Genomic DNA, 144179 nt, shown 5'->3' with positions numbered 1-144179 from the left:
GGCTGTATTTTTCTCTGCTCTCGTCCCTGCTGTCAGCTTCCAAGTGCAACCTGAGCCTGGATTCCGAACCCAGTGTCCAGATTAGAGATTGTTGACTCAGATTTAGTGGTGAAACGTGAGCCGGGGTCTGTTGATGGCAGGCCTTTAAGGAGCAAGTTTACTTAAGCCAAGAGAGAGATTGTATGTCAGACGAGAGCCTGGCTTCTCTTTATCACAAACTTCCTGATCTGCCTCTGTTTTAATAGTTTCCACCACCGCCACCACCAAAAGAGAGACAGTCAGAGAGAGACAGAGAGAGAGTGAGTGAGAGACAGAGACAGAGATGGAGACAGAGACAGGAAACACTGCTCTCAGTTCCATCTCCTCGGTGTCATAAATCATGAAATTAACAAGTGTGTAACTGGCCTTTGCCACAGTCAAAGACAATGAGCTTTTTGTGTTTCTTACCGGCGGCCAGCGCTCAACGTAATCAATGGAGAGCTCCACACAGAAAGGATAAAAAATGGGGGCTTGATCTAGCCATTTAAAGTATATTTCCTAATGCTCAGGCACATGGCTTTTATGAGGCTCACATATGGCTTAGAAGCTTGCCTTTTGGGTCTGAAGGCAGGTCATTAAGAGAAATCATTACGTCGCTTTCCCTGTCTCTGTCTCTCTCTCCCTTTTTACTTTGGTACCCTCCCGGCTTTTCCTGGACTTCTGATTTCATCCCTCTTTTAGATTCTCTGTGCCTTCAGTAATTTATGTGCAAGATATTTTCCCAACCTCCAAATGTTTTTCCATTTGGCAAACCATGTCCCGAAGCTTCCACACAACGTAACTGTAGAGTTCATTTATACTAGAAAACATAAGCTTGGTTAATGGAAAAGCCTAACAAGCCAATGTCGGTGACCCCGTGTGCCTGGGCGTCGTCACAGATGGATCCTCCAGGCTTCCCCTGGGGATGCAGTGGGGGTGGGTGTTGGGGAGGAGTCTTTTCCAGGTTGCCACAGATGCTTGGCTTCAACCTTCCTTGTCTCTGAAAAGGAAAGAATTTCTTCCAAGCCCCTTTCTCATATAGTTTTTGGAAGCTTCAGGGCACCATATGGAGAATCATTTCACGATTCTCCTGACGGCTTTTACGTGAGCAGCTATAAATGGGATGGTTTCCTTCAGGTCTGATATCCATGTGGTACCTGCTATGGATTGTTGAGAATAGTCACTGAATATGTTAGTCCTGTGCTGGTCTTGATAGGAGCGAAAACCCAGACCCCCTCATGGTAGGGGACAGTGACTTTGGGAAATGCAAATTGGGGAGGGGGTGGGACCTGTCACAAAAGCCTTTCCAATGAGTCGCTAGGGTACTTTGTCCCATGACTTTTTCATTCCAAAATCATGGATTTAGGACTGAGGCAGAAGTTGAGGCTAATGCCTCTTCCCCCAGTACAATGCTTGTTAGCTTCTCCCCAGGGCTCTTAGGAAGCCAGGCTGGGCTGGGCCTCTTGGTGAGATACACTCGAGGCTAATGGGCTGGATTTATATCCAGTTACTCACAGGGCATCTCTATGCAACATTTTGGCTTCTGAAATATGAGCTCTATTCATTGAATAACTGGCACTTTTCTTTCTAAACAGTTGCAATGCTACAAACTCCCTACATTTTACTTTTTTTTTTTTTTTGTAGGGAAGATCAGCCCTGAGCTAACATCTGCCAATCCTCCTTTTTTTTTGCCGAGGAAGACTGGCCCTGGGCTAACATCCATGCCCATCTTCCTCTACTTTATATGGGACACCGCCACAGCATGGCTTGACAAGCAGTGCGTCAGTGCATCGGTGTGCGCCCGGGATCCGAACCGGCGAACCCCGGGCTGCCGCAGTGGAGCGCGCGCACTTAACCGCTTGCACCACCGGGCCGGCCCCCATTTTACTTTTTTAAAAGGTGGCTTGTGAAGTGCTCTCTCAACTCTTGACCCAACACTGTGTTGATTTAATAAGCAAATCAAAGGCAGAATGATTCTAATAGGGATAAGACTTGTAGGCAAGTCTTCTTAGGGTGTTTGTTTTGCTTGGAGAGCATTTCCTCAATTCATTGAATTTCTTTGGCCCTGCGGTTGAGTGCCAGGAGGGCAGAAGTTGGTTAATATAGTCTAGTGAACCACCAGTGAATGAGGAATCAAGCCCTTACATCATTTCCCAAGCACGTCTGTTAAAAAATCATAAAAATGATGGTACTGAAGATTGATTGGCTCTGGGAACTCAATTACTCAGATGTATTTTTAGGCTTTTGTTTATCTTTCTTGATTGATAAAATAATTATCAAACTTCGTTAGAAAATAATAGCCAACTGGTGAGAAAAGGAACAGTTGGAGGAAGCAAAGCAATGGAGGAAAAGCATCCACAGACTCTACTTCAGGCTTTCCAAACAAAATTCCATGAAAATGCGCCCTCTCTTCTGCTTTCCCTTCTTTGGGGGGCTGATCAGGGCTCTGGCTTGATAAAGCTTCCTCCATCACACACTATCTGATCGACCCCCCAGAAAGGCCGCTCTGGCTCTCCCTTCCCCCCAGTTCCCCTCTCCCCTTCTTCTCCTTTTCTCCATCCCTCTGCACTCTGAAGTCTTCCACAGGCCAACCAGAACCCCAGCAGATGTTTGTGTTTTATGAGCCAAATGGGAGCCTGAAGGATCAACCAAATACCAGCCCCATTGAGAGGTGGAACCAGGCCATCTGACATCAGAAACTCAGAGCGCTGGCCCATCCACAGGGCCGGGCTTCCAGGGAGCAGAAGGAGGGCTAGATAATTAGCTGGCACAGCCTACATGTTGGCCCACTGCTCTGCCTTCTGAAGAGCACACAGAGGCCTTTCATGGAGGCTCAGGGAGGTTGGGCGAGACCCTCCATGAGTCCACCTCCCTGGCTGGCAGTCCTGGCCCACGGTGGCCTCCCCTCATGCCAGAGCACCATGTGGTGCCCTGACTGTGGCTCCTGGCACAGGAACGAGCAGGAGGTTAAGGATCACTACTGTCGGTAGCTTGGAAGTGCCATGTGGCTCAGTAGTCATCCCTGCCCCCCACACCACTGGAAGACCAAATAAGGAACATGGACAGAGTGTGGTGTACAGATGGGAGATCGACATTTCTGTCACAGCTCCACCATTTGCTACCATGTGCTGTTGGCTGTGTTGGTTTTAATGTCTCCGAGGCTTGGTTTCTCCATCAATGATATGGAGATTATAATACCTACTCTTGGGGTTACTTCCAGGATTAAATGCTAGTATGTATGCTAGCTCTGGGCCCATTTTCTCTCAGACTAATTCCTTCCCTTTTCCTGCTCTGCCCTGCGTGGCAGGGGACCTGACCCTGGCTGAGTTCAGCCAACGGGAACTTGGGAGAAGGTATTTCTTTCCCTCTCTCTCTGCCTCAGGCAGCTTCTCTAGCAACATTTTCCTCTCCACCATGTCTCCAGTCCCCTCTGGAAAGCCCTTAGTATTGCAGCTCCCACAGTGGCCTCCTCCCTTTGTGGCTTCAGCCTCAGGGTTACCTCACTGTCCCCGTCCAGTTTCTCGGCTCACCATCACCTGCGTAGCCAGACCCTTCATTGGATTCCCTTGTATATAAATGTCTGAGGTGCTTTCTGTTTTCCTGCTGATAGAGTGTGTGAGCATGTAAATGTGTCGCACACCTAGATGGAAACAGACTTCCTGAAGATCATATTCCACAAAGTGCAAGAGGGCAGGCTGCTCACCTGGTTCTTCTCACCCTAAGCATCAGATCCTGGACATGAACCACAACGTCAGGATCTTCCTGGGCCAGTTGTCAATCTGAAACAATTTCCAGAGAGGTTCTTCAACTTGGGATTTTATAAAGACAGAAGAATGAGACAGGAACTATATATGATTTTATCATGTATTAGTTTAAAAATATGCTATAATGAAATATACCCAGGGGATATATATACTCCTTGTGCTCCATTTCAGTGAGGGAGCAGTAAGCCTTGTCTCATCACTGCACTACTAAGGAAGGTTTCTCCATCAACCTCCTGCTCTGTCCCTTCCCAGGTTTTGCTCTGCCCTCTGTGCTGTTTCTCTCTGCCTGCTTTCTGTCTTCTGGTTCTGCTGTGCTGTGGGGAAGGCTGTACTCCACTCCTTTTGGCAGGAAGAGTAACTTCCTCATTGAGGTCAGAATTGAAAATGGATTTCCCCATTGGGCAGAAAGAGGGAGGCCCACACTTCCTGTGCAGTGTTATTAATCGGAGCCCCTCCCCTGCCTGTGGCTGCCCAGGCTCAGGACCGACCCTGCTTAACCATTTCCTGCCCAACATTGTGAAGGCCACAAAGGAACTGTGTGAGCTGTAAGGTGCTTTCTATTTAATCATTATATTTTATGGGCCATCACTCATTGGATGTGGAGCTACCTACTTTGTGGGGACAGCCCAGTGCCCAGGATGTCCCATAGGAGCAGGAAAGCTGAGTCCAGAGGGAGAGGGGCAGGGGCAGAGGAAGTTAGGACAACAGAGCCCTTGCCCAAGGAGCACATTTAGCACATCTTTCTCACTCCCATCCCCACCGGCAGAATTATATTTCATCTCAAACTGACAAGGCTTGAAAGATATTCTTTATAGGCAAGTCTTCTCTCCTCTCCTTTGCCTGGATTTCATTCATTCCTACTGAAAGCATAGTAACCAAACAACATGGGAGCATTTTAAACACATCTGTGACCTCACAGATGACATTGTGCACTGAAGTGTGGCGTTAGGAGTCCTTAGGTTGGTGTGTTTGCACTACCAAAACCTGCTGGACTCCATTCCTGAAACTTTGGAATCATCCCTTTCTCATATATTCAAAACTCATAAAAGTTTAGAGCTGGAATGGACTTTACTGTTCATACTGTTCAATACACCCATTTCTCTGCATGGAGGAGTGAGACACAGAGAAAGGCTGAGGGACTTGGCCAATGGCAGATAGCTAGCAGGTGTCAATATCAAGACGATAACCTGGGTCTTCACGGGCTCTCAGTCTAGTGCTCCTTCCAGTGGCCACCATGTCAATTAAAACCAACTGAAGCTTTTGCTACAGGGCTATGAGTTGTGGTCCACAGATGTACAGTTCAGAGAAAATTAATGGTGCACTGGCAAATGCTTAACTATGGGCTCTCTGGGGAAAAAAATGTGTGCGTATACAAGTTTGTTGTAAATTTTGCTGATATTAAGGATGTGTAGCACATAATTTACAAATAATAATAAAATATACAACACGCTTTGTTATAAATTCCATAAAGCAAATAGATTCTCACAGAATACTTTTGTTGATTTTTGCTGGATTCTTGTACCTGTACCTGACTGCAATTGCTGAATGAGAGTTCAATGATGTTTTCTTGTATGTTAACATATAAGACAAAATGAAACCACGAAGACAGAAGGCAGAACTTTGTTCATCCATTAATGACATGAGCAGCTTCTTTTCTAAATCAGATATCAGTTTTAAAATACTGGGAGGATATTTCTGCAAATTTTTATGCTATTCACAATGTAACAGCCATAGATACTGCACATTTTTAAGTTTAATCCTCATTGTTGACATTTTCCATCACTTTCTTAAGTCTAGACAATCAATGAAACAATAAATCCAGCCCTGATTTCTAGCATACACTGATTTCCATGGTAAATATCTTCACCATGATCAATTTCAAGCTCACAACACGATGTCATTAAACCTGGAGTAGGCAAGACTCATGGTAGTAGCACCTCATTATATAGTATTTCCACTATTCAGATATAATGGACGTAAATAACCTCAAGAGCATAGATAATAGTATAATTTGATCAAGTAATTGGGGAATGATGAGTTTTGAGTGTCTATTACCTTTGTTTTTAACATAACTTATTTAATCGTAATCTATATAATTTAATTTTCAATAATGTCTGTATTTAACAACTAGCTCGCAAAATTCCTGAAAATTTAGAATGGGCTCTTGTGAGCTGAGGGAGCAGCCTCCAGCACACCACTAGCAGGAGAGGGAAGGGATGGTGCTCTGCTTCCTTTCAGAGTCTGCCCAAGGCCACTGGGCCGAGGAGACCAGGACGGTGGTCATCTGAGTAAGAAGGTAAGAAGGCCTGGGCAGGACTCATGCTGAGGGTTAGAGAGTAGATGTAAGAACATGGATAAGATTCCATGTAGTAAGTAACTAAAGGCATTTTTTTGGTATATCTTTCCAAAAGTGACAGAAAGTAAACATATTCAAAATATTAGATAGTTAAAGAAATTGAAAGGATAAAAGGGGAAAAGGGGAAAGAGAAATAAGAAGGAGAAAAAGAACTATTACTTAAAATGTCCTTTATTAAGAAAGCAATTTGCTGACACGAAAGCCTAGGCCTGCTTTCGTGGACGCTCCCACGGGCCTCCCACATGCGAGCTGCAATGGACAGAGCACGGAGCCCCGCCCTGGGCACTCCCTCCGTGAGGACCTGACCTCTCGCTGCTTTGGAAGGAAAGGATGGGATTACCAGAGCTTCGGATCCATTTTTGGATCAAATGAAAACGGCAGGCTAATCCTGAGTATGTTCCTCTCCTCTTACAGATGCTGGCTTCCATGCAGGGGTGGGGCTTCAGATCCCTGACAGTCCCAGCCCTAGGACGGTGGCGGAAAGTCACATGCTGCTCACGAGGCCTGTGGTCCCCCTCCTGACCTCTGAAAGCAGCACTCGTGGTGCACCTGGTGAACCCATCTTTCCAGACAACTCCAGCGTCACTTCACCTCGGAGGCCTTCAGGGACGAAGCCCCCAGGGAGTCACTCACTCCCTCCTCCTTTCTCCCACAGCATTTGCTAGTCATTTATTACACCTTTTATTCTCTTGTCTACGTTCTCAATAGGACTGTGGGCTCTTTGAGGGAAAGGATCGTCTCTTGTTGGTGCTGGGTGCACAATAGGTCTCAATATATCTTAGACCCCACATCACCTTGTTTAGTGATTCTCAAACATGTGTGCATAAGAATCACCTGAAGAATGGATTAAAATGCAGATTCCCAGACTCTAGACCAGTAGCTTTGAAATCTGGGTCTTTAATAAGACCATGTGATTCTGATGCACATATGTTCACAAACCACACTTTAAGAAATACAGATTGTTCAAACTTTTCATTTTACAGGTGGGGACACAGAGGGCTGGAGAAGAAACGTCCTGCTTCAAGACCCTTGGCTGCTTAGTGTAATGGGACATCATGGTGCCTTGAGATAGAACTGCCTTAACTTCTTATTAAGTAAATTAAGCAAATCACAGCTGCACTGATGATTACTGTTAGGAATATTAAAAAATACCTTGAGCTAAAATCATTGCACACCACATCTTAGAGCAATGACAAGACTCTCCATATTTAGATGCCTCTACTAAAAGGGTGCGCATAAAGATATCGGAAGTTACCCTTTCCTATTACTAGTAGTGTCTCCTTAGCATTTGAAGTGTTTTCTCACTGACGTCAGAACAAGTCCTTCCACGATTTCTGCCTCTAAATTGTAATTTGCCTCAACGGCTGTCGCAAGAGCCGTTTGCCACAAGCTCTATTTCCAGCACGGTGTCCTCTGCCTGCCTCCTGATGCTCACAGTTTGCGGCGGCAGCAGACACGAGGACCCAAATCAGAGCCAGTGTTCAGGTGTCTGGTTCATGCCTATTTTTATGAGCAAATCCATGCTTCATCTGTCAGTTGTTTGGTGAGTGCCATGAGTGCTGGTTACTGCCTTGGGCAGAGGTGCCACCTAGAGGGCCCTGTGACCGCCACCGTGGCTCAGCCACCATGTCTCAGCTACTGAGGAAGCCCTGCAGTCACCCACTGAGGGTTGCATCAGCCCCTAAGCAGCCTGGCACTGCGGGTTCAGAGGAGAGGGTGGTCAGGGGAACCCGGGAAGGACAGAAGAAGATCTGGCTGGTTCCTAGCGTTCAGCTTCCTCTCTTAGTGTGATTCTGATAGGAAATGGGCAGGAACTCTGTTTCTCGGCCACAAGGTGTCAGCAGTGGGCTGGCCAGGTGCTGCCTCTGTGTGCAGCCCGAGGAGGAACGCCCCAGCACGCAGGGGAGGTGTTGCCGGTTGCCCTTTGGAGAAATTGCCTTTCTTACTAGTGGGGGCACGATGATTAAGTTACCAAAAGACCACCCGCCTCGATCTTGCCTGTGGATGAACCACATGCCCCTATCTGCCTTCAGATGAGTAAAACTGCCGCTGCAGGGCATCGCGACCAAGCCTGAACCGGGACATGAAGGGGTCAACGCAGTGGGGATTGGGGGTAATGCCGCAGAAAACCATGATGGACGGAGTATGGAGACGGAAGAGTGCAGGACAGTTATTTTTTTAAAAATCTGAACATGAGTTCTGGCTTGTTTGCTTACTAGCTGTGAATTTGAAGTCTGGGTTTCCTTCCCCATCTGTAAAATGCCATAGTCCCCATTTTTCAAACGGCAATAGTCACAGGGTCGTTATGTGGATCAAATGAGACAAAATGATCTGTCTATATACACATGGGTGCGGTTGTTGGGGTTCATCTTTTGACGTGAGCTGTGTCACAGAGCTTCCTTCAGACGGCAGGCACAGACACTGCAGCAGGAGAAGGGCCAACTCTTCCCCCAGTGAGTCACTAGAGTCTCCTGCGTGAGCTGCCAGCCATAACCTCCTGATCTGGCCTGATAGAGTCATCTTCCAACGAGTTTCTTCCTGGATGCCTTTCCATGGCTTGTTTCCAAGCGGAAAGCTGGCAGTGGCTATTCACTCTTCCTTCTTCACTGAGCCTGATTTTCCATATTGGAAGAAGATGAAATGCACATTTCAGAATGTAAGTTTTTCCTGCAGGACACTATCCCCTATGGTAGAGTGATGGAGAAAAATATGAGATGAAGTCAGGGGATAACTGAGTAACATAGTGATTTATAAACTCATGGAATGAAATGAAGGCATTTTTTCCACTGCTGGGGTCATTTGTTATGTCCTAGCTGGCCAGATCCGAGGGTTGAAGAGGTCTTGGTTCCTGAGCAATAGAAATAGCAGGAACCAATTTTCTCCACTGCTCCTCTTTCAAAAACACAGAATTCAGCTGATGTTGAAATACAGCCCAGTCATAGGCCTGACTCAAGACTCCCCTGCTCGTCAACTTTTTGGGGTGAATGGGGACTGAGGCCTAGACCCCTTCACGCTGAGTTGATGGCAAAGAAGAGTTGAGGCTGTCACACTGGTCATTGCTCTGTGGAGCTTTTTCTGTGGCCCATCTCTCAGTGGAAATGAACTACCCTGAAAATATCCCATGAAAGACTCTGATGGGATTTTGATTATAATTTTACTAAGTCATATATTAATCTGTGGAAAAGTGACATCTTTATAATAAAATTTTTCCTTCCATGAACATGGTGTATCTTTCCATTTATTCCATTTCTCTTTTATATCTTTCAATAAAAATTTTTGTTTCTTTATAAAGACCTTGCACATCTTATGTGAGATTCATCCCTAGATAAATTATAGCTTTTTACTGCTATTGTAATGATATCTCTAAGAATATCTACATTTTCTAATCGTTGCTGATATGTAGGCAAATATTGGCGTGTGTGTGTGTGTGTGTATGTATTGATAGCAATTGACTGAAGCCCTGTTAGTTCTAACAGTTTGTCTATTGTTTTGGATTTTTTGTGTAAACAATCCTATCAAATAATGCCAGTTTTAGTTTTTCCTTTTTGATCCCGATATGTTCCATTTCTATTTCTATTTCTTACAGTGTTGATTAGCATTCTGAGGTCATCCTACTACTCACCCTGACTTTAAGGGAAGTAGGTTTTTTGCATAAATGTTTTATTTTGGAATAATTTTAGATTTACAAGACAGTTGCAAAGATAGTACACAAAGTTCTCGTGTACTCCTCACTCAGTTTCTCCCATTGTTAACATCTTACATAACCATGGTACCTATGTCAAAACTGAGAAACCAACACTGGTGCATCAGTATTAATTAAATTCCAGACTTTATTCAGATTTCAATAGTTCTTCTGCTAATGTCCTTTTTCTGTCCCGGGATCCAATCCAGGAGACTACATTGTGTTTGCTCCTTGTGTCTCCTTAGTCTCCTGTGGTCTATGGCTGTTTCTCCTTCTTTCTTTCTTTTTCATGACATTGACAGTTTTGGGGAATTCTGGTTAGGTGTTTTGTAGCATGTCCCTCAACTTTGGGTTTGCCGATGTTTTTCTCATGATTGGACTGGGGTTGTGTTTCATAACACCAGAGAGGTGAAGTGCCCTTCTCATCACATCATAGCAGAGGTCCATTCTGACAACACAACTGATCACTGGTGACGTTAACCTTGTCACTGACCAAGGTGGTGTTTGCCAGATTTTTCCATAGGACAGTTACTGCCCCAACCCACCCCCACCCTGGCCCCTGGCTTTCCATTCTCTAGTCTTTAGAAGTAAGTCACTAAATCCATCCCATACCCAAGGAGGGAGAATTAAGTTTTACCTGCTAGAGGACAGAATATTTACATATATTATTTGGAATTCTTCAGTAAGGAAGACTTGTCTTTTCTATTTAATTATTGTTTGTTTATTTAAACATGTATTTATATCAGTATGGACTTGTGTATTTATTTTATACTTTGGGATATACTATGTTATTTATTTTGTTGCTCAAATTGTTCCAGCTTTGGCCATCAGGAGCTCTTTCAGTTTGGCTCCTGTGTCCCTTCCACATGTCCCATCCTTTTGTTTTTTGGCACTTCCTTTCTTTCTGGTAATATAAGATGCTCCAGACCCATCTTGTATTTTCCCTGCCTGACACTAGAGTCAGCCATCTCTCTAAGGAGCCCTGGTTCCTTTTATTGGAGAAGGGAATTTAGAAACCAAGATCTGGGTGATGGGTGTGCTCATTACAACTAGAGTGTCACTGTCTCTAGGCCTAGACAGAGCTAAAGAAACATATGTATGTATACTAACCAATGTATACACACAGGTGTATAATTGTGTCTGTAGCTACCCATTTTCATCTTTATTAGGTTAAACATGAGTTCATACTGATGTCTCAGCTTCTAGTCCAACAGCACATGGTTTATTCTAGCCTTCCCCCTTCTTATCTGTAACTTCCCTCTCCCACTGTGAGAAATCTGGCTCCCACAGCCACCATCCGTTTACTTATAAAGGGAGTAGTTTTAATGTTACACCATTAAGTTTGCTGAAATTTTTTGTTAGCTATCCTTCATCAGGTTAAGAATATTTCCTTCTACTCCTAGTGATTTTTTAAAATTTAAATCATGAATTTTTAAGTCATATATTTTAAGTCAATCATCTATTGAGATGGTAATATGAAACGTTAAACTTTGTTTATATTTCTGAATCAAACCCAGCTTGGTCATAGAATTTTTTACAATTAATTTGAAGTATAAGAAATTGCTGTTTTTATAGGTCAAAAATGGTTGAATACCAGCAACTCAATACATTGCTGGATTTTGTTTGCTAATCATTTGTTTATGATTTTTTAGTTCATAAGTGAGATTAGCTTACAATTTTCCTTTCACTCACCATTCTCTGCCCCTGAAATACAAGGGTTTGCTCCTAAGAAGCCAGGAATACCTTTTAATTATCACTAGGGAAGCTTACAAACAGGAAGGTTATTGCCTTTAGAAAGAAAAGAGATGCATAGAGAATAGAGATACAAGGCGAGGGGTCGGTGACTGTGCTGGAGAGAAGAGGAGGAGTTTGGGCTCATTCAAGGCAAATCCCCCAGCCTACCAAACAGCTGCAAGAACTTCTATTGTTTTACTATTGGGGTCCTCCGCACACCTCAAATACTATCCCAACACATCCCTTAGAATGAGGGAGGGGGGACAAACTTCATGGGAAGGTGCCCCCATGCTATTTAAGAGACCTGGTTGCAGAATAAGAGCTCTGTATCCTATGTACATTGGGATTTTATTTCCCAGGCTTCCTTCCTCCCTTCTCAGATGATAGCACACTTTCTTCCTTTAGAGAATTGCCCCTCCATGCCTATGTCATTGGTTCTGATGAGGCCCCCAGTCCCTATACTCTGCCTCATGCCCCACTACAAACATAGGCATGTGGCCCAAGTTTGTCCTACTCTCTGGCCCTCATGATTGGTCCATATGGTGGACAGGAGCCTCAAGTTGGTCTCATCAGAATCCTTCCATGAGATTAAAGGTGCTGATGGTGTTAATGAATCTCCCTTTCTCTCTTCTTGGATCCTGAGCTGGAAGGATGTAAGTCTGGAATTGCCTACTGTCAGTTTCCCTTTTGTGTGTCCTACCCACCAGAGGGAGTTTCTTGAAGAAAGACAGAATGAGATCGACACAAAGAGAGGAGCTGAGATTGCAAACTGAGAAATGGTCCTGCAGATGTATTTTGAGTCCCTGGATCCACTCTTGTCCACTTCAATTAGATAAGCTGATAAGTAACTCTCTTTTTGCTTAAGCTGCTTTGAGTTGCATCTCCTGACTCATTTGTGGAGAAATCAGCTGAATGAGGTCAGGACTGAGGGTATTTGTCCTGCCTCTGTGTTCTCAGTGTACAAATATCACTTACAGGCAGTGCAGCTTGTGACAGTTGGTAGTGATGGTTCAAACAAGCTGTCATCATTCCCTGGTGGGCAGAAGTGGGTGGAGCCCCTTGATAGAGACCCCAGCCCGGTTATTATGAAGAAACCCGGAGTCCTGTGCCATGAGAGTGAGGAACACGTCAAATGATGAAAAGTGGCATTATCAAGTCAGCACACATGTGCAGTGGTGTGTGTGCTTGGGTGTCCTTTTGTTCATTGCCTGTTGTGCTTAAAGAGGCTGATATCTTAAAAGGGGTCCTCCCTCAGATAGGCCGTTGTCACTGAGAGTTATTTAATAAAGGAGTAGGGTGGGGGATCCACTTTACAGTGAAGGAGGGCCTTTTCTGTCACATAATGTCCCTGCCTCCCCACCCACCATAAGTCCAAGCAGGCTGATGTACAGCTGGATTTACTGTCCAATTGTCCACGCCATGTGCAGAAGAGTGATGTGAAATAACAAAGGCCAGACAGATGTTCGATGGACAAAATGGTGATTTCGGATTGTTTTTTCTTGTGATGCATATAGTGGCTTTGAAGTTGAATGATTTATCTAAGGCCAAAGAACAAAGTTTTTTGAAAGTATATTAATATTTTTTGATAATAAAAATACAAAAAATACTAAAACATGCAGTAAAATTTAAGGAAATAAAGATAACCTAAAATCCCATCGCCCAGAGATAAGCACCACTTACATTTTGGTGTGTATCTCCCAGACTTATTTCTACCAAACAGCAAGCTTAGAAGCTGAATCCAGACCAGAATTGAGGTCTCTTGCTGTCTTTTAAGAATATTTGTTTTTATTTATCATGACATATTTCAAGTACATGAAAAGTGTAGAAAATAATGGTCCAAAAATCCATGAACCTAGGCCCACATATTACGAAAGTTAGCATTTTTATATTTATTTCAGATACCTTTTGTTCTAATAAACACAATGTTGCTGATTTTTGACACCCCTGCCCCCCAAATCCTTTCCTCTCTCCTGGAGATAACCACTTTCCTGAAGTTGAGAATATCTCTCCCATATCTGTTTTTATATTTTTCTATGTATGTTTGCATACTTAACGTAAGGTATCGTTTTTGTGCTTTTTAGGATTTGCACAAATTATATCAATATGTATGTCTCCTTCAACTTTATTTTTTGCATTCACCATCATATTTCTGGCATTTATTCATGTTAATACACATATATCATTTTTTCTTTTGGTGAGGAAGATCAGCCCTGAGCTAACATCTGTTGCCAATCCTCCTCTTTTGGCTGAGGAAGACTGGCCCTGGGCTAACATCGTGCCCATCCTCCTCTACTTTATATGTGGGACACCTGCCACAGCATGGCTTGATAAGCGGTGAGTAGGTCCGCGCCCGGGATCTGAACCTGCGAACCCCAGGCTGCCGAAGCAGAGCACGTGAACCTAACCACTATGCCACTGGGCCAACCCCCTACACCTATATCATTTTTACTGTATAGTATTCTGTTGAATGAATATATCAGAGTTCAGTTACCTAGTCCCTTGTTGATAGACTTTTAGGTTGTTCCAATGTTTTTCTATTTCAAACAATGTTACCATGGAGGACAAATATATCCTTACTTCCTTGTGAACAACTGTGAGAATTTCTAGAAGTGGAATTTTGATGTTGTTGTACAGGTGCATCTTCAACTTTACTAGATATTGCCATGTTGCTCTCTAAAATAGTTGTATACTCTGAACTGGATTCAGGGACTAGCCACCCAGAACCACACATTCTCCTTGGATTTTGGCTGGGATGGCTCTAACTACAGCTTGTGCTGTTCCGTCTGTCTTGGAGCCAGGTGGCTGCTGCTGCCTCCACCATTGCCATGGACAAGGGGCCTGCTTTCAGGCATAGAGTGACAATGCTCAAGGTAGGTTGTTTGTACAGAGAGCTGCAATGGTCTCTCCCATTGCAGTGCACAAGCCCACTCTGTGTGTCTCTCTTGCTCCTCTCATCAAGAGGCCAATTTCCTCTTCTTAGACTCTAGGCTGGCCTTGTGACTTCTTTGATCAATAGAATGTCTAGGAATGACCTTGTGTGACTCCTGAGCCTCAGCCTCAAGACACCTTGCAGTCTCTTGTCTCCCTCTTTTATGGAACATGATGCTGCCATGTCAGGAAGCCCAGGATCTCTCACGTGAAGAGAGAGGTCCTGCCATCGGCAAGCAGCCACTACCCGACATGTGAGTGTGTCCATCTCGCACCATTCAGCCCCAGGAAGCCCCAGTTAAGTCACAGATGACTCCAGTTATGTGAGTAACCCCTGGCAAAACCAGCAGAAGAACTACTCCACTGAACCCAGCCCAAATTGCTTACCCATAGTATTGTGAGCAAAGGTAATGGTTGTTGTTTTAAGTCATTAAGTTTTAGGATGGTCTGTTTCACAGCAATAGACAACTAATGCCTCTCCTCACGTGCCATGCCACACATCTCCTGCCTCTTGTTTTCTGGGACTTTCCTTTTACTATTGAGATGCAAGATACTATGGGACCCACTTGGTACCCGTATATACACCGTTCAGAAATGGCAACTGGCAAACCAGGACCAATGGAAGATGGGAATTGAGGATAAATCCTTCTCCCCTCTTCCCCTGGGAAGGACTGTTTGAGGACAGATGGTGTCATACGGTCTCTCTGGATACATCCTGCAGGACTGAGAAATCAGTTTCTCGTGGAGCTGTAGCCAGCTTGGTAATGCACCTCCTTATATTTTCTCTCTCTGTTTCTCTCTTTCTCTCTTATCTTCACTTCTGCTTCTCTGGAATTCCATTCCCCAATAAAGTCTTAACATATAAGCTTTTGCTTGACCTCTGTTTTCTAGGGAATCTGGGAAGAGATAGTCCCAAGAGTGGTCCTAGAAAGCAGACCCTCAGGATGGGATTTTGGAGTTGAATTGCCCACTGGTCTGAAGGCACAGGGCCCCCACTGCTAGCGGTAATTGGACTGGTAACAACTCCTGATGTTAGTGGAATCACTAAAGTTTTCACTTGTGGTTAATTGCGATGAAGTAGTGGTAGAAGATGAGGTACTGGGATATGCCAGTAGTTTCCAAACTGCTGCACATTAAAATCATGTGGGGAGCTTTAAAATAACCCCATGCTTAGATCCCACCCCATCCCAAGTAAATTAAACTGTCTCTAGGTGGAAGCCAGGTATCAGTACTTTTTAAAGATCACCAGGTGATTCTAACATGCAGCAAAAATTGGGAAGCACTGAGCTATCCTTTGGCCATGGCTCTTGATTGGTAGAATGGGGTAATTATAAGGATTGTGGTAGGTGCCAGCTGCTTTTGATGGCATTGCAACACTTGATAAAAAAAACATTCAGGACAGCTTACTGCTAGCTTAGAGCATGCTGGAAAAGCCAGAGGGCCTCTATGGCAGCCCTTAACTCTTATCTCCTGCATCCATGGGACAAACTATGCTGAAAATGAGCCCCAAGATCTGATAATAATAATAATAGAACTGCAAAGGACACTGAATGTGCAGCCTTAGGTCTCCTATGACAAATTCATGGCCCTAAAAGTGAAAGAGTGGGACTGTGAGACTTGGGATAGGGACATTGGTTAGAAGCATCTAAGAGTCTTCAGCCACCAATTGTTGAGGCCAGCAGAAGCAGGCCTCGCTTATTCGACATAGGAAAGCAACTTCCCTTTGCCTGGAAATAATGTAAAGACTTCCCCTGGAGACTCACAAGATGGTACAAGTACTCTTCAAAATCTGCCCCCTGACCTCCACCCAACCCCTTGTTGCCAATAGCCATGGTCAGGTCTCAGCATAGCTAAATGAGGGAATACAGTCCCTGCTTCAGGAGGAAAGTGCTCACACACCAGGGTGTGGCAGAACCTGGCTCACGTCTGCTGGCAGAAACAACACATGTGAAAGTGAATCTTGAGAAGCTGGACTGAGGAGAGTGGACTATAGCTGAATAAGGAAGACTTGAGTGACATGGGTCACTCGTCTGTGCCTTGGGATTCAGTATTCTGGCAAGGATGTTGATCCTCACAGTTTGCTTGAAAGTTAGAGGTGTACAGGGTATAGAGTAAAGGATGGGGCCAATCTGCCGCTAGTGCTGTGTGTGTGTGCGCGCGCCTGCTGAGAAGCTGTTTTATCCTCCGCTTCCTTCAGGTGGGCTAGGTGGCAAAAAATAAAATCTCTGGCCATTTTTGTGCTTGGCATCTCAGTAGTTTTTTAGAGGCTTGTGTCCTAAGTCCCTGAAAGAAGTAAAAATGATCCACATAGACTGAAGACTGAGCCCAGGAGAGTTGGTTCTTGCCTGGGACAGAGGCCTAACCACAAGACCAGATCACCCCGCCCTTCCGTCCTCATGGAGGCTCCAAAGGCCTTACAGAGAGTCAGGGGCTCCTGCCAGCCTCTCCGGTGTCCTGGTTTGCCTCAGTAACGTGCCTGAGCCTGCCCTCCATGTGCTCACCTTGCCCTTGGGTGCACTCAGAGCTGGGGCACTTGAGGAATCAGTGAGACGTTTGTTGTGCGGGAAGCACCCAGAGCCGAGCCTGGCTCAGACGAGGAACAAGTTTGGTGCCTGCTTTCAGTCAGACAACCACTTTCCCAGGCCCTGAGTCTCCTCAGGCCCTGCCCAGGAGTTTCCTCCAAGCTCTGGTTGCACTCTGCTGGTCCAGTTAAAACCCCCAGCTGGGAACTGGCTCATGTCGCGAAAGCTGCCTTTCAGAGGGGACGCTGCCCAGCTGCATAATCAAACATTAGGAGCCCAAATGAGAAATCGCAGCTTGGAATTATGTCCAGAGCCTCGACCAGCTTCTCAAGTCATAAATCATATTCTATTCTCTGAGAACAGCGGGTCATGATGACCTCAGGCATCTCACACACGAGTTGTTTCAAGCAGCAGTGTGAGCAGTGGGTAGGACGCGAAGCAACAACCCATCAGGCTCAAAACCTCCCTGTCCAGGGGAGGGATTGTGTGTCAGAAGAGGGAGATGGAACCCCAGAATGCTTCATCCTAGCCTTTCCTAAGCCCACGCCTCCTTCTGGCCCCCTCACTAGCTCCACACAGACAGAGGCTCACTGGGGATTCTCAGAGCTTTTACTGAATGCCTCTTTAAAGTGTCTAATTTTAATGAAGAAATCTTTCATCTGCCATCCTGTTTCCAGAAGACAAGTTTGGAAGGATTTTTCACAAGTCACTAAGGCCCTTGGAAGTGTGTTTGCTGGTGGAAAATGCAAGGCTGTGAGACATGCACAGAGATGTTCTCACTGGGGGTGGGGATGGAGGAGGCAAGACAAGGAAATAAAACACCAAGAAAAAATGCTTCAAGAGCCAAGTGGAGGAAGGATGCAGTGGTGCAACCAAGAGGGGAAAGTGGTTGACTGGAAATGTATAAAGAATAATTCAGCCAGAAAACACAAAGTTTCTCCCAGGGGAAATCATATGCAGCTCTAAGAAATGCTACGGACCAGAGAATGGGTGGGAAGGGGTGGGAGAGAAGGGTGGGTGGGGGGAGACAGAAAGTGTGGGAGGGAAAATGTTATCAACAACTGGAATGAGGTGGAGACTCAGTACGTACACACAACACACATACACCAGAAAAATCCTCAAATTCATCCCCCCTGGAGGTTTTTTGAGCCAAAAGGAAAACAAATAAACAAAACGAAACAGCTGAACTGGAAAGAGGAGCGCTATGGGGATTAGCAGGTCAGCTGGGTCTACATCTGTGAGCACAGGGGCCGGTGCTCAGACAGGGGATGCGGGAGAGCAAGTCTCCACTGCATATTCTCCTGGCTCACAGACACCTTTCCCCCAAGCACCTCCTGTTCTGTCTTTTGCACAGAGGGAGCAGCTTCTCTTGCCCCCATCTCTGAGGGGCTCCCACAGCACCTCCCATCAGCTGCATGACACACTCACCATTACACCACCTTCCCTTCCACATGGGACATGACGCCATCTTGGCAGGAGGTCAAGGCTGACGCCAATGAGTTTAGCACCACCTGGGCCTTCTCTGAGGTTCTTGGGCCCCACCGGGAAAGGGACGGGTGAATGTGAATGAACTCACACAGCAGAATTTTGACAGATGAGGCTATGGGATTTAAAGACCAACAAGAGCCAAGGCGAGGGGTGGGGACAGGTGAGATGGCGGGAGGCACGGTTGGTTACTCTGAGAACTCTGTGATGAGATGTGAAGTGAGAGTCATAGGGGTTAATGGAGGTGGTTTAGTCGAAAAACAAGACTCTCGTGGATCACTGAATCACTGGCGGACTAAATCCTTCAAGGCCGACGAGCAGAGGGACCTGGGATTGGGGTACTTACTGAGGCTCTTACAAGTCTATGAATTTACACTTGGAGGACATGAGAGTGTGACTTCTGCAGCTGGTGATGAACAAAGGAGCCTTTTCCTACCTCTTTCTGATTCGCAGTCCACACCAGCACCGAACAATGGTGGAGAAGGGAAGCAGCAGGCTCACAGGACTGTAAAATTTTGGATAAAAACAGCCTGAATTACACACAAATGACATTTTCAATGTGCTTCTGTTTACCCAGTTTCTGCTAACGAGATACCACTTGTAGATGCAAAATTTTAAGGATGTTATCTTCAGCCTGGAGAAAAAGAAACTGTAATTTGCAGCTTTTGCTAAGAGTGATAAGCTTATTAAGTAATGGGATTCGCTGATTAACTGCTGCTAACAAAACATCACTGCCAAACCTGTTAGTCTGAAACCGGCAACAGAGCTACCATCAGATCCACTTCTCCTCCACCTCCCCATCCTAGGGGATTTTACAGAAATATTTCTCATCTAAATTGCTTTTGCCTTCCAATATTTTTTATTGCTTCCACTAAATAGGTTAACAGTAAGTTAGGAGCCACTCCTAGACAGATAGCGAATCAACCTTGGTGAAGAGTTCAAGGAGAAAAGCAATTCCGCTTAAAAAATGGTTTTTTTATGAAAGGGGTAATGGGAAAAGATGCAAGTTCATTGAGCACTAAAATGAATGGAAGTTCTTAGAGATCAGAAGGCAAGATCTATCTGTGCTCAACGCGTGTGACGGCGCTTTGAATTCCTACAATGGAGCAGTATCTCTTTCACAGTGATTCATAGTATATGGAAAATTCTCTTTTCTGGTAACTTGCCTGAGAAAATCAACTCCATATTGTTCTTAAGAACTACTTCCCCTCATAGATTCTTAGGAGACAGACCCCTCAGGTAGGTTGTCATCTTGGTCAGCTCTATAAGCCCTTCTCTTCCCTGCAGGTCCCCAATGGGTCCTACCAGCTCAGGACTCTCAAGATCATGAAAACGGAGTCTAGTCACGAATGGCCTGTTCTGCTGCTAAGCTGTAGACTGTGGGCCATTGGAGCAGGCCACGGTGGGGATGGGGGAACGTGGACCTTGGCTAGTCCAACTCCCTGGGGTCTGGACAGGTGAAGCGACTTGCCCAATGCCCTCAGCTTGTCAGTGGGAGAGCCAGGACTAAAACCCAGGTTTGTGGCTTCTGGTCCAGTCTATCTTCTGGGTCTTAAGAAACAGGGAATGAGGCAGGGATAGAGCATGTACGTATGTGTATTCACGTGTGTACATCAGCTTCAACCTCACCATGCGCGCTAGCTGTGCTGTCCCTGCCCTTCAGTGGTGTCTGTTGCACACCACACAGTTGTTCAGTCCAGGGCAAGATGCCTCCCTTCATCACGGCGTTCCTCCTTTACCTTCGTCACAGAGTTCCTTCTTCCTTTCTAGGCCTGCAATTGTTCAGGAGGCCAAATCTATGTTAAGATTTGACAGAAAAAGGACAGAAAAACATATAACATTTACTTTGGGATTTCTTCCCCACTTGGACCTTTTATAATTAGGATACTAGAGTTGGTACAACCACAGCTAAAACTCATAATAGAAGAAAATAGAGAAAAAACTAGTAATAGAAGCTGGGTTTTCAGACCTTGCATCTGTCAGAGGAGAGCAGGCTCAGAGAAGGATCCTTGGGACCTGGGTGTGTGAGGGCGCCTGTGGTTGGGGTTTCTTGGGGTGGCTTAGGGACTTCGTAGACATATGAGAAAGGCCACCTAGTTTGGACCTGTGCTGGAGGAGAGAGGGGAGAGATTAGCTTGGAAATAGTTTATTAAGTTTTAAGCAAACCAAGGGCAGATAGTGAGAGAAGACTTGGAGGTCTGCACCCCCAACTCTCCCCAAGAGCTGTCCCCAGGCCTTCCTCGCTGGCCTTACCCAGCCGCAGAGAATGCTGGCACGAGAGGATTCCCCTGAACCCTCCCACCCACTGAATTGTTTCATTGAGAACCATCTTGCCTTTGTCAAGGATCATTGCAAAGCTCTCGGGACAGAATGGAGGCCTCTGAGCCAGGAATTGGCAGGTCAGGGTGAGGGCTGGATCAAAAAACAAGAGCGATCATGAACCCCAAACAGTTTGGGTCACAACCAATGGGAGTAAATGGCCTGGAATAGGTTTCTAGATTCAACAGACACGATTTGAGGGGCTTTTACAAGCACTGTAATTTAATTTAGTCCTCCAACGACCACAGGAGGTTGTCCACATCCCTCATGGCTGACCAGGAAGGAGATCCTAGAGGAGAGACTGGTCCACGATGACCCTGGGCAGACATTCACTCAGGGGCTTTGATCAAATCTCACATTCCTTCTCTGCCATGGACTGCCCCGTTGTGGTCACAGGCTGGAATAGGAAGGTTAGGGAGACAGGAAGTACAGTTGCTAGGGAATCCTGGAGCCAATAGGGTTCCTCCAACAAGTCACTCCTGAGCCAGCATGGTGCCTGGGCTGGGAGATGCTGCTGCTGGAGGCTGGTGGGAGGGGCCTCTGGGGCAGCTGTGAACCAGGCCTTTTTGGCCTTGGCTGTCAAGGACCCTCTTTGAAAAGCTTTTCCTTGCTATCTACTTATGGGAACTAGTCCTGATGAAATAATAATGAACATAAAGAAGTTGATCAGATAACATATACATAGGCTCATATAAATTCCATTCTTTATTAAAAAATATAGAAATACTTTTTATAGCATGAACAGAAAATACTGCATTGTCTTGGAATCTTAAGATTTAGAAATTTTATTGAATCACTCGAGGCCCATGATACACTATACTAGAAAAAAATACTGCATCAAAAATGAAAAAAGCACCCCAAAATATTAAATCATTAAGGCCAGTAGTGTTTATTTAATGAAACTGTACCTATCTGATTATCGTGTACCTACCAGTCACTGTTTAAGAGACTACATTAAAAACAGACCTCTAAATAATGAAACAATTGGCTCAAAGGAAAAAGTTACAAACAATAACAAGAAGGCTTTGAAAAATTAAAAGCACATTTTGATATGGTGTTTTATATAGAGTAGTCTATTTGTTAAAATACCGTACATTGTAGAAAATGAGCACGTCAGCTCACTCCCAAAGACTGTGCTTTGCGCTGGGAGCCTGCTTATTACAAATGAGAGATTTGTAAATATACACAGTTAAGAATACGTGTATGGGGGCTGGCCCCGTGGCTTAGCGGTTAAGCGTGTGCGCTCCGCTACTGGCGGCCAGGGTTCGGATCCCGGGTGCGCACCGCCGCACCGCTTCTCGGCCATGCTGAGGCCGCGTCCCACATACAGCAACTAGCAGGATGTGCAGCTATGACGTACTGGGGCTTTGGGGGGAAAAAAAAAGAATACGTGTATGTTCATACACAGATGATGTATCTGTATGAGCAGTATGTGAGGAAATTAAATGAGAGGATAAGTAACTTTAATAAACTCTGCGTTTTGAGGCACAAGAGGAATAAAATTCATGTTGTTTCTAAGTTATGCACACAGCATCTTTTCTCCCCCCTGTTTTTCATACCTTAGTGTAATGCCTATTTGCATTTAACCTGGTTATCTTATGTTTACATGCTTTGTAAACTGAATTACAGAGCCAAATTGCCTGTTACAATTTCCCCTTATGTGACACAATTACAGAGGAGCACTTTGAGGTGAGAGGATTGTCCCAATATTAGAAAATGCTGATTGCAGCATGCTTTCAAAGGGCAAAAATTAAGGAGAGGCTCTTTCCCCAGGCGACAGGGTTTACTGCTCTTTCTCTCCCATGTAAATGCTGTTTCCCATTACAATGAGTTCTATGCACTGATTTCTGGTCTGCAAAATTAGATCCGTTGGTATTAAAAAAAAGAAAAAAGCTAGGCCCTAAAACCACACCATTTCCTAAGCTCGAAGCTCCACAATCCCTAAACACTTCTAAATAAAGCATGGAGTTGAAGTAATGTTTCAGAATTACATTATGTCCATAAAAAGTGAAAGCACGATGAATTTTCAAGTCATTAGAGCATCTGCAGTTCATCCACTGGGTCCTTCTTGCACACGTGCCTCGGCATAAGCAAAGGATGCACAAACTTTCTCTGGATGACCTTTGTCTCAAATTCCCAAACCCAGCCATAAATACACACAAGAATATGCACACACGCACGCACACACATCCTTTAAAAATCTTTAATCAGAAGGGAGGGAAGCCCATCTAGGTAGAGAAAAGGGAATGTAGACAACCCCGTTTTTCTCTTCCTGAGATGAAGAGATGACCTCTTTGGACGCTTGGTTAAAGGCAGAAGCTTTACCTAGGAAAGGAACAGCTGCCACTGTCCCAGATGGAGAGAGATCAGAAAGCCTCCTGCATGGGCACATCGGAGTGGAGAAGCAGAATAAAGAAGTGGAAACATGAGATTAACTAAAGCAGAGTTGAAAAAAAGAATCTGAAAATAAACCCCTCAACTTACAAAACAAAAGACATAACATTTCAATCATCATTATTCAACCTCGCAAGCTTAGAGAACGCGGATTTCCACTTACTCAGATGCCCTCATTATTTAGCAAGAAACTTGTCAGATAATTACAGCCTAGCATAGCTGGTAAAACACAAACCTTTTGCCCTGGTGATGCTTTGTTATGTTACAATGGCACTTAATTAACAAAAAGTTTTCACTGTTAGTGGAAAGAAAAATAACAACAGAAGACAATTATGATGAAATGATTTGATTTCATCCATTTATTTTGTTTTCTTGTGTGTGTATAGAATAAAAAGTAAATTTATCTACAAATGTACTTAATGTAGAAAATCTTTGTATTAATAAAATTACTTCTAGGTATATACAAGAGAGAAACAATCTAATCAACAAATGTGTACAAAATGGAAATATTTGCTATATAAAGCAAGTGATATTTCAACATTTCTGGAGGATGAGATGAGAGGAGCTCATTTTTTTTAATCCTTAAATGATCAAAGATATAGCTAGAGATGACAGCCAATTAAATATTGTGGCTTAGAACACAATAGATAATAAAATAAATCAAAGTCCTCCAAACTCTCCCACACTCTGGCAGAAACACTTTCAGTTCCTATGGAGGAAACAAGTTTGACTTCTAGAAAGACCTTGAGGGTGTGTGATTGTGTTGGATAAAGGCCAGGAATAGAGCATCTCCTTTCCAGAATTTTGCTGCCTTTCTCCCTTCTCTAAACCACATTTTCCTTTGGGAAATATATCATCATCTTTCTCTACCCAGACCCAAGCCACTTAATATTGCACATGTCTCAGCAGACTTGTAAATGTCTAAAAACAAAACCTCACCCCAGAAATGCTTCTGCCGTAGGTCATTGTACCTCGTCTTTGATCCCAGCTGACCCTCCTCATTAAACTTAGGCACTGGCCTGGCTTTGGTCACTAGGAGGTGCAGTCAGTGCTAAGTGGGTCTGGACCAAACTACACGTTCTGTAAAGAACTGTGGAATGATTGGCATTGCTACTGGATGTCAGAGTGACTCCATGAAGATTACAGGAGGCAGCATGGCTGGGAGAAACAACTCATGCTTCTCAAGAGGTATGTCAGATTGGCTCCAGATCACTTGGCTCTTGACCTTCAGGGCTAAATAAGGAGAGACACCTAGTGGGATGGGCATTTGGGCCCGTGCTTAAGGAAGGTTGATAAGGCGTATTAGTGAGACGTCCGGGTGAGTCACCGCCAGAATGAAGCATTCAAAAGGGATAGGACTCTTGCTCCCAAACTAAAGGACAGACTGAGAGGGCTAGACCTTGAGAAATGGAAAGAACAAGTCGAGATTGGGCCAGAAGTATGACAGAGCCAAGGAATGCTGTGGGCGGGTGATGGCGGGACAGTGGAAGGCAGGCAAGGGTCAGGACGGCTGGGCCAGGGAGGGAAAAGGCTACCTGTTAATTCTTTATTTCTCTCTCCACCCCCCCTCCTTCCCAAAAGCCATTTGAGCTAGTGAAATGGAGAAAAACAGAAAAAGGAAAACAAAGAAACACAGAGACAGGAAGAAAGAAATGGAAAGTAAAAATTAATGAGAAAGGATAGCAAAGTAATGCCTATGTGATTTTAAGGGGAGTTATGGGCCCATGAGAGAAGAGGATCTAGATGAGGTCAGACAGGAGAGGCAGAATATAGAAGTGGTAAAACAGAAGAGCAAGGAACAAATAGACCCACTGGCCTCTGCTGAAGTAACTGGGCTGTAAATGCCTTTACAGGTCATCTAGATGCCCCCCTCCTTTTCCAGATGAGGAGATGGCATATGGGGGGCAGTAACTCTGACAGCTTGTTTCTTTGGAACTGCACTATAATTTGCCCCCACTGGGTGCTGTGGAACCAGTGGGAGATGGTATGGAGAAGGTTCTACACTGAAGGTGAGTGGTCCAGGTGTCTCCTAAGGCTTCTTCCTCCCAATCCCTCTGGGATTCTAGGGTTCTAGGCATGAGGGCAGTCTCTGTATATTTGCAAACACTAACAATATCCTCAGCTTATGATGCCTGAAGATACAGCAACAAGATTACTTTAAAATGAACATGGTGAATGTTATACATCTACATGATGTTGCCCTTCAAAGTAGTCTATACATTGCAGCTCCTTATACTGATATCTGCCTAATATATCAAGTTAACAAGTGAATTGTGGCTGTTGTTGCTCAAACCATTTGTATGAAGTAAGGAAACACACAAGGAAAAGACAAACGAATGAGTATGGGGACACATCATTTTACGTCTCAAATGGATTGCTTGTGCTGTTCACCAGACACAACCCCAGTGGCTTTAACTTGCTCCAAAAAGAGAAAAAATCCACCCTCCGGGGATGCCTTCCAACAACACTTTGAAAAGAATGTGTCCTAGCTTCTAAAGATGACCCCAAAAGAGATGTACTAAAAAACATTCTGAGCAATGAAAACATCCTTGGAACATGTGCCCAGTCTTTTGAGGTGGTTTCTTTGGAAATGAAACACTTAAAGTTTTGATGTTGTTATGAAAAAAAATTTGGTCACGTGATTCTATTCTCACCGCTCCTATGGAACTATTTGGGAAAAGAGAGAAGCCTCTGCTATTTCCGAATCTGCTCTCAAGGGTGAAGATGGGTAACGAGTGGAAAAGAATAGAGGAAGGTTCTCGTCTACCCATCTCCTGTGGGCCGTGTGTTCTCAGCACGTGTGAGACAGAGAGTGGCTTGTGGGGACGGCCCAGCTCTGCTGACCTGCCCCCCAAGGTGAGCAAGGTATTGGGAGTGCTGGGTTCATGGAAAGAGCTCTCTGCCCTTCCCAGAGTGACACTTACCCTCCTTGTGCAGTTAAGCCAATGGAAACCCTACTCATTGCTGAGAGGCATCACGGATTGAGAAGGAAAAGGAAAAGCTGTTTTAAAAGTAAAGTTGTAAAAAGTTCTTACTGTCTAATGCTTGCAATAGAGCACTAGGCTGATCAGAATGTGAGAGCTTAAGACAAAAAGACATGAGTGAAATGCAAATCAGTGACTGTGGAGGTTGACCTGGAGTGTGTGGAGAGCCAGAGGAAATGAAAGGTCTCATGAGCTTCTTTTGGTTTGTCCATTTGGCAATTCTCCTTTCAGTAAAGATAAAGGGGTTCAAAAAGAAATTTGCGGCTTTTCGAAGAAAGCATGAAAACTGCTCAAGCACTCATTCAGTCAGTCTGCCAATAAATATTAATGAGGTGCCTTTTATATGCCAGGTACTATCCAAGGTGCTAAATAGTATCTACTTTTTCCGAGTACCCAGATTTAAGTATTTTCGTAGAGAATCTGCTCCATAATCCAGAATTTTATGTAAGTAAGTTACACAAAATATGTGTTATGTGCACTTTTGGGTCTGTTTTCTAAATCATTGCTAGATAGTTCTTCTGAATAGGATAGAATGCTCTAGAAAGCAAAATCTCCCTTTGCAATCCCATCTCAAGCCTTCCCCAGTCCCCACTTGTTGCATTAACTCACAAATACATGCTCACTCATGCATGCACACACAGACACAAAATCTAACTTGGGCTTGGGGTCAAAAACTGTATTACTCTTCTATAAGTTCACAACGGACCATGTTTACTTTTCTATCATCAATTATAACTTGTTTTTGTCTAAACCGTTAGTTCATTATATCACCAGAGAGTACAATTAAAAGTTAGGGCCTCAGTGTCTCATGGCATCTTTTTCACAGTTAATGAGGCACGTGGCCTTATAGAGTCATTCATGCAAGCTTATATAACTCACATGCTTATGTGACCATAGCCAGATTTACAACTACACTGAAGATTCTCCCAGGACACCCTTTTTGTGTGTGTGGGAGGCCGCAAGAATTTTGCTAGTTTTTCATGACAGGGCTGATGAATCTGATGGCCATGACCTATCTGAGTTCTACGTTTATATAAAGCGTCTGCGCCTTTATCCTAATGTAGTGGCGCTGGGATCTACTTGCCAATGTCAATTTGCATTATAGGTGTGGTTACTGCCTGGACAAGCTCTGTGAAAAAGAGAAAGATTGCAGAGTTGGCTTCATCTCAAACGTCTGTGTCTGATTCACAGACATCTGTGTCTCCCTGAGAAATAACTTTTTCACAATCAGAGCTGTCCAACAGAGGAATAAACCACTTCCTATGGGAGTGAACGCCCCCCCCTGCCCCCCCCCCCCCCCCCCCCCCCGCAATGAGAAGTGGTCAGGCAGAGCCATTTGTCAGGGCTGTGGGGAAGGTGTTCCAGCACTGGATGGGGAGGTAGAGCCTTCCTGAGATTTGAGGACATCCCATTTATGATGGAGGTAACCTCCGGTCACACATGCTTACTGTAAAATGACTCCCAGAGAGGGTCTGCCATTTCACAGTGAGCCGTTTGGAGAAGCCAAGCTTTGGGTGTGTTCCAAAGTAGGATCCAATGGAAGACGTTTGTGTTGGCCTTTGCAACAAGCACTTAGTGCACGAAACCAACTCTAAGGCTCAGGTCACGTGGTGGAGCTACAGAGCAGAGCATGGTGGGCTGGCAGCCTAGAGCAAGTCTGAGTGGTATATTTACACTCTTTGGACAGAAAGCTGCTGCTGTCCCCACACTGTCTGACATCATTATTTAATCGACTACTGAGCCAGCTCTTGGCTCTCAGATGTATCTCCACTCCTCTGGTGCCCCCGTCCTCTCAATATCAACTCCGGGTACAGCTCACTGACCTGGAGGAAAGTGGCATTCTTAAGCTCTGCTTGCTGTCTTTTCCTCTGGAGGAAGTCAAACTCAGTGCTAAGCGTGAGCAGAACACCCAAGCTATTTATGTAGGATTTTGAAAAGCACAGGTCTGGGACCTTGCTTGGGAAAGCAGAGAATGAAGAAAAGCAAATCCTCCTCTAAAAATGTGCTTTTGCCCAGAACTGCTTCTAAGTTAGGGAAGTTTCCTGAAGTCTGGGAGAGCTGGAGTGAGTGTTCTTTTCAAGTACAGCGTTTGGTGAAGTCCATGTGTGATAATACCACTGTAACCACAAAGGAATTTACCACAGGAAGTGTCCCAGCTGTTGCTGATTAGCATTAGAACGAATTACACAAAGCAAATTGTTAGCAGACATGTTTCCATAATATTTAACCGGTGGCCATAAATAGGAGCGATTCTCTTTCAAGTAAATGCTAGATTTCCAAAAATCCAGCTTCTAATTGTCCGTGAAGGAATTGTCTTCGATTAGGATAACGATTGGAGAGAAGGATGCCCTAGATGCTGAGGGCTGGAAGCTCAGGTGCTGTGTGTGAGTGTAGCAGGGCATTGCTGCTGGGGTGACATTGCAAGATGGAAACAGGAATGTTTGTACCTCTAGATGTCTGACCATCTGCTGGATTCACCTCTGGGTTCCAGCATGGTCTTCTCATGCCACAGGGAATATGGTCGTGGCAACAGCAGCAGAGCTGGGCAGCCACTCAGTTCTTGGAGTGTTTATGACAAAAATAAACCACACCCACAGACAGGTTTTCACTCCTCTCCTTAACAAGATATTCAGTTTTTAAAAAATCATCTACTCCTTCACAATCCCATGTCTTGTTATCTGAGGTTTAAAAAAAAATGTGAGTCAAATCTCCTCGTGCTCTAACCCCGCTGGAGAAGAGTTGAAATGTGCCCAGTCAGAGCAAACATCGGACAGCATGCACCTTCTCACACGTATGAAAACCTGGCTATTTCTTTAGAAAGAAAGCAGAATGTTTCCATTTTTCAAGACCTTCTGACAGTGACTAAATTTGAGTCCCTGATCACCTCTTGATATTTCCAGTTATCTCAGAGATATGATAAAATTCTCCTAAAACAATCAAAAAAATAATTTAAAAAATAATTTTAATTAAAAAAAATAAGAAATATTCCATACAGCACATAAATACAAAAATAGGTTATTGCAGCTTTAAGGGTTGGGACTATTAGAAGAGGTGCTGTTCTGTTGTTTTCCTAAGAAATCTATAGTTTTGTCTTCCCTCCCTCACTAGTTTCCTTCTCAAGCAAATCAACCTTAGCTCAGTATTCCTTCCCAATGTATTTTAATATTATATTTGATTCTCCTGAGAGCTCTTCACTCTTTTTTTCTGCTGAAAGGAAATAAACTTGTCAGCCCTGGGAGCCCCGTGTATGCACTAAGAAAGCTGTTCCCTGCCCAGTGGGCTCCCTGGCTAGGCCTCTCCCCTCAGCCACATGTTAGCTTGGGACATCCAGTCAGCACCTGAGGGGGGCAGGCCCAGAACCCCAGAGCCGTCCCCCAGCTGCCACCAGGGTGCACCTTGCTGACATTAGCCAGATACCTAGTAGCAACAGCCTACAGCAGGTTTGGCCTCTGTGTTACAAAGCTGGGGAGGTATTTTTAACCAAGCAAATGTAATCGTTGATATACTCCCAGCCACTTCCTAAGCCTCTTCCAACTACACTGTCAGGAAATACACACACACACACACACACACACACACACACACACACACACAAAACCCACATCTTCTACCTGAAGTCTTCACAAAGGGAATAATGTGCCTCACGAAATATTTAAAATGCCTTAGGCAATAGAATTGTCTGTAGATTTTTTAAAAAGTCTTTAACAGACAGGCACAATTGGAAATGTTTAGAACATGAACACACACACACTCACACTCTAATTTGGAATTATGCAAAACTATATCATCATTCGCCACAACCTGAAGCAAAGCTACTGCAATGGAATACCAACTACAGTATCTGCCCTAGTGTGAGGCCCCCAGATAAGCTCGCATTTGCACGAGAGGGACACACGTGGCCTGACTCTTTAAGGCCCGTTTAGAGGAAATGGCCTGGCATGTTGCACATTTGCTAAGCTAGTTAGCCTCCTGCTTTGACAAGATTCGTCAAAGGGGTGAAAATTAATTATAATTGCAGTGCTGCTACAATAATTTGGTCGGCTGATTGCATTTCAGTGCAAAAACAGGCAGGGAAGAATTTCCTCCCTGCGTTAGTCTCTGATATGGCAGCATTCATTTTAAGGGTAATGAGATTTTTAAAAAGTCGAACCTCAAATATCATGGCTTCAGCAATCTGTCCTGCTTAAAGTTTAATGCAAAATGAGATAGCACCTCCGTGAGACAGTGAACACGTGAACACTGATCCAGTTTTCTCCTAGACTTGAGATGGGAAAGTCTCTCTCTCCTAAAAACTCCTCAAAATATCTTTGACGCTTTTTGGGGAAGATTTTAATTTAGGGGCACCAAAGTTCATGTTTTTGCAGTGAGGGAGGCACTAGTGAGAGTGGGTAGGAAGATTTGAAAGACTCTGAACGAGGTACATGTTGGCGGAATAGGCACTACAAGTTTTAGGATTGAGCAAAAATAGTGGACTGAGAAACCTGGGTTGTCGTGGAGTTTTCTGGATCTACTGTTTTCACACTGGCAGTTCTGAATACATAAACTCTCCATGGCTTTTTGAGGGAGATTATCTAACTCTCGACCAGCAGTGAGCACTATAACAAACTTTGAGGGACAGAGTCAATATATCACTTCAAAATCTTTTAGACTCTTTCCCAAGACCTGATTCAGGGGAGTTTGGTGAGGTGCCAAAACCAGCAGACATTAAGCTGTTCCAACCTGATGACTCAAGCTCAAGTCAGGGGGAAGTTTAGGACTTTCTCCTCCTTCCCTTCTCTGTCATGCTTTAAGTCCAGCTGCTATTTGTGTGTCTAAAAAGGCTTTTGCTATGATGTGCTTTCTCAAATATCACTCGTCAAACGTGGATCTAACAGCAGGGCGTGGAATGTTTCTTATCATCTTCATTTAAATTCTAACTGATTTACAGAGGGTCAATATGCAAATCTACCCAGGGCTGCCCTCAAGTTTGTACAGGTCATGTCCTGCACAAGGGTACCTGGTTGAGGGGTGATGGGGCTAAAGTCCCACCCTGCTCCACTCACCTGAGAGACCCCTGCTGAGGCTGCATCTGGGAGGAAGGTGTGCATTTTCTAATTTGCATTTGGGCCAAGGGAGGCCCTGAGTTTTCTTTGATCCTCATCCTCCCAGAGATCGCAAAGTCTAGTATTCATTTCCTCACCTCCAACACAATGGATGTTTTTTAAGTAAGAGGATATGCCCATGGCAAAGGTGAATTCATTTTGAAGATATGTTTCCTGATCAGTGGGAGAGAAAGAAAAAAGGAGAGAGGGAAAGAGAAAAGAAAAGGATAAAAAGAAGAATGGAGACAAGATTGCCCTTCTGCCTAGTGAATTGTAGATTCATCGTCCTTCCCTGGACATAGCTGCAGAGGGGTAGAAAATCAATTTTTTTCTATTACTCCACAGTGAGGAAGGAAAACCTATTTGTAATAGCATGTCTGTGTATTTGTTGAGGACTAGAAAAAGTAGCCACAGATACAACTACATAATCCAGCAATGTAACTAGAAATCAACACTCTCCCATTGCAAAGATTAGTGGAGACATTTTTCTTCTTCTTTTTTAAAGAAACACTCATGGCTAAATGTCACTAAGACTCTTCGGCGTGCCAACACATCAACACCTCAGTAAGGACTCTGGAAGGGAAGGAACTCCAAAGCCCCATCTGGGAAGAATATACTTCCAAATTCTTGCCTTCGCTGCTTGTGCATCTCAGTCATCAATAATGATTGGATACGAACTAGAACCTTCTAGAAGACAGTTTCTTCTCAAGTTACAATCTGTGGTGCTGACTGTGGAATAAATTCCCTATGTCTGTGTAAGCTAGATCTGGTTCACAGAAACCCTAACCCATCTACTGAGTACCGAATTACCAGGCTACTGCAGTGAGGGTCCTGAAATTTCGTTAGCAGTCTGCCCTCTAGTGGGGCAACATAGTACTTCAGATAACTAAGACTAGAAAAGATTTTTTTTCCTCTCTTTCAGAGAGCAAAAGAATTCAAGTTTTCCAGATAGTGCGATGTGAGGCATTTATCCTCAGAAGACAGCTTCCAGAGCTGAATCAAACAAGGCTCACAATGAGAGGTCGCCGGGTCAGAGTTAAAGACAGGTTGTGCTGTGGTGGGTGTCCCTGCAGAGCCTGCAGAGACAAAAGTCCTTCTCATATCTTTTGAGATCCTTCTCCTTGAGCGATGGCATCCGGTTCCCCATTCTCTCATTATAAAAACAGGACCCACTCTAAGAGCAACCAACCTATCAGGAATGTTAAAAACAATAGGCTTTTTTGCAATTTTTTGGCAAATCATTAATACAGAGGAGCCTTTCAAAAGGGCCATGTTGAATTTTTTAAAAGGCAAAGATGCACAAGTTTTATAAAAAGACCAAGTCTTTGTGGCTGTTATTTTTAAGAAGAGAATATATTCTGTGATGGTGGCTGGATGTTGGTAAGGCAGAAGATGATCTTGAGATCTCTTATCTGGATTTTGCTTCTATCTTCTCAAAACCTTCAGAACTTGGCTTGCTTCAGCTTATCAATATGGTAGCAGAGTTTCAGCGCAGGTCCCAGCTTCAGGCCCAAGTATTTCATGATCATGTCACTCTTCAGCAACAAGAGAGCGTTGCCGTCAATCTCCTGGTGGAAGAAGATCAGAAGAAAGAAAACCCAGAAGATGGTCAGAGCAGTCAAAGTGTGGCTGTGGTTAAAGTGTGGTCAGGGGATGAGATAAGGAAATATAGATTTACCATACATATTCTCTTAGTCCCAAGGCAAGATCTTCTTGAAAAAATAAATTAAAGCAAACAATGCTATGTATTCCTCTTCCCATCATCTCCCTGGGGTCATTTGATACACTGGATCTTTCATATTCCTGCTCTCTCCTGATAGAAGGGCCCAAACATAACCCCAGCCATGTTCCCAATATCGCACATATGATTTTATCTCCTTGTCCAATCTAGAGCTAAAGGAGCAAGATGTGTGCAATGGACTGAATGTTTGTGTCTCCCCCTCACATTCATATGTAGAAAACCCACCCCCCAGTGTGATGGTATTTGGAAGTGAGGCCTTTGGGAGGTCATTAGGTCATGAGGGTAGAGCCCTCGGTGAGTGGGATTAGTGTCCTTATACAATGAGAAGATGACAGTCTGCAACCCAGAAGCGGGTTCTCACCAGAAGCAGAACATGCTGGCACCCTGATCTCGGAATTCCAGCCTCCAAAACTGAGAAATAAATTGCTGTTGTTCATAAGCCAGCCAGTCTATGGCACTTTGTTACAGCAGCCTGAACTGACTAAGACAAAGTGTCATCCATCAGACCCTGAAACTAGTGGTTACCTTTCCGTTCCAGGTGCTGGTCTAAGGCCCTGACTTCCATCCATCACTCTAATCTCTTGTTTCTTTTCTTGGTAAGCCCACCTACCTTTAGCTGATTATCAAATTGCTAATTACACTCTATGAGGGATTTCAGGTGTCTTTTGGCTCTGTCAATAATACTAGGTGGCATACAACTAAATAGTGCACCTGCTTCTATCCTAGGGTTTAGCACAAAGAGCTACGAAGGGAATGCCAATGCCTTGAGGTCCTAGTATTGTTCCCTTTTGTGTCTGAAAATGGTAACCCTCCAGAATGCAGGTGGAATTCATGAACCTAGGAAGGCTAGGTTTCCTTGTTCACCTATGGTGCTATTTTCAGTTCACTGGGGACAAAGGTAGAAATTTGGGGTGCTCAGATAGGGAGAAGAGGCACAGTTACAAGACTCATATAACTGTGCAAGGGTCACCAGCCCTTCTTACTCATCTATCCAGCCAGCCAGCATTGATGAAGCACCTGCTCTGTGTCACGCACTCTCCACTACCTTGGCAAAATGGCAGAGTGGGCGAATCTCACTCGTGGGCCCTTCCAGGGGCCTCATTGCCTAATGTTCTCACTTCACCCCACCTCCTGGACTTCCTGGACTTCCACCATCTCCTGCCACTCTGGAAGAGAGCCAGACTCCTCCACCCAGATGATCTGTCTTAGCATAACCCACGCTGTGGTCCTTGCTCTCAAGGCCCCACTGTTAGGTGAGGTCAAATATATCTCTAATAAAATGTGAGTGTCGGGTTAGATGAGGATCCTCCCTAGATCTGAGACTATGATTTCCATGACAGAATGACCGAATAAAATAAGAGCCAGGAAGGAAAAAACAATGGTAACCGTGGTAGGCAGAATAGTGTTCCCCCCAAGATGTCTATGTCCTAATCCCCAAAACGTGTGAATATGTTAGGTTACCTGGCAAAGAGGAATTAAGGTTGCAGATAGAATTAAGGCTGCTAATCAGCTGACTTTAAAACAGGGAGAGTATCCTGGATTATTGGGGGGAAGGGTCCATGTAATCGCAGGGTCCTTAAAAGTGGAAGAAGAATCAGAAGAACCAAAGAGCTCGCAGCCTGAGAAGGACTCTGCGTGATGTTATTCACTTTAAGGATGAGGATGGGGGATACGAGCCAAGAAATGAGAGCGGATCAAGATGCCGGAAAAGGCAAGGAAATGAACTCTTCCCTAGAGACTCCAGAAGGAAGTCAGCCCTGCCGACACCTTGATCTCAGCCCAGTGAGACCCTGGTCAGATTCTGACCCACTGACCTGTAAGATAATAAATTTGTGTTGTTTTAAGCTATGTTTGTGGTAATTGGTTATAGCAGCCATAGAAAACTGACATGGTAAGCTTGGCAGGTAAGGTATTAATTCTTACCTTTTTTTTTTTTTTCATTTACCATCCTTATATATTGCAGAATCTCCTAAATAATTATAAGAATACCTGCTAACTGAAGGCTATCTATGGGCCAGGCCCCGAGCCAAACACTTCATATGTATTTTCTCATTTAAGCTTCAATGTGGCTTAGAAACAGGCACTATTACAGTCTGTCAGGCATATTGTGGGTGTGCTGTAAATGTTTGTTGAACGCACGGACAGACAGACAGATGGCCAGGAAAACAGGTACTCCTGATAAAGGCCAAAACGAGGGAACTGATGGGACAAATATCCCCTAAAAACAAAACTAAGTGGTTGTTCTGCTCTGAGAAGCCTGTGGTTCCGTCTGGTCTTCCTCGAGTGTGCCCCCAGGGCTTAGTTCAGACCCCCACCCCACCTCCGCAGCCTGCAGCTCCCTCCTTCCATACCTCCCCCTATGTGCTTCTCCCCTCCCAGGCCAAGCCCACCATGCGCATACATGCTTTCTGAAGAGCTCCACATGAGGCCCCAGAGCCTGCGGGTCGGCGTCTTTCACGAACCAGACCACGTCCTCCACGGTCCAGGTGGAGGGGTTCCTGCTCCTTGGCCGCCTGGCGTCCTGCCCATCTGGAGAAGGGCTTGAGGCTGGACGGGTGGGCATAGAGAAGGAGACCATTAGACACCAGGACGAGGACCTCAGCGCCTACCTCGTGCTGCCTGCTCCCCCCTGGCCCTCGAGTCCAAGGCAGTGGCCTGAGTGACCTCCTGTGACAGAGAAAGCCTGTGAGTGGCTGCTCTCGTCAGGAGCCTGGAGCACGGGGAGGCCACTCCTGGAGGCAGACCCTCTCCATGTATGCAAAAGTTCTCTGCTCTCCCAGGGAAAAGAACATTAGAAAATCGATTTCCTTCAACACCTGAAATTCTGATTCATGCTAGAGTTTTAAAGGCCCCTCCTGCTCAGTTCTATCTGAATGGGCCATGGGCCTCCCGTAACTGGGTACTTGGTGACCAGAGAAAGCTTGCTGAGGTGAATGTCCAAATGGGCCTCTGTAGTTCTGTGAGGCCAAAATGACTTCAGGTCCTCTCTGGAGGACTTCAGGTCCTCCAGTGGCGTTACACTGAGACAATAAAGACGCAGCAGAATTGAGGTGCATTTTGGTCCTCGTTCTGAGTCTCTGATGCCTCATCCTCGGAACCCCAGTCTGCGAGGGGTCCATCCCCTGCTCCTCATGTGCGGAAAGAAGACCTTGTCTCACTCACCACCTGAGGTACATACTGAGTGCCTCCATGGCCGCCTGGTCTGTCAGAGTATGTACTCCAATCCGCCCCGCTAGACTGGGAAATCCTGGAGAGCAGAGGGCCTAATCCTCTGCCTGATCCATAGCTGATCCTTGATAAATGATTGGTGCACGAGTTGCAGTGTTGCATAAATGCATTTCCCACAGGGCAGATTGAAACAGGACAAGTGAAGGAGGAAGAGAGTAATGAATCAGATGCCTGGCAATATTTAGGGGTTGACTGTTTTGTATGTCCCAAACGAACTCACCCTCTTTCCCCAGAATCAGCTTCTCCTCCTATCTCTCATGTTTCTGAAACCTCCGTAATATCTCTACCTCCTGCCCCTCATTTGCTCCCCACATTTAATTATTCTGACGCTCTTGGACGGATGCCTCTCACACTGGTCTCCTCCCTTCCAGCCCTGCTGCTCCAATCCGAGAACCTTTTACTCAAACCCCTGCAATGGTTTTCTAATGAGTATCTCTGCCTGGGCTCTTTTCCTTCTAGAGCAAAACTGCCACTGCCTCATGCTCTCCCTGGACCCAGCTCTGTCCGTGCCACTTGTGGATGCCCCCTGCCTATGCACTGAGTCCATAGCTCAATGTCAAGGGCTCTCTTTGGTCTCAATAATATCTTTCCTTCCCAGGTGGAGGCGAAGAGCTTCGGTGTCAGAGAGAAGTAGGGGCAAATCCTAGGGCTGCCCTTTGCTAGTGATTTGACCACGACTCGCCCCATGAGCTGTAAAATGGCAATGCTCTCTGCCCGGAAGGCAGGCGCGAGGACAGAAACGGGCCTGGCCCTATGGCTGACCTGCATCAGGTGCTCCACAGAGGGAAGGAGGCGCCCGGTGCCCTGTCTGCCTCCCCTGCCCTCTTGCACACCCCCATCTGGGCACACTGGTTGTGACCTGGATGTTTCCCAGCGTCCCTTCTTCACCTTTAGTGCCATCGAGTCCATTCCAACTCCTAGTGACCCTATGCACAGCAGAGCAGAACCCCGACGCGGTCTTTCTGCACCAGTCTCGCACCTTCCAGTGCTATGTCAGCAATGCTCCGCTGCTATTCATGGGATTTCACAGCCCATTTTTTGGAAGCGGGTGGCCAGGTCTTTCTTCCTAGTCTGTCTTAGTCTGGAAGCTCTGCTGAAACCTGTCCACCGTGGGTGACCCTCCTGGTATTTGAAATACCAGCGGCATAGCTTTCAGCATCACAGCAACAAGCAGCCTCCACAGTATGACAACCAACAGACGGTGATGTGGTTCCTTGACTGGGAAATGAACCCGGGCCATGGTGATGAGAGCACCAAATCTTAACCCGTGGACTGCCAGGGCTGGCTCTCCACCTTTAGCTGCTTCTCTCTAGAAGGCGTTTACCCTCCCTCCTTTCCACAGAAGTTCCACCAGCCATCAAAGCCCAGGTAGACTCCTTCCCAGGCAGCATTTCTGTGTCCTGCAATCTGGATGTCACCTTCCTCTACCTTTAACCCCCAAATCTTTGTTTGTTCTTCTCTTAAGATGCTTTCCACATTCTGCCTTGTGTTACAATTGTGCGTGTACTTGTCTGCAACCTCCAGTTAGATTTTAATTTCTTGAGGATTTTATAAATAGCAGTGGAGCAGTGTCTGATATGCCAGGAAGGTGAGAAGATGGTGCAAAAAGACCGGGTCAGGGTTCCGCTCTGCTGTACACAGGGCCGCCGGGAGTCAGACAGGACTCACGATGATCTTTTTCGTCTTTCCCCCATCCATTCCATAAACATCTAGTGAGCATCTCTTTGTACAGGGTCCTGGGCAAAGTGTTTGGTGAAAAATGGGATCCTCTCATTACAAGGTTTATAATCATTGGCTCCTCCATGGCTCTAAGTAAATATATTTATAAATATGGGTTTGACAAAGGTTAAATGAATCAATATACTTTGCAGAAACAGTATAAATAAGTTATGTGTGGGTAATCCTTAATCCTATTTTCGGGCCAGAAAAAGTCAAGGCTCTGAACAATGAAGCAGCTTCCTGTAGAATAATTCTGAATTAGAAGTTGAGAAGCCGTCACTTCCATTTCCCTTCTTTAATCTCAGGGTGCAGCGGTTTTCTGCTGTCTCTGTTTTCTTCTTTTTAATGTGCTTGAGAAGTGCACAGTTCTCCATTAGTGCTGAGAAAAGCACAGCATCACGTTTCCGAGTCTGTCCTAAATACAGAATGGTTTGGTTGAGAATCAGATTTACTTTGCGATTTTCCCTGCCTTTTCCTCATTGGACTTGGAGGGGTCCCCTGAGGTGGTTTGGCACAGGGCATTTTGCCGGGAAACCGTTAATTCACCCCAGGGCCATCTGAATGCTGATGCACGCTTATTAGAGGTGATTTCACTGCATTTGAAGACATCTGCTCTCGACATGGGGACGAGGAATCACGGCAATCAGGTTCGCCTTTGGATTCCGCCCCATCGGAGCTTCGGCGTTAATCAGGGTGATAATAGATGCTCTCATTCCAAAGGCTGAAAGTCTTTGGTGCCAGGAACGATTTTGGAGTGATCAGAGCAGAGGTCACATCTAATTTCCTGTATTTGATGGGAAGGAAAACTACCAGGCCAATTCACAGCACCATCCACGAGAGCCTAAGTTCCTTCCAGCAAGGTCAAGGAAGTACTTTCCCATCGGCCGCAACGTTGGGTTGAGCAAGGGGGCTGGCGTGTGTTTATGGAGGAGGCTCTCCAGGTGATGGCTGTGGAGGGAGACAGCCCAGCCGGGAAAGTGGCCTCGCTCCTGGCCTCGCTCCTGACACCTGGTGCTTGCCGGGGGCATTTTTCACTTTCCCAGGATGGAACTACAGCAGCCAGGCCCGGCTCAGGAGCCTCTCCGAGGAGACCTTTTAGTCATACAAGACAGAGAGCAGCAGGAAGCCTGCCACACCTCCGTAGTTGCTCAAGATCCAAAGCACATAAACTCTCTCTAGAAATGGAACTTTCCAGCGGCAGGTTTGTAAAGCTTTTGCAGTGGTCTGTGCTCACAAAGATAATAAATACACTAGCCCCACCCACCCGCTGTGAAGGTGTCAGGAAGACAGATGGGTCCCCCCTGACACTGCCAGGCCAGCAGATGTGATTGGACAGCGGTAAGACATGATGGATGTGAAAAAATCTTGCTCCTGAAGGAACAGAGCATGCAAAGCGCTGGCCAAATGCCTTTGTGGGAAGGCAACATTCTCCAGCACAGAGAACTTTGTGTATGGTTGTGTCTGTTCACTGTGGCTGCTGGAGACTTGTGAAAAGTGAAACCCAGCTGTGAATGTATCTGTAATTAAAGAAAGTTGTTGTTGTTTCTAAAGCTGAACTCACGTTCACCAAGAATAGTATGACTATGAATCAGTGTTTAAGGCAATCCAGGACATTTTCACAGCACAGGTACTTGTACTGCTGTCTGTGAGTCTCTCCCTCTCTCTCTCTCACACATACCCACAAGCACATAGATAACTTCCTTTGCTCATTCATAAGTCAGAGAAAACTTTTTAGCTAACAGTAGAGTCATGTAGAAGAATGGATGAGCAATGAGCTGGGAGTCAGAAATCTCTATCACCCACCAGCTATGTGAGCATCCCTGTACTTCTCAGGTGTGATATAAGGGAGTTGGGAAGGGTCTCTAAGGTCCCTCCCTCCTATGATGGTGTATAGTCCCTTCATACCACAGGCTGTCCCATCATCGCTGTGTCCATGTGCAAAGCACACTGAATGAAGAGCCAATGGCCAGGCTTCTAGCCCCTTCCTGGCCCTGATCATTCTCTTTGGGCCTCAGTTTCTTCATCTTGTTTCTCAAGAGTATTGCAAGATTCAAGTGAATATGTGGCTTTGGGCTGGAGGCTGATAAGAAGGGAAGCCCATCAGTCTCCAAAAAGTGACCCCTTGGTGTCCTTCCTCAGGCTGACTATAGGTCCCTTTGCCCTCTCAGCCTCTCTGGTAGCTGGAGCTGGGTTGGGAGGGGAGGGGCGTGAAGGCAAGGGGAGTGTAGATCTGTTCTCAACTCCTTCTAGTGACCTGGTCCTCACAGAATGTATCCTTCCTAGAAACAAGGCCATGCAGAATGTATGAGGTCCCCAGGCCAGCCCACAATCTGGGCAACATCAGGTAGTTTGAAACAGTGTGTTTTTAATCAGGTTTTTCTTTTATTCCTTCAAGACCGGCTGAAATGCTTGTATCAGAAGAAAGGATGCCTCTAGAAACAAGGAGAGACCACAGGCTTGAATTGAAGCCAAGCTGCACTGGATTCCTTCTCTGCCACCACAGACACTGTGACCTCTGGACAAGCAATTTGACCTCTGCCAGGAAGCCTCCAGCCACCCATGCTCCCCACTGCCCCTGCCCGGCCCACTCCTGCTGCCCCTTCCAGCCAGCTCCACTGTCACTTCTCTGGGAAGCCTTTCCTGAACTCCCCAGAGTAGGCTCAGTGACTCCCTCCCTATCTGATTCTCTCACAGCATCCATTCTTTTCCTTTATAGTGACAGTCACAGTTGTAACTAAGTTTGTGCAATATTGTTAATGTTTGTCTCTCTGGAATTGCACACTATCAGAGAATAGTGCCCACATCTGTCTTGTTCATAGCTCCATCCTTAGACCTGAGAAGAGCCCCTGCCATATTGTGCTCAATAGGTATCTGCTAGCAAGGAGTGACCAACATCTCTCTGAGTCTTAGTTGCCTCACCTGTCAAACACCTACCATGTTGTGAGGATTAAATGGGATAATGTGAAACATTAAACAGTAAGAATTAATCAAAAGGTAGTTGCTATTCTTCTTATTATTCTATGTCATTCCATAACGGCCAATAGATTCGTCTTCCTAAATCTTGTGGCCATCAACTCCCTTCCCTGTTTGGAAATGTCTGGTTTCCAAAGCCCAATCTGCTTGACATAGACCCCAAATCTCCCAGTGTGATTTCCCTCAGTGTCCCTGCACAAACTCTTTTCTTAGAATAAATAAACCCTTACCACACCTTTGGTCATTCCACGCCCCCGCCACATAGAGCACAGTCCCCATTTTTCCTTTTCTGGCTAAATTGTCTCTATCCATCACCCAATACCATATGCTATGGAAGCAAACTCCAACCCATGGGAAGCATTTGGGTGGTAATCACAACGTCAGATTTACTTTGTTTTTTGATTCTGAAGCTTGGACCTAGTTGTGGTTGGGAATTCTACAGCACGTCCTATTAAATGCAAAAATCAGGAAAGTTTGTTATCCAAAACCTATTTATAACTCTTGGTGATTATATCTTGAATGAGAGACAGGGAAGAGCTCTCAAATTTTCACCTGAGTATCAGCAAAAAACAGAGAAATGTGTCCTGTGAATACATCCCTTCAGAGTGCACTGGCGGAGGTGATAGGTACGATATATCAAGACAGCAGGAGGCCAGGGTAAGTATTCACACGAGAGAGAGAAGGCTGAGAAGTTTGCCATGTCACCGACACATACCCTCCTGCCTGCAGCCTCATGCAGCTTTCTGGCTTCTGTGGTTTTAAACCATTTTGATTAGCACCATGGGGGAAAATCCATCTCTATGTCCCTTCCAGGGTTTATGACTTGGGTGAAACCCTCTTAAAGAGGAATGGTTTCTTAATACCAACTGCTTTCACTTGGGATGCAATTTCAGAGCAATACCAAGCAGTTCTTTGGGCAGAGGGAAAACTTAATAGCCCTCCAGATGGCCCATAGCAGGCACTCTGACTGGCAGCCTGGTGACAAATGGCTAAGGAGGCCAGTGATTTTCTCTCCTACTTTAATATACTGCCACTCAATCCAGCATGGTTTATCTCCATGATTTCCAAATGCATTCAACTGTGCAAACTTTGTTCAATAAAGCATACATAGAACCCCAACTTAAAAATGTGAAGAGGCCCTGGTTAAAGAGAGCAGGGTGTTGGAGTCCTGTCTGCTCCCATCCCCTCTTCCTCGTCCCCTAGAACTTCAGAGGGACCTCCCCCAAGCCCAATGAGCATAGTTTGAAAATCCCTGGGGCAGTTTTGAAAGACACACACTTTGGAGCCAATTGAAGTCAAATCCTGGACCAACACTTGACTGACCTTCTCTTGATCTTCACTTTCTTTATCTGTAAATTGGATATAATAATACCTACTATAATAATAAATTATAAAGTATAACTTATAATAAGTCATAAATAATGTATGGAAAGTTCCTGGCCCATAGTAGGTGCTTAATAAGTAGCTATTTAGTATATGCCTCAAACAAACAAGCCCCTTTTCTGGGGCTGGGGAGGATTCAAACATGAGCGAGAGGTCTCACAAAGCTGAGAGTGTGGTTCCTACCCTGGGACAGGGAGAGAAAGTACTAGAAATGAGGAAACAAAGTGCCACAGGAGGAAACAGGAGGGAACAAACATTTCTAATCCGGAGGGGTGGCTGAGACTTCCAGAGGCGTACCCAGTATCTTTTGTCCACTTCTTCCTTTGTAACAGAATTCCTGATTTCCAGCTGGGATCATGGGCACTTAGAATTGAAACCACAATTCCCAGCTTCCCTTGCAGCTAGTGGCCATGTGACTAAATTCTTGCCAATGAGATGTAAGCAGAAGTGGAAATCTCTTTTAGAGATGCTGGCACTGCCCTCTGTCCCCTTATTCTCCCCACCCCCTTTCCCCATCTTGATGCTGAGAATATGCATGGCTGGCTAGCTCTTTCTGGTATCTGTGGTTCCACTGAGCACCCTGAAGAAGGCACTGGTTAAAAGGAATATTTGGGGCATTAAAGATGCAATGTACACCTGAAATTTACACAATGTTACAAGCCAATATCACCTAAATAAAAAAAAAGAGTTAATGTACCTATGAAGGGTGAATAACTTCATTTTTCTTCAGTGTATCACAAAGGCTCAACAATGAGCTTCAACTGTTACATCCTGCAGCAACCTTACTCCAAGGAGGCTGAGTGGCTGTGTGATTTTGAACATCCCACAGCCCTGTGGCGTCCTGCTGATTATGAATAACTCAGAGTATCAAGCAAAGTTCTCACTAATATTTCTAATTTGTAAAGACATAATCAATATTCAGGATACAGTTAGTGGTTTGCTTGAAGTGGAAGGCAGCAGGCACTGGTGGGCTCCATTTCTCTGATCTCACCTGAGATCCTGAGAGGCAGAAGTCCTCAGCTAGTGGGGCTCTTCTGGGGTGCAACCAGGGCTCCGACAGAGAGGGCTTTCTCGGAGCTGGTTCCCAGTGAGGGTCTGGGCTTCCCCTCGGGCAGATAACTCAGACAGCTGATCAGGGTCTAATTTTAGGAGAACAAAGGGCTGGGGTGGAGATGAAAATGAAGGAGAGGAGGGTTGCTGAATCTAGGATGGGAGAACATCTCAGGGTTCCACTGGAAAGAGGCAGGAAGGGACTGGGGGAGGAGAGCGACCTTGAGACTCCTTTGAAGGTCCTGGATTCCCCTCATCCAGGGGCACCAGATGGCATGGAATGGGACAGACAGTTCTTCAGTGAGTGATAGAAGTTCTTTCCATCCAAATTGTGCCTTTCTCTTACTGCTTGAAACCTTACACTGAAGACACAGGACCTGAGATTTCACCAACTGGAATGGGAGAGTGAGTAAATGTCTCCTTTTTAAAAAGTAGCAACACTGTTAGGATTATGAGTCAATTCCATCAGTGTGGTGTCCTGTGAGCACCACTGTGAGCAAATGGGAATTGGGTCAAGGAGAAGAGGTGGCAAGAAAGAGACATGTAAAGGGCAGAGGGAGACCAGGATGAGGGTTTTGACAACCAGGGGCAACATGAGGACATTGGGCACTGTGGGGGGTGAAGAGATAACGAATGTTTATTGAACACCTACTGTATGCCAGAAATTACACTAACTCTGGGGATAAACCTAGGAAATAAATGCTGCCTCTCAATCACTTTAAGATGCTGGCTTACGCCAGATCTTGTTCCCTTCTCTTGTTCTTAGAAATCAGATGGAACAATGTGTCTCCTCTCTGGAAAATGGGCTCTGCCCACTCAAATATTCTGCCTGGCCGACGGCTCTGTGTGACAGTGTTGGGAGTGGTCTGAGGGCACCTCTACACTTGGCAATAGCCTCCACGGCTGAGGGAATCTGTACCCTACCCCTCAGAACTGCCTGCCCCTCAAGGAGCCCCCGCTCGCCTCTCCATTCTCGGCCAGCAGAGGCTCGTCTGGGATGGGTGAGGCTCTTTGAGGGGAGCCTGTGCAGGATCTTGGATCATACATACTAGCTCATCGCTGCAGCTTGTCAGGGCTACTGGTGGAGAGATCTGAGGCTCAGAACAGACATGTGGCTTGCCAAAGAAGACAGCCAGCCCACTGGCAGGCTCTAGAGGGGCAGGATGCAGACTCTCTGACTCCTTGGCCTGGGCCCTCCTTTCTTCAGCAGCTTTTGAGTGCAGAGTTGATGGACTGTGATCTGTTGAGGGGTGTGTTCATGTGACCTGTGACTACTAACACTAATGAGCTCTTACTGTGTCCTAGGCCTTGTACTAAATACACATACAAACTTATCTAATCATCCCAACAAACCTACGAGATCAATGCTATTGTTATTACTTCAATTTTACAGGTGAGGAAACTGAGACACAGAGAAGTTCAGGTTTTCAAAAGGTCACACAGTCAGGAAGTGGCAGATCCAGGATCCCAGCCCAGGCAATCTGGTTCCACGTCCGTGTGATTATCCTCCATGCTCTACAGCCTCTATTAACGAAATATTGAAGCTTGAAAATGATTTTTTGAAAAAACATAAATCAGAATGGATGCCAAGCCATCCCTAGAATGACATCACTTTCACACATTGCATCCCACAAGCAATCTTTAATGGGTGAGACAGAAGTAGCATTACAAGCAGCATTGTGGGAATTTTGCTTAACTCTGGTGCCGCCTATGTATTCGAATCCTGCGAGTGTCACCCCCTCTGCAAAAGAAAACTCTTCACCAACATCTGGTTCTTCTTTTGCCTGGCACAGAGCTGGTCTACACCTCTCAGATTCCCCTAGAGTTAAGTATGGCAAACTGGCCAGCTCTTGCCGATGAAATGGGAGTGGATGTGGTGGGCATCACTTGCAGCTGCAGGGCAGTGCACATGCCTTCTCCACTTGCTCTCTCCCTTTCCACCCACTAGATGAGTGGGGCACGGAGGCTGTAGGGGATAGCAGAGCCACAAAATGGACAGAGCCTGGGTTCCTGAATTGGGACTCACCTACCAACTAGGAACACCCACCTTGACTCTTGAACAAAAAATAAACTCCTGTTGTATTTGAGCCACTATACGTTTTGGAGTCTACTTATTCCTGCAGCCTAGCCTACTCTAATTCACCATTTCCTTTGCTTATGGTCAAAAATTGAAGTCAGCTGCCTTCAAGAACAACAAAAATCCATGAAGGGACTTGTGGAAACTTCTAATTTCCCCGTGTTCCCATGTTTTAACAGCCACAGCCCCCCCACCCCACCACCACCACATGCGGTGGTTCCAGGGCAAGGGCAGGGGAGGTTAAGTCATGGGGAAGTCAGCACATGAATTACATTACCACATCGGTTTCCTTCTAGAGAGTTCCCGTTTCTCTTAGGGCTGGAGACTGGGGACCTCAGCCCAGGTGCTGAGGGGCCTCCAGAGGACATGGGGCTGGTGCGGGGACCACTGGTGTTGGTGGCCAGGCCTCCCCCAAGGTGGCTGTCTCCAGAGTTCTGCCTCTTGCAGTACAGCGAGGAGGAGGTGGGCAACGAGCCTCTGTGGCTAAAGGCGGAGGTGGAGGGGTCCACACTGTAGCGGTTCATGCTCACAGGGTTCACCAGGCACTCGTCAGTGGTGACTGCTTTTGCTAAGCAAGAAGGCAGGGCAGAGAAGCAGAGATCAGTGAACAGTTCAAGAGGCCACCTTGGTGCTCAGTCTTGGCAAACATTTCCCCAGCAGCACAGGTGCCACTATCTGAGATAATGAGGAGGAATGGACCCCACGGAATAATCCCAAATAGCTCGCTTCTCAGCAGATTGAGACACCTGCCCCACCAACGAAGAATATTATAGTAGGGATTGGGAGATGAGCTCCTCTGTGTTCAGAGGAAAAGTGATTGTCTTGGTTATTGATGACTTGGAAACAAAATTCAAGCAAAGGTCTTTCTCCCTCCATGGCTGTGCCCCTTCGGCAGTCTCTGCCAGCTTGTCTGAATCTCCCTGCTCTCTCTTCTCTTGCCCACCACCACTGCCTCTCTCACCTGGCCCGGGATTCCTGGGAGAGATCCAGCAGGAGTCCCAATGGCCCAGAGTTAGGAGAAACAACTTTGACCCGGGTTGGTGACACAGGTGTGGTGGTGCTTCCTCCCCACACTTTTAGTCTCAATACCCATGAGGGCACTAACCTTCCAGCAAAGCTAACAAAGTGGGGACACAAATGCTGATTGGGACAGTCCCAGGATCCTCCCCAAACCCTGCAGGTGAGAGAGAAAGAGCCAATCTAAACTGTAGGGGGAATAGAGGACATATAGAGTCAGCCAACCTCATCATCAGCTCCCTCCCCCAACCCCCACAAGTAAATCAGGACTTTATACACTTTTAAAGCTCAATCCTACAGCCTATTGAACTCTGCCTGTAAGCTATATCTGTGGCCAAATGGTATGGGGTGTTTGTTTTGTTTTATTTTTAAAGACAAAGTCTAGAGGAATTATGGGGATAGAAAGAAGAGGGAAAATATTCTAGTAATTCCTTGTCTTCAGTCCCTCCCACTCCAGACAAGATCATATCTGCCTACCCTCATCAATAATCATCTATATACTAGACATGATCAAAACAGATCTTGACATCCCCAAAGAAGACGTACTAGAGTAACGAAAACCAATAGATCCTCCATGGTTGGCAATAGGAAAACACATTTGGGGCCACAAGATCCAGATATTTTCTTTATGTATGGATTCCTCCCATAATATAGATATTGAAAGATTAAGATTTGATTTTCTTAGAGGAGCTAGCAGGTCTTCTCACAGACGGGGATGCATATGGAGCTTGCCTGGAAATAAAAACCATCGCAAATGGGATATAGCTAAGGCAGTGCTTAGAACAAAATTTATAGCTATAAATACTTACATTTAAAAAGAAGAAAGATCTCAAATTAATAACCTAATCTTGCACTTTAAGACACTGGGGTGAAAAGAGCAAACTAAACTTAAAGCAAGCAAAAGAAAGGAAATACTAAGGGTTAGAGCAGAAGTTAATTAAATGGGGACTAAAAAAAATAGAGAAAATCAGTGAAACCAAAAGCTGGTTCTTTGAAAAGATCAACAAAATTGACAAACTTTTAGCTAGATTGGCCAAGAAAGAAAAGAGACGACTCAAATTATCAGGAAAAAAAAAAATAGGATTATTAATGAATACTATGAACAATCATATGCCAATAAATTAGGCAACTTAGAGGAAATGTACAAACTACCAAAACTGACTCAGAAAGAAACAGACAATCTGAGTAGACTTATAACAAGTAAAGAAAATGAATTAATAATCAAAAAAACTACTCAAAAAGAAATCTCAGGGCCAGATTGCTTCATGAGTGAATTCTACCGAGCATTTAAAGAAAAATTAAAATCAATTCTTCAAACTCTTCCAAAAAATAGAAGAGAAGTATTATGGACTGAATTGTGTCCCCCAGAATTCATATGTTGAAGCCCTAACCACCAGTGTGACTATATTTGGAGATACGGTCTATAAAGAGGTAATAGGGCCGGCCCCGTGGCTTAGCGGTTAAGTGCGCGCACTCCGCTACTGGCGGGCCGGGTTCGGATCCTGGGTGCGCACCGACGCATCGCTTCTCCGGCCATGCTGAGGCGGCGTCCCACATACAGCAACTAGAAGGATGTGCAGCTATGACATACAACTATCTACTGGGGCTTTGGGGGGAAAAAAAAGGAGGAGGATTGGCAATAGATTTTAGCTCAGAGCCGGTCTTCCTCAGCAAAAAGAGGAGGATTAGCATGGATGTTAGCTCAGGGCTGATCTTCCTCAGAAAAAAAAAAAAAAGAGGTAATAAATGTTAAATGAGGGTAGGAAGGTAACCTGATAGGACTTGTTACGAAGATAGTACTGACAAGAAGAGGAAGAGACACAAGAGAGGTTTTGCTCTCTCTACACGCACATGCGCAGAGAAGAGGCCATGTGCCTGTCCATAAGCCAGGAAGAGAGGTCTCACCAGAAACCAACCCTGATAGCACCTTGATCTTATACTTCTAGCCTCCAGAACTGTGAGAAAAATTTCTGTTGTTTAAGCCCCCTGGCCTGTGGTATTCTGTTATGGCAGCCAAGCAGCCTGATACAAGGAGGAAATCCTTCCCAACTCATTCTACGAGGCCACTACTACCCTGATACCAAAACTAGACAAAAACATCGCAAGAATAGGAAACTATACATTAATAGCTCTTATGCATATGGATGCAAAAATACTCAACAAAATACTAGCAAACTGAATCCGATAACATATAACATGACTTATACACCATGACCAAGTAGGATTTATCCCAGGAATGCAACTTTGGTTTAATATTACAAAATCAATTAACGTAACACACCATATTGATAGAATAAAAAACAAAGATGGTGGGGCCGGCCTGGTGGCATAGTAATTAAGTCCACGAGCTCCTCTTCGGCAGCCCAGAGTTCTCAGGTTTGGATCCCAGGCGTGGACCTACACACCGCTTATCAAGCCATGCTGTGGCAGGCACCCCACATGTGAAGTAGAGGAAGATGGGCACGGATGTTAGCCCAGGGACAATCTTTCTCAGCAAAAAGAGGAGGATTGGCAATGGATGTTAGCTCAGGGCTAATCTTCCTCACAAAAAACAAAAACAAAAAAAACAAAGATGGCACAATTATCTCAATGGATGAAGAAAAAGCATTGACAAAATCCAACGTCTTTTCCTGAAAAAAACACTCAACACACTAGGAATAGAAGGGAAGTTCCTCAACCTGAGAAAGGGCATCTATGAAACACCTACAGCTAACCTCCTAGTTAGTGGTGCAAGACTGGATGCTTTTCCTCCTAAGATCAGAAGCAAGACAAAGATGGCTTATTCTCACCACTGCTATTAGACATTTTACTGGAAGTTCCAGCCAGGCAAGAAAAAGAAAGAAAAGGCATCTAGATTGGGAAGGAATAAGTAAAACTATCTCTTGTATACAGAAAATCCTAAAGAATCCACTAAAATACTATTGGAACTAATAAATGAGTTCAGCAAGGTTGCAGGATACAAGATCAATATGCAAATGTTAACTGTATTTCAGATTAAACAATGTGAAAATGAAATTAAGAAAACAATACCATTTACAACAGCATTAAAAAGAATAAAATACTGAGGAATAAATTTAACAAAGGAAGTATAAAACTTATATTCTAAAAACTACAAGACATTTTTGAAAGAAATTAAAGATCTAAATAAATGGAAAAAGATCCCATAGATCAGAAGACTTAATATTGTTAAGATGGCAATACTCCATAAATTGATCTACAGATTCAAGGTAATTCTTGTCAGAATCTCAGCGGACTTTTTTGTAGAAATCGACAAGCTGATTCTAAAACTCATATGGATTTTCAAGGGACCAAGAATAGCCAAAACAATCATGAAAAAGAAGAACAAAGTAGAGTGTTCACACTTCCCAATTTCAAAGTACTGGCATAAGGGTAGACATACAGATCAATGGAATAGAATTGAGAGTCCAGAGACAAGCCTATGTTTCTATGTTCAACTGACTTTCAACAAGGATTCCAAGATCATTCAATGGGGAAGCAATAGTCTTTTCAGGGAATGGTGCTAGAAAAACTGGATATCCACACGCAAAACAATGAATTTGGATCTTACCTCACACCATATACAAAAAAAATTAACTCAAAATGGATCAAAGATCTAAATGTAAGAGCAAAAACTTATAAAACTCTTAGAAGGAAACTTAGGGGTAAATCTTCACGACCTTGGGTTTGCCAAGATATTCTTAGATTTGACACCAAAATCACGAGCAACAAAAGAAAAAATAGACAAATTGGACTTTATCAAAATTTAAAACTTTTGTGCTTTGAAAAATACCATCAAGAAAGTGAAAAGATAATCCACAGAATGGGATTTCAAATCATATATCTAATAAAGGACCTGTATCCAGAGTAACTCAACAACAAAAAGTAAACCCAATTTAAAAATGGGCAAAAGACTTAGACTTTCCTCCAAAGAAGATATACAAATGGCCAATAAGCACATGAAAATATGTTCCACATCATTAATCACTGTGAAATGCAAATCAAAACCACCATGAGGTACCACTTCACACTCACTAGGATGGTTATAATCAAAAGGTCAGATAATAACAAGTGTTGGTGATGCTATAGAGAAATTGGAACCCTCATACACTGCTGGTGGGAATGTAAAATGGTGCGACCTCTTTGGACAACAGTCTGGTTCTTCCTCAAATGGTTAAAAGTAGAGTTACCATATGACCCAGCAATTCTACTCCTAGGTATATACCCAAGAGAAATGAAAACATATGTCCACACAAATATTTGTACATGAATGTTTACAGAAGCATTATTCATAGTAGCCAAAATGTGGAAATGACCCAAATGGCTATCAACTGATGAATGGATAAAGAATATGTGGTATATCCATACGATGGATATTATTCAGGCGTGAAAAGAAATGAAGTGCTGAATGCTACAGCATGAATGAGCCTTGAAATAATGGGCTAAGTGAAAGAAGCCAGCCACAAAAGACCACATATTAAGTGATTCCATTTATATGAAATGTCCAGGATAGGCAAATCTATAGAGATACAAAGTAGATTAGTGGTTGTTTAGGGCATGGGAATTGGGGAGATAGAGGGTGTTAGCTAAAGAGTATGCGGTTTTTGAGGTGTTGAAAATGTTCCACAACTGTGGTGATGGTTGCACATATCTGTGAATATACTAAAAGCCATTGAATTGTACACTGTAAATGAGTAAATTGTATGATACGTGAATGATATCTGAATAAGGCTGTTAAAAAAGAAGTCATTGAAGAAGCCCAGTGTTAGGTGGGCACACATTCTCGAGAGTGTTCTCCAGTCAAGTCCGACAATTCCTGCCTTGGCCGGTAGGACACAATCTGAGTAGCCTGAGGGTCTACTGTGCGCTGTGCTCATGCTTTGTGGCTAATGGAGTGCTGCAAGCTGTCTTCAAGCGCCTGGAACTCCGCACCTTCTCTCTGACGGCCTCTATTGCATTTCCTCCCTCTGGGTCAGACGACATCAGGAGGAAGATTCCAAAGAGGACCAGACTATGGAGCTATATAGTAGGCTGCTTCCTGAATGGAGGAAGAGGAAAACTAACATTTTTTGAGCACCTACTATGGGCTGGCACCATTCTAAGCCAGTAAGCAGTAAGGCTGTCACTACATTCCCTCTACTAGAAAGTTGTCATAGTCTGGGATACTAATAATTTTTGTGTTGCTAGTGGCAGGTGCTTTGGTATATATGAGGAAGCTACTAACAGTATCTGGCATACAAAAGGCATTCAATAAATATCTATCGAGTAGACATTTGGGCCAGTGTCAGCAATGAGGCAGCCGTTACACAGAATATGCGTTAAAATCATTAAAATTCAAATTATAAAGGACTAAATATAAATTCTTCATGTAGAGGCATGAAAAAAAGATTTAACTAAAACATTTATTCCATTTATTAAATATTTTAAATCCAAATTAACTATATCTATGTAATTCTGACAGTCTAAGGTAGAAAATGCAGGTAATTCACCAATCTGCACTATAGTTGGAAAATACAGATGCAGATGGAAGATCGTTCTCCTATGACAACACGTGGATATGCGGGAACCAGGGAACATGGACTTTATCGGTTTAAAAACTGCTGATGACTGTGGGTGAGATCAAAGGTAATAAAGGCCAGCTTCTGGGCTACGATCCAAATGAATTCATCAGAAAGTGAAACCGACTTGAGAGAGCATCAAGCAACAGCCATGTACTCAGCAAAAGATGCTCCTGTGATTCCCAAGTCTCTGGGTGGACAACTACGGAGACAGACCACCAAGCGCGAGCTGTGGTTCTGCACAGCCTATAGCTCTTGGAAGCCTGGGAGTGAACAGTACTTTCAGGTCCACACACCAGGGTGCTGTTCAGAATTGATGAGATGCCTCTGCTCAAACCCGATTAAAACAAGCCTCTTCTCACCTTTATAAATAGCGGTGCTGACACACATCATCTGAGTGTAAAAATGATATAATTAAGGCCGTCATCATGCAACCACAGGACTGAAAAGGACCTTCCCAGAGCACCCAGCCCAGCATTTCCCCAAGTGCTACATGTGTCCCACTGATAGGACAGGGGATGAGTTTAGGTGGTACTTTGGTGTATTCATTTCCTAAGGCTGTAGAAATTACCACCAACTTGGTGGCTTAAAACAACAGAAATGTATTCTTTCATGGTTCTGGAGGCTAGAAGTCTGAAATCAAGGTGTCGGCAGGGCCGTGCTCTCTCTGAAGGCTCCAGGGGAAGATCCTTCCTCACCTCGTCCTAGCTTCTGGTGGTAGCCGACAGTCTTTGGTGTTCCTTCGCTATAGACACATCACTCCAATCTCTGCCTCCATTGTCACATGGTGTTCTCCCTGTGTGTCTGGGTCTGTGCCCAAATTTCCCTTTTCTTAGAAGGACACCGGTCATTGGATTAGGACCCATAATCTAGTATGACCACACTTAACTTGATTACATCTGCAAAGACCTTTTTTCCAAAGAAGGTCCTATTCACAGGTACCGGAAGTTAGGACTTTTTGGAAGACGCAACAGGTGAACATTATGTTTTTATAGTCTTATATTTTAGTCTACATCAAAAAATATTATTAGCCCATCAAACTATGATTTCATTGATATGGTATCATTGCTTAAGAAGACTAATGGCTAAAGTTAAAAGAAATGCATCTATTTAAAGGAAGATCTTGAGTAAACACTTCTGTAGGTGTTACTCAGACATAGCAAAAATTGTGAAGGTCGTGTATTAATACTGGGATGCATTGAGCTGGCCCCAACCCCCCTCTTCAGGCAGGATGGTATCTAGAGAGGAAAATAAGGTGGATAACTGAGCCTCTTATTTAAAAGCTTCCCCAAAGAGGTTTTACAGTCTCCCTCACCGTTAGGTCATTGTGCTACAAATCTCATTGCCTGAAAGTTCTTCTACACATCTAACCCCAATTCCTCTTATTTCAGTTAAAAAAATGAGTGCTGGATATATACCCCTTATACTATTCAAAACCCTTGAGTCATCCAATACAGAGGTAGATGAATTGTAGGTATGCAGAACTTCCTGTAGCTTAAGAATTTAATAAAGTGTGACACAGATTGTTTGTTACCTAAAACCACTATTTAAAATTAGTAAAAAGAAGGACCAAATCTGTACTTGGAGAGACAATTACGCTTTTCAAGTGGTTTTGTGGCTGAGTGGTGAGTGAACACCAGATGGGGCCAGCAGACCTGGGATGGTCCAGCACAAGTGCCCTGCAGGACCCAACTCCTGCACAGAGTCTCGCAGCGAACCACAGGGCTGACTGGTTAAGACATTCATGGTCCTTTTCTCCTGGATTCTTAGAAAATCCCTTTTCATCTGAAATGAGCTGTCTTGTTACCCTGGCACCTCTCACTAAACAGGATGATCCAGCCCAGCCTCTACTTACAGCCATTTAATTGCTGTGGGGTCACCTGCTCAGCAAAGCGGGGTAAACGAGAAACATCTTATGCACTTCCTTTCTCTAACCCCCTGCCTCTGTCCAAGAGACCAAGGATTCCACTTGTGAATCATTAAATCTTTCCTTCAGAAAAAGGAATAATCTGCTTTTGTAGATTATTGATCTACAATCAATAATTGTAGATTATTGTGTGATCTATGATCACACAAGCGTGCTTAAACAGAAGGGCAAGTGTACAAATGGTACGTTCAAAGCAACCTGCCACGTTTTCAGGGTTTCATGCCTTGGGAACCTTCAGGAGAACCTGATGTTCCTTTTTCCCCATTGCTAATCTCTTTGTGGTCTACAGTTTTCCCCAGCCACTGTGTATAAAGCCTGCTCATTAGTGAGGCCAAAGAACACTCTAGAAGAGTTTAAACCCACTCAAGCCTCAAAGGATACCTGTTTGCTTCTGAATCTGACTCGTGTCTATGCCTCCCTGTTTGGGGAACAAACCCCAGGGTCAGAAGCCCATGGACTGCTCCCTCCCCCCTCATCCCTGCGCCGGGCTCTGCAGAGGCTTCCAGAAGGCCCCGTGCAACCCGTTCCTGCTGCAGCTCTGGAGGATCAGACCTGAGCACCTGGAATGCAGAGAACCTCCAAAGAGAAGCAGGAAGAGGCTGAGGGACAGGAAGAAGAAAGCCAAGAGCCAGAGAGAGAAAGAGAAAGTCCCAAAGCAGCCAGAGCGGCCGAGAAGAGAAAGGAGCCCCCGTGTACTAAACTGCAGACACTCCTGACGGAGTTTTAGGTCAGGCTGGTATGGACCCCATGTCATCTGGGACACAAGACCTGACTGCTCACAGTTAAGTGAACTTGGACTATTTATTTTATTAAGAAAATTCAACCGGCACTTTACTTGGCTTCTCTAACCAAATGAAGTCCTGAAAAGCAACAATACCACCATCTGCAAAATTATTCTCAAATAGTACCTATTCATGCAAGAATAACCCCAGAATTCCAGAGTCTTAGACACTATTCTTTCCTAGTACTAAACAGTTCTCACTCTCTCTCGCGCACGCACACACACACACACACTCACTTCACACTCACACGGTCTCACTCACACACACTCACGCATACTCTTTCACACTCTCTCACACACATTCTCATACTCACTCACACTCACACACTACCACTCTCACACACACTCACTCACGTACTTCACACTCACAGTCTCACTCACACACTCTCACACACACATACTCACATACTCTCTCACATACACACACACTTTCACACGCATTCTCACACTCTCACACTCACACTCACACACACACTCTCACCCTCCACTCCCACCTTATTTCCCCACATCACTCATAACTGCCCAGCAGAAGGAGCAGGCACACAGAGTGATCCTGTCCACAATCGTCACCGCCACCTTCCCCCAGGCTGGGAGCCATTGCCTTTCTGGGGATGGATTGCCAACTGGTCTGCCCGGCCCAGCAGGCCACACAACCCTGCCCAGGCTGGCAAGAAGGTCAAACAACTGGAGCAGTGTCCAGAGGGCTCCATGTGTGAACGGCTTGGCTCGGCTGCTTAAAGAGACAGCAGCACCACCGACCCCTAGCCCTGAAACCCAGATTAGAGAAGGAGGTCGTGTAGTCAGCCGATAGCACTGCCACTCGAATAGCTGTGGAATAACTATTACCCGATGCTTCCCCAGGTGCCCCCACCTAAGAGCACAGCCAGTAACCTCTGGAATGCAGAGAAAGAGACCTGCAAGGAGAGAAGCAGAAAGAGGAAGAGGGGAGGGAGAAGGCCCCAGGAAACAATAGCAGGTCCCCGGTGAGTTGCACCTCCCCTGCTCAGAGCCAGGGACGCAGGGGCATTGTTTCCTACCTTGGGTGCCTGTGTCTCTGCCACCAGGCAGCCTCACGCTCACTCCCCTCCGGCACCCCCGCACGTGCTCAGTGCTGTGGGAGGCAGACAGGACCTCTAAGGGACTCCTTAGTGGCAGAAACCAGGAGATTTCCTCTCTGCCCTCTTGCAGCCTCTCACTGCAGCTCTCGTGGAGGTTTACAGATTTTCTTTTCACAGGCAGTCCCGCCCCTTGTTCTTGCTCAGATAAGCTCATGGTGTTTTCCCTTAGGGCCCTCTGTGGCCTCCTGTCCCAGCCTTCCTGGTTCAAAGGGCACCAGGCCACACCACCTATGAGGCTTAGCATTTCATTCGCTTCAATTAAATTTTCCATTAACTTGGTCCCTGGCCAGTATAGATTTTCTTTTTAAGCCTGTCTCTAAGTTCAGATCACTCAGCCCTGAGAGTCAACCTTATGACTCCCCTCTGGTCCATTTAAGATATTTCTATTTTTTTTCCCCTAATGAGATGAACAGAAACCAACCATAATTTTAATGCCTGACACCTGAACTTCCTTAGTCCTGCCGGATGTTTCCGGTTTACCTAAGACTTTGTTCTAAGTCTATGGGTTGATTTCCTCCTCTGGAAATTTTGCCCAAAGGCAATTTTGCCCAAAGCCAGCAGTTTGGAATAATGCCCTTTCAGTCTCAAGAGGAGAGCACGCTCCATAGCCACCCTCTGGATGGTCTTGCAGTGTTGCCAATCTTCCACCTCAAGGCTTACGGGAACTCGCAAGGGAGAGGAAAGGGAGAAAGTGGGGGGAACCTTCCAAAGTCATGCTCTGTTTCCTCAACAGCGCCTACACCTTTTGGTCTTTCATAGGACTTTGGGGAAATTAAAAGGGGTCCTTGATCAGGAAAATGTTGGATTCCTTGGCATAGAGGATGCCTTATCAGTTTTGGCTCTGAAGGGACATCCTGACTTTTAACAAGCCTCACAGTCCTTGCCAGTTTTCCTTACCCTAGTGAAGCAGGCTGCCATCTTGGGAGATGCTCTGTGGAGAGGCCTATACGGCAAGGAACCAACAGCTCATGGGAAACTGAATCTTGCCAACAACTGAGCTAGGAAGTGGATCCTTCCCTAGTTGAGTTTTGAGACGCTCCCAGCCTTGTGAGAGACTCGGAGCCAGAGGACCCAGTTAAGCTACACCTGAACTCCTGGCTGAGAAACTGTGAGATAACAAATGTTGTTTTAAGTCACTAAGTTTTGGGGTAATTTGTCACCCAGCGATAGATAGCTAATACAGATGGGAAAAGGGGATTTGTTTCATTCCTCTTGACTCTGCATATCCAGACTGGAAGTTGTAATTATCAATTCAGTAGCAGCTAATGTACCTGCTATAGAATATCTGTCCAGTTCTCTGCCAGGAAGGTTATGGGATATTTTTCAGGAAAGGGTTTCCTGCTTGTGTGTGAGACCCAGAAACTACCCACCAATAGGAGAGAGTTCACGAAGTTTATCTTAGAATCCTATTGGTTTCCTAAGTTGCTCCAGTTCCTCTTGGCATGGTTTGCCATTTTAACCCTAGTTCTAATGCCTGGTCAGCAGATACTGGTGTGGATAATCTGCAGATATTACCTGAGGGCCCAGCCCAGGGGCTCAGGGTATCTGTCCAGGGGAACAGGACAAAGGGGTGGATAGAGTCTCCAATTACAGCTACTGTGGGCACTGGTGGTTTCGGAATGGCTGCATCTCACATATTCAGTCTTTTGTTTCCCTCGGCCCTGTGCTTTCTGTGTTCTGATGTATAAATCAGAGAACTTGGTCATCATCTCCTTGGATCTCCTTAGAAGCCTGGCTCATCCCCTACATCTACTCTTCCATCACAGGCAGGAACCTCTTTGGACAGGCCTGCTAGAGACACAGAAGACCTTCTGCAGCTGACCCAGGAGTCCCCAGCATCATCTGGCCAGTTGGAGAGTGGCTCACGGGGGACTGATGGGTGGGGGTGTCACATAAAGGACAGTTAGCCTCATGAAACAAAGGAGCAGATTTCCAGTAGATTTTTTATTTGAAGAGAGGGCATAGGGCATTGGTAGGGGTGTTTTTCAGAGAATTCCTGAGACCAGCCTGGAAGGAAGAAAGAGTCTGTATGGCCTCTTTTTTTACAGGCTCTTTTTCTCCACACTCCCTCATAGAAGGAGCGCTCCTCAACAGAAGAAAGCTTCCTGGGGATTTACCATCATCATCATTCTGCTCCTCAAGCCTTGGGCGTTGACATCTTTAACCCACAAAATGATTTTATTTGTGATCTTGGACAAGAAGAGTGTTATCGTAATTTCTTTTTGTTTCATTTTAATATAGACACTTTCTATTAAAATAATATCAAATTGGTCAACATGATTCAATAATATGCTCTTTATCCCATATTTAAAGTACCTTGGGAGGTTCCAACAACTTAATTGGAACATTCATTCATTCATTCATTCAACCAATAATTATTAAATACCTATCTTGTGCTTCCTCAATATATATAGCACTGGAAAGAGAACCTAAGCTTTACAATGCAAAGGGATCCAATAAATTACTGAATATTGTAAAAATCTATTTTAAATTCTCCAAAACCTAGGGATTTCGCTAGAGGTTATATTTTTCCCTTTTACCTCAATGTTTTAAAATATGTGCAGATATAATATTTTAATGAATGATATAATTGAAAATAATAGCTTTTCCTAAATGAACTCATATTGGCACATGCGCAGAACTAAGATTAGGAATCCTACACTGACAAATGCTCCGTGTTCCATGCTGTAAGAGGTCTCGCTGGGCTTCTCCTGGACCTATCTGTCTGGAGATATATGAAGGCCTTTGTATTCGCTGCAGAACTTGTGAACACTTCTTTTAACCTTTCCATCAAAACTTTCTGTGAGGATTCTTAAGAATTGAGCTTGACACTGACACTTTATTCTCCTTCCAAATAACCCCATTTCCAACACTTGGCTTGAGAACCAGACAGCTCATTTTGTTCACATGTGACAGGAGGAACATAGTTCTGGGATATTCCAATCATTGGCCTGCACTGGGAGACCAGCAGCTGCAAGGGAATCTGCAGGAACATGCCTTCCTTCATTTCTTTTTTTTCTTCCATCATTTTCAAATACTATTTAAAATACTGGGTCAAACTAAGCCTAATGTCCTGGAGTAGGCCACTTTGTGTGGGTTTTATAGAGGAGAAAGTTCTCCTGGTGTCTAGAATGACAGGCTCTGCCTGCCCCGTGGATGTCATCCAGCAACGGTGTAGCCGGAGCACAAGGATAAGGAAAAAACACTCCTTGGGGCCAAGAGAGGAGACCCAGAAGGAGAACGAGAGTCGATCTACTTAGAGTGCTGTTACCTCCTCGATTTTGCTAGAAGGGGGGTGGGGTTTGTTTTGTTCTTTTACGTCTTTGCTAGAAGTGACACAAGTGTACCACAAGCCACTTTTGAACATCCATTTTGTGCAGTCAGGCTTCTGAGCTGGGAAACAGGACGCACACCCCACCCAGCAAGTGTTGGGTAACAGGGCCCTACCGACAGACTGGCTTGGGAGGAAAAGCAAAGAGCCAGGGAGGAGAAGACCTGGCCTCAGTTCCCTCCCCTCTGCAGCTTTTCTGTGTGGCTCTGTGGGCCTTAGCGCATCACAAACAGGGGGAGCTCAATAAATGTTTGCTGACTGACTAAATGATGTTTCTATATAATGGAACTCATGCCACTTGATAAACTCTATTTCCTTTTAGAAATAAACTATCTTTCGGAACGGTAGATACTCTCTGTATAGTCATCCTCTGTAGAGCTATTATATTAGACGATTTTGTAGTTCAACAAGGAAGCAGATTTGATTTCTAAATGCTGGGTGTATAGGTTCAACCATAATGGAACATACTGTGAGTGTCTGTTACTCCAATCGTTTTCTGGTGTCTGGACCAAAGATCACCAGCTAAGAAAGAAAACAAGTCTCAAGAATAAATGTCCTTCCTCATCTCCCACCCCCTACCATCTGTGAATCAAAAAAAGCTACTCATCAAAAAGTAAACAATTTGTTCCCATCATGTTAAACCTTCAAAAGGCAGGAAACCAATCACCAAATTAGATCTTGCAGAAGAGTTCAGCTATCACATTTGTGGTTTCCAAAGACGATCTCCCCTACGCTTGGTGAGCAGACAACTTTGTTCTGTTGTGTTGTGTAGAATCAAGTCAGTAAATACTTACCGCAGACTTGTTATGTCTCAGGCTTTGCTGGGGCCTGCATGGCCCTGCCCCCAACTCAATCTAGCAGGGAGATGAGATCTGGACCCAGATTCTTGCAATAGAAGGCCGAATTAATTGCCATTGATGATGTGTAAACAGGGGTCTGGGATAACAGGTGGACATTCTAGGGATGCAGAGAAGCTTAAAGGGCAACCAAGACCCTGCTGCGGGTGGTCGCTGGGCCACACCGAGAAATTTGTCCATCCTCAGTCTTTCCTTTCTTTCACCCTCCTCTTCAGCACTGCAAACCTCCTTTTTCTCACCTGGATTTGCACACGTGCCACCTTGCCTGACCACTCTGTCCCCTCATGTCCCTCTCTTCTTCTCCAGCCCATGGACACCTCCCTGGGACATTGAATCATCTTCAGTGGCAATGCTTGTACAGGGGAGGCATTGTCCTATCACAGAGGACTTAACCTGCTGAAAACCTAAAACAAATTATGGGAGCAGAACTCTGCCAGTCCACGCATTTTCGCTCCAAGTATGGTCCTCAGACCAGCAGCGTCCATATCACCTGGGTGCCCTATTAGTAATGCAGAGTTGCAGGCCCCACCCTAGTCCTACTGAGCCGGAATCTGCACTTTTACAAGATACCCAGGTCGTTCCTGAGCACATTAAAGTTTGAGAAGCACTGGCTAAAGCTTCTTTATAATCAAGACTTTTTTTTCAATATTCAAAGGTAAGGTAAAATTTTCCCCATGACCATCTCAGGACTTTTGACAGAACCACCAATGTTATCAAATCCATGTTTATGCCTCCATTCTCCTGAAGCACCCAGAGAGCTGCTCTGCTTCCTAAGACAAAAACCACATTTGGCTGTCAGTTAATAGAGTTGAAGGAAAATGACTAAAATTCCTGATCCCAAGCCAAGAACTCTACCTTTCAGGCTGAATTCAGGCAGCAACTAGGTCTGAAGCCTGGTTTTCCCTGGACACAGGAGAAAGATCATTTGGTGTGTTTATATTTCAAAGGTCTGAGGAAGAGATTTGGAAGAAGCCCTCTCTCTGCTCTGACGAGAGCCTCTCTGTCTTGGTATCCTGACCTTCACCACTAGGGGGCCCCTTGCTGGGGCTCCTGGGGCTCTCTGACCTCCTGCGGTCCAGGGCTGTCCTCTGCCACCTCCAGCCGCGACTCTCAGCCTGGAAGGGACCAGAGAAGACATCTTGCTCCTACTTGCTCCAACTACTCTGGGTTGTCAGAGTTCCTCCAATGGCCCTAACAAGTGGACACCCAATGACGGGGAGATCACTACCACCCAAGCAGCCCCTTCTGCTTCTGAAAGGCTTTGACTTTTCAAAGTTCTTTACAGTATCAATGCCACCTGACTCCTGAGGGAGCTATCTTCTGCGAGTTCCACCTCGTTATTCAGCTTCTCTACCTGGGAAAGTATTCCTTAAATCCATGCTCCTCAAACTTTAATGTGTCTTCCAAACACCTGGATCCATTAAAGAGTGTGAGAGGGCCACTGAGCTTTTGCCTTTCTCAGGTGAGGACAATGCTCCTGACCAGAGTTTGAGTGGCAAGACCTTAGGTTTCATCAGATCTACCTTCAGGACCACAGAGAACAAACCCACAGGGTCTGCTGTCATACACTGGAACAAAAAATCATGTCTTCCCCAAATCATCCATTTTTCGACCACAAATATCATAGTTTCTTTGATAGTTCCTTACACGCCATGGCTTTGCATTTTCTTATTGTCTGATGAGCTGTCTTCTGGAAATGCTCTAATGAGTAGTGACAAACCCTCTAACTGTGGGGCACCAGGCCTGGAACACTCTAGCTTTGACTGAACAACTTTGGGGCAGAGCAAGACCTGGTTCAAATGAGCTCAAGACCATAAAATCTTGTCTAGCTACGACGAGGTCCTACGGATGCATATGAGGCATAAAATCAACAAAGACCTCCATTCCTTCTCTCTTATAAATACATGTGCCTTTTCTTGTCACAGTGGTGGGAAAGCAGGTGGTAAACTAATTCCTCACCTAAAGTAATCATAATTTGATGTGTTACCCTTTAAGGGAACTTTGACAAGGCAGTGTCTTACTCTAAAGGCAAACTTCCTAACGTCATTTTAGGTCTCACGGTAGACTGGTGGGAAAGACATGTGGCAAGGGGGCCACTCAGAGCATACATGCCATAGCTGCTTCCTCCACCCTCCCTGAGGCTCCTCGGACACATGAAACACACAGCACTCGGTTCTGCCACACCCAGGGCATGAGGAACGATTTCCACACAGTTGGTTGATTTGGAGCAATTCGTTTTTTTGAAGCAGCCATGGGCGAGGGAAGAGCTCATGAAGACAATTGGAGTCATTACTTCCAAAGCCAAGCCAACTAGGAAGGAAACCAGCTTTCAGGTAGAAATACCTGCCTCAGTCAAGGGAAGAAGTGAGGCAACGGCACTACTCCAAGGAAAAGACTAGAACTTCATTCAGCATGGTGAGCTTGGAAGGGGAGAGAAGAAGGTGGAAACTAAGGCAAGAGTTTGCTCAGTGATCACTTAAGGAAAGCTGAAGGGGGCTCAGGACAGGATGTTAAAATGCAACTATTTCAGTTTCAGTTTTGGCTGAGGCTGCAAGACAATAGACACCCCATAGCAGAGTGAAGTGTGCAGATCTTGCAAAAAGAGATGGTGGAAAGCTGGTTTTACACCTATAGATGACCACCCACGTCCAGCCTGCAAAACAACATGTAGAGGTTGAGAAACAGGTTGACTAGAATACAAATTATGGAGAGAACTGTCTAGTGTGTTCCCAAGGGCTTCCATGTGGCCATGTGAATATCTTGATATCTGTCCTTGGAGCTTGAGAGACACAATGGATTATTGTTTGCTTCCCATGAGAAATCTAAAAGTCTGGCTGCTCTGATGGCAGAACGAAGGAGAGGTGCCTCCAGGGATTGGCTTCTGTGCCCAGAGTTTTTGAGCAAAGGATGTGTGAGTGTTTCTCAGGGACCAGATGTGGGCTATCAGAAGAGAGAGCTGAGGAGAGATAATCTTAAATCCTTTCCACAGGACCATCTAGAGGCACAAGGGGGGGCTCAGCAGAAAGAAGCTAGAGATTTACCCAAAGATGCCTTGAGAATGTGAAAGGAATCGTAAGTGACCAGCCAGCGAAGGGTTACACTTGTCCATGTCAAGGCAAGTGCAGGGGAGAGATGGTCGATCACCAAAGGACCTGTGTAAGAGCCACAGGACGAAGAATCAGCTTTAAACACCTGCCAGAACCAAGGGGCATGATGCCAATTCACGGTGGGATTAGTCAAATAAAAATTCTCCTACATCTGGCCTCTCCTCCTTCCCCCACTCTGATCATGAAGGATTCGAAATCATTCTTAGTCAGGTATGGGAGGGGGCAAAAACACAAAATTGGGCAGAGGGTGGAGGGAAGCCAATCATGCCTTCCTTTACTGCTTCAGGGACTGGCCTGAAGTAAGTCGGAGCTGGGAATGGGGAGAGTTACATCTTTGAATGAAATTTAAAGTTTGGTTATCCCACCGACCTGGACATATTAATTATTGACTAGAGAATATTTTGTTACCTGAAAGGAGCCAGAAAAGTCACAAGATTTGTCCTAAATTTCATCCATGAACAGGGAAGAAGTGGTCCCACAGGATACATTTAAAAGAGAATGGGAGACATGAATTATGTGGCTTTATGATTATGTCCCATGGGTCATTGCTTGTTCAACAGAACAATGATTCAAGAGTTTGCAAAGTGAAATCAGACCATTCTGCTATTCTCATTGCAAGGTTCACTAGAAGATACGTTAGCTTTAGAACATGTCTCAACTGAGTCAACCTGAGTCAACTAAGGTTTACAAGAGAGGCCAGATTCATAGACTGTCAGACCAGAAGGAACATTATATATGAGCAACTCCAACTCCTTGTTTAGGAAACGGACATCTGGAGAGATGAGAAGACTTTTCCAAGCTCACATATATAGAGACATCAACAAAAAAGCATAGAGATGTACAGCATCTGCTCACCCAGACCATATTTAAATAGGCACCTGTCTTTGTAAAGTCCAAATTTCTTCCTGTTTCCCAGGTCTCAGAGAGATTAAAGTAAAATTGTAGACAAGATTATTGACAGTATCTGAGAAAATCTATGCTAAGAATCTAAGTTTATCCTTCCCTGCTATCCTCCTAGGCTTAAGATAGAGCCACTCTGATTATAAGTATCCTTTTGTTGAATGCTCTAAGCCTATCTGTGAGCACGCACCTGCAAATGTATCAGTTTTTCATTATTCATAATGGTCACGCAATACCTCAAAAACTTTCCTAAGCTCATGTGTTTGTCTTATCCCAAGATAGGATCTCATACGGTGCTTGGGACAGAAGAGGGCTCAGCCAATGTTTGCAGAATCACATAACGACTAGATTCTAATTTCATTGTCTGTGTGTTCTTTTTTTTTAATAATTTTATTTATTTATTTATTTTTTCCCCCAAAGCCCTGGTAGATAGTTGTATGTCATAGTTGCACATCCTTCTAGTTGCTGTATGTGGGATGCGGCCTCAGCATGGCGGGAGAAGCGGTGCATCGGTGCGTGCCCAGGATCCGAACCTGGGCCGCCAGCAGCGGAGCGTGCGCACTTAACCACTAAGCCACGGGGCCGGCCCCTATATGGTCTTTATATATCAACAACACTGCTTCCAGAGAAAGAAAAAAGGCAACATTTCTGCTCATCCTTGAGAATCTGGAATCCAGAACCTGGAGTCATGTTCAACTCTTTGCAAATCCATAACTCAAGGCTGCCAAATGGGGAAGTAGCGCCTACTGTCAGCATCTAGCCCCCTGGGCCCACAACGCTGTGGCAGGTTTGTCCACGTGGCCTTGCTGCCTTTCCCACTGGCCACTTTCCTATGCTGAGCTGTTCCGGGGCTGTTGGGACAAAAGGCACTCAGCCCCTGGGTCACTTTCCAAGCTGTGCTGAGAGAGAAACACTAAGTCTTACTGGAAGACATATCTGATTTATGGCCTGGTCAAATTCCTGCAGTAATAGACATCTTTGATTGACATGGGTAAGAATCTGAGGCCTCCAGGCAGGACCAATGTAATTGGTTCCTTAGCCCTAGTTTCTTTAGGATTTCTTAGTTCCTTAGTTTCGTAGTCTTTCAACTACTCAACAATGATGAATAAGTGCCCAAGAGTCCTAATCAGAGGAGGGTGAAGAAAATCACTCACCATACGCAATGTGGTCTCATTGTCTAAATTCTAATAACACAGGGCTGAAAACTAGAATGTTGGCTCTCAGTAGCTGGAGCGATCTCTTCCCACTGCAGCTTGGGTGGGAACAGTCTAGGTATCCTTGGTCCTGGTCAGCCCTGACTGCTCCCCGGGTGCCCAGAGAGGCAGCTGTGGGCCTCCAGCAGGAGAGCTCCCAAGAGCTCTGGCCACCCCTGCAGCAGCAGCCTCACCCGCCCCCAGGAGGCAGGGCCACCTGCAGGCACAGGAAGACAGACGGACAAAGCCTACCTGACTCCATCCTGCCCTCCTGTTTCTCCTGGGCTTCCTCACAGGCACTGGAGCCCCTGGGGAAGGGCTGGTGGCTGAAGAGGTCGTCACACAGGAGGCTTCGGCACAGTTTGGTGAGGAATCGGAGGACATACCCGATGCTGTTCACCACGGGCAGACTCCGCAGGTGCTGTTTCCCATCAAAGGATGCCGAGACTGGAAAACCACAGAGACAGCAACTCAGAGCGGGGCACTGGAGAAAACCATAGTTCATTGGCCCCAGGGAGGAGGTTTCTGTTTGTTCAGTCTTGTTTTGTTTTTAACTGGGCTTTATTTGGATGTCATCTGTTTTTTCACTAATGTCCTGTTTCTCTTCCAGGATCTCATCCAGGAGACCACGTTGGGTTTAGTTGTCACATCTCCTTAAGTCTCTTCTGGGTTGTGAGTGTTTCTTAGTCTTTCCTTGTTTTTCATGACCTTGATAGTTTTGAAGAGTATGGCTCAGCTATTTTGTAAAATATCCCTCAATTTGGGTTTGTCTGATCTTTTTCTCATGATTTGACTGGGGTTAAGGGTTTTTTGGGAGGCAGACCACAGAGGTGAAGTGCCCTTCTCATCGCATCAGATTAGGGGTACGTGATATCCACATGACACCACTGGGATATGGACCTTCATCACCTGGCCAAGATAGTGTTTGCCACATTTCCACTGCATTCTCCATATCCTATTCCCTGGAAATAAGTCACAAGGTCCAGCCCACACTCAAGGCAGTGGAAGGATTAAGCTCTACCTCCTGGAGAGGGGAGAGTCTCTGTATCGTTTAGAATTCTTCTAAGGAAGGATTGTCTCTTCTCCTCCATTTAATTATTTATTTATTCAATCATTTATTAATATCAGTACAGACTCAACATATGCATTTTGTGCTGTGGGGTATCCAATACCGTGTTATTTATTTTGTTGCTCAAATTGCTCCAGCTTGTGTCGTTGGGAGCTTTCAGGTTGACTCCTGTGTCCCTGTGACATGCCCTAATTTTTGTTTTTTTAGCAACTCTTTGGTTACTGACACTTCAATATGCTCCAGGTTCATCTTGTATTTTCCTTGACCCAGCCCTAAAATCAGCCATTTCCCCCAACAGCTCTGGTTCCTTTTATTGAAAAGCAATATTTAGAAACCAAGATTTGGGCACCGGATGTGCTCATTGCTACTGGGATATCAGTCGTTCGAGGCCCTTTCAGTGCAGAGAGCTAAGAAATGTATGTATGTATACTATCTCATTATAATTATTTCTCTGTCTAGATCAATCTGTCTAGTTTTAAATAGATTAGATAGATAGATGATAGATAGATAGATAGATAGATAGATGATAGATAGATAGATCTAGATCAATGGATAGATCTAGATCAGTAGATAGATCTAGATTCAGATAGATAAGTCAAGATCTAGACATATAGGTGTATTCAAATAAACCTGAGTTCATACGTAGGTCTCCATCTCTAATCCAGCATCACAGAGTTCAGAGTTCACGCTATCCTTTTGGGGAGGAGTCTATAAAAGAACAATAATCTCTACAAAGTGATGCTAACAAACTCGATTTCTGTAGGGTTACCAGAATTTAGAAGAGACACAAGTTTCCTCCAGCATGCTTCTTTCTGTAACTCTCCTCACAGCCCTCTCTCACCCCACGAAGCTTGCGCATCTGCTCCAGTGTGAGAACGCACAAGGAGATCCCAAACAGGACACTCTGTTCCCACCTAGGCCTCTGCCACTCAGTGTCAACACCCAGAGGGCAACGTAGTTTTTTACATTGCATCTCCCAAAGGCTGGCACATGGCAGGGGCTGGGGCAGGGGCCACCAGAGCTAGATTTGATTTCAAAACTAAAAAAAAAGCAACACCCAGGGCCAGCCCGGTGGCGTAGTGGTTGAGTTCGTGTGCTCAGCTTTGGCAGCCTGGGGTTCGCCGGTTCAAATCCCGAGCACGGACATACACATTGCTCATCAAGCCATGCTGTGGAGGCATCCCACATACAAAATAGAGGAGGACTGGCATGGATGTTAGTTCAGGGCCAGTCTTCCTTACCAAAAAAAAAAAAAAAGCAACACCCATTTTAATTAGGAATTGAAAGAATCCATTTCTTTTTTGTAGCTCTTTATAGCTTGACAAGAGCTTTCACACCCATGACCTCATTTGAGCCTTCTGACCATGCTATGAGGACAGTGGACAGAAAGGTCCTTACCCCGTATTACAGATGAGGAATCTGAGAAGAGGGCCTGCAGTGGTTTTTCCAGCTCATGTGGCCTCTACTTGGCACTTGCCTGTCATTTTAATACTCCAGGTGACTCTGATTGGGAGAGCCAGCGAACAGAGGCCAAGATGCTCACTAAGGGGGTCATCCTGGCCACTTGGACACTCTGGAAATTCCCTCTTAGTATGGGCACTGCTGTTTGACTCTGATACCTTAAAAGACTAGGTGTGATGGAGACTGAACCCACAGCAGGAGGGTCTGGGGCATCAGGCCTGTCCCACAAATCATTGTGCATACAGTCCCAGAGGTGCCTGGAAGATCACATAGGTGGGAAAGTTCCACCTCCCGGATGCAGACATGGAATTTGTGAGATCGTAAAGTGTACCTCTCTGGGAGAGTGTGGCTAAGGCCGAGCATCCCAACAGGTGTGCTGGGAGTGGGTTCTAGGGTACTGCGAGACTGTTCCCCTCAGCCCTTGGGGTGGCCCATGGCCCAGCCATAGCAGTTTGGCTCCTTTAGCCCATGGTGCCAGCACCAATGTCACCATTTTCTGTGTGTTGTGCCTTGGGAATGTTTGGAAAGCTGTACCCTAGGGATCAGGTTCCAGGTGGAGAGTGGGAGTCTGACTGTTTCTCCTTGAGTCCCTCCCCAAACCACCTTGGTGCCATCAGAGCCTTGCTGAGCTTCCATACGACCATCAGTAACATGAAAGCCATCTTGCCACTTCGTGACCTCAAGGAGAAGGCACGAGGAGCCCCCTCAGGGCTACTGCATTCTCCAAGACGCTGAGGCCAAGTGCTCAGCTCTGGCCTTCCTGGGAATTCGTCAGCCAAGGGAAATTTGGCAGGGCTCTGCCCACTCGTGTGTTGATGCCAGGCACTGCAGAACCTCCTCCCCAGTGCCAAGGCCCCTGAGCCCACAGAAGGGCTGAGCAAGAGAGCAGGGAAAACGGGGTCAGCTCCTCCGGCTTAAGGGGCAGGGCCATAAAGAACTCGGTTAGATGGGATTCCCTCAAGAGGGTGGGCACACAGTACAGGAGGAGCTTTCTCTAGCACCAGGTCTGTGTCTTGAGCCCTGCTATTCATCAAGGAAAAGGACAAGGCCTTCGACCTCAGAGGGCAGCCCAGGACCGAGAACCTGGCTCCCAGACAGAAACCAGGAGAAGAACGGCCAAGGGGCTCTCAGAGGGCCTGAAACAGGATTCTCCTCTTGGCCTCTCTTGGTGCAGTTCTTCCTCCTCTCGTCCCTGCTCGCATCTGCTAAAGTCTCTTAAAAGCCACCCTGGGTCAGACACATGCACCCGGACCTTGCCAAATTCTATTTTAATCAATCACCAGCAAGTCAGACGCAGCTTCCTGCTCAGAGGGAGCTCCAGAAGGTGGGCTGGATCAGTCAGAGCTGGGGAAGCTGTGTTGGACAACCTCCCCACCACCACGCCCTGGGGATCTGGAGTTAAATAAAATGCCTGCTTTGGTTCTTCAGGACGCAGCTGTGTTAGAGGCCCCTCTCCCCTGACCTTCTCTTAGCCAGCCAGCAGGGTCGCCTATACCGCCCCATCGCTGGGGAATCTTCTCCGTTTTCCCTGGTCATGTGGAGGCTGTGTCCATGATGCTGAGCCAGAGAAGACACTAGGCTGTGCCCTTGAAGACATCTTGCAAAGGCCTGGTGCTCCAGGGCTTAAGGGCAGGTGGTGACAACCACTGTGTAGAGAGCTGGGGTAACACAGACAGAGCCTCTGCGGGCCAATATTTGGAAAAGGAAGAGCTCCCAACTCTGCCTCTCACTCAGGGTGACAACTTCCACTCCCTCTGGAAGCTGTTGGGTCGGGGCTGAAACTGGGGGAGGGCAGTGACAAGGGGAGAAGAGATTGACTCTGAAGCCTCTTGTGAGATAGGGTTGAGACCATAAGCTTTCCCCACTGCCCTGTGTGGTGATGAGTGTTATGAAAAAGAAATGGAGCAGAGTGAGGGAGAATAGATAGTGACCAGGCTGACATTTAGACAGCATGGTCAGGAAAGGGCTCTTCCATAGGTGGCATTTGAGTAGAAACCTGAAGGAAGTCCAAGAGCTGGGGAAGAGCATTCCAGAAAGAGAGAATAGCAGGTGCAAAGACCCTGAGGCAGGAGCAGGGTTGCAGGATACAGGAAGAACAGCAAGGAGGCCACTGTGGCCGGAGCAGAGTGGGGAACTCCAGAGAAGTGACCAGGAGATCAAAGAGGTAGCCAGGACCAGGTCATATAGGGCCTGTGGGCCCTTATAAAAATGTGGGCTTTCAGAAATAAAACCACACATATACAGACAGCTAATTTTCGACAAAGGAGCTAAGAACATACAATGGAGAAAGGAAAGTCTCTTCAATAAACGGTGTCGGGAAAACTGGACAGCCACATGCAAAAGAATGAAAGTGGACCACCTGCTATCGCCATTCACAAAAATTAACTCAAAATGGACCAAAGACCTGAAGGTGAGACCTGAAACTATAAAACTCATAGAAGAAAATATAGGCAACACACTATTTGACATTGGTCATAAAGGAATGTTTTCAGATGCTATGCCTACTCAGACTAGGGAAACTAAAGAAAAAATAAGCAAGTGAGACTTTATCAGATTAAAGAGCTTCTACAAGATAAATGAAACCAGAATCAAAATGAGTAGACAGCCCACCAGTTGGGAGAAAATATTTGCAAAATATATTTCTGACAAGGGGTTAATCTTCACAATGTATAAAGAACTCACACAACTAAACAACAAAAAAACAAACAACCCAGTCAAAAAATGGGCAGAGAAAATGAACACTTCTCCAAAGAAGATATACAGATGGCCAATAGGCATATGAAAAGATGTTCAACATCAATAATCATCAGGGAAATGCAAATCAAAACAACACTAAGATATCACCTCATACCCGTTAGAATGGCTATAATCACCAAGACAAAAAACAACAAATGTTGGAGAGGATGTGGAGAAACGGGAACCCTCATACACAGCTGGTGGGAATGCAAACTGGTGCAGCCTCTATGGAAAACGGTATGGAGATTCCTCAAAAAATTAAAAATAGAAATACCCTATGATCCAACTATCCCACTACTGGGAATCTATCCAACAAACCTGAAATCAACAATCCAAAGAGGCTTGTGCACCCCTGTGTTCATTGCAGCATTATTCACCACAGCCAAGAAGTAGAAGCAACCCAAGTGTCCCGAGACTGATGACTGGATCAAGAAGATGTGGTATATATATACAATGGAATACTACTCAGCCATAAAAAAGACAAAATCATCCCATTTGCAACAACATGGATGGACCTGGAGGGTATTACTTTAAGTGGAATAAGCTAGAAAGAGAAAGACAAACACCATATGATCTCACTCATATGTGGAATATAAACCAACACATGGACAGAGAAAACTGTATTGTGGTTACCAGGGGCAAGGGGGGTGTGGGGTGGGCACAAGGGGTGGAGGGATGCATTTATATGGTGATCGATAAACAAAAATGTATGGGCCGGCCCCGTGGCTTAGCGGTTAAGTGTGCGCGCTCCGCTGCTGGCGGCCCGGGTTCGAATCCCGGGCGCGCACTGATGCACCGCTTCTCTGGCCATGCTGAGGCCGAGTCCCACATACAGCATCTAGAAGGATGTGCAACTATGACATACAACTGTCTACTGGTGTTTTGGGGGGAAAAATAAATAAATAAAGTTTAAAAAAATAAATTTAAAAACAAAAATGTACAACCAGAATTTCACAATGTTATAAACTATTAAGACATCAATAAAAAAAAAAGTGGGCTTTTTCTCAGAGTGATATGGGAACCACTGAGAGTTTAGGGAAGAGGAGGGGCGTAATCTGACTTAGATTTTTAAAAAACCAGAGTGGTTGCTGTGGGTAATGAAAGGTAGCTGGATTCTGGATGTATTTTGAAGTTAGAGCAGTAGGATTTACTGAAGGGTTGGAAGTGGGGGTGGGAGAAAAAGAAGAGTTAACGGTGAGGATTCGGATGTCCAGTCTTCCTGTCCAGGTCTGGAATAATCTTCTCCTCAAGTTCTGTGAGAGGCCTTCAGCACACTGGCTCATCTAAGGCTCCTGGAACCCAGCAGATAGAGGACAGACCCTGGCCACAACCACTGTCCCCCAAGCCCAATAATGGCTGCTTTCCCCTTCAGAGAGACGCCCACAGCCCTCCACATACAACCTGCCCCAGGGCCTTACCTGACACCATCTCGCCACCATAGCCCTGCTTGACCAGGGAGAAGACCAGCTTCTGCTGGTGGGCACAGTCGATGCACGCTTGCACGGCCTGCTGCAGGACCGCCGAGGGCCGCTCGGGCCCAAAGTGCTCGGGGAGCTGCTGCACCTTCCTCCTCTCCAGGTATGGCCCTGCGTTGGCTTGCTTGTTGATGTAGAGGCAGACTGTGGAAACAGAAACCCACAGAGCCCTCAGCATCGGACACACATCAGGCCAGGAGGCTGCTCCTGTGTGCATGGTGGATGCCTCAGCCATGCCCCTTGGCCTTGGCCTTGGGAAAGCTAAGAAAGGCCAAAAGTGGGACTGATTCTTCCCAATTTAAGAAGTAAAAGAGGCAAAAGAGCCAATCACCCCCAACTGCTAGGGCTTGCTCTCAAAAGAGCCTCCTGGTTGGGAACAAACAGACAGGTGGGTCCCCTCTGATGTATAATCTGAATTGTAGACAATTGTGGAGGCCCATGTGGACCATGTGTATGAATGTATTTCCATGCTGTGCATGTACACACACAAAATCTTCCCTCCTCCTCCAAAGGAGCTGTCAAGCTACACATAATGTTTGCCATGTTTTTTGTTAACCTTTGGTGAATAAAAAAATTAAGATGATGCTGATTACTCCAAAGACTATACATTCAATGAAACTCTAAACAGAGTGCTATTTACAATCTCAGAAAATAAACACTCAGGTGCCCATTTAGATGAGCCCAACCAATTTTCCCCACACTTTCAAAGTAATATACCCCATCGGGAAAAAATTTTTGAGCACACGCCCCAAAATGTGTTTATTTATTTATAGGTTATACACATTCATCACTGTATTAATGTATTGCATACATTTTAAAACATAACCAAGAGATAGAAAGTTTTATACAATGAGATAAAAATATTTTCTTCTGTACGTTAATGGCTCCTCTTATGTATCCCTCTACCCCCACCCCAGGGAATGAGCATCTTGCCTTGGGGGGTCCTCATTCAACAGGATGAGGGTTGAAGAGGGTCTGTAAGAGGAGACTAATAGCCTTTTGGAAGGATTAAACAGTGACAACGAAGGTGAAGAAAATTAGTTTTTATTGAGCACCTACTCTATTCTACTTTATATATTTTATCTTGTTTGATTCTCAAGACAAGCCTGGGAATTATTACTTCCTTTACTAGTGAAGAAAATGAGGCTTAAAGTGGTTGGATGGCTGCTCGTGAAGACTGTAATCAGTGGTGCGACAGGAATTTGCACTCAAGTCTTTCTGATGTCAAGGCCTGTGCTCTTTCCACTCATCCCAGATGATTGAGGAAAATCTAACTAATAAGGGACCTTCAGGCCAGGCACTGTGCCAGCCCTACAGTGAAAATGGTGAACCAAATCTACATGGTCCTTGGCTTCACAGAACTTAGGGGAGGGGAGGCAGACACACTCAAAGAATAATAGGAAGTGACGTGGGACCATGGCTGCGAGAAACACTGGGGAGGTGCTAGGAGAGCCCATCCTGGGGACCCTGGCAGGAAAGCTTTCTGGAGGGAGGGAGGCCTGAGCTGAGATGCATGGAAGGAATAGGGTGACCAGAGGGAAGATCATTCCAGATGGAGGGAAGAGAATATGCTAAGAATCCTATGGGGAGCCCTAGGGACTGACAGGAGAGCAGTGAGCTGCAGGGCCTTGTCGGGCATATTAACAGGTTTGGTCTTTACCTAAGAGCAATGAGAGGGGACTGAAGGGTTTTAAGTGGGATGGGAGTGGGTGGCGGTTTGTGATGAGGGAGACCGTGTGTGTGTGTGTGTGTGTGTGTGTGTGTGTGTGTATGAGAGAGAGAGAGAGACACCATCCGATTGCTGTTACTCTTATGATAGAACCGTTGGTTGGTGGACGCCCCATGAGTGAGACTGAGCTAAGCTCTACTGTGACTGGATTGGAGGGCACCAGGTGGGATTAAGGGAGATTAGGATCCTTAGGAGATCTGGAAGTACAAACACAGGGATGGAAACACTTCAAGGTGAGCAGGCTCGCTATTGGTGTAAAGTAAACCTGGCTCTGAAAAGAAAAAACTGGGCCACCAACCACTCTTTCTAGTTCTACCCCAAGGCAACCGGCTGAACCCAAGGGCACTGAAAAACAAGTTTCAAATAATCCAAGCTGTGAGACACAAACTCATGTTCTCAGAGAAATTTGGTCATCCTATCCACTATCTAGTTAACACACTAAGTCCTTCTAGTTCACAGAGTGACCAATAGATGATGGGCAGGCCATCACAGCCTTGGAGTTAATTCATGTGACCCACCTGTGAGAGCTTGAGGGGCCCCCAAGCTGGGGACAGTGGCCGCATCCTGAGGGATGGAGCTGAGGTCGGGCTCCGGCGTACTCCGAGGAGGCGAGAGGGCTAAAGGAGTCATGAGAACACGAGACTTGAGCTGCAAGAGAGAGCCCACTTGGTCAATGAAAACCTGGAAATGCTCTCTACACCTCCCCAGAAACTTTCCTGAGGTCAGTCAACCATTGCCACTCTATCATGCTTCCAGATCTTTCTATTGTGCAGCTTTGGGGGCTGAACTTCAGATTCAAGTTCATGACCAAGGCTTATGTTTGGGTTCACACTCAGAGGTCAGGTCTGAACCCCACCCTTACAGTGGAGCCACCCAGGAAATGACTTGTCAGGCAGTGGGTGTGGGAGCACATAGAGGCCTGAATAGCTGAAGCCTACAAGCCCTCTGGGTCAGGACGCAGGATAGGGGATTGTTCCCAGCCTGAGCCCCTGTCCTTGCTGGAATCCTGTGGACAGGGCCCTCCCCACAGCCACCCAGAGACCTACCCTGAAGCCCTCTTCATTCTCTGAGCTTTCTGCTCACAAAGCTCACTGGATCCTGCTGGAAAAGAGAGCAGGAGCCATTCCTCCAAGGGGCTGACATACTTCTCAGCGTTTATTTCCTACTGTGCAGAATGTCAAAGGCAGTCTGAGTGTGGACATGAGTGTATTCTATAAGAAACAGCCACCTTGAAGGTCTCACTTGAAATCATAAATGAGGAGCTGAAATTTGCTGTGATGGAATAAGGTGAAGATGACTGGTTGATCATGTCTCTATACCAAGGTTTGATGGACAAGTTTCTAATCTTAACTCTCCAGCCCAAAATAATGAATAAGTTAGTCACTTTACCTCTTCACCACTGACCCATGTCTGGACCCCACTTCAGACCAAATAAGTCAATCTCTGGGAATGAGACCAAGGCATCAGTTTTTAAAGATACTCAGATGATTCCAATACACAGTTAAAGTCGAGGACCACTGCTCAACAACAGTGCTTTTCAACTTTAAGTTGCAATCAATCACCTTGGGGGAGTCTCATTAAAATGCAGATTCTGATTCAGGAGGTCTGGGGTGGGGCCTGAGATTCTGCATTTCTAACAAGCTCCCAGGTGGTACTGATGTTGCTGGTCCATGGACCACACTTTGAGGAGCAAGGGTGTACATTCTGTTGTTAATGTACATGCAGCCCCCGTCCATATCCTAACTTGCTTTCTAGATTTTTAGGATAGAATAATAATAATAGTCATGGAGAAATAGTATTCCTACTGCTAGTTATCCAACCATTCTACATTCATTCGTTCAACAAATATGTACTGAGTGCCTATTGCAGGGCAGACACTCTTCTAGCTGCTGGGATACAATAGAGAACAAAGCAGACAAACATCTTTGCCCTCATGGAACTGGCATTCTATTGGGTGGAAACAGAAAATAAACAGAATAAATAAGTAAATGATACAGTATGTTAGAAGGTGATAAGAGCTGAGGGCGAGCCATGCTGTGGCGGCGTCCCTTATAAAGTAGAGGAAGATGGGCACGGATGTTAGCCCAGGGCCAGTCTTCCTCAGCAAAAAGAGGAGGATTGGCAGATGTTAGCTCAGGGCTGATCTTCCTCACAAAAAAAAAAAGAAAGAAAGAAAGAAAGAAAATAGAGAGGGAAAGGGCAAGGGAAGTGAAACTGAGGAGTTGTACTTTAGGTTGAAATTTTAAAATAGGGTGGTTAGGGCATTTCTTGGGTGATATTGCACGAAGATTAGAAGGAAGTGAGAGAGCAAGTCATACCAGTGTCTGTGGGAAGAATATTCCAGTGAGTGAGAATACCAAGCGCAAAGGCCCTGAGGCAGAAGCATGCCTGGAGTGTTTGTGCAATTGTAGGGAGGCCAGAGTGACGCTGGGGAGGTAATAAAGCCACAGGGCTTTGCAGGACACTGTAAGTTCTTTGGCTTTTTCTCTGAGCTCTTTTGAGCAGAGAAATTACAGGATCTAAACTGACATTTTAACACTCTTTCTGAGTGTTGTGTTAAGAAGAGATGAAAGGGGCAAAAGTGGGAGAACCACCAATGTAGAGTAGATGAGAGATGATGGTAGGTTGGATCAGGGTGAGAGCAGAGGAGGTGATGAGAAGCAGACAGATTCTGGATAGATTTTGAAGGTGAAACCAGCAGGACTTACTGACACTGGATGTGGTTGGCGAGAGAAAGAAAGAAGTCAAAGATGACTCCAAGGGTTTGGGCTAGGAAGGCTGCAGGCAGAGTAAGGCTTTTCTTGGGTGGGTGGGAGGGAGTGAAGAGGGGTAGGAAAGATGTTGAGAAGGCGGGTGCAGGGACCGGCCCCGTAGCTTAGCGGGTAAGTGCACGTGCTCCGCTACTGGCAGCCCAGGTTCGGATGCCTGGCGCACACCGACGCACCACTTCTCCCGCCATGCTGAGGCGGCATCCCACATACAGCAACTAGAAGGATGTGCAACTATGACATACAACTATCTACTGGGGTTCTGGGGAGAAAAAGGGGAAAAAAAAGAGGAGGATTGGCAATAGATGTTAGCTTAGGGCCGGTCTTCCTCAGCTAAAAGAGGAGGACTGGCATGGATGTTAGCTCAGGGCTGATCTTCCTCGCCAAAAAAAAAAAAACAAACAAAAAGAAGGCAGGTGCGCATAGTGGAGTATGGAGTTCTGGGGGAAAGTCTAAATGGAGACATAAATTTGACAATCATCAATATAGAGTTGATATTTAAGACCACGATAATGGATGAAATTATCAGAATTGAGTGTAGATGGACAAGGAAAGGATCCAAAGATTAAGCTTTGCAAGACTCCAACACAAAGAGATTGGAAAGATGAGGAGGAACCAGCAAAAGAAACCAGGAAAGAACATCCAGTGAGGTAGAAAGAAAGCTGGAAGAGTGTGGTGTCATGGGAGCCAAATGGAGAAAGCGTTTCAAGGAGAGAGTGATCAACCATGTCAAACGCTGTGATCAAACAAATGAGACTAGAAGTGGCCATTAGATTTAGCCTCTTTTCAACAAGAGAGGTTGTGGTGCAGTGGGTAGGGTAAGAATCTGATTGGAATAAGCTTAAGAAACAGTGAGAAGAGAGGCATTGGGATCAGGAGTTAAAGTCAACTCTTTCAGGGAGTCTTGCCATAAAGGGGAGCAGAGAATTAGCCATAGCAAGAAGCAAAAGCAGGATCAAAAGATTTTTGCCCCATAATGAGATATCACCTCACACCCATTAGGATGGCTACTATCAAAAAAATCAAAAAGAAAGAAAAAAAATAACAAGTGTTGAGGAGGATGTGGAGAAATTGGAACACTTGTACACTGCTGGTGGGAATAGAAAATGGTGCAGCCATTATGGAAAACATTATGGACGTTCCTCAAAATACTAAAAATAGAATTATCCAGCAATTCCACTTCTGGGTATATATCCAAAAGAATTGAGAGCAGGGTCTCCAAGAGATATTTGTACACTCATGTTCACAGCAGCGTTATTCATAACAGTCATTGTGGAAGCAACCACAAATGTCCATCAACAGATGAATAGATAAACAAAATGTTGTGTATACATACAAGGAAATATTATTCATCCTTAAAATAAGGAAGGAAATTCTGACACATGATACAACATGGATGAAACTTAAGGACATTATGCTAAGTGAAATAAGCCAGTCACAGGTAGACGAACACTGTACGATTCCACTTATATGAGGTACCTAGAGTAGCCAAATTCATAGAAACAGTAGAATGGTGGTTGCCAGGGGTTGTGGGTAGGGGAGAATGGATAGTTATAATTCAACGAGTATAGAGTTGCGGTTTTGCAAGGTGAAAAAGTTCTGGAGATCGAAGCACAATAAGGTGAATATATTTAACACTACTGAACGGTACACTTAGAAATGATTGATGGTAAATTTTATGTTATGTATTTTTCACCACAATTAAAAAAAATTTTTAGGATTTTTTCGGTTTGTTTTTTTTTTTTGAGATGGGAGAAATAACAGCATTTTAATGCTGATGGAAATAATCCAGTAGAGGCAAAAACTGGTGATACAAGGCGGTGAGTGGAGAACTGCTGTCCTCAGGACTTTGAGTAGGTAAGAGGGGATGAGATTTAGTGAATAAAGGAGGCTAGCGCCTTAGAGAGAAATGCAGACCTTTCATCTACTGCATTAGGAAGGAGGGCGGACTATAAGAGTCTGGATGCTGGGGTGGGTGGACGTGGGGGTGGCAGCTTACAGGTCTCTTCTGATGATGTCTACTTTCTCAGTGAGGCAGAAAGCTGAGTGTGTGGATGGAGGAGGAGGGCGTGTTAATGAACTGTGAGGGTGGGAAGAGCAGGGGAATGGAGTGTGGCTGCTGACCCACGTTGAGAGCACAGTGAGATGTGTGGAAATGAATTTAAAATGAGACGAGTCGAAAGGGAGCACATTGGCTGCACAGGGCTATACAGGTGCAGAATCTGGGGCTCTTGAGAGAGATCCTGTATTAATTAATCAGAAGCTACAATTAACAATAGAGATTTCACCTTATTCTGAGTTTAGCATTTGAAAAATTAAAGAGCCCATCATGTAGCAATACACTGCTAAATATTATAAAAATAATTTGAAGGAAACCTTAGTGGTGAGGAGTAGATCAGAAACCTGCTGTGACTGTCACCATGACTTTGGTATGGTTCCCTCATCTGACAAGTGTGACGAGGGCAGTGCCCTGCCCTGTTCTCCCAGATCATGCACCAAGGGTCCCCCTGATGGTCTTTCTAGGAATGATATGCTGCTCTGCACAGCTTGTGATGGAGACGCTGGTAGTGACCATCCCTGAGGACTTTGGGCATCAGGCTGTGAAAGACCCTTGGCTGAATCCACCTTTACAGGTTTAAAGCCCTCTGACTCCCAATATACAGACAACAACGTTGGTGGGGAAAGAAAACAGAATTGGCAAGTTGTCATTTTTTCCCCTGTGGTCTTTAAGTAAATCACACAAAGATCTTTGTGATCCTTCCCTAAAAGATGATGATGATGATGATGATGATGATGACGACAACGATGACCACGACGATGATGATGGCAGCTAAGACTTATATACTCAGGCACTGTTACTGTTCATGTAAACCTCATAATGATGCTGACATCTAACACTTGCTCACTATTTTAATACTTATTAGAGAGGGATCTGTCCATTAAGCCCACCTCAAATGAAGTAATGTAATTGTCTGTTACTTCTGCTTATCATTTCTGCCTTGGTGAAGCATTTAAAGGGATTAGAATAAGTCAGCTGGCTGCAGGGAAAACCTTCTGCATCCATCCAACCTCTAAAACTACTGGGACTTTTGAACAAAGAAGAAATCTCATGCAGCTATGGGTGGTATATGACTTTTAAAAAATATTCTTTTGGTAAGAGAATAAATCATCGGTAGAAATACCCTTTGACTTAGCATTCTGAAATTTCTATCTCGTTGCTTAATATAAAGAATAAAAATAACCTAGCCTAGAAAAGGGAGTCACCCATGATTTTAGAAAGGTCCTAAAATAGATATGAGCCCAATGGCTGGGAATGTCCCTTTGGTGTGATGTGGGGCCCAGTCTGTCAGTGCCTCTCCCATGTATGGATGAGGAGCTCTCTGTGTGCCCCAACCTATCTGAGCTGTTCTCTGGCAGGGCATTTGACTTTTTTGTTGCTGGTTTTTTTTAATTGTTTGTTTTGTTTTGTTTTTTAAATGGACAAAATAAAACAGAATGCTCCTGTCTTGCTTTCTAATACTACTCTCCAATAAAAGGAAGCAATGGTCCTTGGAGAAATGGCTAATTCGAGGACTAGGCAAGGAAATATTAAGATGAGCTTGGAGCATCTTGCTGTGCCAGAAAGTAAGAAAGTACTAACTAAACACACACACACACACACACACACACACACACACACACACATAATTGTGGGGGTAGGTCATAGGGACACAGGAGCCAATTGAAAGAGCTTCCAATGGCCAAATCTGGGGCAATATGAGCAACAAATGAAGAATCTAGTAATGGATATACAATAAATATCCACGGCTCTGTACTGACACAAAATGAGTGATTGACTAAGTAAATACATGGACTAAAACAGAGAAATCTCCTATGCATAAAAATTCCAAATAATTTATTGTGGAGCATAACTCTCCATTCCTTAAGTATGGGCTGCACAGAGTGACTTCCTTCCAAAGAGGGCAGTATGGAAACGGGTAAAGAAGTAACCTTACATTGGAGAAACTTGACAAACAGCACCCCAGCCACGTGATCAAGGTCACCATCCACAGTGACAAGCCACATCAATAGTACATGCCCTTGATATGATGTAATGGGGATGGCACCTTACCTCTGGGATCTTCTTCCTAAATACCCATAACCCTAGTCTAATCATTAGAAAAACATCAGACAGACCCAAATTGCAGAACATTTTACAAAATACTTGACCAATACTCCTCAAAACTACCAATGTCGTCAAAACCAAGGAAAGTCTAAGAAAATTTCACAGCCCAGAGGAGCCTAAGGAGACATGACAACTAAATGTAATGTGGTCTCCTGGATGGATCCTGGAACAGAATACAGAAAAACTAATGAACCTGAATAAAATATGGACATTATTTAATCATAATGTATTACTATTGGTTCACTAGTTGTGCAACGTACCATAGTAATAGGGGAAATTAGGTGCTGGGTCTGTGAGAACTCTCTGTTCTACCTTTGCAACTCTTCTGCAAATCTAAAACTATTCTAAAATATAGTTTATTTTTAAAATATTGAAAACAGGACCAGGCAGAATAAGCTGGGTAAAATGGAGAAGGAGGGAGGAGAGGCCTCTTTCTTGGCAGCATAAGACTGGAAGAACATTTGCTGCCCGGGATGCCTTGCTCGACATACAGGAGCTAATCCTTGGCCTTCAAAGCCAATGACTTTGTATGGATGCTGACAAAGTTGGCACCTTTACCTGAAATTCAAAACCTCAATCAAGTGGGCGTGGCAACTCCTCTTCCAGGGCATGGTTGCCAACCGTGGCTGGAGGGGCTGTGCTTTGCCTTGTTAAAGTACCGTGGTGGGATGAAGCAGAAGAGCAAAGAATTGGTCCCTGCCAGCTGGAGTTTCAACCAAAGGGGGCTGGGGAATCTGGGATCAGCTCATCTTTTTTTCCGTTTACAGATCCAAAATGAGGGCCTGGAGAGTTTCTTGCTCCAGCTGTCTTTCAGGGGAAATGTCTTCTCTAAGACATTTGCTAGAGAATCACTGAAAAGAGTTGTTTGCAAACTGAGATGTGTGGCCAGGGGACACTAAAGGAGTAGGGGTCAGTTGATGTAAAATTCAAATATTTTTCTAGAAATATGAAAGTGTGGTAGAAACAGAAATACTAACTAAACAGTGTTTGATAGATTGACAGCAAGAGGTTGGTAGTGGGAGGTAGAGAATGTGGTTGGGGGAACATGAAGATGTGTGGAGGCTGCCTGCACATTAGCAGAGGATGAACCAACAAAGCAAAATTTAAAAATAAGTTTGGGGTGGCAGTGGGCACATTCAACGGAACACTAACTTTTGGATCTGTGTTCAAAGTCCAGCTCAGCCACTCACTAACTCTGTCCTAAGTCTCGTCACTTATGAACCCACCTTTCCTCATCTGTAAGGTAAGGCTAACAATACCTCCTCACAGGGATGTGGAAAGAATTAAACGTAAACATTTGGTATAGGGCTAACGCACAGTGAGAAGTCAATAAATGTTTATTATCATTATCGCTGTTAGTACTATGACTGTTATTATTAGAAATTCCAGAAATGCAAATGAGTTCCAAGTTTCTTGTTCATTTTGCCGTGGCTGGAGGGGGAAATTGCCCATCTTTTCTAGGACCCATCTGCATTTTCTCCACTTATCACTTGGGATCACATCTTCACAATTCTTTGCAAACCTACCCTCCTAATTCCTACCTCGCAGATGATCCCCTCTGAGAAACATGCTCCCAGTGCATCTTGCAATGGCCGCTAGGTGTTGCTTAAGCAGGAGCCGCCCTTGCCAAGTTGAATCATTTAAGCTAAGTCTAAAAAGGAAAAAAATCATTCATTCCATCAGGTGGTCATTTATTCAACAAATATTTACTGAGTACCTACTGTGTTCTAGGTGCTGAAGATGCAGCTGTGAATGGGCGAGATAAGGTCTGTTCGCAGTGAGCTAATATTGTAGTAGAAGCAGACAAATAACGCACAACAAAAATGTCAAATTGTGATAAGTACTACTCCCAAAAGTAAAATATGGTGATACGATGAAAATGGACCATGTGACCAGGGTAGGCCTATAAGGAGGTGATGTTTATATCAAGATCTGAATGGCAAGAGGGAGTCTGTGGTGACTGGAGAAAGAACTTTCCAGGCAGACAGAGTGGCCAGTGTAAACCTTCTAAATCTTGGCTTCTTCAAGGAACCAGGAAGTCATGGTGGCGGAATTGTGGGCCAGAGGTAAAATGAGGCAAGATGAGGTTAGCTAGGTGGTCAGGGCCTGATCATGTTTTGTAGATTGAATTGTGCCCCCCACCAAAAGATATGTTCAAGTCCTAACCCTGGGTACCTGGGAACATGAGTTCATTTGGAATTAGGGTCTTTTCAGACGTAATCAAGTTAAGATGAAGCTGTACTGGATTAGGGTGGGCCCTAAAGCCAATGGCTGGTGTCCTTATAAGAGGGAAATTTGACACAGACACAGACACACAGGGAGAACACCATGTGACAATGGAGGCAGAGATTGGAGTGATGTGTCTACAGCCAAGGAACACCAAGGATTGTCGGCAACCACCAGAAGCTAGGCACCTAGAGTCAAGGAAGGATCCTCCCCTAGAGGCTTCAGAGAGAGCATGGCCATGCCGACACCTTGATTCCAGACTTCTATCCTCCAGAATTCTTGTTTTAAGCCACCCAGTTTGTGGTACTTTGTTACAGCCGTCCTAGTAAACAAGTACTGTTAGGTTACAAGTTTGGATTTTATTCTAAGAGTTATGGAAACAATTAGAGGATTTTAAGCAAGGGAAGATACAACCTAGTTTTTGATTTATAAAGATAAATATGACTGCTGTGGAGAACGGATGAGGGGAAGCAAAGTGGAGAAAAGAACGCTAGTAAGGAGGTTATCAATGGCCCCGGGAGAGACACTAGTGGCTGAACTAGGGTGGAAGAAATGAGGCAGAAAGAACTGGTTGGATTCAGGATGTACTTTGGAGAAGGAATTAAGGTGATGGGTGAGAGAAAGTACAAAATCAAGGATAGCTTCTAGATTTATTCAAATAAACTTTGTTTTGATAGTATATTTTTACTATATTAGTTTTAAAATATTAGCATTTTGTTTGTTACTGGTTTAGTTAACTTTGGGGGAGCAATAACACTGGCTCTGTCTCTAAGTTTCAAAACATTCCTCTTCTAATACTCAAGCCATAAACCTTCAGAACGGGACAGGTAAATTTCTGTGCAGAACTTGTGGGAGAGGACATGAGGAGAAGGAGAGCATAGACTTTTCCTCCTCCGGGAAATGGATGCTGAGAATTGGCATGATTTCAGTCGTCAACTACACATTGCTCAACACACTGCAGGGGAGTGGCAAGAACACTGGGCTCAGAGACAAGACTAGGGTTTTAATCCTGGTTCTGCCACCAACACACATGGGACTCTGAGCAACTCACTCAATGCTTCTGAGCTTCATCTTCCAAAGCCATTAAATGGGGTAGAGTTGTGGTTTCTAAGTTCTCTTCCAACTCATGATTGTGTATGTATCTTGCATTAGACTACCATTCATGAAAACATTAAAGAATTTGAGACAAAACCAGCCTGAGTACCATATTTTAAATGTTGGTTAGAAGAAATGTGGCATCTACATATGTATGGTGACAGATAAAAATTAGACTATTGGTGGTGAGCATGATGCAGTCTATACAGAAACTGATAAACAATAATGTACACCTGAAACTTTAAAAAAGAAGAAGAAGATATGTGGCATCTTAAATTTTTTGGAGCTCTGTTTCTGGGAATATAGAAAACTAGGTTATTTGGATCAATGGAAAACAACAACGAATAATGGATAAAACGTAAGATTAGGTAAAGTCCAGAGTAGCTGACAATGTATAAAGAATAATCAGGTCAAAATATAGGTGAAATCTAGACCTTGGGAATTGCTGTGGAGCCCAGGGCTCACCCAAAGGGCTACAACCTCAGAGTAAGTGTGAGCCAGCTGTAAATTTGTTCTGCCCCACCCCCACCCACATCTGACTATAAGGAAAGTTGCCTTGACACAGGGGGGGCTGGGGAGGCGGGGGCAGAGTGAAGAATCCCTGAGAAGATGTTGCTACAAGCCAGACCTCACACAGATTAGCAACCCAAATTCACAGAACTTGGGTAATCAAGAAAACTTCAGGCTGTGAATTTAGTTTAAAAATTACCCAATCTGGCAGTCCCCCCAGGTACCTGGAAAAGCAAACACAAATCATCCATGGAGAAAGGTCTCAAAGAAGTCCCACAATAATTTTTCAAAGTCAATGAATAACACAGCCCAAAATACCCAAACACACAAAGAACCAAGGAACCAAAGCAAGAATGAGCAATAAAAACACACAGCAATAAAACCCCACAAATACTCAAGATAATGCAATCTTCAACACACAGACAACTGTGATACTACATATAAAGATATAAAAGACAAACTTGAAAATATCTCTGGAGAACAGAAAACTATAAAAAATAGCATAGCAAATTTGAAAAAGAACCAAATTTAACTTCTATAGATGAAAAATACAGTAACAAACTAAAAATTAAATGGACAGATTTAACAATGTATTAATATAGCTAAAGAGAGAATTAGTGAGCTGGAAGAGGTGTCAGAAGAAATTATCCAAAAAGTAGCATAGAAACAAGTAGATGAAAACTATGGAGGAGAGGTTAAAAGACATAGTGAATATGATAAGTTCTAACAGTAGAGTTCCAGAAGGAAAGGTTATAGAGAATGGAACAGAGACTATATTTGAAAGGATAATGGCTCAGAATTTTCCAGAGCTGATGAAAGATTCTGATCCACAGATTCAGGAAGCCCAATAAATTCGAAATAAGATGAATAAAAAAGAAATCCCCAGGTAGACATAGCAGAGTAAAATTGTAGAACACCAAAGACAAAGACAAAAGTCTTAAAATTAGTTTAAAAATGCAAAGTCTTCCAGGGAACACTCAAATAAGCTAGATAGACAGCTGAGTTCTTTACAATAATGGACATGAGAAGACAAATGGAAGAATATCTTCAATGTGCTGCAAGGAAATAACTGACAACCTAGAATTCTGCACTGAGAAAAAAATTTTTTTTCCAAAAATGAGGGTAATATAAAGATAATTCCAGAAAACAAAAGGGAAGAGAATAGGGGCCCTATATTAAAGAAACTTCTAAAAGATGTACTTCAGGAAACTGGAAAGTGACCCCAGGTGGAAGGTCTGATACGCAAAAAGCAATGAAGAATAAAGTGCTAAACAAGCAGGTGAATCTAAATGAAAATGACTCTATAAAACAATAGTAATTATATCTTGAGGGATTAAAAAAGCAAAAAAGAATTAAAATGTGTGACAAAAATATTATACAGGTGGAGAGATAAATGGAGTTAAAATGTCCCAAGGTCCTTGTATCACCTAGGAAGAAGTAAAGGTGAGATTGACTTTAGAAACCTAGTAGGTAAGCATGCCATAATTTCCAGAACAATCAGTAATACAATAGAAAACAGAGTGCTTAACTTTTAATGATCAGAAAAGAAAAAATTAAATAATGAGAAATAATCCAAAAGAAGGCAGGAAAGACAGGTCGGAAAAACCTAGAATGAGTGGGACAAACAGAACACACAAGATAAGATAGACTTAAACCCAAGAAATTTCTTTAAACATAAATGGACTAAACGCCTCTTTAAAAGACAAAGATTATTGTACTGGATGCTGTGGATTGAAATGTGTCCCCCCAAAAGATGTTGAAGTCCTAACCCCTAGTACTTGTGAGTGTGACCTCATGTGGAAATAGGGTCTTTGGCAGATGATCAAGTTAGGATGAGGTCATTAGGATGGGACCTAATCCAATATGACTGTGTCCATAAAAAAGGGGAAATTTGGACACAGAAACAGACACTACAGAGGGAAGACAATGTGAAGACACAAGGAGAATGCCATCTACAAGCCAAGAAACTCCTGAGGCCACCAGAAGCTAGGAGAGAGGCCTGGAACCCATCCTCCCTCACAACCCTCAGAAGGAACCAGTCCAGCCAAGAATTTGATCTCAGATTTCTAGCCTCCAGAACCGTGAGACAATAAATTCCTACTGTTTGAGGCACTCAGTTTGTTGTATTTTGTTACAGCAGCCCTAGGAAACTAATATACTAGATTTTTTTTTTTTTTTTTTTGGAATCATGTTCTCCCTCCCTTCCTTCCTGCCCCCCCGTATTTGAGAAGGATCACTTTGTCCATAGCTTTCCTCGGGGGCACATTCCTCCTTTAGACTAGCACTCTTTCTTCATACAAAACTCCTTCATGGGGCCAGCCCGGTGGCGCAAGCAGTTAAGTGCGCGCGCTCCGCTGTGGCGGCCCGGGGTTCGCTGGTTCGGATCCCGGGCGCGCACCGAAGTACTGCTTGGTAAGCCATGCTGTGGCGGCGTCCCATATAAAGTGGAGGAAGATGGGCACCGATGTTAGCCCAGGGCCGTCTTCCTCAGCAAAAAAAAGAGGAGGATTGGCGGATGTTAGCTCAGGGCTGATCTCCTCACAAAAAAAAAAAAAAAAAAAAAAAAACTCCTTCAGGTTCTGAGGAGATGCTGTGGGGAGCAGAGTCACAGGAAATTGAATACCTCACCGTGTTTAACCCCGGACTTTAGTCTAAAAACTTGCCTGTTGGAAATGCAAATCAGCTCCGACAACAAGTTTGTAGCCAATGACGTAATTCCATTCCTAGGAGTCAGGCTGTTTCTGGATCTACCCATACCCTTTTCTCCCTGCACTTGCAGGAGAGATTAAACACTCAAGGGATGGAGGGGCCAGTATCCTTTGGCCTTGAGGCCTGCTTCAGCAACATGCTCCTCAGTCAAATCTGGGATCCTAGTTAAACCACCTTTGCACTAAAAGTTCCCTAGGAAAACAAAATTACCCTAATACAATATACTGCCTGCATCACAATGAAGACAGAAGGGGGTGCTTGGAGGTGGGAGGGGAATGGTCCAGCTCTCTTGTGCCTTTCAGAGTTGCAAATGGGGTGGGAATTTCTCCCACCAACTCTGTGTTGGGTTCAGATTCTCCTCTGGGCCCAGAAAGGTGCTGAAACTGGTGAAGTGCAGCCAGGGAGGAATAGGGGGCTGCTTTGCCAGGGGTGAGGAAGAATGGCTTAATTTCCTCCCGATGGAGGGAAGCCAAGAGAGGAGAAAATGAAGCCAGTATTCCACGGGTACCAGGAGGGAGAAGGAAGAAAAAGGAAAACAAAAAACGTCATCACTGGATAAAGTGGAATTCAGAAAAACAGATCTGGCCCTGAGAATTATTTAATGGAATGCTGTCCACTATGCCCTCTGACCCCAACAATCTTTAGGAGAGACCACACATTTCAAGGAATGCTTGGTGTGGTTGGATCTCTTACAGAACCTGGTGAGGGGGCCAAGTTCTATGCATCAGCAGGCATGGGGTCAGCCTTGCAGATGAGAGAGGGGACATGGGACATCCGGTTACAGGCATCCTGTGCATAGCAGAACTCAGAGAAGTGGGGAGATGGAACTGACTGATATTGGTCCACAAGGGATGATTGTTAAATTTTCAGGAATATTGCAAGTTGTTTGTTAAACAGAATGATTATTAAAAATTAAAGTATGTACACTTACAGAGTATTAATTAAATAAAATACGTGTAAAACAAAGGTAACAGATACTCAAAACTCATCACTTTCTAGTTATTTTGCTATTGCATCTGTGCGGAAATACAGACGCAAGAACGTGCTGCTGCACATTTTGTCCCAACTCCATGTTCGGGGCATCACATTGGTGAAATTGACCATGTTGGGAATATTTACACCTTGAAAATTGGCAAATGCTACAAGTTAGGGCTGGATTTACTATTTTGTTGATCTATAGATTTAAGAAAGTGATGGGGAAAAATGTTAAAAACACAAATTAAACTTAAAAGTTTGTCTTGTCTGTAGCCCTTATATGGTGAATAGCATAAAAAGTGGAAATATTTTTTTGTTTTCACAAAATATTATCCAATTCAGCAAAGAAGTCAATCACATCCTTGACAAATGAGCAAAGGTCTAACATACAACTTCACTGTTTACATTTCCCTTACTTCTTAACACAAGCAAAAATATCAACTAACATTTATGCCGGAGTTATACGCAGAATGCTGTTGGGAAACATTTACCAGCATACCACTGCCCCAGACCCGCTGCTGAGCCTCAACCTTGACCCCTGCTCCAGCCCTGGGGTGGGGGTGGGGCAACAGAGGACTGCAAGAGAGACAGTCCCTACCCTACGTGCCACACATTGTTCAGCCCGAGGGAATGGCCCCTGCCTTGTGCCTGTGTAATCAATTTCCCCCACGGGGCACAGGTGGCTCTCCATACCTACCAATAGTAAGGGGGGGCCTTGAAAATAGGCACAGGAAGGGTTATTAGATGCCCATTCTTCCCTCACATACTATTAAGCTTCATTTGGTGTTTATAAATCTGACTCGAAGGCAATACAAGATCTAGATAATCAAAGAAGCATTGAAGCCAATTCAACAGTTCTAATGAAAACATATTTTAGAAAGAGGTTTTAAACAAGTGTTGAAACAAACAAACAAAATCCTTTCTACTTAAGTTTGAACATTCTCTTCATTGAGATTTTTGTGAACTTGACTTCCTTATTACACAATGCCAAGAACATACACTTTTTGGGGGGAAGGAAAGGATGACAGTAAGAAAGAGGGAACAAAATAAAATGTTTCATTTACCCCAGTTTATTAGAGAATTACTTTCTTTATAAAGTGAATTTTCCAGTTAACAGAAGACTGTCCTTTAAGTACTTAGCAGAGACTGTTGGTTGTTCTGAAATATCCACGCTCCCTTCTTCCTTTATTAGTGGAATCCCTGAATTTTAACTGATTACCTGGTTACTCAACACTACATTTTCCTGCCTCCCTTGGAGTTAAGTGTGGCCAAGTGACCAAGTTCCAGCCAGTGAGATGCAAGAGAAAGGGGTGTGTGCAACTTTAAGGGTTGGGTCCTTAAAGGGAAAGATGTGCCTTCCACTATCTCTGTCCCCAATCTGCTGGCTGGACTAGTGGGATAGTGGAAACTGGAGGAGCCATTTTAGAGCATGAGGTACAGACTTTGTGTTAAGATAGCAGAGCAACAATATAGACGGAGCCTGGGTCCCCAACACCATGGAGCCATTGTGTCAGCCCCAGATGGGCTTCTCAGACTTTAATACGAGAGAGAAATTAGTTTCTATCTTCTTTAAGCTACTGTTACTTGGCCTTTGTTACAGCAGCTGAATTTGTATCCTGAATGATACAATGACTAACATTTTAGAACATTTTAACCACTTGTTTTTAATATTTCAGGGATGATACTCTTTCTAGAATATGTTACACTTTTCTTAGCTCATTAAATGGAGCAGACAGAACATAATTTACTCTTTTTTGAATCAAGAAGCAGAACTACTACTCTGAACAATAATACAAAGAGATTGCCAGGGTGTAGAGTGCTGCTGGCCTGAAACTAAGTGGCTTCAGGCTCTGGGGCTTGGTCAATTCATGCCTAATTCCTGCAATTTTCCTGACTGCCTTCACTATCAAACTATCAAGGATCAGATAAGAAAATATACATAAAGTGCTTAGGCCCGGGCCCATTTATTGAGAAATGCTCAATAAATGTTATGTATGACTATTATTGCTGTTAGCATTGATTATTATTATTATGTATTGGGGACAAATGACTATTTTAAAAATCCAGCACTTTTTTCTTCCTGCTTAAATAAAGACATGGAAACTGGAAATCCCACTATTTGAAGACATTATAATCAGCTGAGTCTATAGAATGGAAGCTAGCGTTTCTCTTCGGTGCAGACCCTCTCTCTTTATCTCTTTAAACAGGCCTCAGTGGTCTTTTTAGTCATGAAATGTAAGGAAAATCCATCTGTTGACCTCTGAACAAGGACCTAAACCAATAGCAGATGCTTCAAACTGAGACATACGTGTTCTGTTTGATAATGAAGAAGGCTGTTTTCATGGCAGAGTATGGCTCTTCAGAGAAAATATGATGTTAAGAGGTTTTGCTTCGTTTGACTGGGGCGAGAAGGGGGCAGCAGGCCATAAAATGATGCTCTCACAGCAGTGAGCACACCCCAGCAATGTGGCTGCAGGCCAGGGCCGAGAGAGAGATGGCCAGACGGGCCCTGGAAGGAGGCGTGACCTGTGACGCTGGAGCACTGACATCTAACTGACTCTTTTCTTCTTGTAATTCACTCTGTTATTCTCAAGACTCAGAGAAGGGGTCAAATGTCACAGCCTATGTTAGCTGTGTTTGGGTCTTTAAGGGAGAGGCTTGTGCCCATACTTGGACCAGAGGGAGCTTCCACATGCTCAGGGGCACAGGGGTGATTGACAGAGCAGCTTGGGACGGCACCAGGTAAGAAGCGACAAATGTCAACCAGCATAGACCTGTGATACAGTCGGCACAGCCAGGGGACCTCAGAATCTCCTGGGAAAGAGCCTGCCAAAGGCTCAAACGTCTATCATTTTATTATGATGATACTGTTAGTACAAATATATCATAATAACATCATTATTGACATAACAAAATTGTCATTTATTATTTTATAATATTTATATTACTGTATATTTTATTATTGTATATTATTAATATAATGTCATATAATTATAACAATAATTATTGTTATCCTCTCGGTGTCCAGCCGTGTGTGCAGTCTTCTCTCCCATAATATCTTCCCCTTCAAATCTAAGGCTTTTAACAGCTATAATCAAGCTTGTAAGAAATGCGTCTGCAATAAAGGTAAATAGACTCTGAGGGAGGGCTTGGAAGCATTTGCTTAGTAATAAAATACAAGATCATTGAGAGTAGACCAAGTAATATCTTATTTCGCTTGCTCAGGATTTTTTTTAACAACTTCTGTCTCCCCAACTGTGTCCTAGATAGTTAAAACTGCCAAATTAGTGACCATTTGGTAAATGGAATGAAACTGTACAGTTCCCTTGCCGGCTTCTCCACCATTAAAACTCTTTCATTAATGGTAAAATGGGGCTTCAGGGTCTAAGAAATTGTCAAAATAAAACTGGAGAGACTTAATAGGTTGCCAACTTTGTTTTGGCAAGTAAGGACATTTTTTTAAATTACCAAATCCTGACCATATACAACATTTAAGAAAATAAAATAAACTTTCACACCAAAATAGTAGGAAGCAGATATTTCCGAGTAAAGGATGATCGTTTAAGTGGAATCATTTTAGCTCTATGAAGACTGTTCTTATTTTTCTCATGTCATCGTGAGTGGGTGGGAATTTCATGCAGACTGGCACCTGGCTTGGAGCCGTTCTTCTGGAATGCTAAGCCCATGATTGGGGATCTGTCTGGGAGCTGCTGTCCTGAAACAATTCCCACACATTTCCCAAAATATATGGGAAGTGGACTCAAGGAAGAGCTGTGTTGTCCACAGAAAAGAAGCCCTGTGAGCCATGAGTGTAAGACCAGCCTGCTTTGCGCAGAGCCTGTACTGTCAACTAACCACCCTGAAGCTTTCTTCCTGCCTGAGGTGTCTCTGGGTGTTAGGAGCACTGAAACCGCCCTTTTTAGGAGACAGGAAAATTGCAACGTCGGGTTCAGTCCATGCAGTGAATTTCCATTTTTCCTGGCCCCAGAAATGCTATGTCTGTTGGTAATTTTCATTCTTGGGTCACAGCTCCCTGGGGAGCAGGAGAAAGCCAAATAGGAGAGGGCAGTTTTCAGCCTGTTTCTTCAGATCCTGGATTTGCTCCCTGGCTCTATAAACAGAAGGGCTGCCCTGCTCCAGCCTTCCAGATTCAACTCCCAGACTCCGGCAACTGCACAGGTAGCTGAGCCGGGAGACCTGACCTGTGCCAGCTTCAGAGACACAATTCTGAGGCTGGTGTGCCCATGAGAAAAAGGAGGTTCTCTTTGTTAGAAAAATAACCAGTGACAGAGGACTTAACCTCCGGAGATGGCTGAGTAAAAGGTTCTTTTACCAAAACCAATGACCCCCAAATAACTTTGAGTCACCTTCCTCCAACCTACCATTTTTATTTTCCAGCCGTGGGAAGAATTATGGAAAACCAAAGGGATAAAGGTTGAATTCATTACCAATTTTTCTGGAAGCTTTGTCTTTCTGCTGACCTGAAATAATTTCCATACGTTTTCCTAAATATATGGGAGTTAATTGCCAATTTGCATTTTGGTTTGAGTATTCAGATCTCAAGATGGAAACACATAAGCTCTTTATTTCCAGAAAAATAAGTGAAAGAAAACTTCTGTAGCTCATTTTCTAATGCTCGAAAGGCTTGTGGAACACAAGGTCAGTATTCTTTCTTCTCTAGTAGCCTCTTCAAAACCATCTGAGAGGAGAAGCTCTCCCTTGGGTTTGGGTTGCTTTATATGTTTGCAGTTACTTCAGAGAATTTATTATCCACCCCCCAGCCTCTCCAAATCATTAATTCTTAAAAGAGTCACAGGATTTAAATTTTGCCTGATATGCCTCCTTGTAGCCAAACTTGACGTCAGCATCTTTTATGAGCAGGAAACTATGAATTAACACCCTGAATTTTCATGAGTCCCCTTGTTGAGGTTTTGTTTGGGAAAACTTTAACACCAGCCTGCTCGCATTATTAATTTAAATGTCTCAGGAACATCATCTGCTTCTACCGAAATAAATGACTTATGAGTTCTGGAAAGTGGCTTTAAGAGCCGCCCTAGTAGGCACAGTCAGGGGAAAGCTCAATGTCTGAAACACTAATTTAGATGCAAGGCTTAATAATGTGTGTTTAGCTATGACCTTAAAATCTGCTCGCCTTACAACTTTCCCCATCTGGTGTAATTTGCTTTCTCCACTTGTAAAAATGCACACGACCGAGACAGCATGCATTGTGTGCCATGTTGCAACAATGAGGCCTCGTCCGTCACATGCTCCATTGAGAGAAACTTATTCATCCTGTCTTTACCCAGCTCCCAACCTTTCATCACATTGTGCAGTGGAGTTCTGCCCAAACACCCATGCCCCAGCCCAACACCACTTTGGAGAAACGAGATGATGGAGCCGTACCTTGTACCCGGGTTTCCGCCCTCTTTTCTTTGGGATCTTCACTGCTGGTAAAGAACCAGCTGAAGCAGAATAAAGGTTATGAACTGCCATCTTCATAGGTGTTGAGTGAAGTGGGGGTCGGCCTCGCTTCCTCCCCGGGATCCTCTGAGACTGCATGTCTGCTGGTGCCAGTCTTACAGAAGGAAGTGACAAATCGCTCACAGGCAGAAGAGGTGCTAAGAATTAGTCCAGACACAAAGCAAAACAAAAACAGAAGTGTTTGTTTGGTTTGCAAGGCAAACATGGATCTGGTTTGGTGATTTTGGCCATACCGACCCCTTATTGGAGAAGACCAAATATGAGCAAGCCAGGCACCACTAGGAGCTTTTATGCTGCTGTTGGCCTCCTGGTATAATTTCAAGGATAATGAATTTCTATGAGGCTATGGTGAAAGTGGGGAAGATACTGGCTAGGTGGACAGGACACTAGATCCCCAGCTCCACACACAACTGATAGTGTCACCAGCAACAAGACAACTTTATCTATCTGTGTCCCAGTTAGTTCAACTTTGAACTAATATAATAATAACATTTAACACAACCATTCATATTCACTCCTATCCCTTTGGTTGGGTTATAAATTGTTATGACCTTTTTATTTTCCCCTTGAAAGAAATTTAACAGTACAAATAAATTGTATTAAAGTTGATTATGTCCCTCCGTCAAAATGTGGACAGAGATTTGCATACAGAGATGTTCATTTAACGTGGTTCAAAATTGCAAAAATAAAATGGATACAGCCCAAATAACAAGCAATAGGAGAATAGTTAATATATCTGCAGAATAAAACAATCAACTGGTTAAAAGCCCTTAACAATACTCTTTTAATAACATGAGAATGAGTGAAAAAGCATCACACAAATTGCACATGAAAATTATCTCAACTATGCAAAAATTTATAGGGTGAAAAAGTAGAAGGAAACGTGCTAAAACGCCACCAATGGCAAAGGTGGTGGGACGCTGGGTAATTGTTCACCATGTATAAATCCTTTCCCCCAAGCAAAAACTATATTATTCCCCACATACTATAATATCTTAGCATTATAAATATTAATAATAAGGTTCTCAGGTGGAGCTGCCTAAATCTTGCAGCAAGAGGTCATTGATCAGCCCCAAACCAGAGAACATAGCAGTACCATGAGCTCAGGGGTCAGATTTCCTGGAATGTTCACAAATGTGACAAGTGGGCAGAACTTTAGACTTTAATTCGGGGTGATGTTAGGTGATAAAATTTGTTTCTGAGGATTAGCGGTACCTAACAGTGGAAATGAGAGACTCTTGCTCGAAAGGCTGCAGAAAGAGTTGGGAAAGACAACAGAAGCAGTCCCTCCACCCTGGTCTGGGAAGCACTGCAGGGACTAGATTGCTTTGCTCAGGAAGGAAAATATCAAATAGTGTAAATTCTTAAAAACATGACAGGGGAAATTTTGGGCATCCTCTATAGATGTAAGATCACTTGGTTAATTTTCTGAATATTAACAGTACTCTATCAATAATCTTGATTGTTCTTGGAAATATCATACCTAGTAAATAGAATTTTAAAGCATAAATTTATTTACTGACTGCATTGTTAAATATCTCAGATATATGGACAAGCTGTTGAGGATATCAATTTTCCCTGTTTTTGCCAGTTTGAGAAAAATACTATATCTCACTGATTCTAAGATGCATATTCTTTCACACATGAACATCTCTGAAATCAGGATGCACGCTACAGCACTGTAAACATGTCAGAATTCCATAGGGACCATTTTTCCTTTATTAGTGGTACATGAAATAATGGTGTGTGATATAATCAAAGACATCTTAGAGTCAAGGAATTATGATCAACGAAGATAAACCCATCAACTTGTAAACAAAGAACATCATTCTATCTCTAGACTTAGTGTCTGTACTCCACAGTGCCGACAAATATTCAAAATATTCGTTTTCAAAAAAGAGGCTTCCAAAAACATTGAAAAACCACAAAAATTTATTCAATAACATTTTTTGCTATGTGAAACTTGGTCTGAGTCCCATTTTGAACTATCATGATCAAGTTTCTGCTTCTTCTTTATTAGTTATTCTTTAGAGACTTGGAAACAGGAATTTTTCCTAGTCTAGAACATGTTTCTCTGTCTTTCTACTTTGCCTCTGCTGAGGAGGTCGGTAACATATCCGCTAATACTAAGATCAAAAGTCAACAAGAGAAAACCCATGATCAGAGAAGGCATTGAATCTCTTTTCTCTCATGGCAATGGGGATCCTCTTGGAGGGTCAATTGGCTGCATTCCTTTGCTGGTTGGTTGGGATACTCTGCTAACTGAGATACTCCCTCACAAAACTCTTCTTGTTGAATAGGTTTTCAACAGGGAAGAGTTGAAAAGTTGTAAAGGGAAGGTAACAAATTAATTAGCACATTATCTGAAGGATTCATATCACTGAAAATTACACTTAAATATCCCCAAATTTCTCAATATATAAGAAAAAAATTTCCTGGGGAAAAAAAGTCATCTTTAAAAGTGGTTTCTTCTGTTGTTCTAATTTCCTCTCCCTACTGGTAGGAAAAACCAAGACTTGTGCTACCTTCCACTTCCTTCTGTAGAAGCACATCCATCTAGGAGTATGTGGCCTCTTTCCAGATAAATAAATCTGATCAACGAATTTCATGCTAATGGAGCAACAATGACATGTTTTTGGAGAAATACTAGGTACCACAGCAGTTGGGGAGGTACTTGGAGATAGGAAGTCTTCCCACTGTCCCCTCAATTCACCACACCTGAGTGATTACATATTTCATCTATTAATCGGGAAGGTGGTGTTCCCCAACCCCTTGCCACAAATAATTACAATTTGAATACACAAATAAACACAATTTTTAGTAATGAGATGGAATACTTTTAAAAACTGAAGAGGTTATTTTAACCATGGGGGAGTCTCAAAATGTCTTCTTTTCTTTTCTTTTTTTTTTTGGGAGGGTGAGGAAGATGAGCCCTGAGCTAACATTCGATGCCAATCCTCCTCTTTTTATGCTGAGGAAGATTGGCCCTGGGCTAACATCCGTGCCCATCTTCTTCTACTTTGTATGGGACGCCACCACAGCATGGCTTGAAAAGTGTTGCGTCAGTGAGCGTGGGGGATCCAAACCTGCAAACCCCGGGCCGCCAAATTGGAGCATGCACACTTAACCACTATGCCATTGGGCTGGCCCCTCAAAATGTCTTTTTGAAATAATTTTAAAGAGTTGGGGAAAAGGACTTACAAAATGGCTCTTTCAAGAACAGATCCAGACACTGTGGAAAAGACAGTGGCAAAAGTACAGAGTCCCCAAAATCTCCCTTTCCAAAACTAAGACACGAACAAAAAAAAAGTAAAAATAGCAATACTGAAAATAAGGAAGGGTCTCAATCTCGGAAGGCAAAACAAAAGAGATGGAATATTTTTAGGGCGAATATAACTATGAAGACAGACAATGACAATTTATCAAATGTTTAAAGAAAATGTCAAAACTAATAGAAAAGGAAAATACTCAAAGATATATTAAGAAGCTGTGATCAAGAATTAAGAGACTCTGTGTCTTAAGAAAATTTCTTTGAGAATGAACAACAACAAATTCTAATGAAAATAATACACTCAAAGGCAAAGGGAAAAAATTTATAAGAATTTAGGCAGAACAAATAGATCATTTACAATAGGAAAAATAAACAAGCTAGTTCTCTTCAGCACCATTAGCCAGAAAATACTGAAATCACCATAGTGGCCTTCTTTTTCAGGTATCTATAGTTGCCACACTTCCTCCCACCGTAGGGCCTTTGCACATGTGGTTCCCTTTGCCTGGAATGCTCTTTCTCCCAGCTCTGGTTTACTCCTCTCATTCTTCATCAGTTAGCTCAAGGAAGCTTGCCTTGACCTCTCAGAGTGTCCTAAGCTTAGAGTTCCTCAGCTATGCTACTGCATGTGCAGCCTCCACCATGGAACTCGGACAAGAGAAGCAGATGGGAACGTGAAGACTGTACCACCTGCTGTCCTCTGACATAGGAGTCATCTCTCTTCTGCCAGCATCCATGACATTGTGGCAGGCTAACTTACTTGCTTGTAGAGGATAAAATCTCAGACCCTTCTCTATTCTTTATATAGATTTAATAAGAAGTGGAAGGACTCCTTTGAAGAAAATAACAGTTTTAAAAATTCTATTTATGCACTAATAAAAGACTCAAATAAAAAGATTGTTATTGGACAGATGGATATTTTAAAAATATAAACTTCACCTAAATTATTCTACACATTAAATGCAATCACATTAAAAATCGAAACTGACTTTAAGAAAGGATGGACAGAACAAAGGCCAACGGGGGAGACTTGCTCTCCAGGTCCCCAAAATGTATTATAAAACTGTAGCAATGGCAGACCTGTGGTACAGGAACAAGCAACCAGATCAATGGAAAAGCTAGTCCATAAATTAACACATATTGTTTTCATTTGTTTGAAGTTTAGGGTTCTTTCATATTAATGCAGAAAGCTCAATAAATGATTTGTGGACAACTGGCAATTAGAAATAAACAAAATTTTAGCTATATTTCAGTAAAGTAAATTCTAGAGATATCTAAGACTAAAATATAAAAAAAATAAAAGAAACATTAAGAAGTACTGAAGGCAATATAGTTCACATTTTAATACTCTTGGGATGTGTGATAGAAAACTCAGGAAGCAGAAGTGGAAAGACTGATAGAATGACTACATAGAACTCAAGCTTTCATATAGCAAAAGTAAAATCATAAAAACAGTTGAAAATAAATGAAAATCTGAGGAGACTATTTGGGATATGGGACCAACAAAAGGTTAATACAAAGAACTCCTTCAAATTATTAAAATAAAAATGAACACTCCAATAGAAAAACGGGCAAAGGTTGCAGACTATTCACAAAAGAAAGAGAGAGAGAGAGACAGAAAGGAAGGAAGAAGAAGAAGCAAGGAAAGAAGGGAGAAAGGGAAATGGTCAGTTATCACAAGAAAAGATTCTAAACTTTACTGGTAACCCCCGGAAAAAGTAAATTGAGATTTCATTTGTTGCTTATCAGATTGATAAATGTGAATAACCCTGAGCACATTCCATGTTGGTGAGGGGTGGAGGAACGGGCATTCCCATTTGCTCTTGGTAGGGGTGGAAAGTGGCTAACCTTTCTGGAGGGCAATTTGAAATCACTTAAAAACTTTACACATGCACACTTCCTAATCCGCTATGTCACTGCTAAAGATAAACCCTAAGAAGATAATCTGGGGAGAACACAAAAATATAGGGCCAAGTGTATTCTTTGCACATTGTTTATAATAGTGAAATCCTGAAAGCAATCAAAATGTCCTCAAAATAGCCTTAGTTTAGTAAATTATTTCACATTCATAAAATGGAATACTTTGTAATTTTAAGCACGTGTGTGTATACATACATACATACATATATGCATATATAAAGATTGCAAAATAGTTTATATAGTATGATTCTATTCATATGTTTTTTACATATATAGCTATAGATAAATCTGCATGTGTTTAGGCATAGAAAGAAGTCTGGGGAAGATAATCATCAGAAGGCTGATGGTGGTTGTCTCTGGGCAGAAAGACATTGAAAGATGTTTTTCCTTTCTTCTTTGTGCTATTTTGCATTGTGTGAATTTTTTAAACCATAGGTAGAAAGAATATAAAGAGAAAAACAAATGAGTGAATAATTCTCATTCTCTGGAAGTATCTATTGGAAATTTGTGCTTCTTTAGATGGCCTTTTGTTTTCTTGTTTTCTAATGGTTTTGGCTCCTGAGGTACAGAGCTTCACTGGCCGCTGCTTTAACATCGAAAACAAATTGTAACAAAAAAAGCAAAAAGGACTTTATCACCAAAAAAATCAAAGAAGGTTGTGTCAGAGCTAAGAAGAATGTCCATAAACAGAGAGTGGACAGCAGTGCTTCGCTGGATCCTCTTGAGAACCAGCTCACCTCCCTCACCCTTGATACTACCTCCCTCCAGGCCCTTCCACCGATAGATGAGGTGGCAGCTGGGTTACCACCCTTTCCCCAAATATTTTCCCCTGTCTCCAAAGACCTTCGAAGACGTCAAATGCTGTCCGGAGACATCCTAGCCATAGATACATAATTTGATACAACCAAATATATAAATCATTTGAGAACTGTCAAAATCCTGAGGTGTACATAATACCTCTGAATTTCTCTGCTATCAATTGCAAACTTCAGTGAATAAAGACTGCCTCAGTTCAGGTCAGATTTGGAAACTATCTTGGAGCAAAAAGCTTTAGTAAACATTAAAAGATTCTCTAGAATCCTTAGAACAGCCTAATCATAAAGTCTCTAAATCTCCAAGTTATAACCTTTAAGTGGTTGTCAAATCCTGGCTTGACATATTAAATCAAGTGATTTGCTGCTGCTTTCCTCAGTCTCCCTCTTCTTATCAGAACAAGGCTTGGCTGGAAATATTACAACTGAAACAAAGAGAAACTAAGATCTGGTCTATGAATTTGGAGATAACATTTTACCTGTTAGCCTTGCAAATCTAATGCATATAAACCAAGGTCCTGGCTAATGGTGCTTCATCGAAGTAAAGAGCAAGGAATTGCCAAATCCAAAAGCATACACCAATTCCATAGGGCCATTGAGTCACCTAATTCAATCCTGGGGCATGTATTCATTTATCCACTCATTCATTCACTCATTCATTTATTAATTCCTCCAACAAATATCTGTTGAATATGCAGTGAGTGTCAAACACTGTGCTCAGCCTCTTGGATTACAGATGAGAATAAGATATTCTCTAACAATGAAGAAGCAGACAAATAAAGAGGCAATAATAATATGTGAGATCGATGGTGTAACAGGTTTCATGTGAAACGCTATGAGAACACGAAGGAAAGAAATCAGTTCTTTTAACTGGGTTGCAAAGCGTGGGGACAGGAAAAGCACAAGAAGGTGACATCAGACGTAGGATTTTCCCAGGCAGAGCAGAGCTAAATGCATAGAGCTGGCAATATAGCGGGTACGTAGCAATGTTTGGTGGTGCATGGAGAAGGCGTGGGCCAGCCAGAATGAAAGCAGGATCAATGGCTTTCTGCTGTTTCTAAAAGCATTGAGAGGAGGTAGTTACAAGGATCTCTAGACTCATAATGGACTCTAAATTATTTCCTTCTATTAACTGCATGGAATGGGTTCCTGGCCTTGGTGTTATGTCCTTTCTCACTGTCGTTTCAAAAGTACAACTGGAATCCTATTTTCTCTCCAGGGCACCATGTTGAATTCAACATAAGCCAGAGTCTCCAGTGTCTTTCTTTTGCCAGCAGCCTCATACGCACCCAAATACCCATAGCTCTACAGGCTGCTTAGGTCTGTATGTCAGGTTGTTTCCAGTGATAAGAATGCGCCTTGGCATCTATCTAAAATTCAACCATTCTCCAAGGTGGCCCATGCCCTACAGCTACGGAGACCTTTCCTTCTCCACATACTGATCTCCCGCTTCTTTCAACTCTCTCACTGCCTATTGCCTGCACCACCAGTCTTGGCAGACATTGATTAAATGATGGTTTACACAGATTTCTCATTGTTTCATGCACATGATTTCTGTACATTCTTGGAGCCTAGGGGCCATATTTCATATGTCACTCTGCTCTTCACAGCACCTGGTGCGATATTGCACCCACAGAGTGCACCAGTCACCGTGGAGTCCACCATCTCACCTAGATTACTAGCCCATAGCTGGGGTCAGAGGTGTGCCTTCATATTTTTAAATTTTGGATAGAACTGTATCAATACAATAGAAGACTTTGATGGTCAATGAAACTTTCATACCATAAGAGGAGGGACAGCAATATAATCTGTTAAAGGGAGAAAGGGCATTCCCTTAGTATGCATTTTTCCCAAGTCTGACACTAAAATTGATCCAACAGAAGCCAAAGCCAACACTCACGTGTACTCCCTCCTAGTTCTCACATTTTGCCTCTGATACTTTTTCTCAATAAAACCAGGACTCCTTAGAGAAAGTTGATTCCATGTCTTGGGGGCACAGAAAGGTCAGGATTAGCTTGGAATGTCTTATTATTACCAGAACAAGGATGATTTTAAGAATTTCAGGGGTAGTACTACAAGGACAAAGAAGCAAGTTGCAACAATTATGAATCAACAATAATAATAATAACAACAACAATAATAATATATAGTGAGTTGAATTCATTGTGAAATATAGTGTAATTGAAATCATTGTGATATAGTGAATTGAACATAGTGAATTGAAATCATTGTGAAAGGCTCTGAGTTCCTATGACACTCAGAAGACGAAGCTAAGGTGCACCAAATTCTAGTTGTAATCATTTTAATACAATAGAAAGGTGGATAGAATAAAACATAATTCATTTTTCTTGATTTTGATAAGTATGAAAGAACTTATCTACAGGTATTTTGTTCTACTAATTACGTACTGATAGGCCCTTTTCTCTACCTAAACAGACAAGGGTGAGTGCAAAGAAATTGTAAACAAGCCAACTTGTCCCGGAAATACAGAAATTGACTCAGAAACAAAAAGGACTGGTTAACCCCAGTTGTCCCATGTAATAACCAGGTAGAAAGCAGGTTCAACAGAATGTTCAAAGGTGATGAACCGGCCAAATGTCTTTAGAGGAGTTTTAATGTGCAGACTTGTTCCCTCAACCCCCAGACATGAAGCTTCTAGATGTGCCTAGTAAGTATATGGAGACCTCAAGACACAGGCACCTCCTTCTCCACAGGTAGAACTCTCAACTCTGTTGTTGGATAGGGTGTGGGGGGCTTCCTGCCCCCTTATAACGGGCCATCTGTGGTGAGGGCAGACTCTAAAATCCTGTCAAATCAGTTCCACCCTTGGCTGAATTTATAAAAGCCCCTCACCCCCAATACTGGGACCTTCCCTGCACCCAGTAAGGGTGCAGAAGCCAGGGTGATAGAGAGCCAAGATTCATATATTTAGAGAGAAGGAGGAAAGATACATAAAGCAAGAGCAGAGAATATGCACATTCAAGTGGGGAAAAACCATCCCAATCTGCAGGATTTGGAAAAACTTTAGAACATTTGAAAGCATGAGAGATAGGCACACCACAGAGCTGTGAATAATTCACTGGCTGGGCAGCTGCTCAGCTGTATCCTAAATCTACCTATTTTCTGGGACTCACCAGTCCCCTCAGCTGGTACAAGAAGAAGAGAGGAGCTGCTTCTAACTCCAGCATTGCCATCTGTGCCTGCTGTCCTGGAGTTGCCCCTCAGAAGGTAAACCTCAGAGAGCAAAGGAAAGCAGGTGCCAGGTCCAAGAGGAACTGGCTGCCACCTCCTTGTTTTAAGTGTCCATCCCTTTTTGTAAAATCAAGTCGCCCACGCCAACAGACCTTACCTTCAGATGACGTCCTTACAGAAGACAGCCCTCTGGAGATTCTGTGGGCTGGCCTTGGGCCTGTCTTCCTCAGCTCCTTCCTTCACCCCGCCCCTGCAATTCTCTGTATGAAAGGGGGCTGACCCCCAAAGCTGTTTCCCAAGGTTGCTGTGACAGCTGCCTGCGGGCTGGGTTTGCCCAATGGGAGGTGCCGCTCTATTTGGAGGATGGGTGTTGGCGTGAGTGAAACCAAGGACCCATCACATTCTCTCTTTGCTTTGCTAGGTCTCTGCCAGGAACTGCTTCTCTTCTGTGGCTCCAGCTCCTGCTGGACAGGCCCACCTGGTCCCACACTCTGCTGGGTGATCTGGCCCTGGCTTCTGTTACACCAACGCTGCCCCTCTAGCCTAGGGGTGGTTGCAACTGCAGGGACTGTGGCTAATTGTCCAGTCTTCTGTTTGGGTTCTTTCATCTCTGTGTGACCATTTCCCTGCATTAAATACCCAGTGCCTTAAATACTAAAGAGATCTCCTAGTTAGACCCCGACAGACATACATGGAAAAGGATAGCATCTGTCTGCCCTTTAGGCAAGTCAGTTAATGACCAGGCAGAATAGGAACTTTGTAAGAAATCCACCTTTAGGAATTTCCCATCATTCCTGCCATCTCAAAGGATGGAGTGTGCGTATCTGTGGCCACACTTTAAGAGGTACCTACATGCAAACTCATTGGTTGTAAGAAGGAACCTGGGGGAGGGAGGAGATAGGATACTCTCTGCCATTGGTGTGGTCAGCAGAATCATGGCTAAGAAAAATGAGACCTAATGATCTTTAAGATAAATGTTGAAGTTTACATAGTAGCATGCATAGTGTGCTATCATATGGTGGGTGAGGAAGACACACATACAAATATACACACACATATGCAGGCATATATGCTTTTATGTGCATAAAACATCTCTGGAAATGTTTAACAATGGTATCAATTGTCTGTTGAAGGTGGGGTGGCTGGGGTTCTAGAAACCGGGGAGGGAAAGGTACTGTTGTCTGTATCCTATTTTCTACCTTTGGAATTTTGCATGTATTTAAAAAATATATAAACAAACACGTAAATAAACTCAATCTCTTACTCTAGAGAAGAATGGATGAGTGGCTCTGCATCTGCAGCTGTTGCTCGGCCAGGGCCAGCTGCACTAGTGTGTGAGAGTTGGGATGGGCCAGGAGCTCTGGACCCTGAAAAGACTGCAAATCACAAGCCAGTACTTGGGTGCTACACTCATCATGTCCCGTGGTCGTGTGCATTTGCACTGACCGGGACCCCTATAACCTCAATGACCTGACTGACCAGACCAGCAACCATTTCAGTGGGCACATGAGGCATAGTATTAGGTGCTAGTGGAAATGACCCTGGACTTGGGGGCTGGACTCCAGTTCCGGCTCTACTCCTAATCAGCTGAGAAGTGGAGATAAGTCACTTAACCTCTCTGAGCCTCTTGCCCCTCATCTGTACAGATTTAGATCTCTAAACTCCCTGTCGAGCACAGCTCTCGGATTCGCAGGTAAGGAGACAACAAGCCCTTGTTCAGTTCAGACAGTTTCTTATCTACATAGACAGCAAAAGCAAGAAGAGGCCCACTCGACTCTGCCGTGTCCCTTGTCCTACAGGACAGCACAGAAACAAAAGGGGCCAGGCGACTACAATAGAGAGATGTGGCACCCTCTTGCTGAGGAGCCATCATGCTGCAGCTGTACCCCAAGGGAAGGTGAGGCGAAAGGTTCACAGCTCATCAGCACCCAGGAGGCAGAGAAATGGTCCTACAACAGCCTTCTGGGCAGATAGAAAGGTGAGTGGCAAATGTCTTTGTAGCAGCTCCTCACAAGCCTCCCATGTTCTCTTGACCCAGGTGGATCACAGAGATTCTGCCAAGCCTTAGATCAGCTGTGGGCAAGCCTTGCCTATGTGCCTACCTGGAGACACGCAAGGTGGCTCCAGCTCCGTGCTGGAGCTGGTCCTCACACTCCCCTCCTCCTTTGAGAAGCTAACCATTTAGCAGGGGAGAAGAGATATTCGTACATGATGTGGCAGGAGGACAGCTCTGAGGCAACTCATTTCCCAAAGTTGAGGACAAAAGAGCTCAGGATGCTCAGAGAGACAAGGTCCTGTGGGGCTGAGATTCTCTGGGGCCACAGGACAGTGAAGGGAAAGTCAGAGCCTGGGCACACAATGGCCTGCCAGCTCCTTCTCCTCAGAAGGCCACCCCAGCAAGATACAGTGCCCCACCAGCTGCCAAGATGGGCCTTCACCCACTTCATCTCTATTAATTTTCACGACTCTGTGAGATAAGTACTGCTGTCCTTGGATTTGCCATTGAGGAGCCAAGGCCCAGAGAGGTTACATGAGATCATCCATTAGTGAGCAAAACTCAGATTCCACCCCAGGGCTCTTTGCATAAATCCCTGTGGCTGCCTCCCAGATCAGCCCTGGATAGCATGCGGGGAGTCGGCAATGGAGCTGGTTAGTGGGACAGGAGGAAAACCTGACCCTTCGAGCCACATCTCCACGTCTCTGTAGGATATAAAGAGATGGCACTGACACCAAGTGGAAGCTTAAGTGGTATAAGGTAACTCAGTCAACTCACCGAGCGCGTGCTGACTGGGTGGATAGAAGAGCACACTTACTTAGTCATCTACGACATACAGACTGATCCAAATATTTTTAAAAGGTTGTTAAAGAGTAGTTGCAGGTGGCAGTAACGCAGCACTTGCTGGACGATGCTTCTCTACTAGGAGGTGGAACCAGTACTTCTGTCTCTCAGTCACTGAACTCACAGTGTACAGTGTAAGCAAAGGCACTTTTTAGGGCAGCTACGAGTATTTCTTTTTTTGCAAACCACTATTTCCTGTTTTGTTCTCTATTTATACTTTACATTTAGTTTTAAGAAAGCATTGGCGGTTTGGTGTTTTGGTTGTTTCTAGTTCAATCTTGATCTACAAAGCAAATTCTCTTTTCAAGATGATTTTTTTGTAATATAAACTAACGGTAGACCCAGATTCCTTCAAAACACTTTGCTAAGAAAAATTCTTAAAGCTTTAACAATAAAACAACACGATGCAAAGAAGACAAATCGCAACTCGCTAAGTCAATGCCTCATGGGATGGGAATCCATTCACCAGTCTTGGGGATTTGTGAATTCCTCAAGGATTTCACCCAGGGCTTCTTTAGGCAGCAAACTTTCCAACACAAACGTTTTCACACAGATTTTCAGGCACATAGTTGTTCAGACTGAAGTATAGAAATGTGTAACTATGACATCTTCATTCTGATACTTTTTGCAAAACATTGATGTATCTAACACACTGTTAGTGCTATATTATGGAATGAAATATAGCAACTCAATGTTTGTAGCAAGACAATGTTTGCCCTCGAAGAACTCAATATCTAAGAAAAATACACATCTTGGACCCACATATGCAGGATACAGCGGTCAGCAGAAAACAAATAGGAAAGCAACCCAAGAACCAACACCCTCACCTCTTGTGCAAGTCAAGGAGAGATGCGTTTAGAGGTGAAAGGCAAGAGCAAGTGCATGGTTTTCTTGAAGGTGAGTTTGTTCCTCTGTGTTTAGTAGCTTAAAGCTTTGCTTCCCAAGAGACAAGGACAATGTTTCTGTGGTTGAGGGGACAGTAGGGGAAGAAGGTGGTCAGGGGCCAGCAAGCAAGGATCAGGAGAGCTGGCTTTGAGTCACAATGGGAAGTAAGTAGAGCAGCAATGTGACTCTTGCATCCTGATCTGTCACACGGAAATGCCAGTACTTGCCAGGGTCCCAACACCAGGCTGCCATGAGGATCTGATGAGAAATGGCCATGAGAGCCCATTGTAATCTGCAAAACCCTGTGTGATATGAATTACTACTGTTCCTAGACAAGTAATTCTTTTCTTTTGTCCCTCTCTGCAAAGCAAAGAGAGTCAATAGGAACTCTATTTCCCAACCAACTCATTTGCACAGCCTCCAAAGACAACACACAAAATAATCATTTATTTTTATTTACCTCACTAAAGAAATACATCCAAACGATCCGGAGAATGCCACGCTCCTCATGTCTTCCTGCAGAGCATCACCTTTGTGCTGTCTCCTGTCTAGACTATACCCACCTAACAGGGATGAAGCTGCTACTGACACCCTGGCATCAGGAGGCTTCAGAGTTCCCTAGAAAGCTGTGAGACTGGGAGGAAAGGCGGGGCACTGGTGCCTGGCACTGTCATATCCATCATCTGTACATGCAGTCACTGCACACTAGTTCACTTTTCCCCCTTGTTTCACAAAGAAAAATCCCAGGGTCTTCAAATATTAGGAATGCAAACTATCACCGGGTCAGTGAACAGAATAAGCGGAGGGAAGGAGAAGCTGCAACGAGGAGCATGGGAAAAGTTTTCCCCAGTGTTTTTTTCTCTAACTTAGAGGAAGGAAAACAACCCGCAGTCCTAATTTGCTTCTGATCACCAAGGATCCCAAAGGCTCCTCAGCTGTCCTGTTAGTGCAGTCGCAGCATCATCCCACCAGAGACATGGTGGGCAGGTCACTACTTCTCTGACGAGTGTCCCCCAATGGCCACCCTTGCACAGCGTGTTGGTCCTGCAGGCCAAAAGCAGGGCCAGGGCCAAAAAGCAAATGCTTAGCCCTCAAAAGGGAAGCACTGGCCCAAAACAGAGTTTTCTCCCCTTACTCATCCCTTCAGTCCTTCACAAATATTTTCTGGGCACCTACTGCGCACCAGGCCCTGTGCAGAGCCCACTGGGGACACAAAGATGGACCCAAAATGATCCCTTTCCCAGATATTCTCAGGAGGAGAGAAGGGAAGCAGAGCACCTACAGGTCATCGTGTCCCCTCAGGTCCCCATCCATCCCCACCGCCCCCCCCAACACACACACACACAAACACACATACACATCCCCTCCCAGGGGGGTCCTACTGGCATGTTGTACAGCTGAATTTCTATGCCTGTATTGTCAACACACAGCTTCTCAGTCTCAGTCTCCCAGGATGGCTCTGAGCCTGGTGACACTCACAAGTTGCTTGAGAAAGAGAAGCAGTCACAGCACACACTCAGCCCAGACGAGAAGGGGTGGCCAATAACCACAAAGACAGAGCCTCTATACACCAGGCCTGCCAGCCCAAAGATAAACGGCCAAGTTTATCTTTGGATCTTCCCTAAACAACCTCTACTTCCCTCGGAGCACCCCACCCTTGGAAGGCAGGATTCCCAGTCCCTCCAGCCCTTGTTGGCTACTTCCCTCACACTAGTGTCTCTTTACTTAGGGCGCTGTCCCTGGTAGACACAGTCACACCCTGTGAGGGCCCAGCTGACAGCACCAAGGCAGCAAACAGTGGATGAATAAATAAATGAGCTAATGAAGCATATATACATGCGTACATTATTTTGTTAGCATGTCACTGCAAGTCTTTACGGTAAGTATTATAACATACCCCCATTATAGAGATGAAGAGTCTGTCAAATCTAACAGATGATGGCTCAGAAAGGCTCTGTGTCTTGCCAGAGGTGGCGCTCATGCCCAACCCAGCCTGTCTCCACCAGCACCTGGTTTAACAAGATGTCAGCTGCTGAACTCCAAGGGGTGTCATCTCCCAGTGCTTTTGTTTCTGGCTAGAGGTAGGGTGGGAGATGTTGCATTTTAAAAGCTGACTCCTTCAGACAAAAAGTCTGGGAGCCTGGCACACACCCTGAGACAAGTCAACGATGTTATTACCGCCGTATCTGGGCTGGGTAAAAGCTTATATGACCTCTCAGGGCCTCACATACAGGGAATCCTCAGCGAATATGATTTGATTGCCTCATAAAAAGAAAGGGAGGGAGGGAGAGGAGCGAGACAACAATAGAATTGAGGCCTTCCACTTCTTGGTAACTAAAGGAAGGTCAAAAAAGGAAAAAATAATGACTCTTTTGTCTTGCTCCCTCTCCAGTGGGTAAGCAGTCACAAACAGGCTTCCTGGATAATTTTCCAGATCTTTTCCCCTTCTCAAAGGTCTCCTGAGGCCATGTAACAGCAGTTAAATCAATTCTTAATTAGCTTTCAAAGTGTGCCTTTTGAAAATCCATCTCTATATGAATATTTATTGAACGCTTGGGTGCAAGGCATTTGTGCCAGGCCCTGGGGATACCAAGAGGCACCAGGAAAAGCGTGGAAAGAGGAAAGCCCCGGCAGCCTCAGGAATGTCTGGTCCAGGACAAGCCTTGCATACTCACTGCAGGAGCAGGAAGAAAAGTATCAGCAGAGGTCAAAACACAGAAGGAGCTGAAAGTCACAAAAAGCACTAAAGAATACAGGGATGTGTCATTGGGTCCATTTTTATTTTTCAGAGCAAGAAGAGCAAGGATGGAATTAGCCTAAGGCTTAATGTAGATTGGGGAGTTCCACAGTGACAGAGAGATGTCAGAACTGCTCAGCGACTACTCATTTCTGTTTAGTATGGAAAAGGGAAGGATCTCAAAGTGGAGGTGGCAGGACACACGCTAAGAGGGGGCAGCTGCCCGAGGTGGGGGCAGAGGTATCAACAGCTGCACAAAATTTCAGTGAGCACAAATCGCTCCAGGCTCAGACAAAACACCCCGTCCAGCACAGCAGGAGTTTACGGATAGGGTGTCAGAGCTGCTGTTGGAAATTTCTGAAAAATCATGGAAAGGAGAAAAGTACTAGAAGAGCAGAAAGGCATATTTTATCCCAATTTTCAAAACAGATTGGATTCTGGATGTGAATCATCAGTTACAGGACTGATTGTTAAACAAATTGGTAAGCTCTTACAGAAGAATGTGGTAATCATTAATATTGGAACATTGGCTCCTGAAGAGCAAATTCCCTTAAAGTTTTAGGCTTTAACATAACTAGATTTACTTGGGAGTAGGGGTGTGGAGAGGAATTAGGTTGGAAATCAGAGGAACGCTAGATTGGGCGTTCCTTGATTACCTGGGCTGCCTTGATTACTGAAAAGTATTTGATAAAATTTCCCAAGATTATTTCATGGATCAGATAGTAAATGTGAGCAGAAGGATAATACTTTTGGGTAGAATCATAACTAATTAGACACCACTCAGGTCCCACGTTGCACGACTAATCAGAGCACCAATCTGCAGGTTGTCTCTAGTGGCAAGCCACAGGTCTCTAGTTTTAGTTATATTCTCCCTGATGACATATATTCTCCCTGGTGAAGATTTAGAAAGCAGGTCTATCAAATAAACAGATGACACAAGTCTGGGTGGGACAGCTAACGCTACAGACGACAGAAGTAAGATTCAAAGTTTTTTACTCGGGTACAGCAAATCAATCAAATGAAATTTTTAAAAGATGAAATACTTAAAATATCTTTCACAGATGTACAGGAGAAACTTAACAGGAGACACTTCCTGTGTGAAAAAGATCTAGGGATTTTAGTTAACGACAAGTCTCATTTAGACTAAGGTGTGGGCCATTTTATCAAAAAGCTCAATTTAGATTGTATAGTGTCCAGATCAAGGGAAACAATAACCCCATTGTCCACAGAACATCTGGAGTTCTACACTTGTTTCTGGGGGCAAGAATTAAAGTAAATGTTGAATCCAAAAGGAAGAGAGACAAGCATATGGAAACTTTCCTTTCTGGAACAGTTGAAATAACTGAGGACATTTAGCCTGAAGAAGAGACAGATCATTCCATGTGGCACCACAATGCAGAACCAGCATAGCTAGGTAGCCTCCAAGATGGCCCCCAGCGGTCCCCATCTCCTGTGTAGTCCGCTCTCACACTGTGTCAAGAGTTTAAATTAAACTGTTAATTAAAAGGATGATTACTCAGAATTCTCATTATCTAAGACCCAGTCTAACTCAAAAGCAGGAAAGCAATAGTTAATGTGCGTCCTTACATCAGCAGTAAGAACTGCATGAGATACCCGGATTACAGCCAGTGGGTATTTATTCTTCAGGACGGGAAGCCCCTGCAGGCACCTGAAACACAGAACCAGTAACTGGGAAATGTACAGAACAAACAAATAATTCACAAAAGCCAAACACTTGTAGGACAGGACATTCCGGTTCCTCTTCATGGCTTCCAGGAGTGTGTCCTTCTCACTATGAAAGAGGTGGAATCCCATTCTTTCTGCTTTCACCTCTTCTGTCACTTCTTTCTACGATGAGGTGCACCTTTCTATCTGGGGCAAATCCCAAACTCTAAGGAGCCCAATTTAATAAGGACATTAGAGCGTATTAAAATAAGAAGGTCAGTACAGGAAAAGAAAAAAATTTATATATGCCAAACATCCATCTCTTTTACTATGGTCTTGTTATTAGTCTCTTGTTATAGTTCATAATAGATTTTTTAAAAGTATCTTTGCTATGAGGCCTGAGGGGCAGAGGTAGTCAATTAAGATAAAACCAAAGGTGTGATCACAGCAGGGTGACCGACACAAAGAAGATGCTCGGTAGATGCTTATTGAATTGGTTTGCACTGGATTTGGACTGCATTGAACAGATTTATATTGAAGTGCTCAGGATGAGGCATTCAATAAACTTTCATCTAATTGAACTAGACTGGCAAAATAAATCATGGTAAATCTATATCCTAGAACATAGTACAGTCTTTAGAAAGACTAATTTCCTGGGTCCCAAAGCAGCCCAGAGGGGCACATTCAGACTTCTCTCTCCGTGTGCTGACAGGGAAATGTCTCCAGCATTTATTCTTCCCTTAGAAAACAACAACAACAAGTAGCTGAGTAGTATCCCATTGTATGAATACACCACAATCTCTTAATCCATTCACCTGTTGATAGACATTTGGATTGTTTCCAGTTTTAAGCTATTGTGAATAAATCTGCTAGAAACATTCATGTACAAGTCTTTTGTGGACATAGGTTTTCATTTTCTTGGGTAAATACTTAGGAGTGGAATTGTTGGGCCATATGGTAAGTTTATGTTTCACTTTACAAGGAACTGCCATACAATTTTCCAGTGGTTGTACCATCTTCACTCTACCAACGGTGTAAAAGAGGACCACTTGCTCCATATCCTCACCAATATTGGTGCTGTCAGTCTTTCATGCTAGCCACGCTAATGGGTGGAATTTAATTTGCATTTCCCAGATGAATAGAGATGTTGATCACCTTTTGTTTTATGATGAACGGTTTTTGTGTTCTTTCCAAGAAATTTTTTCCCACCCCAAGATGATGAAGATATTCTCTTGTTTTCTTCTAATTTAGAAGCTTTGTGGTTTTAACCATTACAGTTTAAGGTCTATGATTCATCTCAGATTAATTGTTGTGTTTGCTGTGAAATAAGGTTCAGGATTCACTCTTCACACACACAGATATCCAGTCATCTCAACAGAATTTGTTGAAAAGACTTTTCTCTCTCCATTGAATTGCTTTGGTACCTTTGTCAAAATCAATTAACCATATGAATTTGAGTATATTTCTGGACTATTTATTCTATTTCATTGACATATTTGTCTATCCTTATGCCAATATCAAACTCTTTTGGTTACTATAACTTTGTAGTAAGTCTTAAAATCAGGCAATGTGAGTCCTCCAACTTTATTTTCCTTTTCCAAGATTATTTCATAATTTATATTTGAATTTCCATATAAGAGAAAAGACTGCTGGCATTTTGGTTGGGAATGCGTTGAATTCATAAATCAATTTGGGGAGAATTGAAATTTTACCAATATTGTGTCTTACAATCCATACACATAGTGTGTCACTCCATTTATTTTTGACTTTGGTTTTCTCAGAAATGTTTTTGTAGTTTTTGGTGTAGATGTCATGCACATATTTTGTTAAATTTGTCACTAAGTACATTTTGTTTTTTGATGCTATTGCAATGGTACTTTTACTTCATTTTCCAATTGTTGCTTTTACATAGAAATACTGTTGATTTTTGTACATCGATTTTGTATTCTGCTGGTAAACTACTGTACTTCTAAATGATCAGACCTAGTGAGGTTTTTTGAACATTCCTTTAGATTTTCTACATATATAGACGTATCTGTAAATTTAAAATTGTATTTCTTTCCAATCTTTTTGCCTTTTTTTTTTTTTTTTTTTTTTTTTGTGAGGAGATCAGCCCTGAGCTAACATCCGCCAATCCTCCTCCTTTTTTTGCTGAGGAAGACGGCCCTGGGCCAACATCGGTGCCCATCTTCCTCCACTTTATATGGGACGCCGCCACAGCATGGCCCACCAAGCAGTGCGTCGGTGCGCGCCCGGGATCCGAACCAGCGAACCCCGGGCCGCCGCAGCGGAGCGCGCGCACTCAACCGCTTGCGCCACAGGGCCGGCCCCCAATCTTTTTGCCTTTTAATTTTTGTTTTTAATTTCTTTTTCCTGCTTTGTTATAGTGGCTGGAACTTCCAAGATAATCCTGAACCTAAATGGTGAAAGAGGATATCCTGGCTTGTTCCTGATCTTAGGGGAAAATTTTTCAATATTTTATCTTTAAGTATGGTGTTATCTTTAGGTTTACAGATACTCCTTATCAGATTGAAAAAGTTTCCTCTATTCCTAGTTTCCTAACAGTTTTGTTTTAATCATGAATGGGTGTTGAATTTTGTAAAATGCTTTGTCTCCATCTATTGAGATAATCATATAATTTCTATCTTTTATCATGTTATTGTGAGGGATATTGGTTTATAATTTTCTTTTCTTACAACATCCTTGTCAATGTTGATGACAGGATTATGCTGGCCTCAAAAAAACAAGATGAGAAGTGTTCCCTCCTCTTCTATTTTCTCAAAGAGCTTGTAAAAGACTGGTACTATTTCTCTCTTAAATATTTAATAGGGGGCCTGCCCAGTGGTGTAGTGGTTAAGTGCGCATGCTCCACTGCAGCGGCCTGGGTTCGGATCCCAGGCGCGCACCGACACACCATTTGTCAAGCCATGCTGTGGCAGCGTCCCATATAAAGTAGAGGAAGATGGGCACAGATGTTAGCCCAGGGCCAATCTTCCTCAGCAAAAAGAGGAGGATTGGCAGATGTTGGCTCAGGGCTGAACTTCCTCACGAAAAAAAATATTTGATAGAATTCACCAGTGATGTCATCTAAGTCTGAGGTTCTATATGTGGGAAGGTTTTTAATTACAAATTCAGTTTATTTAAAAGATAGAGGACTGGGGCTGGCCCGGTGGCGCAAGCAGTTAAGTGCATGCGCTCCGCTGCGGTGGCCTAGGGTTCGCAGGTTTGGATCCCGGGCACGCACCGACGCACCACTTAAGCCATGCTGTGGTGGCATCCCATATAAAGTAGAGGAAGATGGCCACGGATGTTAGCTCAGGGCCAATCTTCCTCAAGAAAAAAAAAAGGGGAGGATTGGCATCGGATGTTAGCTCAGGGCTAGTCCTCCTCACAAAAAAAAAAAAAGATAGAGGACTATTTTGGTTTTCTATTTCATCTTGTATCAGATTTGCTAAGTTGTGTTTTTCAAAGAGTTTGTTTCTTAAATTAGAGTAAATTGTTCATAATGTTTCCTTATTATCATTTTAATATTTTTAGTATTGAGAGATGTTCCTTCTTCTATTCATCTATTGGTAATTTGCATTTTTCTTTCTTTTTCTTAATCGATCCTCTTAGGGAGTATCAATTTTATTAATCTTTTCAAAGGACCAACTTTTGGCTTTGTTGGTATTTCTCTACCATCTGTTTTTTCACTACATTGATTTTTGCTTTTAACTTGATTGCTTCCTTCCTTCTACTTACCATGGGTTTAATTTGCTCTTCTTTTTCTAGCTTCTTAAGACGGAAGCTTAGATAATTGACTTGAGACTTTTCTTCTTTTTCTAATATGATATGTAAAACCATAAATTCCTCTCTAAGCACTGCTTTAGCCACATCCAACAAATTTTAGTATGTTGGGTTTTTCCTTTTTCAATCAGTTCAAAATATTTTCTAATTTCCCTTATGATTTCTTCTTTAACTCAAGGGTTATTTGTTACCATGTTTTTAATTTTCACATATTTGGGATTTTCCTGATATGTTTCTGTTATTGACTTTAAAACATTCTGTATGATCTCAATCCTTTGGAATTTATTGAGACTTGTTTATGGACCAGATTTTGGTCTATCTTGGTGAATGTTCCATGCGCATTTGAAAAGAATGAGTATTCTGCAGTTGTAGGATATAGTGTTCCATAAACATTAATTAGGTTAAGTTGGTTGATAGTGCTGTTCAAATCTTCTGTATTCTTATAATTTTTGTCCAGTTGTTCTATCAATTACTGAAAGTGCAGTATTAAAATCTGCTACTCTAATTGTGAATTTGTCTATTTATCCCTTTAGTTCTGACAGCTTTTGCTAAATGTATTTTGAAGCTCTGTCATTATGGTGCAAATACGTCTAAGATTTTAATGTCTTCTTGATGATATGACTCTTGTAACATTATGAGTGTCCCTCTTTATTTCTGATAAAACTGCTTGTCTTTAACTCTACTTTGTATGATATTAATATAGTTACTCCATCTTTCTTATGATTAATGTTTGCATGGTTTATCTTTTATTGATCTTTTACCTGTAACCTATCTTCAACTTTATATTTGAAATGTGTCTTATTAAGCCAGCATAGTTAGGTTTTGTTTTTGTTATCTAGCCTGACAGTCACTGCCTTTAAACTGAAGTGTTTGGTCCATTTATATTTAATGTAATTATTTAAAGAGTTGACTTTGAGTCTGACATCTTGTTATTTGTTTACTACTTGTCTTTTATTTCTCTTTTCCCACCTTCTTTTGTATTAACTGAGAATTTTTTTAGAATTTCATTTTATCTCAGCTTTTGGCTTTTTGGCTATACATCATTGTTTTCTTTCTTAGTCACGTTCAAGCTCACTTATCCCTTGTTCTTCAATGGCTAATCTGTTATTGAGCCCATCCAGTGATTTTTATGTCATGTATTTTATTTTTCAGTTCTAGGATTTCAATTTCCACTTGTTTTATTTTTAGAGTTTCCATTTCTCTCTTGAAATATCCATCTCTTCCTTAAATTATTTAACATATTTATAATAGCTGTTTTAAAGTACTTATCTGATAATTCCCATACCTGGGCCATCTGTGGATATGTTCTCATTGTCTATTTTTTCTCAATCATGAGTAACATTTTCCTGCTTATTTACATGTCTCTCTCTCTTTTTTTTTAAATTGTGATCCAGGAATTGTATACAGAAAAATAGTGGAGAATGGAACATAATTTTTTGCTTAGTTTTGTTTATTTCCCAGAGTATCAAGTTCTTTCCTCTGTCAGGTGCTATTCAGGTTTACCTAGAATTAAATTGAGCTGGTGCTGAACTGTAGCTTTATTCAGATTGAGTTTATCTATGATTTGCCCAAATCCCAACCAGTTCCCTCTATTTTTTGTTTACCTTTGAATTCCAAAAACCAGGAGAATATTTGAAACTACATGATTTTTCTCTGCTTACCAGCACCTCCTCCACTGGTGCTATCTCAGCAAAATTCAGAAAGAGGGAGATTAATTTATTGGGAGATTTTTTGTGTATGTATTTTTTTTTTATCATGTATTAATTTATTGCTTCACAGCAATAAACCCATCTTTCTTTGCCCTACTCTGTGGTACTGGGGCTGCTTTCTACAGACTACATTTCTCCCTTGCCAGATGGCTTGATGTTAGACCCTGTCAACAGAGGGCATTGGAGAGACATTGCAAATCAGGAAGAGAAAGAAGGGACTTTTTCTTCTTCTAGTGTTTTGTTTTTCTACTTGGTGGCAAGTGAATCAGTATGCAGGGCTCTTGGCAGTGCTTCCTAGGGAGGGATGGTTCTTTGGTTCAGCAGCAAGCACTCTCCCACATGTGTCAACACACTGCCTCCACAGAGGTCTGAATCTCAGCCTTGCAGGGGCCCCTTCCTCTGAGTTTCTAAGTTCCTTCATTATTTACTTTTCCTTCAGTTTTAAGGGTAGTTACTGCTCTCTGCAGTTACTAGAGTTCTCCTTTACCTCTTTCAGTAGTTAACCACCTTTTATGTAGTTGGCAATTCTTTATATGAAATCTTCTCTACTCAAATTTCTGGTGTGGTTTATGTCTTTGGACTGAATCCAGACGTCTTTCAGATCCCAAACCCTCCTACCAGCACACACTAGTATATAAAGCTAGATTGATTTCTCCTTGTAAATTCTCTGCCTTTTGCAGGTCCACTCCTCCATTCCAGACCCAAGTCATACTTTCATTTGTCCCCAGACAGTGCTATCTTTGCACACACTATTCCCAACTCCTCCAATCACTTCCCCACCTCCCTTCTCTGGCCTGGTGCACTGAAAGTCATCCTTCCAAATGGCTCACAGGGCATCTCTTTGGGGAAACTCCCCATTCCTACATCTACCTATACCTACCCACTCCCCAGGTATGGAAGATAGAGTTCTCTGCTATACCTAAGAAGGGCTCATTTCTCTCTGGAATATAGTTCATCAAGATTTCTTTGCATCCATCACTTTTCACTAGTCACATTGAAAAATATGGTTTTTATTTTTCCAGGTTATTCTTGTTGCTTCCCATGACCAAAAGTTTTCCCCATCCTTCTACATCCTAACTAGAAGCAGAAGCCTCTAGGTATTCTTGCATATGCAAAAAAAATTTCTAGAGGGTTTTTGCTATTACATTGCAAAGAACTGAAAAATGTGGAATGGGAGTGAGCACATAAGAGGGTGGAGAGAGAATTCTTACTTTTTACTATAATCTTCCTTAATTCATTCATTTATTCAATAAATATTTATTGGGTACCTACTATGTGCCAGTGTTCCAGGAACTAAGAATATAGTATGAATAACATCAAAAAGTCATGGAACTTATATTCTCTCATGGAACTTCTATTCTAGTGGGGAGAGACAGACAATAAACAAACAAACAAATAAACAAATACATAATAAGCCAGGTGATGATAAATGCTATAAAACTAAATTAGACTAAGGGAAATAAAGCATGACAGCAGTGAGGGTGTGATTTTAAATTGATGGTCTGGGAAGGCCTCTCTCATTAAGAGATATCTGAGAAGAGACCTCAAGTAACTTGGAGAGTGAACCATGGGGATATATGAGTGAAGAGCATTCCAGACAGAAGAAACAGCAAGTGCAAGAGCCCTGTGGTGGGTGAGGACAATAAGGAGGCCAGGATATTGGGCATAGAGTGACTGAGAGGAAGAGCAGAGGGAGATGAGGTAAGGCAGAGAATGAGACACCAGAGCATGTGGTGTCCTGTAGGCCACTTATGAGCATTGGCTCATTCTCTGAGCGGAGCAGAGATGTAATATGACTCACACTTCAAAAGCCTCACTCTAGCTGCTGTGTGGAGAACGCAGTTATGTAGATTCTGTACTAATTTACTAATTTTCATTCTAAACATGAATATGTGTGTATACAACTTGTATAACTCAAAAAATAATTTAAAAATAAATAACCCCCAACTGCCTGCTAAAAAATTAAATCCTGGCAGAATGCCCATAGCTGCCTGAGCTGTGGGAAGCCAAGACAGGATCCAGGGCTCCACCTCTCCACTCTAACTTCAGCCTTTCAGATGCAGCATGCCCAAAGGGGAGTCCAGAGGAGATAGGAGGGAATGTGGGTCAGATTCAAATGTTGTTTAAGCATTCCAAGTAGACCTAATATTTGGAATCAAAACACAATACATTATTTTGTACCTATGTATATGTGTATGTGTATGTGTGTACAAACACACAAAACTGGGGTTCTCGAGGCAGCCCAGAGCTGAGCTGGACACCCAGCCCTTTTCCAGAAGGAGGCCCTGCTCCCTCCCCAGCCTGAGACAGCAGAGCCAGCACAGGCCATCCCAGTGGGGTGGGGGGTAGAGGATGGGCTAGAAGTCGAGTTCCTCTTTCCCCCTCATCCCCTTTGAATTCCTTCTATATTTGGCAGAGGAGCAGCACTCCCATGCTCGCTGCCCCCACATGCACTGGTTCCTGCTTATGCACGTGGGAGGTAGAAGCCTGCTCCACTGCTGGATGTGACTGATTGCAAATTCTTCCTAATCATGAGCTGAACTCTGCCACCCAGAAACTTCTGTCCCCGGCCCTACCTCTATCCTCTGGATTTACAGGGGGAAGTACACGTTTCCCTCCCTACGGAAGAATAAGTCTTTAGGTTCCTAGAGGAGGAGCAAGATGAGACTCACACCTTCAGCCTGCCTCTCTCGCCTTTCCTCTCTCCAATCCAGACCCAGGACCTGCTCTCACTGATCCACAGAAAGCGCTGTCTTGCACACGCTCTTCAGCCTCCTGGAATCACTTCCCACCTCTCTCTCTGCTCTGGCACACTCAAAGTCATCCTTCCAGTTGACTCAGAGGGCGTTTCCTTGCCAAGACTCCCCACCTCTTCCGGCAGAGAGTGGCCACTCGCTTCCTACATTCCCATGGCACTTTGTAGGTACTCCTACAGCTCGCCTCTCAACGCATGGGAATTATGTGTGACTTGCCTGGCTCACTTCTCTGCACCCACCAATCAGATTGAGTGTGCCTCTCAAACAGGAACCACCTTCGTATCCCCAGGCCTTCCACAGGAATGAACATACAGCGGATGTTGAATAAGTATATATTGAGTAGAGTAGCTAATTAATTAATGAGATCAACCTGGACACCTATCCATCTTTACATGACAAGAATCCCACATTACTTTATTTCAAGTCTTAACAAAGATTAAAAAAAAAGAAAAAGTCTTTCTTGGGATACTTTTTGGAACGATAAACAGTCTCTACCCACCCCCTCCTCCAATCTCCCCAAGGACAGAGGCCGCTGCCCTTCCTTAAGCAGCTCATGGAGGAGAAAGAGAACAGGGATTTATTGAGCGGCACCTGCCACATGCCAAGCCCTGCACAGTGCCTTCCATTGATCACCTTGTTGAGTTCTCACAATCCCCTCATGAGGGCGGCCTCATTATTCCCATTTTACAGATGAGGGTCTTGGTGCTCTGTCAGTTGCCCAGGGTCTGTGACACCACAAAACAATGGGGAGAGGTGTGCTTGGCCCTAAAGCTCTCCTTTTCCACAGTGCAGCATATTTCTGAGCAGGAAAAACATAGGGAAGAAACAGAAATTAACAAAGAGAGATAATAGGAAAGTGAAGGCAGCTGGAGACCATTTGGATAAAAGAGAAAAAGAATGGTAGCTGGAGGAGGATGTAAGGTCCAATAGAGGTTTCTTCTCCCCCTCCTCCTTCTTCTTCTTTCCTTCCTCCTTTCTCCTCCTGCTCCTCCTCCTCCTCCTCTTCTTCATCTTTGTCTTCATCTTCATCTTATTCCTCTTTTAAATAGAGGAGACCTAATTGCGTTTGTAGGCAAAGAGTAACAAGACGGAGGGGAAGGTTGAATGTTTGAGAGAAAGAGCTGAGTGGACAAAGTTCTTGGAGAAGATGCTTGGGTTGGAGTTGTGGCAAGGGTAGATGAGTTAGCCTGGAAGGGGGGGAGGACTTTATCAGATGCATCTGGAAGGAAAGGAGGGAGGCAGACTAACATTTTTAAGTGGCAGCTAGAGCCTGAGCAAGGGCTTTGCACATGTCAACTCCGTCCACCCTCACAAACAGCCTGTGCTGTAGGTATTACTGCCTGTCCTACAGGTGAGGAGATAGTGGGTGTAGGGAGAGAAGAGAGGGGTCCGTAGGCTGGAGGGAGGGAGGGAGGACTGGAGAGGTGTGGAGAACGCCTGGAATCGCTGTTGCGGGTGGTACAATCAAAATCATATGGCCCCCAAACCTAAAATATTTGCTATTTGGCCCTTCACAGAAAATATTTGCCGATCCCCCTAGTACACCATCAGCTCCATGAAGGATAGGACCATGTCTTACTTTTCTTTGTATTCTAGGACAATACCAAAAATACAGGAGATGTCATAGATATTAAGAAAATACAAATGAATGAGAAAACATCACGTATCAACAGCATGCTCGTTCTCACTAACTGTGAAGAAGATTGAGATTGTGGCCTTTTTAAAGCAGCACCTCCTGCCATGTTTATACCCTCATTTTTTAAAAGGTGAAGAATGGCAGCCACTGCAGGAATATTTAATATAGCACCTTGAAACGCTGACACTGAACCGATTTTATGGGCCTTGATGTTTCTTTTAGATGAAAGCTGCCAAACTACTGTACACCTGAAAACCCCAGTTATGCCCAGATCCAGCCAAAGCCACATTTTCAACTTGACTCTGTGTTCTTCTAAACCATAAATTTTCCAACTTAGCTCAGTGAAGAGTGACATAAAGTTTCGCACATGCAGTGAGGTATTTTATAGGCCCTCAGATCTAAGAGCACATGGCAGCTCTAGTATGGGCAATGAGACCTAAGGAGAAATCAGCCTGGCTCTGAAATATAATATTCCTAATTATAATAAGAACAATAGCACTGAAATGGACAGACATTATTCACGGGGAGACAGGACCAGTGGGGGATCAGACAGCCTGAGAGCCTAGGGATTCACATGGAGAAGGCCACAGTTATGAGTTCTTGATCTATATATTTCCATCAGCCTCAGAAGATGCTCTTTCTTTTCTTTCCTCATTGAATAAAATAGGATTTATCACAGGACCAGGTGACACCACAGAGAGTCCTGCGCCTACTGCCTTCTGCAGCTTTCAACTTAGAGGGCTCCTTCTCAACTCAAGAAGACAGACAATCAAAAAGAGATCTTGTTCCTAATAGACAATGAACAGGGGCTCAGTTGACTATCCATGTGTTAAATGACATAATCATATTAGCTTCAACTTATTGCATTCTGCCTGCCAGCCAGGCAATATACAAGTGTTGGACACATCTCAGCTCATTTTCTCCATGGAGCAACCTGTGATATAGATGTTGGTGTCTGCATTTTAACACTGGGAAGCTGAGGCTCAGCGAGATGAAAGGTGGTGATTTAACCACGTAGGCGGTGGCAGGGCCAGGATTCAAACCCTGGGCTTACCCAACACCAAGGCTGCACCAAAGAGCCTTGTGTGCAAGGCAGCACCTTCCTCAGAGTTGCCCTAAGTGAGGAGAAGACACAATCACACACATGAAATAGTTAACCTCAACCTAAGGGAGCAGGGGATTGAGGTGCAGACCTGAATGGCCCTCTAAGAGTAAGTTCAAGGGCTAGAGGAAGACAAGGGGGCTTCCTGGAGGAGGTGATTCTTGAAGGGCAGGAGACCCACTTCTGGCCCTTATGGACACTCACCTGACTTTGTCCATCTGCACGACCAGAGTAAGTTATTCCATGTGTCTCACCCATCAGAGAGGCTCAATAATTACTTGTCAAGTTCACTAATTAAATAAAAAATGTAAGTAACCCCACCAACTGTTTCTACTTTTCCACTAACATAGTGAGACCCAATAACCACCATCCAGGGCATAACTGGATGGTTCTGCTCCTTACTGTTGGCCTCTGATGGACCCACTGCTCTATACCATGCCTTCCAGGACTTAGCATGGGGCCTCCAAACAGCACTTGCTGCCCTGAACCATCACAGAAGTGGCTGGCTTTGAGTAGTAAGTACCCATCCTGGCCTGGCAGTGGGGCCCTTACCTCCCATTAGTCCCAGCATCTCCCTCTGAAGCTCCCCACCTTCCAGCCCCAGGGCTAAAGGTGAAAGAAATGGGGACAGAGGTCCAGCGCTGATGGATTCTGCCATTTTCAAGCCCACATCACTGCTCTGAGGGCAGCTGCCATGTCTTTCTCTTGGTTCTTGGCTCTTTACCCGTGTGCTGCCAGTGGCTGGGCAGAGCTTTGAGCCCCATCACATAAGAATCAATCAGCCGTCTGTCTTCCTCTACCCTGGGGCTCAGGTGCTCCTGTGCAATAAATTGCTGGCAGCCAGGGAATGTGCATCAGCAATGGTGGAGGGAGAGGAGGGAAATTTAAACGAGTCTTAGGGGATTGGAAAATTATTTGGTGAAATGTTTCTAAGCTTTTTCTGCTTAATACCCATAAATTTCAGGGGCCGCGTGCGCTAACAGCTTTTGATTTACGATGTCTTTATTCTTGCACTGTATTTAAGCTAAATTATGGAAAGGTAGCAGGAGTAAAAAGAGCCTTTTAAAAATGCTTTGGGATCCATCACGAGGTCGAGCCATTTCTGTCAATCTTTGCCAACCCTTTGTTAAAACAAGAGCTCTGGGTGCTGACGGCCAAGTAGCTAATTGGTGTTGGATGCCAGCCCACCAGAAGTCCTCCTCGTCTTAGAAACTTTTTCTCCCCTCCTCCAGCCCCCTGCCTCAGGTAAGATGTTCTAATGGCTGCTGAAGGCTGGGAGGAAACCATGCCTTAGGTAAACTTTGTGGGACCAGGTCTCACTCCGTTGCCGCTGTTGCCGTTGTTGCAGCACAGAGATATTCCTAGGACCTCTAATTAAAATGCCTACAGTCAAACCAATATGCTCCTGTTTCATTGCCCAGGGGTTGCAAAGCTCCCTGCTAATGCTGAACACAAATTAACAAAATGCTGTGTTAGCCTTTCTTGTCCCATTACAATGTTACTGTCTTATTTATTAGCACAATCCCCTGGAGGACACTAGTTGAAATATCCAAAAAATGAGTTAAGCGCTCTCATCGGCTAGATGGGGAAAATAGTTCACCATTTCCCTGCCACACACATATAACTTGGCAGTTTGTGCTCAAGCAACAAGCCGTTGGTGCTCTCTGTTCTCGCGCTGGACTGGGAACTTCTCTCAAACTGTAATTATCTTCCATTCATGCTCCTGTAAAATGACTAGGTTTTTGCCCCCGCGTGTATTTCAAAAAACGGTTCTATTATTCCTTTACTAAAATTTAACATCCTCCAGCACTTCCATGAATTAATTACGGTCTAAGAGGAAAACAAACACAAACTTCACCCATTCCGTTGTTCTAAATCATATTAGCCTAATTGCTTGATATTCGGAGTGAGGTTTACTTTTGCACATCTCCCTCAATTACTACCCCTCTCCCCTCCACTTTGCATGTATCTGGCTAACTGCTTCCACACTCATCTGTCAGAGACATATTTTACCCGGAGTAATAAGAAAGTTGAAATAGGGGGGAAAAAACAAAACAAAATACCTCTTCGGAGTATTTGACAAAGAAGGAAAGATATGTTACTATTACAATTTTGTTTTCGGCAACAACAGGGACATATCTCCTGATACGTTCCTTCCTCCTCCATGCCCACAAGAAAAATATTCTCAAGTCATGCAGCATGAGAGGGTTAAGGATCTAAATACCATATATAAAGGGGGCACAGAGGAAGTCTGTGTGGAGAATCAGGGTCAGGGGAGTGATGTGTAAGCCATGTCTTGAAGGACACATAGAATTTCATCACCTGGAGAAGTGAGGGAAGAGAGTTCCCAGACACAAGAATCAAAAGTGAAAAAACACAGAGGTTTTGAGAATATATGGGGAAGGCAACAGGCTCACGTGACCTCTTTCATTTGTATTTTTGCATATGTTTTATACTATGTATAATGCACGAATACACTAGTATGCATATCATCTAAGAATATACATATATTGGGGATGTGCACTCAAGGAATTATTTATCATGGGAAACACAGTCCAAACATCTGGCAACCATTGATGTGAGCAATGGAATCTGTCTGAGATTTGTAAGCAGTTGAATAACTAGAGCGGGTGGGTATCTTACAAAGGTAACCTTGGTGCAACGCGTGAGGTGGGCGAAGGGAGGGACGACTGCAGGCAGAGAGACGGTCCAGGTGAAGGGTGCTAATGAGGGCCTGAGCAAGGGGAAAGGAGAGGGTAGAGGAGAAAGAGGGGATGTGCAGGAAACTCTTTTGGAAGTAGCATCAATTAGAACTTGAACTTGAGGAGAATTTGGGATTCTGAAATTGTCCTCTTGGATAGATGGAGAAGGGGTGACAGCTTTCATGGAGACAGAATAAAGGAAAAGGAGAAGATGTTGGGAAGGGGGAAAATGATGAGTCCAGCTTTGGAAATGTTGACTGTAGTGTGCCTGCGGAACATGTAGGAGGAGATCCGTTAAAACAGTTGCAATTCCAACCTGGAACTTGGGGAGCCAACCAAGCAAGTCTTTGGGTGCATAACCCCCTCATGTACCACTCATCCCCCTTTCTGTCCATCTATCTGTAATCCATCCAGAAAACATGAGGAGCACCTCTACGCCAGGCCCATGCTCATGTGGTCAGTGGGGAAGGGGCAGTTAACAAGCAGAGGCCGTTCCTGGGCTGATAAGGCAAAGCCCTGGTGCTGGCCACTTTGGGCATCAGCCTCTGTCCTGGAGGCTCACCCAACAATCTTGAGCCCATCACTATCAGGTGAGGAACCCAAGCCAAGGGCATTCATTCTTACTCCTCTCACTGCAGCCCTCCCCACGCTGCCTGCCACACCAGGACCAGAATCCACTGGAAATCTTCATTCAGGGGACATTGGGTGGTATGTGGATAAAGAAAGCCACTGACAAATCCCCAGGAAAACCACTGGCCCCTAGGCAAGGTGGCTCTGCTGGTACTTTCTCTCAATGCCTGGACTTCAAACAAAACTGCAACAGGCCAGAGTCAAACTCAATTCACACTCTCAAATACGAGTAAGGAGAGGGTTTGAGTTATATGTTATAAGCAATGTATTTTAAGACTTCTCCATTCTCGAGCATCACATATTACCCATCCTCAAATCAGAGATTCTAGGAAAACTTCATGGGCTAGTTGACAATGGCTCTGGCCTAGGATTCAAGAATGCAAGACTTTTGTCCTAACCCTGCTACTGTCATTGATCCTGAAGCATGACATTGAACTTATGGCACCTCAGTCTCCTTGCAATGAAGCTTGGTGACCACCCCATGGGGATACAATACCATGCCTCGGAGCAGCAGTTTTAAAATTCAGGACACAATAATTACTATTCATTTTTGATAAATTAATCTCTCAAGAATTAGAGGAAATATCAGATGAAGAGTTCAAGAAAATCTAGTTAAAGGGATGAAAGTAAGACTAATAATTTTCACTCAGATAGAATCTGTATCTTCAAGACTCCCCCTCCCAACTGATGTCTCCTGACCCCTGGGAAGGTGGTGTTCTTACGTCCCGCTGGGAGAGGCAGAATGCACAGTGGGAGCTGGGTTAGCAACCACGAGCTCTGGGGTGCTAGACCAACTCTGCCAGGACGGCCCTCCTTGTTGAGTTTCATCAATTTTATGGACTTTGTGAACTAGCACTGCTGGGCGAGGAGGAGATGGGGGAGATTCCAGTTGCTACTTAAAAAGGATTTGGAAACATCAAACCACCTCCTCTGCCCTGAAAGGAGACTGGAAACTTTGTGAATTACATCCCTCCGCCATCAGGAGTAGGTACAGCAGAAGTGTGACTGACATAAAATTTAAAGAAGTATAGGTGTTAAGTCATAAGAGACCATCATGAGGCACATTTACCATCGATAGTTTACAGGGAAATAGCTGAAAACTGTCAGATGAAATCTTAAGATAACCACTGTTAGGCATTGAATTGTGTACCCCCAAAATTGGTATATTGAAGGCTTAACCCCCAATGTGACAGTATTTGAAGACAGGGCCTTTAAAGAGGTAATTAAGGATAAATGAGGTCATAGGGTGGGGCCTTAATCCGACAGGACTGGTGTCCTTATAAGAAGAGAGAAAGAGACACCAGGGAAGACACAGAGGAAAGGCCATGTGAGGACATAGCAAGAAGGTAACCATTTATAAGCCAAAGAGAGAGAGCTGAGGAAGAATCAAACAGCTAACACCTTGATCCTGGACTTCCAGGCTCCAGATCTGTGAGAAAATAAATTTCTGTTGTTTAAGCCATCCAGCCTCTAGTATTTTATTATGGCAGCCCTAGAAAGCTAATACAGCACTGTGAATACATTTTCTTCTTTAGCACAAGAAACAGATCACTTCTGTTTCCATCCTCTAAATATATAATTAAAATAAATGCATCCTGTTTTTGTGACCTTGCTTGTTTTCTTTATTGAGTTTTGTGCTTCTTGTCATTCTTCGTATTACTTCTGAATCAACCTTCCCCTGCTCCCCACTCTAGTCCTACCATGACTCAGCATTGCACAGCGTGGAAGCTTCCATCCCTCTCTCAGAGAGCTGAAGATAGGATGAGAGCAATAACAAGTTACGCTGATTTGCAGCATTTTGTGTAAGCTGAGGTCTGCCTAGAATGCCCCAATCAAAAGGCATCCACCTAAAGAAATGGATGTGTCTTCTTCAGTCCCAGCGAGGAGCCCATCACTTATTTTCCGTTCTGCGGTGATAACTCAAGTCAAAGAGGCCAAAGAGATAAAACCGCTGACCTAAAGATTTTTATCCTGCATCTGGGGGCGGTTTGGACACAAATTCACAGAGAGTGGACAGTGGGTAAGTGAAATTGATGGTGCCACACAGCGTCATATAAACAAGCAGGCCCAGAGGGGGACATGAAAATGTCCACCTGCCTTCATGGCTGTGAATCACAAACCAATCATAGCTTCTATGATGTCATAACATATATGTCACCTCTGAGCTCCTTGTCACCACTGAGCCAGACTTAACATTAAATCATGAGACAGGGTGTCCAATGACCCTGACTTCCACGGCAGACATTCTCTCACTAGAGGACCAAGCTTGCTGCGACATACAATCCTGTGTGGGAGCTGGCAGAGAGCCTGAACTGCAGCTGCAGACCTGTGAGGAGCCCAAGGCACTGGCAGTAAACATGGCGGCCAGCTGTGGGATGCTGGAAAAATGGCCACTCCTGAGAGGATAGCTGGAAATCTGAAGGGTGGCTCAAACTTCCTCAGAATTAGAGTCAGGCACCTACAGGGACATTCTCTAAAAGCTGCTCTGAAAACCAAAAGATAACTTTCCCAGGAGGCATTTTGGGAAGGACTCAGAGGATGACAGTCCCTATGGATGAATGAGCAATACCACCCGGGATTTCAGCTCCAAACCCTCTGACCAGAGACAGGGGCAGCCTAGGGCTCAAAGCCATGCTTACCAACCTTCAGATCCTTAGTACAACCTTCACAATATTTGTCATGTCTGAACACCTCCTGTGATGGTTAATTTTATGTGTCAACTTGACTGGACCATGAGGTGCCCAGATATTTGGTCAAACATTATTGTGAGGGTATCTGTGAGGGAATTTTTAGATGAGATTAACATTTGAATATGTAGAATGAGCAAAGCAGATTGCCCTCCCTAATATGGGTGGGCCTCATCCAATCAGTTGTAGCTCTGAATAGAACAAAAAGGCTGAGTAAGAGGGAACTCCGCTTGCCTGATGGCCGTTGAGCTGGGATATCAGTTTTTTTCCTGGCTTCGAACTTGAACTGAAATATTGCTCTTCTTGGGTCTCGAGTCTGCCAGCTTTTGGACTGAATCTATACTATTGGTCACCCTGGGTCTCCAGCTTGCTGACTACAGATCTTGGGACTTCTCAGCCTCCATAGTCATGTGAGCCAATTCCTTATAACAAATCTCTATTTATCCATCATCTATTGGTCTATCTATGTACCTATCTACCTATCTATCTATCTATCTATCTATCTATCTATCTATCTATCTATCCTATTGGTTCTGTTTCTTTGGAGAACCCTGACTAACACACCTCCCATACTGTATTTACTTAATACATACTAAATCTTTAAATGGCCTATCTAAATAAATAATTTTTTTTTTTTGGTGAGGAAGATTGGCTCTGAGCTAACATCTGTTGCCAATATTCCTCTTTTTGCTTGAGGATTGCTGCTGAGCTAACATCCATGCCAATCTTCCTCTATTTTGTATGTGGAATGCCGCCACAGCATGGCTTGATGAGTGGTGTGTAGGTCCGTGCCTGGGATCCAAACCCACAAACCCTGGGCTGCTGAAGTGGAGCACGCAAACTTAACCACTATGCCACTGGGCTGGCCCCAATAAATAAATTTTTAAATTCAACTTTATGTCACATTCATAAATTCAAATCAAGTATTTTTTATTAAAATTATAAATACATAAACTAACTGTAAAACTAAATAAACACATTAAAATAATAGTTCCCCTGAAAACACACATTTCTGATGGCAACTGTATATAGAACAAAACTTCTGTCTCTCATTCCAGTCCCTGGCAAATGGAGACCAACTATATTTTATAGTGATTCTTACCCTCCTTTTCAAGTATAAAATCCTTTTCTCTTAGGCAACGAAAATAATCCACAATACACAATACGACAGAAAGAGTGCCATTACTATGTGTTCCAGTTATCAATTGCTACATTTAAAACTACTCCAAACTTTGTGGCTTATTATGTTTCACCATTTTGTGGGTCAGGAATTCAGGAACGGTTCTATTGGGCAGTTTGTCTCTGATCCCTGTGGCATCTGCCGGGGAGGCTGGGATGGGAGATGCACTTCCAACGTGGTTTCTTCACCCACAGGTCCAGTGGCTCCATGTTTCCCACCTCTTTCTCTCTCCCCCTGCTGTCTCACCCTCCAGGGCCTCTCCAAGGGTCGTTGGCTTCTCACTACATGGTAGCCTTGGGGCAGCCAAGATAGAGGGATCGTGCTTCTTGCGTGGTGGCTCAGGGCTCCAACAGCGAGCATCCCAAGAGCCCCGGGTGGAGCTGCAAGGCTCCTTTGTCAGGCCTGGAACATCATTCCACCACATCCTATGAGTCAAGCAAGTCACTGAGGATACCCCAGAGTCAAGGAGAGGGGAATTAGACCCCACAGCTCCGTGGGAAAAAGAATCTGTGGCCATCTTTACTCCTCCTCTGCATTTTTATGTTCTGAACAAAGAGAAAGTCCTCAGACGTAGGATTTCCACATCATGGATAAAGTGTACTGTGTATCCAGAACTGATGCAGGAGCCAGGTCACACTGGGGCAAAGGCGTGGGTTTGGAGTCAGGCACAGCTGGCTTTGAGACCAGTTACACCACTTACTGGGCGACCTGGAGCCAGTTGCTTAAACTCACTGAATCTCGGGGGGTTTGTCTGTGAAGTGGAATAATGATACATTCTGGGGCTGCCGTGTGGATACCTAGCACAAAGCCTGTACCATCACAGTCCCTCAGTAAGTGTTAACGCTTTCAAGCAAACCCAAAGAATAGTGAGGATATACAAAGGTATTTTTAAAATACTGTATTTATGATACAATCCATGCATAATCTGAAGGAGAATGAGACAAAATAGAAAGGGTCTTCTCGCTTAGCTTAAAACCGCAGTTTTTAGAGGAAATTCACTAGCAAGCACCTTCCCAGAATGTCAAAGTTACCCCCAAATTCCTGCCATGATATTTGAGATGGCTCTGCTTAGTAATCATGTAGGGAACCAGCAAAACAGGACCATCTTTTTTCTAAACCATAATTATCAGGTGTTTGGGGAGGTAAGAGAGACAGAAATGTATGACAGGTCAGCGTGCTCCGGTCCACGTTATCACACAGTGGTGGTGATACCATCCCCTGCCAAGGGGCACTTTGGAAATACATTGGAAATGGTTTTATCTGGCACAACGTTGGGGCGGAGTGAGCATTACTGCATTAGAGGGCAGAGACCCGGGATGCTGGATGCACGGAGCGGTCCTGCATAAAGAGCGTCGTCTTGTCATATAGCTACGGAAGTGAAAACTCCATTTTTCTGAACCAAGAACTAACTTTTTTTTACACATAAACATAGTGTATTTCTACTCAGCTATCATATACACTTTATTTTCCAGGAATGCAATTAGTATGTAAATCGAGGGAAGACAGTTCTCTGTTTTGTTCAGAATTCCAAGCACTGTTTACCATTTTGGAAACTCGTGTTCCGGCAGCAGCACCAGCTGGGTGTGATCTGAGTCCCCAATACCGCTCGCCTGTTGGAGGCTGCACTGGAGGTAGCAGACGTCACATATCTGGTCACTTCGTTATGGCATCCACCGGAAGTGATTATAAGTTACTTTGCCTTCATTCCTCTTTATATTTCAGTTATGACATTATACTGATTTTTCTTAAATTATGGGTGTGGGTGGATTATATTATCTGGGAATTTCACTTCAGGATTGTAAACAGGGTGTTAAAAAATATTTGTAATGAAAATGAGGGTTGTGTCTGACAGGACTGAGCATCCACTGCCTTAAAAGAAGTTTGCTGTGGATCAAAACTGCCTTTCCAAGTGGAAACACCAGGGAATCATTTCCTTTCTGGAACCTGCTGGACCTGGGAACAGCCCAGCCAGGCCGAACAGGAGCAGCTGGCTCTGAGGCATGAAAGAGCTCTTTCTCTGCAGCCCCCAGGGGTGAGAAGACTCAAACACCCCAATCGGCTTTCAAAACTGGAGGAAAAAAGACTCAGCAGACTCCCTATGGCAGTGACCCTTGACAAGTTAGTTAACATAAGCCTCAGTTTCCCCATCTGTGTAATGGGGATAAACATAGCCCCTTCTCGTATTGACTTCCTATGTGGATTAAATAAGATGAAGCATGTTTAGGGCTTCCCTTAGCATCCCTAAGCATACGATGCTCAACAAATGGGAACATATATTTATTACCATTCATACAGCACTTTACAGTTTACAAAGCCCTTTTCCATATACTGTATCCTTTGAACTTTACATGCAACATCCCAAGTAACCTTCCCAACAAATTCTGAAATATTATATTGTATGATCTAATAAGTTAGGGGTAACACCAAAGAGTGTGCATGCTCTTTCCACAACACTATGCTGCCTCCACCATGCTGACAGTATCATTCATTTAATCATTCATTCATTCATTCAACAAATATTGAGCACTTGCGACATTTGAGACACTGGGCCTCAGCAGTGGGGACTGACAAGGAATACCATCCTTGTGGAGGGGAGGGTCAGAGAGCCCCATGGTTGCCACCATGCTTGCCCTAGATCATACTGGTAGCCATTAAACTGGCTTTTCCCACTCAGTATCCAGGCTGCCCCATTCATATTTATTCTGTGCAGCTCTGACGACAGAAGTACACTCTCAGAGGAGGAGGAAGTTCTGGAGGGAAAGATGACCTTATTAACAACTGGAGCTTCCAACAGTGGAGGGGCAGCCTTTTGAGGTTGGAGGCTGTGCTGTCTGCATGCTTGGCAGACACTAGGGAAGGGTCTGAGGCTTGCCCTGGGAGAGAGGCCTTCAAAATCCACTCCATCTAAGAATCTGTGACCCACTTAGAGACCACTTCTCAGAGTACAGGTTTTTGCTTTTAACTCTTCCCTTCAAATGTCAGATGTTTTTCCCTCAAGCTCATTATTTTGGCTATTATTTTAAACTTCCAGCTTCCACAGAGGGGTGAGCTGGCTGGAAAATGGTCTGGGACTTAAGTGGTTCCATGGTCCCAGTGTAAATTCTCCTTGTCCTGTCCTAAATCTGTATTCTCAGGGATGAGAAAGAAAATCCCCTGGAAACTGATAATCAATCTACCAAGTACACAAGTGGAATACAGGAAATCTCGGCCAAAGGGTGCCCTGGGTTTGCTTAGCTTTGTCCAGGAAGCCATGTAACCCACGCTGTCCACTGTTTAAAGTCTACAAGGACCAGATAGGTCTTTGGTCCTGCGGAAATTTTTTTTCTTCAGGCTTGAAAATGTCAAATATAGTCATAAAAACAGTGACCTAACCTGTGCCCAGAAACATATTTTTTTCATGATTATAATTACAGTTTATTCCACATTATTCTGGTCTCAAGCCAGTCAGTAAGAACTCAATTTCTCAGCCCTTGATCTCAGCAGAGATTTGATTCCAGGGAAATGCGTGTGAGACAAACTTTTCTGAATGTACTTTTTCCTTACTCTGCTATCGGAGAACTTCTACTTCCTTTTTCTTTACTGGGTTCATGCCAAATGACTTCTAACCAAAAGGGAGGCAATAGAAAGAAAGGACCTGTCCTCTATACTAACACATGTCATCGGCCCCCACACATTGTCACACACATCTCACCCCAACTTGAGTTTCTAACTTCAGTTCCTGGGGAGAGTTTATACTCATCTGGTCTCATTAAGGCAACATACAGTTATAGAGCTTCTCACTGTGGGACCAATTAACCATTTCCACATCAGGCACCAACATCACCCCACCACACACTTTGCCCTTATTATTTATGTCAAGTACTTAATTATGTTACAAACACTCAAAACAAGAGCTGTATTTTCACATCATGGGTGGTGATTTCAGGCATGAGAACCAGTTGGGTTTCTTTTTTTTCACTGTTTCAATGCTTTGTAATTTGTGCACCAAAATCTAAAGCTATCTACACCTTTCCGCTTGAAGCATTTTTGCAAATGAGGTCTTTAAAAGTGATACAATCAAATATACTCGAGCATCTTTTGGCATCTGAAATAGAGAATTCCAAATATAAAGGGGAATGCACCAATGGCTATTGGCTTGACCCCCACATTTCATGGCAAACTCCCCCAGCACAGGCAACAATAGCAACAGCATGAACCAAACCAATGACCAATGATTTCTGAAAAATGACAGAAATCTATTCTCAAGGTGGAGTTCTTTACTGATCAATATACCCAGCGCCTCACACGACATTTTCGAGTTATTCTCTTTGGGATGAACAGCATATTTTAAGAGCTAATTGTTTGATTAAGCCTTGACATCACCATCATTTCCCAGTAGAGAGGGCACTAAATCCTAAAGGACTGGGAAGGAAAGAAGTCAGCCTCTTTTCTGGAAAGCTACAAAGAATGAGAATGATGCTTATTGGCTTGTAATAGTTTAGAAATGGCTAGGCCCAAAGGAATTGGTTGTTACACAACCTCCAAATCCCAGCTCCAAGGCAAAAAGCGCGGATGCCCTGAAGTTGGTTTTCACCTTGTGTTTTTCTCTTCAGTTCTCCCTTTCCTCGTGTATCAACGCCTCAGTTGCCTGTCCAAACAAGATTAAAATCCTGAGGCATCCCCAGGCCAGCTCAAAGGCTGCATCCAAGGCAGACCCTCAGACATGGCCGCTGAGTGTTAACATCAGTCTGGTGAGAGGGCTCAGGGCCTGGCTCCTGGCACCAGGGAGAAACACACTCCTTGGTGTACAATCCTGGTTTTCTCATCAGAACAATGATGTCCCAGGATGACCTGTGGACAAATGCAAAAGGGAAAACAGAAAATATTTTCTTCAATCCAAAAGGAAAGGACCCTAAGGTCTATAAGCAGACAGCCGTATACTACTGTTGGCTATTACTGAATCCTTTCTGAACTGCACCAGGGGATACAAGAGGGAAAGTGATGGTCAAGTCCTCATGGGAAGGGGGGTGGAATAGGCTCTTTCCTCTGGGTTCTACCCCAGTACCTCTCTATTCAGTGCCATTTTCCCTTGGCTGGACTGGGACCCAACTGGGGGAATTCTTCTCTCTGCCCAGGTCAGCATTTGTTCCCAAGTTCAGCACTCATCTTCATGAAAGGCTGCATATTTCTTTAGGATTACTTTCAAGCCATATGTTTCTGTTTTGAAAGAATTAGGGTTTTTGCTCTATAATGATCAGCACGGAGAGAGAAAAAGGGCAAAGGCTTTTGTTACTCCCAAAAGTTGAGTCACCATCACGGGGCTAACCGGACAACATCACCACCTTTCAAAGCACAGCGTTGACGCTATTTTTCCCTGGCACATTAATTTTCTCATAACAGCCAACTCTACTCCCCTGCTTCTGCATTGTGTGCCTTATGGAGAAAGTAAGGCCAACCCTCCTCAGCCCAGCCCCTTCCTCAAAGGGCTGGCACAGCCTGGCTGCAGTGCAATCATTCTTGAAGGTCAGCAACACCAGGACCAAGTTCCATTTCTCTGATCAATAAACGCAGCTGCTGAAAAATAAATGTGCATCTGCCGCCCCACAAATAAATATTGAGGTAGAACGTGTCTGAGTTGGTGGGAGAGTAAAGAGGAGTTTCTATCATTCTGTGCCACCAGATTCTCTATAAAACACAACTGGTCAGACAGTAACAACAGCAATCCCAGGGAAGCCCACGATGTCGATCTCAGAAGATATTCCCATCACTCCAAGGTGTCACAGACTCAGGGGAATGACTTTTCAACTTAATACAAAGTGAGAACTGCCACTGGGTAATAAATTCTTTTCTGTCCTAAAAAAGTAGTCCACGAAGTAATCGTTGCAAGGAGCACGAGGTGTTTTATCTCCTCCATGGTGGCAAAGTGACTTTTCTGATTGGAAAGTGCTGATTTATTCCAGAATGCACAAATCCTGCTTGCTGCTCATCTCCATCCCACCCTCCTGAAGGCAAAGATACTCTTAACTGTGTGGGAACTGCCAGCTTAACCCAGCAGGAAGCTTCGTCACCAGCAGCCTGTCCCAGCCAGGTATCTAGGCTGAGTGGAGCAGGAGCCCAGCAATGGTAACATTTGAAGAATCCAGAGGGAGGACAAGTCAGACTTCTGAAGGAGTGATTGCCACCCATCACCACTTGCCTTCCAGCAGCTGTGGCTGAAGAGCAGCATCCCCATCACCCAACAGGCTGCCCCTGAGTGCTGCCCACTGGTTGACCAGCAGCACTGGTGTGTGTGTGTGTGTGTGCACGCACGTGTGTCTGAGAGGGCTCCTTGTGGACCAGGCTGCTCTGAAATTCTCAATGCTCCTGTACCTCTTCAGACTTTAATATGTCTAGGTCAGAATAAGCCAAATTTCACATAACCGTAAGCACATCCCTTCTGCCCGAAGCTCCTCTTCTTCGAATCTCAACCTAAATCGCCACATCTGACAAGCCGCCCGTGAGAGTTTGCAGAAATATTAAGGAACGAACCCTTGCCAGAACTGAAACCGAGATGCCGGCAACAGCAATGAAAAACACTTCGAACCTCGTGGGCTTGCAGTCAAGCACTCGAACTCGGTATGTGCTATGTGCGTACCAACGAATGCAGCATTCGCCACAGCGATTTACAGCCGAGATTCTAGCAGAGATTTATAGCAGACACTAAAGTGTGGCACTCTTGCAAATGCAGAGGTTTGGGTGGGGGGGAGGTAGAAAAGGAAAATGAGGAAAGAGAAAGCGACAAATTCAAATACATTCCAAACATTCCGAGCCACCTTTCAATCTCAGAAATTTTACAGTCATTTGGGTGAGCCTAATGGTCTTTGAACCACCTTGGAAAATGTCACAATAGACGTTTGAATTAAAATCCAGTAGGTTTGCGAAAAGACCAATTGTTAAAAATTGGCAGCATTCCAGAGAATTTACTAGGCTGCATACTGCCCGGGGCTGAGAGAATTGCTAATTCCAAAGAAAGTTAATTATCACCTTATTGATAAAGGGGTAATTTTTAAAGCTTGTGGTGTGGCTTTTGAGACTCATTAATTAAAATTTAGAGTAATTTACTAGACACAGTGGTGGCTTCTGTTATATTATGTATGTACCAAACCATTTGATTTTTTTTTTTTCTCCCAGAGGCTGTTTTTAATCCCCCTGGTCTCTCCTCACCTGTCTGCTTTCGAAAGCAACAAAAACGTTAAAAACGTATACATCTCAAACTAGCCTTTCGGGAGATGCCAGGATTAGGAAGTAAGATGTGGAAGGAGGCACTTAAAGCTCCCTCCCAGCCATGTCAAATTCGCCCACCAAAATTAAGAAGCACGTGTGTTCACACCAAAAGAGATTGCTTTCACACACTTCACCTCTAAAATGTTCGACCGAGCGTTATGCTCTTTGCTAGTGAGAAGAGAGTCTTTCTTCATCTCCTTTCCCTTCCCTCCCACACCGCCCCCGAAGAGCAGGAGGCTCCCTGGAAGCGAAGCGGCAAGGAATGAAGCCGGAGGCGCTTGGAATCTGAAGCCCCCAGCCCGACGAGGGGCAGTGTCGCCCCTGCTTTCTTCAAGACGTGTGGGTTGCGGGGAGCACGTCCCGGCCGCTTGGCGTCAGTGTGATGCTGAGGCTTCCAGGGGTACAGACCCCGGAGGAACAACGTCCCGCAGAGCTCTGCGGGGGGCCCCCGGGGGCGACTCCGAGCTTCCGCCCCCACCTCCGCCTGGACCCAACGTTCGCTCTCAGGTGTCAAAAGGGGCGAGTGTACGTGTGTGTGATGTGTCCCCTGGCCACGCCACACTGTAAACAGACCTACAAAACACTCTAAAATCGAACTCCCCAAATAGACATAAAGGTTGTTTCTCTCCGAGCATTCCTCGTTTTGACTTAAGGCAACTTTAGCAATGTTTCCTTAAACTTGTGGAAGTATTTGAGATCCAAAATTGATATTAAAAAATAAACAAAAGCCACCCCGTGATGAGAGGGTGAACGCAATCTGCTTGTGATTTTTCACATCATTTAAATCTAAAGAATTTAAAAATTCTATGTTTGTACTTTGGGGCATCGCTTGAATTTTTATAATAAGCAAATATTATTTCACATTTAGAAAAAGTCTTTACTTTTTCGAATTTCCAGTATGAAAGTTCTTACAGCAGGGTGACTGTCCTCGGGGCTGGCTGGTTTTCTAGCAGCTGGTCAGCTTGCCTTACCTGCGGTTGGAGGAGCACCCCGCGACCCCAGCCCCCAGGAGCCACGAACCAGAAAGTGAAACTCTTCGTGCTGGTTTCACTTGCCCCGAAAACACACCACCAAAAACCAATAAATGACCGAAAGCAATTTACTCTTGTCTTCTTTCTATTATTGTTCATTTACCTTGTTTTTTCTTTTATTCTTTTCTTTCTTTCTTTTTTTTTGCAGCAACATAAAAGTAATTTTGATGGCACAGGGAAGAAATGTAAACACGTTAAACGTAAAAGAGCTGGGTTTCAGTGGGATTTGCACTTTTCTTATAATTCCACAAATCAAGCAGACTGAAACATTTACCAAAATATGACATAGCCTCTCCACATACACAAGTTAAAAAGCTAAAGAAAACACATTCATATTTTTTAAAATATCTGTCCCAAATAGCTTTAAAAAGTAGAGATTTTTGAAGCCACCCAACGACTTCCCTAAAACTGAAGGTTCTACGTTAACATTTTATTGGAGTTTAGATGATCACAGCTGCTTTGCTAGGTAATCTTCACCCAGCTGCTGGTCCTCAAATACCACCTCAATTTTTCAGGCTCGTTCTACCAAGCAGCACAAAAAATTCTCCACGCAGATACTGTACCCCTAGGTAGTTTTCTTAACCACACTGTAAATTCCTTCTCAGCTATTTTTATGCTTTCACTCCAAATATTCTGTTTTATTTTTTTTTAAAGTCTTGAGAAAAAAAGTGACTGTCTCTCACTCTTCAAAAATGGTTCCTCTGATTGAGAAAGAAGAAAATACACAGATTATACAACAAACATCTCCATTCTAAAGTGCCTGGATTACTCTCAAGTACCGCAGTGTCTGAGACCAACCAAAAAGCCACTTTCTCAGAAAGCTGCTGATCGTCTAACCGTCTTGAGGACCGTCACAGAATCGAGAGACACCACCACGAGCCACCTTTCATTACTATTACAGGTAGTAGAAAGAACTCTGACCTAGCACCTCAACAATTGGTCAAATGACTTACAGGCAGCCGGTACCTCACCCTCATCCAAGTACTACCCTGCTCAGCAAGCAACGTGGAGAGGAAGCCTTGTGCCACCAAGTTCAAGTCATGCAACACCCCGCTGGGGAAGGAGATGACCGTATCTGAACTTGGAAAAACTGCTCCTCACATTCCATAGTCACCTGGTTTTCTTCCCAAAACTAACCAACACCAGCAGCTAGCAATAAAGAGTATTCTCATCTATCCTGGTAAATTAGGAAAAACCAGCACAAAGACACATAAAATATTCCATCTGGGATATTAAAAATAAAATTCCATTTAAAAAGCCACTCTTGCATGTTCATAACACATCGATTTTAAAAATTAAATTTTAGGTAAATATTTTTTATCCCAAAACATACTACAATTTTTTAAATTTGAAGAACAAAACAAAGCAAAGTGAAATCATTATGCAAAAAAAAAAAAAAAGAAAGAAAAGAAAAAAGAAAAAGCTAACCAGTTATTTGAGTTCACATTTGGGGAAAAAAATAACTTGCTACATATTTAAATGCAGAGTTAAAGAGTAGTGAACATGTATATACCCCAAATTTGTAAACTATATAATTCTATACTGCATCTTCCCCTCTGAGATCTGGTTGAAAGCAATGTTGTATTTTGAGCAGGAAGAGGTCAAGTTTACCTGTCGGCCTCCGTGGTTTTAGATCAGGACATTTGTGCATTGCCATAGAGGGCAGCATGCAACCCAGAAAGCCTGAACCAGGTAAACTGTCATGCTGACAGTAAACAGAGAAGGATCCCGTGTCAACGGCACACCCTCCGATTGTGCATCTCCCTTACCTACGGCTTGTTCACCAGAGCCCTGATCAGGTTCTTTACCAGGCCGGGAATGTTGACTCAGAAGACAGATGACTTTCAGTACATGCAAACCGAGTATTGTAAAAGCTAGTCTTCCACCCGTGTGTTAGGAGCTCACAGTTAGTCTCCAGCAGCCCTGCTCTCCGGCTGCAAACATCTCATTAGACTAATGCATTCAGCACAGGCAGAAAACTCGATTTACCATAGCTACAGCAATGAATTTCCATTACGATGACAGCTTCAACCACATCATGTCCGGAAAACCAGCCAACCACTGGCTTTTAAAGAACACACACATTTTACATGCAGAAAACGAGGCGTGCGTGCGTGTGTGTGTGAGTGTGTGTGTGTGTCGTGTTTCCTTCCTCTTAGCAGCCTAACTAAGAGAAACGTGCAGTGTAGCTTTTTGCCGACATGAGCTGCAAGGTAATGACACTTCTGCTTCTGTGGTAGTTACATCCTTGTAATAACCTGAATTATGTCACAATTGTCAGAATGGGTGTTTCCAACATTTCGGTTTTCATTACCCCTCTTCTGTTGCCATAGAAACCAGACTGTAACATCATTTCTTTGTCCCAGTCCTGCAGCAGTGTGGGCCAGCACCGGGCTTATAAGATACTGGTGATCTGAAGGAGTGAATGTTTGACTTTGGACAAATAAAACAGAAAGAAATATTCTAATGACATCATGGTTAGGGAGAGACTGTGTGTTTGCCAGAGGAGTGTGCCGACACAGGTGAACACACAATGGTCATACATATTAACTCTACAGCTGCATACTGCACATGTGGCCAGTTCATTAAAATAGGGCCCTGACTTGGGCTCCAGATCTGTGTGTGTAAGTGCAGAAGCGTTCTACACTCATGTTCTACACTCATGAACGTGGTCAGGGCCTGCATAGTGTGGAATGGTCCTCACACAGGATAAAGGTTACTCTTCATCCTTCGTGTCCTATTGTGTTCCTGTGGCAATTCAATTTACACTGGTAAAAGGACTTTTTCTTCTTTTTTTTGTGAAGTGGAGAAAGGCTACCCCCTTGCCCATTTCATTCACCACATTCTGGGGTATTGTCATTGTTGTTACGTGCCATCAAGTCAGCTCCGACTCCTAGTGACCCTATGAATGAATGATGTCCACATGTCCTGTCCTCAACAGCCCTGCTCCAACTTCTGTAGACTCATACCTATGGCTTCCTTTATGGAGTCAATCCATCTCACATTTGGTCTTCCTCTTTTCCTAGGGTATTATTTCCGGAGCATTATTCCCAAGTATTTCTTACAAGATGAAACATCCATTCAACAAATAGGTGGCCATCCGCAGGCTTACTTCTGGGGATGAACAACAAGCAAATTGAGCCAGGACTAAACATCAACTAGGACTAATTAAGGCTTAGGCCACAACTTGGACAGTTACCGAGAGTGGAAAAAAAGAATTTACACCTTGAGGTTTTTCTGAACATATATGCAGAGTCCCATTAGAAAGAAATAAGAAATCTCTCTCCTCAAATTATGAACATAGGAAAAAATTAAAAATTTTTAAGTCAAAGCATTGTCCTTATTTAGCAAGAAGTAAATTCACTACTTTAGTTCGTTTAATCATCTAATTTTGTTGTTGTGTTTTGTGTGGGAAAAGGCAAGTTTGGTAGTTTTTCATTTTGGTCATTTAATGTAAGTTGATTTCATTAAAGGAGGAGGAGGAGGAAGAGGAGGGAAGGAGATGAAAAGGAGGAGGAGGAAAGAAAACAGGGCCCAATGGATGACTTCAATTTGGCCAGCATCTCTGTCGCAGCCATAGTGGTTGTATCCATGCCCGAGGCCTTGAACACAATCCCACATTACACCCAGCAAAGTACCTGGAGTGTCTGAGATGCTAAACCAGTCTTCACTTTTAAATGTGTCTTCAGATAAATAAAATAAATCTTTCTTAAATAATCAAAATTATTTCCCAAATCCTGTAAAAGAAGAAAAAGGCTTGGCAGAATCTGCCTGAAAGAAAGGAGTTCTGGTTTTCCCGCCCAGCTCTGTGAGAGTTTGTGATTCTGATTCTCGGAGTCCACACTTCCTCACCTCCTCCCAGACGCACTGTAGTTGCGGCCTGTCCTGTGTCTGGGATGCAGGCTTTGGCACCACAGGTGAAATGCACAATGAGGCTTAAAATGGAAATTAACTAAAGCTGGCTTGCTTAAAAAAAATATATGTATATATTCCATATATATATGTATGTATATATATGGAATTAAACCCACGTTTTTAAAAGTCCTAAATGTTTTCAAGTCTAAGAAAAATTTAACTTAAACATGTAAGAGAAAAGAAATTTGGTGAGATGGCTGCATACAAGTTAAGGGGTCTGTTAGGAAGAAAAGGAGCCCTTCTGAGCTGATGTAGCTCTGTCTTGTATATCCCTGGGCTGTGATCAGGATGCTTAGGTTGTGCCACGTTGTTAATTTTCTTTGGCGCTGTGGTTACATTTCTGTCTCAGACCACAGGCAGCATGCTCTACTCTTTCCACACAAATGCTACTGGGTTGGTGGTTAGCAAGAGGCAGCCAGAGGGAGCAGGTTAATTTGGGGGCATCGCAAACACAAACCTACTTGGAGTAGTTGCCATTTGAAGAGTAATCCCTCTGTCAGCTGCTGGTAAAGAGTTGTGGTTCCAGCACAAGCATCAGGTAGAGAGGGCCGGGTCCTGGACGGGAGAGTCAGGACTTCTGCAAAAACAACCCTCGTTGTCATAATAATAGCTAACATTTACTAGGGAAATACAGTGTGCAAGCCTTTTTCATATGTTATCTCATTTACAACCATTCTATGAAGTTAAGTATTATGAATACCATCCCCATTTTACAGATAAGGAAACTGAGACTTAGGGTTGTTAAATAACTTGCCCAAGGTCACACAGCTCAGAAATGTTGGATACAGGATTAACCCCAGCAGTCTGTCCCCAAAGACACAGTGATTAATCATTTGGCCACGTGGCATCTTGGCACTGCCCCTTGTTCTAGCTCTGCCGTTAACCCAATGACATTGGTCAGCTCACTATCCTTCTATAACACAGGGGATGGGGATAGGGGACTAGATCATCTTTGTGCTCCCTTACAGTTCTGACATTTTATAGTCTGATGAATTGCTTTACCTGCTGGGCTGGAACAGACCAATGCTTTGGGTTAGAGGAGAACTCAGTTGTGGTTGTAGCCATAGCTATGACTACTAAGGGGCCAAAAGCACTCTCATTTGGGGTGGAGGTAGGGGGGAAAGAGCAGAGAGAAAGAACAGGGAAGTTTTAAAAGCCAGGATTCCATTCCTGAAGTAACAAAGGGAGACCAGTCTCCCACACTCAAGTGGCCCCATGACTTTGCTTCCTCATCATTCAACAGAGACTTTTCCTTAAGTGTTCCTGAAAGTTTGAGAAGTTTCAGGGTTATGGAAGGTATGAAGCTTATGATCAACATTTTGCCAAAGGGGAAATCAAAGTAGCAAATTGTTAGTCTGGTTAGTCAGATAAGAGAGGCAGAACAAAGAGTGCATGCCAGGCTTCTTGGCTCCCCGGACCTGCCGCTGCTTCAACCTGACGCCCTGCCTTCGTGGGGCCAGATGTTAGTTTAAACCACACGAGCAGGGATCTCTCTAAATTAAAAGCAAAACTGTTCTTCATAGTGAAGATAAACAGAAAACAACTCAATGTCCAACACAAAGAGATTCCTTAAGTAAATGTGCGTGTGTCCACACCATAGAATATACAATGTAACTACCAAAAAGGATGTCATAGGAAACCATGGAATGACATGAAAAAAAGTCCTCAATACATAGTTGCTAAAAAATTGCAGATTACAAAATAATACACAGAACAGAATCTTATTTCGAAAAAAACGATTTGGAAAATATTGGAGATATGTTAACAGTAATAATCCCTTGGTGATAGAATTATGAGTAATTTTTATCTTTTTAATCTACCTTTTTTATATTTCTACAAAGGAAGACGGACTTTTTTGTGATAATAAAAAGTTATATGAACTAATTGATTAGTAACAGAATTTATCCTTATCACATCTGCAAAAGTATTTGCTTATACTTCTCATAAATCTTAAGTCTCAAATTTATTTTTCATCAATGAAATAAAAATAAAACCTTTGCCTGGCAGTTGTAGGCTACAGTCAGCCCTGGCCTTAGCTAGTGCTTCAAGCTTAAAGACCGCCCCCAACTCGCTCAAGTCATCCTGCTGTCCTCATCCTAGGCTTCACCATCACTTCATATCTTTGAGCCCACGCAGCGTACTCAGCACAGCCAATACAAAATCAGGGACAGACTCCCTATCCTTATCCCCACCCAAGGTCTCCCATAGTCTGTGGGGTCCTCTCAGAGCTGATAATACTCAGTCTTGTTTTCTTAAAGGCATGTGTTAAAGACACAGGTGGTTGGGGAGAGGGGAAAGCGATCAAATGAAGTGAAAACCACTCCCATCCAAGGAAAGAATGACTCATTCAAATTCTCCTGGGCCTAAAACATGGTTCCTTTCAGATGGCGCCTTCTCTCTTTGTGGCTCTGGGTCTGTGGCCCTGGCTGATATTCAGGAATTGACTTAGTGGAAATATTCGTCTCAAGGTCTGGCAGTTTTGGTAGCAGCAAAGAGACCTCATCCCAGGGGCAGTGTCTGGTAACAGGGTCAGTATGGTGAGGGCATGTGCTGACAGCTGGGAGAGCTGAGGGGGACAGGAGCAGGAACTTTTTCTTTGGTCACTAGGCTGTGAATTCCAAGATGGCAGGGAACCAATCTTGATCTCCACTGTACCCCCACCATGTAATGCAGTGTCTGGTGTGCAGGTGGAAATCAACAAGTAATTATTGCTGAATGAATAAAAGGAATTAGGGGTTAAAGAAGATGACCTAATCTTAATCAGTATTAGTACAGGCTTTTAGACATTATTCCTTTTCCCTGAAAAAGTGATTGACTTTGGATGTCTGTCATCAGAAAAAAAAAAAAATCATAATTTGTTAA

General features: G+C 43.9%; 1 protein-coding gene across 2 annotated transcripts; it reads right to left on the bottom strand.

The window, feature by feature from the left end:
* Window positions 1-31639: 31639 nt before the first annotated feature.
* Window positions 31640-93754, bottom strand: SCML4 (Scm polycomb group protein like 4). 2 transcript variants are annotated; one of them, XM_058566518.1, is made up of 7 exons: window positions 93546-93754; window positions 74213-74342; window positions 71909-72109; window positions 65477-65671; window positions 45716-46006; window positions 35410-35555; window positions 31640-32835 (listed from the first exon to the last, which is right to left on the bottom strand). In XM_058566518.1, the coding sequence occupies exons 1-7, from the start codon at window positions 93699-93701 to the stop codon at window positions 32710-32712; spliced, it is 1245 nt and encodes a 414-aa protein (XP_058422501.1). In that variant the 5' UTR covers window positions 93702-93754; the 3' UTR covers window positions 31640-32709. The 2 variants fall into 2 exon arrangements, with proteins under 2 accessions (XP_058422501.1, XP_058422500.1); XM_058566517.1 differs by lacking the exons at window positions 65477-65671; window positions 71909-72109; window positions 74213-74342; window positions 93546-93754 and adding an exon at window positions 55756-55957.
* Between the last annotated feature and the right edge of the window lie 50425 nt (window positions 93755-144179).

This window comes from Diceros bicornis, chromosome 23, assembly GCF_020826845.1.
Source record: "Diceros bicornis minor isolate mBicDic1 chromosome 23, mDicBic1.mat.cur, whole genome shotgun sequence".
Lineage (NCBI taxonomy): Eukaryota > Metazoa > Chordata > Mammalia > Perissodactyla > Rhinocerotidae > Diceros > Diceros bicornis.
The sequence above is the reverse complement of the archived record's forward strand: the minus strand, read 5'-3'. Positions and strand labels throughout refer to the sequence as shown.

Bases quoted from the DNA above. Each gene is read 5' to 3' on its own strand.
- SCML4 (XM_058566518.1), bottom strand. From the start codon at position 93,701: ATGCAGTCTCAGAGGATCCCGGGGAGGAAGCGAGGCCGACCCCCACTT. The intron at 46,007-65,476 runs GTAGGCTTTGTC...CTTCTTGCTTAG, and splicing joins GGAGGGCAGGATGGAGTCAG to CAAAAGCAGTCACCACTGAC. The intron at 35,556-45,715 runs GTAATGTAATTC...CCACCCGTCCAG, and splicing joins TCTAGAAGGAAACCGATGTG to CCTCAAGCCCTTCTCCAGAT.